Source organism: Peromyscus eremicus, chromosome 7, assembly GCF_949786415.1.
Source record: "Peromyscus eremicus chromosome 7, PerEre_H2_v1, whole genome shotgun sequence".
Lineage (NCBI taxonomy): Eukaryota > Metazoa > Chordata > Mammalia > Rodentia > Cricetidae > Peromyscus > Peromyscus eremicus.
Window position 1 is genome coordinate 56,533,143 of NC_081422.1, and position 144,179 is coordinate 56,677,321.

Consider the following 144,179-nt stretch of genomic DNA (forward strand, 5'->3'; position numbering starts at 1 on the left):
TATGGGGCTCACTCATTGGTTGGATTGGCTGGCCAGGGAAGCCTCAGGATCCTCCCATCTCTACTTCCTGGCCACCATGCCCAGCTATTTTTGTGGGTTCTGATGATCCCAAATTGGGTCTTCATGTCTATGTGGCAAACATTTTACCCCTGAGCTGTCTCTCTAGCTACTGGCCTCAAAATTCTTCATCCTCCTGCCTCAGCCTTCTGAATGTGGGATTCCAGGTTTACACCTCCATGCTTGGCTGATCTACTTTTCTTCTGGTGCTGAGTACTTCTGCTGAGTACTCCTGACCTGCTTCTGAGTACTCCTGGTCCACTTCCTACACTGGAGTTCACTGAATCAGAAGGGGCATGGAGAGCTAGTCCCTATTCTAGGAACACTAAGATCCTGCCAGAGTGAGTGACTGGTCAGAGGCCACCCCACGGATTATTACTGGCTCTGCTGGCTGCACTGGCTGCCTCCTGCCTTGCTATGTTTTCCCTCCTCAAATAATTCACAATCAGGTAGGTGGTTTACTAGGTAAAGTGCTTGCTGCACACTGATTCTGATCTCCAGAACCCAAGTAAAATGTACCTGTAACGTCAGTACTCACGCTGTGTATGTGTGTGCACGTACATATTATGTGTGTGCATGCATAAGTATGTATATATATATATATATATATATATATATATATATATATATATATGAGTGAGGCAGGGTCTTATGTAGCCTAGGCTGTCCTTGAATGAATGCCCTATGTAGCCACAGATGACCCCTGAACTTCTAATACTCCTGCTTCTATCTCCCAAATCCAGGGATTCAGGCCTGCAGCACCAGGTCCCGTTTGTGTAGTGCTGGGGATGGAACACAAGGCTTTGTGGATGCTAGACAGACATTCTGCCAACTGTGCTACATCCCCAGCCCCAGGATCTTAATTTCAGGTTGTTGGAAAAATTATATTGGATATCCAGGGTGGGGCCAATGGAATCGGAATTGACAAGGCAGGATTAGAGTCAGAGCAAGCGATGTAACAGCAGGTAGGGGTTAGATGGCTGTAGTCAGGGGCTAAGGGACCCAAACATCATCTCAGAGCTGAAAAGGCCAGCAACTGACTTCTCTCCGGGGCTTTTAGAAGGACTCAGTTCGGCAAGCATCTGGATTGAGCCCTGTGAAGCTGATTTTAGACTTCTGAGTCCCAGGACTGGAAAAGAATGAATTCATGTTGTTTTAGGTCATGATCCTTGTGGCAATTTGTGACAGTCACTGTTATCAAGATAAGCAGTCCTGGGAAGGCCCTTTGAACACCATGGCAGAATCTCCTGGTGGGTAGTGAGAACTGGATACTGGACTCCATGCGTAGAAGTTTATTCCATAGATCTGGGCTGGCAGAGAAGCTGCCCTCTAACAGGCCCCTAAGACGCTGAGCTCCTGTGGCCACCACGACAGACCCTGTGGTAGAGCATCTGCATCTAGCTGTCCCACACTCACAGCTGTTTCCGGCTCCTGTTCATACACAGACTCTGGAGTTAACTTGTTGAATTGCTGGTTCACATGTTCACTGCCCAGCTCCTCTCACAGAATAACGGGTCCCCGGAAGCAGGCCTTGGCTCTGGTTGGGTCCCTAGGCCTGAAACAGTGTCCCACTACACACACATCCAGTGAGCACCCGCAGCCACATTGACGTAGGTATCTTAGGTGCTGTTGCTGATGCTGAAGACATGAAAAGATCCCACAGGGATGGAATGGGGACGAGAAGAAAAGGGGAGTGAAAGGGGTCTCCAAGTCCTCATCACAAAGAAGGGCAGCAAAGGTGGAGAAGGGAGCTGGGAGACAGCCAGGCTAGGAGGGCCGACAGCTGCTGAAGGCACGCCCCCTGGGAGGGCTGCTGGGCGGGAATCCGAGGCAGGGAAAATCCTGGATGGGGGCTCTGGGATAGCAATTCTGTATGGCAGACGTAATGATACCAGGTTGTAGGCACCCAGAGAGCTACGCGACTTCCCCTCTCTTGAGATACTTAATTTACAAAACGAATGTGGGTATGCTTGAAAATATTTATGTCAAATCTCAAATAGTGTAAAGAAACTGAAATTCGAGCTGGGCATGGTGGCACATGCCTTTAATTCCAGCATTTGGGAGGGAGAGACAGGAGGATTGTAGTGAAGCCCGTCTCCATAGTGATTTCCAGGCCAGCCAGGGCTGTCTTTAAAAATAAAAAATCTTGGAAAAAGCCTTGGTTTGTTCTGAGTCTCCAGTGAATAAGGTGACTATAGTAAGACCCTGGAAAGAACTTCCCTCTGCCAGAGGAAGGAACAAGGAGAAGTAGCTGGTTAGTTGGTGGGGAGAGCACCCGGCCACCTCCCTTCTCCCACTGTGCTCCGCTGAGCCTCCGCTGGCCTGCAGGTGGCGCTCTCATGCCGGCTCAGACCTTCACCCTGCTCCGGAGGCTCCAGGTCTCATTCACCCTAACCCCATAGTTTCTAGCTCCAGGTTGCCAGACCCCAGGTCTCAAGGCCTGAAGGAGCCGGAAGGAGCTGTCATGGCAGACTCGGAAGACCCTGGTCTAGTTTGAAGCGGTCCACCAGCTCGGTGAGTTAGGGCCCTGCTTCGGCGCTTTTGTTAGGGTGAGACTTGGATTTGATAGAGCAAATCCAGAGCTGACCTGCAGAGTAGAGCCCCCCACCCCCTAAAAGCCTTTGGTCTTCCCCTTCCACCCTAAAATAATTCAAAATCCAGCAAGCCCTCCTCTTCGAACTGTTAGAACAAGAAGCAGAGAAATGGTAACAGTTACTGTTACCCTGAAGACACGAGTGACCAGGAATCAGGGAAAGTAGAGATGACAGGGCATCTCACTCCATGCCAACTAGACTGGCATTAAATGTTGCAACGGGAGGTATTTTACTTTTATAAAATATTTACTAGAACTTAACCACAGTTTCAAAAAGTTAAGCTGGGAATCCCAGTTTTAAATAATTTTTATTTCAAGTTTTGACATTCACTATAGGTAATTTGTATTTTTGCCATTTCCATCAAACAGATAATTTTTCTTTCCTCTGGTTTTTTGGGACAAGGTTTCTCTGTGTAGCTCTGGCTGTCTTGGAACTCACTTTGTAAACCAGGCTGGCTTCCAACTCAGAGATCCGCCTGCCTCTGCCTCTCAAATGCTGGGATTAAAGGTGTGTGCCACCGCCTGGCAAGCTACAGACTCTTAAGTCTTCCTAGAAAAGCAAATGGCTGCACCAGGTCTAGGCTACATCTACCAGAACTCATGAAAGCATCACATGTCCTCTCTACAGAATTCAGATCAAAATGGGGCCCCGAAGATGAACTTAGTGGAAATATAGGCAACAAAACAAAACAAAGAACAATAAAACCCTCCACAGCAGAAACTGTTACCAGTGAGGATTGGATATTGACAAATATTGGCCCACAAGACAAATCACAGCTATAAAATTTAAGGGGAAAAGAACTGATTCCTGGTGAAAATAGTTTCGGTCAACCGGAAAGGAAGAAAGGAAAACATTGGAAATAGTTTAAGTGAGGTTTATAGGAAATTGATTAAAGAATTAAATTGACTTAATAGAGTCCATTCCCGAAAGCGCTTTCCCAAAGAACATTCATCAACATCAGAGCACATCTAGTCCTGTGTTTGTGTTCCAAGAGGCTCCTCCATGAATTTCACAGCACAGCCAGACCCAATTTGCAGTGGAGTTGCACCCGGGACGGGAAGAGAGGGTAGGCAGGGTCTTTGTGCCCTACCCTTCACAAAACCAGTAAAAGGATTATCAGGTGATAATATGGGTGCATTGGCGGCCACCACCATCACCATCATCATAATCTTCATCATCAACATAACCTTCATCATCAACATAACCTTCATCATCAAGACAGGATCTTATGTTTCCCAGACTGGTCCCAAGCTCCTGCCTGGGCTTGGCCTCCCAAGTATCTGGGGCTCCACCATCACACTTGGGTTTCATAATTTTCTATCCATTATTATTATCATCTTCCTCCCTTCCTCCCACCCTCCCTCCCTCCTTCCCTTCCTTCCTCTCTTCCTCCCTCCCTTTTCTGTGGAAAGTGGATGAAGTCCTGCGTGAATGTGTGATGCTGACATGAACAAGGCCATGTCAAACACACTGATGCCTCAGATCCATGGGAATAGCAAGGCCTTCTTCCCCTTGTTGCGTATAGATGTTGACAGTGTGTGCAGACATATCAACCTCCTCCCAATGACTGTAGCCTAGGACTGCCCCTATAGGGACCCCCTGCTGAGATGACCCTCCCAAACGCCCCCCCCCAGCCGCCTCTTCATTCAGCTGTTTGTCAGAAAGGCCTAGGTTTTTTTTTTTTTTTTTACATTTCTTCACTCCCCATTGCCCCAGTGAGATCAATCCCAGCACCATGTAGATCATAACGCATTTCCATGACGCAGAAGGAACTCTGCAGTCTTATGAATGCTGGGTCAGTACTCTAGAACGGAACAATGCCCCTAACTCATATTATTGTATTCATTTTATTCTGATATTGAAAACATTTTTCAGGGCTCCTAAAATGTACTATGGGTTCTAGGCACTGTGGAAAAGTTGGCCTCACAGGGTTCCAGGTAAGGGGAAATGGGAATGTCTGGAGAGACCTGGGGGTTGGGGAGAGACAGGAATGCACCTGCATTGTCTTGTGGAAGGTGCTAAAGTGGTCTGAACCCAGCCCACCTCCTCACATTGACACCCTGCTCTTCCCAGAGCCTGCCTTTCCATTCCCACCTCGCTTGCTTTCTTCGAGTCTTCTAACTCAGGAAGCTCTGTTATGTTCTTGCAATCTCAAGAGCTCATCTAAAACAAACACCTAGTTCTACTGTGCCCTTGGAAGCCTTCTTAGAGCAAACCAGGGTCCTGGTAGTGAGCCATGCTGCACCATGAGCCATGAAGGAGAGTGCATGCCTCAGTCTCCTCGACTCGGCAGCAAGCGATGTGGTGCCAGGAGTGGGCCATTCACTTCAGTCCTCACCTCTGCTATGAAACCCACCTACATGCCCACGCTGAGTGCCTACTTCAGGGCAGCTCCATGTCACTGACCCTGGGAGCTCACAGCAAGAACCAAGTCATGGCCTGGCCCACAGGGGGCTCAGGCAGGGCCAGACCTGGAGAGTTTCAGCACTATCACCATCAAAGTGTGTAATCCTTCACTGTAGTGGCTGTCTAATGCTCCACGGAGTGAGAAAGGAGGCAGAGGACCAAAGGAAGGTTCAAATATCCAGAAAATTCTAAACAATTCGCAAGTTCCTCACTAGCCAAATCTACTCTTAAACTTGTATTTTGTTTGTCTATCTAGTAGTAATTTATTTATTTTAGAGTAATAACTACTATTATTATTTTGAGGCAGAGTCTCGGGTAGCCCAGGTTAGCCTCAAACTCACTATGTATCCATGGCTGAGTTTGACCTTTTGATCCTCCTGCCTCCACTTCCCAGGTACTGGGATTATAAACAGGTGCCACACTCTGCCCCAGAACTGCACCCTCAGCTTATAGTTTTGCTTTTTGAGACAGGGTCATACTCTGAGCCCAATCTGTCCTGGAACTCACAGCCTCAGCCTAGCCCTTGTTCTCACATGGACATTTATTACAGCTCCTTCAGCCTGAAGGTCTGTTGTGCCCACTGCTGCTTTCACACTTGAGGCAGTCCTTCTGTCTCAGTCTCTTCAGTGCTGGGACTACAGGCTTAAGGCACCACACTTGGCTAGAAGTAATTTAATTTCTGAAACAGTCTCTAACGAATGCTTTCTCCTGCCACAGCCCACCCCCATTCCCTGTCACTCACTGACCCCACTGTTCACGTTCACTTGTCTCCTGCATGGCTTTGAAGACTTGTGAGCGTGTGTGTGTGTGTGTGTGTGTGTGTGTGTGTGTGTGTGTGTGTGTTCCCTGTGGGTTCATGTTTATAGGGGTCAGAGGTTAACTTCAGGTATTACTCCCCAGGACACTGTCCACCTTGTATCTTGAGACAGCGTTTCACTGGTTTGGAGCTGACCCAGTTGTTTAGGCTGTCTGGCTAGTGAGCCCCGCGGCTCCTCCTGTCTCTGCCTCCCTCCCTCTGCTGTTACAAGCACGTACCACCCAGATCTTTCTTCCATGGGTGCTGGGAATAAATTCAAGAGCTCATTCTTGCAAGCCAAACACTTTACCGACTGAGCTATTTCTAGGCCCCAAGTTCATGTTTTGAAATATGAAGAGTATAGTGTCTTTTCCTTTTAGATTTATCTAATTTTATGTGTATGAGTGGTTTGCCTGTATATATGTACATGTACCATGCATGTGCCTGGTACTTGTGGAGGCCAGAAGAAGACATTGGATCCCCTGGAGCTGGAGTTACAGGAGGTTGTGAGCCAGATGTATGTGCTGGGATTCGAACCCTGGTCCTTTGCAAGAGCACGTCTCCTAATGGCTGAACCCTCTCCAGCCTTGAATACATACAACAGCCTTTTACTCAGGTTTGTGGCCCCTTCTAAACCTCTGGCTGAACGCATTGAAAGCCTCAATCACACTGGACAGGCCCAGCAAGTCCCTGAGAATTCTCTCTGGGCTTTTTTTTTTTTTCCAGCAAAGGTTCCCCAGGATCGGCAGAGTTCTCCCTGTGGCTGACCCTGCTCTCCTGCCAGAGGCTGGCTGCCTGGGGCAGAGGTCTCTGTGGAGCTCTGGAGGAATCCACACCGTCAGCAGAGGACAACCTTTTCCTCTCAGTCTATTTAAATTCAATTAGTCATTTGAAAAAAATTAATTCGCCATGAGATCTGCTTACCGCGCAGGCAGGTGGTGGCTGTCACTGGAGGGTTGGGCACATTGATTAAAGTGGCTGTGCCGACCCAGTGACTGGGACCCAGACAGAAAGCCTTCAGCAAACGATCTTTTCCATCTATTAAGATGCTCTCCAAGAGAAAGAGCCAAAGAGGGAGACCAGAACAGCAGTCTAGCACTAGGAGCCAGCCAGGGGGACCAAGGAGCCAGGCCTCACTCACCCTCATCTCTGCCTGGACCCAGGACACACAGCCTGTTCTCCTAGACACACCTCCAAGAATCCCTGTTTGCGCTGTGGGCACCCAGGCTAGACAATGAGAACTTACAAGTGACTGTAACATTTTAGGTGGCTGGTAGTTCACCCTCCAGGGCGGAGTCTGATTCAGGAGGTGGGGAAGGAGCCGGGCCGCCATCTTCACAGCTGAATCCCCTTTTCTCAGCTAACCTGCAGTTCTTCTTTGGGATCCAAGGACAAATCAGGCCTTTGGATTTGTCTTTTGGGTGGGTCCAGAGTGGGTACTGGAAAGTTCAGACTGAGTTGGGCTCAGTTGAACACGTCTGGAACTCTTGCACTTGGGAGGTAGAGGCAGGAGGATTTCAAAGGAATTCAAAGGCACTCTTAGCCAGATAGTGAGTTGGACGCTAACCTGAGCTACATGAAAAACAAAAAGGAGGAGGGAGAGGGAGCAGGAGGGACAAGGACCGAGAGAAGACCAGGTTAGACCAGACTGGTTTGTAAGTTCCCTGACAATACATCCCTTACTCTGTCTTCTGCCTGCTGGTCTGAATATTCACCAGCAAACAGTGTGGAGAACTCTGAGGAACACATTTTTGATGGGAGACGAAGAAAGGGAAAAGCAGCTTTGAGGCTGTATTAGTGTAAGGGAGGCTCAGCCCCAGCCCTGGGTGATGCCCTCGTCTGAGAGGAGAGACAGACGCCTTAAAGAGGGGGAAATGGTCCAGAGCACCCCAGGAACCAAGAGAAAGGCACACGTGTAACAAACAGGAGCAGACAGGTGCCCTACCCACTGGGCCTGAGCTCTGAGGAGATCCGGAACCGATAACCAAAGGGAAGGGAGAGTGGGTGCCTTCCCCTCTCCCTCAGAGCCACACCTAGGGCTGACACAAGCTGAGAGAGAAGAATGCACCCCAGGGGCCCCAGCCTCATTTCCAGACTGAAACAGACATGAAGGCAGTATGATAAAGAGAATTGAACTTCCAGTCCAGAGCCCCAGATTCCCACCCTTCTCTGTGACAGTGTGGATCTGTATGGCTTCTGTTCCTCTATCTAGCGTACAATATAAGGACCCTAGGAAGTATACAGCAGGAAGGTGCTGTGGAAGTGCCTTCATTCCAACTCTAACTTGGATTTGTAATTTTTTTATACTTTCCCCCCTCCTTAGGGATGGGAGCTGAATGTAAACCGGGAACACTAGGCTGAGCCACAGTCCCATGGAGATAGTGCCCCCTGCAGGAGCTGGGGAGGTAAGACGCCTCTTCAGTTTATCTTAGGCTACCCAAAAAGGATGTGTGGGAATTTGGGGTTTCCACTGTAGTCAACCGAATTCCAGAGAATTCATCTTGTCACTTTAAAAATTATATCAGGCATCAAATTCAAATCGTGCAGTTTGCTACGCACTTTTTTTTTTTTTAATAAGCAAGACTTAAATTCAGCTTCTCCTCATCCTGGGGAGTTAGTGTCCTCTCTAGGCCCCAAAGCAATGGACACCAGGTTTTCTAGACACTAGAAATAGCCATTTGTGTATGTGTATGTTTGTAGGTGTGTGTGTGTGTGTGTGTGTGTGTGTGTGTGTGTGTGTGTGTGTGTAGGTCAGAGGTTGATCTCTGGCTGGCGCTCTCTCTCTCTCTCTCTCTCTCTCTTTCTAGCTCACCAATTTGGCTAGGCTGACTGGCCAATGAGCCCCAAGGAACCACCATGTGGCATCTGTCTCCCCAGCAGGTTACAGGCACACAACAGTGCACCTAGCTCTGTCTGGGATTTGAACTCAGATATTCACGGTTTCACAGCAAGCCTTTACCAACTGAGCCATCCCTCTACCCCAGTGGTTCTCGACCTTCCTCGACCACCGAGACCCTTTAATACAGTTCCTCATGTCGTGGTGCCCCCCCCAACCGTAAAATTATCTCATTGCTACTTCATAACTGTGATTTTGCTACTGTTAAAAATCGTAATGTAAATATGTGATAGGTGACCCCCCAAAGGGGTGGAGACCTACAGCTCAAAGTTGACCTTCTTCAGTTTTATCCCAGAGCAAAATCCCAGGCAGGCACCAGCTCCCCGACTGGAAGGGCAGATGCCGTGAGCTCCGGGTTGCCTGAGGATACTCTAGCCCTTGTGCTTCGTGTGGAGGCTGCGGTTCCTCATCCCTCGCGGTCCTTTCTCTGCCCCTTTGCTGTTGTTACCCCTCCTTAATGACTTTTTGCAGTGCTATCATTCTGCAAAATCCTTCTACTCCTGGAGGAGGATTAGCAGCTTTTGGGTGGCTGCTCTTTAACATTCAGGAAGTGCGGTTTACATATGGGAGCGATCAATCACTTGCTCCAGATGGCAAATGTATTTCTTTTCACCAGAAACGGAGCAGCAAACATTCAAATTCATCACCAACACAACATTTAAATTCACATCCATTTCAACCTGACATCCTTAATGGGCTGGTAAAATGGAAACCAGCGTTTTCTCCCTAGACTGTTGACTGTTTTAAACAGTTTATAAAAATGAGGACTTGGGATTAAAAATTGTTATTAAAGCCAGGTGTGGTGGCATGCTCCTTTAATCTCAGCACTCAGCAGAGGAAGGTGGATTTCTGTGAGTTCAAGGCCAGCCTGGCCTGCATACCCAGTTCCAACCCAGCCAGGGCAATCTAGTAAGGCCCTGTCCAAAAGCTGTAAAACAAACAAACAACAACAACAAATCCACAAAACCTTGTCATTAGGGAAAACAAAAAACAAACAAACAAAACCCTGCTCTCTGCCAGATCCCTGCCATCATGGCCATGAGTCACATGCAGCCCACCATGCTGGCCAGGGTGACCAAAGTGCTAGACAGGACTGGCTCACAGGGACAGTGCACACAGGTACACGTGGAATTTATCCATGACACCAGCTGCTCCAACATCTGCAGCATGAAAGGCCCTGTTTGAGAGGGTGATATGTCCACACTACTGGGGTCAGAAAGAGGCTCCGAGGCTGTGCTGAACTTGCTGCTGGGTCCTGGATATCCACTACTTGGTCCAGGCGGTGACCTACAACTGTTAAATAAAGCGTTTGTACTGTATGTTAAAGAAAAAATAATCTCACTACTTGCAATTTTCAAGTACTTATCTATCATACTCGCAGGTTTGTGTGTGTGTGTGTGTGTGTGTGTGTGTGTGTGTGTGTGTGTATTCATGCACCCATACATGTGCCCGAAGGTGTGTGAAGGCCAGACACTGGTGTCTTCTTCAATAACTTCCAAATTTACTTTTATAAATAGGGCCTTTCACTGAACCTGGAACTGGATGACTGGCCACGCTGGCTGGCCAGGGAGCCCAGGGATCCCCACGTCTCTGCCTCCCCGGTGCTGGGAGGAGAGGTGCTGCTGTGTCCAGCTTATTACATGCATGCTAGATGAATTAGGTCCTCATACTTGTATTGCAAGCACTTTGTTGAATGAGTCATTTCTTCTGTCTCTCTACGGCTGTAGTGGTAGCTCTGAATTTTGCATTCAAAATAAAAATGTAGTTTATATTCCCATATTTTAAAAAATTCTTTTAAAAATATTTAGTTTTAATTGTGTGTTTGTGTGTGTATGGAGGCCAGAGGTGTTGGATCCTCTTGAGCTGGAGTCACAGGCAGTAGTGAGCTGCCTAACATGGTGTTGGGTTGCTGTGGATATCGCTATATGTAAATAAACTCTGATTGGCCAATAGCCAGACAGGAAGTATAGGCGGGACTAACAGAGAAGAGAATTGAGGGAACAGGAAGGGAAGAGGGAGACTGCCTGGAGCCGCCGCCAGGACAAGAAAGATGTAAGGTACCAGTAAGCCATGAGCCACGTGGCAAAGTAAAGATTAATAGAAATGGGCTAAATATAAGAGTAAGAGCTAGACAATAACAGGCCTGAGCTAATGGCCAAGCAGTTTAAATAATGTAAGAGTCTGTGTGTTTATTTTATAAGTGGGCTCTGGGACTGGCGGGACTTGGTGGCGGGAGCTGGAGAAAAATTCTCCAGCTACAAATGGTGCCCAACGTGGGAACAGGAAGGGAAGAGGGAGACTGCCTGGAGCCGCCGCCAGGACAAGAAAGATGTAAGATACCAGTAAGCCATGAGCCACGTGGCAAAGTAAAGATTAATAGAAATGGGCTAAATATAAGAGTAAGAGCTAGACAATAACAGGCCTGAGCTAATGGCCAAGCAGTTTAAATAATGTAAGAGTCTGTGTGTTTATTTTATAAGTGGGCTCTGGGACTGGCGGGACTTGGTGGCGGGAGCTGGAGAGAAATTCTCCAGCTACAAATGGCGCCCAACGTGGGGCACGAGTTTCCACCTAAAAACTTAGAAAAAAGATTCTAAAACGGAGCTAAAAACAGCTTCCTAATTGTCTCTCTCAAATGAGCAGCAGCTGCCGGTTTGAGCTACTGGCGGGTTCCTAGCGTGCACTCTCAACCTACAGTATGGTGGGAATGAGGCCTCTGCAAGTGGCACATTAAGCTGTATGGTGGATTTAGCCTTTGCTAAAACAAAACAAAAAAAGAGGTTTCTGGGCTACACGCTACTTTGGTAAAAGCGTAGACCCACTATTTCTGAGAGTTACGGCTCCCAGAGCTGGCGGAAAGCGGACCACCGCCATGTTGGGAAGCTGAAGTGGGCAGAGCCAGCAGCCACTGTGCCGTTTCAGGCTTAGAAGGCTGCAGTTTAAAAGGAATAGGCTCAAGCTAATATAAAAAAATAAGCCACGTAAAGATGGCTACCACACAAAGAATCTGGATTATGTTCTCTTTGATATTCGTAACTGCAGAAAAACATTTGATTGTAAAAGCTGTTGAGTTATGCCAAAATGTATATTTTAAAGGTACCTTGACTTCAAAATTTGGATATAAGGATATGTTGCTTTGGAAAAGAGTCTCTGCTTTTGTTTCCACAGAAAGCCAGAGACTATGGATTTGTTCCAGATTAAGATACATCAGGTTTGACCAGCCAAGACCCCCTGAAAGATCTCCAATGACACCATGGCCCAGATGACTCAACATCCAGAATGGTTTCAAGGCAACTGGCTCAGACGATACAGCCTCATGGACTACTCCATGATCCTAAAATTTTCTTTGTGTCCCCATAAGATACAGCGCCCCCCTCCAGCAGGAAGTAGTAAGAGAAGCTACGCCCAAATTCCCAAATATACCAAGCTGGCTTTAGAGATGGAATTGGCTCACTCCCCCTCTAAACCCAGACATATTGCTCAAAAAAAAAAAAAAATGGTTAAGAGATTCTTACGTCCCAAATCAGAAGAGCCCTCTGGTGTGGGACAGACAAAAACCAATATTTTTATTTAAAGCAGGTTGATTATAAATACAATCTCTTTCTAAAGAAAAAAAGGGGATAGTTTAGATATGATAGGATGAAAGGGTAGATTAATGAACCTACTTTTAAAGAGTAACAACTTGTTTAAAATGTTTTACATTGCTATAGATTTTAGTTTATTGATACAAGTTTAAACTTAATTTTGTTATACTGTATATATATTTCTATTCTTGTTTGAGGTATTATGTTTATGCAACTCATTTAAAATTATAATGGATAATTAAAAAATAGATTAATAATTAGTCATCTATGATAATCATATTTGTAGCCATGTTAGTTAAGTCTTCTAGGTATACATAGTTATATTTCAGATAGATAGGTATTCTTCAAACACTTCAAAGACCTACAGAATATGGCATTTAAAATGTTTTAAAAATTTAGACTTTCTGGACAGTGAGACATGTCTGCTCCTGACAGCACCGATTTACTTCAGAGAGGAGGATGGGCATCGAAGACACTCCATACGGAGTTTATCTTCACCTTGACAAAAATAGCCATTTGGGCAAGAAACTGTTCTTGCCTGGACTGCCTGATCAACTGGACATGCAGGACCCATACAAAGGTGACCACTGAACTTTGCTTGACAAAATGGTCCTTCAGGTTCCTGCTTTGCAGAGAAAACTGCCAGACATTCTACAGGACACAGAGAAAAGTGAATAAGAGACTCTAGGCCTGTGGGCTGAAGACAGATGCCCCAACTTTACAAGAGAACTTTGAATGACTGTCCAGGCTGCCAGCTGTCTCTGTCTACCCTACAAGACTCCTAAAAGTTGCTTACATCCTTCTCCATTTCTCAGGTAGTAGTATATCCTTCTGAGGTCTTTGATGTGGTTAAAGACTAGATACTTACAATTTTCCTTAGTTATAATAAAAGATAAGTTAGATATAAAACCTTAAACTTACAAATATAAGATAGATAGGATCTCTTCTTTAATATGGTAACTGTAATTCTTGCTTGATAATTGTTTTGTTATATGTAATTTTACTATGTTAAAGTTAAAACCTTCCTTTTAAAAAAAAAAGAAGAAAAGGGGAAGTGCTGTGGATATCACTATATGTAAATAAACTCTGATTGGCCAATAGCCAGACAGGAAGTATAGGCGGGACTAACAGAGAAGAGAATTGAGGGAACAGGAAGGGAAGAGGGAGACTGCCTGGAGCCGCCGCCAGGACAAGAAAGATGTAAGGTACCAGTAAGCCATGAGCCACGTGGCAAAGTAAAGATTAATAGAAATGGGCTAAATATAAGAGTAAGAGCTAGACAATAACAGGCCTGAGCTAATGGCCAAGCAGTTTAAATAATGTAAGAGTCTGTGTGTTTATTTTATAAGTGGGCTCTGGGACTGGCGGGACTTGGTGGCGGGAGCTGGAGAGAAATTCTCCAGCTACATTGGGTATTGTTCTAAAAAGAGTAACATTCACTCTTAACCACCATCTCTCCAGCCCTAAAATTCTTTGTAAAGAGATGTTTTATCTAAGTTGTACTGTATATGTTTTACCCACATCCATGTGAGTCCATCACTTGCATGTATCATATCCCCTAGAACTGGAGTTATGGATGGTGTTGAGCCACCATGTAGGTGCTGTGAGTTAAACTCAGGTCCTCAGCAAGATCAAGAAGTACTCGTAACGTTTCCTCTCCAGTACAAAATGTTTATTTTTATTTATGTGCACGTGTGTCTGAGCACATATAAGTATGTGCAAGTGAGTGCCTTCAGAGGTCAGAAGACATCAGATCCTCCAGAGCTAGAGTTACAGGTGGTTGTGAGCTGCCCAACTTGTGTGCTGAAATCAGGTCCTCTGCAAGAGCAGTATGTACTCTTGACTACTGAGCCATCTCTCCAGTCTATGGTGATATTTTATTTGTACTGAAATGTGATTTTATTTGTATGTTAATAAATAAAGTTGCCTGGGGGTCAGAGCTAATAGCAAGCCATACCAGCACTTGGTAGGCAGAGCTAGGTAGATCTCTGTGTGTTCAAGGATACAGCCAGCATTGGAGACACACGCCTTTAATCTCAATACCAACCATAGAAGACCTGGAGTTCTGTACAGACAGGCAGTGACAAGGCAGTCATGTGGTTGGGTTTACAACCAATGAGAGGCAGAACAGAAATTCTATATAAAGACAAACAGACAGGAAGTAGGTCTCTTTTGGAGAGGTCTCTCTGGGCTGAAGAGGCTAGCTGCAGCAGCGGATAAGGCTCTTAGCTCTGATCTCTTGGCTTTCTTCTTTGCATTGGTTCTGTGTTTCTTATTTAATAAGACGGTTGGTTACATCTACACCAGTCTCGGATGGTACATTTTTAAAAACATCAGTGTTTGCCTTGCCAACTTACAAAAAAAAAAAAAGCAAAAAAACCCAACCAAACAAACAAAAAAAAAAAACAAACAAAAAAACCCTCTTCTGGACAGTACTATGAAGGAATTAAAACTCATGGGATCAAAGACAAAGTTCCTGACACAGGTGTGAGCCAGGCAGGTTTGTTGCCTGAGCCCTAAGTAAGAATCTCTGCCCCATTCATGTTTCCTTAAGCACCTGAGTTGGGACCTTCACTGGTTATCAAATCATTGTCCCTGTGTGCTCTGTGCTCTGGCTGAATTGTGATACCTTGCCCCCAAAGTGGCATGTTGAAGTCTTAAGCCTCAATATATCAGAATATGACTGCATGTGGAGATCATGCCTTTAAAAAAGGTGATAGATAAATTGGGCAGCGGTGGCACATGCCTTTAATCCCAGGACTCGGGAGATCTCTTTGAGTTTGAGGCCAGCCTGGTCTACAGAGCGAGTTCCAGGACAGACAAGGCTACACAGAAAAACTGTCTTAAAACTAACAAACAAAAACCCCCCAAGCAATAAATAAATAAATACCTCCCCCCCAAATGACAGATATAAAAACAAGGTCATAGGAATAGTCCTTGATCCAGTGAGACGAGATTAGGACTCTGGCAACCATGTAAGGACACGGGGAGAAGATAGTGAGGAAAAGCAACCTTAAAGGAAACCAATCCCACCTACAACTTGATTTTAGACTTCCCGTTTCTGGAATTGAGACATGTGGATATCTGCTGTTTAAGCTGCCCTAGCCTATAGTATTCTGTCATCTACAAGTGTGCCATCTGCAGACCACTTTCCTCAACAGTGCGGACACTGTTATTCATCCAGGTTTGACTGTTATGAGCCACAGAAACCAAATCCAGCTAACAGTAGCACACAGGGAACGTCCTAAGGATACAGGCGTACTCTGTGGAGCCTGAGCGGAGTTCCACTGCCCTCTGAAGTGCACTGGATCTAAGTCTTGGAGTTCTGTCAAAACTCTGGTTTTTCCCTGTTGCTTTTCTCTCTCTGCTTCCACTTTAAAAATATAACTCAGGCAGGAAAGAAGAGCTCATCAGGGATTAAATCCTCTGTGGTATGGAGGACCTGCCCCATAGGGCAACGAACAAGAGTATGAGATTCATGGCCAAACCTTAATTTTGTCACAAATTGCAAAATCAAACCTGAGTAGTCCATGATCCACTCTGTCTGAGACTGCTTGTGACCACATAGCCGTTTCTCAACTGAAGGTGGAAGACAAGGAACAGCTCCAAGAGGGAGAACAGCCTTGTGCTAAGACCTGTATGGGCACTGGAATCTAACAGCTGGCTGGTGATCAACTGGAATTCCAGCACACAAAGAAGTTCAGTCAAATGAAGCTACAGGCTGGATTCGTTCGTATTTGGGAACTTTATATCAAATCTTACCGAGGAGAGAATATGAGGTGACACCGATCATTCTGAAGATAGGGGTACAGAGAGGTGACAGGCAGCCCGACTCACCCCAGCCCCTGCCCGAGCACAGTGCAGCACTTCATTTTCTGAACGTGTCCTGTGCACTCTGGTCCTGCAGGCCAAGGCTCCTGCACTGTACTCTGCTTCCCCGTCTGCAGGCTCAACAGGAAATGTCGGCCAAATGCATGCTGGGCTCACATAACCACAAACTAAGCAGAAAATAAGAGAAATATCCAAGTACATTTCTTTTCAAGATAAAAACTTTATTTTACAATTTTATAAAGCAGCTTTACATTTAAGCACAAACAACCCATTTAACTTTGTATAGAAACAAAATACCTTTCCATTTGAAAAAATCAAGTTTCGCTGTATATAAAACTAACATGTGCACATTGTGCTTGGACTGCAAAGTCTGTACAGCTTTACAGAGGACCACCCTTTAGAAGGGCATCCGGTAAACACGTTATTGCATATTTGACACATGGCATAGACCCCACATGTACACTGGAGGAGAAGCGAGGGAACAACTACAAGGACAAAAGCAGCAGCTTTTGGTGAGTCTGTACACCAAAAAGGATGAGTGCCGCCCCATCTGGAGAACGTGCTTGTGCCATTTCTGCACTTGCTCAGGGACGCTGCGTGGCTCGTGAATGAAGCCGTTATATACAGTAACTCCTAGAGGTCAAACCTGCCCTTTGTCTAGAAACATTTGGCTGGTTTTACTACTGAAACAGCAACAGATTCAACATGGGAGCTAACTCAGGTAAGTGAATCAAACCAATATTTTTAAAGAAAAATTTAAAGAAACAACAAAAACTTAAAATACCCTTCCCATTTTCTATACTCAGGATACGTAAACATTTACGTGATTTAAAAACCTAGGAAACTTGGTAGTTTTCTGGAGGCAAAAATGCATGGGTCCCAGGCAGCGCTCTACACAGGCCCAGCTCTCCTGAAGCAGTCACCCATCTGTCAGACATGCTGCGTATCCCACTGTGCAGGCAGACTTCCTGCACATCCAGAGTCTCATGCTGTAAACTCCAGGTGACAGAGGCATCCTCAATCTGAGAAGCCAACCACTGACAGTGCTGCCACAGGCTCAATGAGACCTCTCAGGGAATCCAGGATCACAAGACAAGAAGCTGTTGCAATGTGGAAGGAGGCAGTAGAAAAGCAACAGCAGCAAACTGCCATTTCTACACCATAAACAAACCAAACCAACCATCCCTCTTTGATGGAAAAGGACAACCACATTGGTAAGGCACTGGTGTTTGTCACGAAAGCAGTACCAGAATGATTTCACTGACCCTTCTCATCTGAAGACCAGTATGCAAACATAAGCAAAGTCGGGACCACTCTAGTAACCAATCCAATAGAGTGAACAGTGTTCCCAGGCAGTGAGGCTTGTTTTCAACATCAGCACTGAAAATAAAAAGGGAGTCCTCATTTTTATTGCTGAGACAAATGTGCATGTTCAGACGTTGCTAAAACACCTCGTGTGTGAGAACCACAAAGGTAAAAGCTGGGGAACCTAACGACCACACTGGTTTTGTTGTAGGCAAAATTAAGGTGTGGTCATATAAACTGGGAGTTTACACTTACTTTTCAACAGTTTAATACTGTCTTTATCTTTAGTACAGATCTTCCAGTCTCCTTTGATGCCAATATACTTTATATATGTATCATTTATGTATTGGTGTATATGCATCATATATATATTCCAGTTTCAACAGTACTTGGTAGCTGAATTCAACAGAAGTCTAATGTGGGGGCAAATCATCCACCTGGCTCTTAAAGGTGCATCTGACAGGTAGCATGGATAAGCTCCATTGTTTGTCTCTAGAAAGTATAAGATAGTGTTCCCTAACTATCTCCTTATTATCACACCATAAACAAAAACCAGAGCAAACCCTCGTTGCTTCTACCTAATGCCTGAAGCCCTACAGCAGACACTGTCCACTGCACGAGGACTCTGAAACCCTTAGAGATCTGATGCATATGGACAGCAGACACAGTAGCATCTCTTCTGTTTCAGTGCTGGAATCATTCAAATTAAGTTTCAGAGAAACAGTGAGGACAGCAGCAATGATGTAAAAGTGAGGCAGGACAAGCTTTACTGTGACTCCTGAACATACCATTTAACCCAGTAATTGTCCTTTAACGGGGGAAAGTCCTAAAGGGACCGATGGTAGGCTTCAAATCATTAGCTCTGTCCCAAATTTAGACGTATAATTAATGTTCTGGGTAATGTCCTCAAAATGGACAAAACTACCAAAGTGTAGTACGAAATGCAATGCAATGTTCTAGACAGCGACAAGACACACTGCAAGGGGGGCAGAGGTGGGAAGATGATTATCAAACTCCTACTGATTGTAGATCAAGTTTCATGAAACACAGCATGTCTGTCTTTCTTGTGCAGTCAACAAGTTTCATTTTAGTTGTGCTTATGTTATGTGACCATGAGACCTGAACACAGGCTGTTTAAATATACATAGTTCAAGAAAACCATAATTCAAAGTAGTTTCCATATATAAATGAACAAATGCAACAAATGCTCCCTCCCTCCCAAGAAATGAATCTACAGGAAAGAAATTCTGAAAATGCACACAGTCCACGACCCAGGCTATACGCACGTTTACTGCAGTACAGCACACTGTTTTCTAAAAGCCTGCATTCAGCATAAATATAAATAATCACATTTGAAAAGCACTCCATACTAAGTTTTAGGTAAGTGCTGGGCAGCAGGCTAGCAGCGGCGACTTACCGTTTTCTTTCACAGACTGAAAAGGACTCTGCACGGAGGCCTAAGTGATGAGCAGGGCAGAGATCACATCTTTGTTCAGCACACTGACTAAACATTTCTAAGCACCTGACCCATGGAATGCAATTGTTTCAGAAGACTAACTTTAAGGGTCTCTTCTCACGTTGCTGTGACCCACAAACCCTGGACACACACCATCTTAAATGTGCGGCGCGCTGCTGAGCTCTGCCACTGACCCAGAGCTCAGCCCTTGAGTTCAGAAGAGGCTGGAACGAACGCGCTTTTGGTTTCAAGCTCTAGTTGTGCTTTGCCCTGCTGCCTTTAAGGTAGCTTTTCCACCTCTTGACAAATTCTTTGAAGATTGGAGACTCATCGATGGTACTGAGCAGCTGCAGTTGGTTGATGTGGGTGGTGTGATAGTCCCAGCGGGCCAGGTTGGGAGCAATGCCCAGCATGAAGTGGCGAAGGTCATAGATGGTTCCGGAGCCAGTATCATACAAGGGCAGCATGGCTTTAAGAGATTCCATGCCACGCTCATACAAGGACCTCGCCTCTTTCCCAAGCTTCTCCCCTGCTGTTTCTTTTAGGTCATACAGTCCAATTAAAGAATACATAAAGCCATTTAAAACAAAAGAGCTAGGTGTAGTTGGATATTCTTCATACCAGTCATGTTTATTCATGAACACGGCTTTAACTCCATGCTGCTCTGACAGAAACTTGTATGGGGCTGTTGCCCTTAAAGCTGAATTGAGGAATCTATGGTCTTTTGTTAGAAGATAGGCCCTGACTAACGTAGAGATGGCCTGCCCTTGTGCCATAGCAGAGTACCACCCTGGCTCTAAAGACTTGAACCCTTCCCCTAACTTCCGAGTCACCATAATTGGCCAGCCTCCTTTCTCATCCTGGTTCCTCACTAGCCAGTCACTAGCAGCAAAGAATGCAGCCATGTGGGCTGTGGTGGAGATGGTAATGTTGTCCAGGAAGCCCTTCCCTTTTGCAATCAACCTAACCACCTTTTTGGGCATGATTTTGGTTGGCTTGACAGCTTTTGTGTTGGAAAGACCCACTCCTTTCCTGAGGTCAGTGACCAGGTCTCTGGTCACTGTACTCCACGAAGTTCTGGGCCCAATGCCGTAGTAGATGTCCCTGTCTTTAAAAGCAATTAGCTGAGTGTTTGAGACATAATGCACAGTGAAGAGCTGATTCTTTTCTGTGGTCTCCAGAACCACGGACACACTCCCATTTGTTAAGAGCTTGAGGTCAAATGAAATAATGAAGTCTTTTGTGTTTCCCAGCTGTAAAGACACACCTTCACTGGTTTCTGTGGGGAACAGACCAAGGATTGGTTAGAATAAAGCATTTTTATACTTGAAATTTAATTGCAGTTTATTCGTGATAACTACTGACCACATAAAATTAACTCCAGTTACGTTACCAGATTTCTGCTGAGTAGCAAATCTGGGGACTTCATGAAGGCTTCTCCTTACATTGACTGTCTGGTTTACAGATAGGATTCAGAGCGAATAACTAAGAATTTCTGATCATACTGTCTTTTCTAGACCTGATGTCAACTGGTCAAGAATCACGGATTATTCTAATAGATTTATTTCATAAAAGGGAGAAAAATAGCCAAAAGCTGGTTCAATGCATATTATTACAAGAAAGGTAAAGTTCTAGACAGAATGGTACGTACAAAATTTCATTTCTATGCAGCTGGTATTTCCTGCCTTATATTCTAAATGTTTTACATTCCAGACTTTACATGATACCTGCTTAGCCTTGAGTGTGCGCTGTTTCACTCCCGCTTTACAGATGTACAACTGATGAGATACACAGTCAAGGAACCTCCCAGACACAAAGGACAGAACCCACAATGCCCAGTCTGGCTCTTAATTTGATGTGGAAAACAGTGTTTATTTTTTATACTCTGGAATTATAAACAAAATTACTGGAAATTAAACAATGGGCTCGTGTATAAGATAAAAGAGGGAAGGGGGAAAGCACACTTTGGAGTTAAAAACCCTTCACAATTCCTGCTTGGTCAGCAGCTCTGAAAAAGCAAAAACAGACCTTTCCAAGTCCCAGTTTCTTCAAGTGTTGGCAGAGACAGTATCACTTCAAAGGTTGACTTTGACAATTTAAAGAAAACAGTGGCTTAGAACAGTGATAAACGCTGGTGACTACTGCCACTAATTACCACATGCTAACAAAAATGCTAAAAGCTGTTTTATTTGGCCAATTATGAAATACAGAATTTCTCTCGTATAGCCAGAGTATACTGATGGTTGGCTCTCAGCAAGATGACCCCCTGAATGACACTAATCTAACAATTACCAAAAGACACTGTGCATATTAAAACCAACTAGCAGCAAAAATAACACATATAACACAAACACACACCCCACATAAATAAACAATTCATACAGCACAACTTTAAACCATGAAAAGGAAAAGTGAACACCTTCTTCTGTGTACCCTTGGCTGTCCTGAAACTCACTCTGTAGACCAGGCCGGCCTCAAACTCAGAGATCTGCCTGCCTCTGCCTCCCTAGTGCTGGGATCAAAGGTGTACGCCACCACCGCCTGATAGAACATCTTAATCTTTACTGGGCTTAAGTTTCCCAAACACACCCACACACAGGCTGTCATTTGGTCCTCATTCTTCTGAGGCTGGTAAAACATGGATTGTTTCTGCTTTAAAGGTGAAGACCCACAGGCTTTGTAAGATTAAATGGCTACTAGTAAAGCAGGAACTACGATCTAGGTTTCAGGGTCCAAGTACAAAGACTGTGAGGAAGAGAAATGGCACTGGAAATAGATGCTCCAGAGAGTGTTCAGTGGAGGGTCCTTCCCTCAGACTTTTGCTTTCAGCAATCCTGGAGAGGAAACGCAGTGTCACAGGAGCAAGGTTCACATCAGCCTAGATATTGTTGGCTTGTAAAGTCAAGCCTCTCAACACTGGATTCCACCAGTACAGATACACATGGCCCAAGGCTCTTAATGACTTCATTTGATGGAGCAAATAGTTATGGAAACTGTATCAAGAATGAGAACACACAGCGGACTTATGAATCAAATAATGCCTGAGTGACGGTTTAAAAATTGACCACAATAGTAAAATCTTAGTTCAGCAAACTCCATTTTATCTGTCAAAATGTCAGTGTGCATTCTGTCTCTAACTACCACTTCCCTCCTTTCCAGTGAAAGGAAATCTGGAGCTGAGTTCAACTACCTGACACACTGGGGGATTCAGAACTGAAATCTGGAGCTGAGTTCAACTACCTGATACACTGGGGGATTCAGAACTGAAGTATGAATCATACAAGATTAAATTACACTCAACACAGCATACCATCCTGAGTCCTATTTTTTATCATTATTAAGTATTACATATGTTCTGGCAGACTGGTTAACAATGCCCCATCTTAGTCCAGATGAAGGCAAGCTGAAATCCATTTCCTCCCATAATTCTGTTCTAATTTTTCACTTTATTTATAAAAATTGAATTAAGTGACATGGTTTAATCAATCCTCTTATTATGTCTTAATATACCAGATGAGTTGTCCAAAGGATTAAATAATGAATGAACCCTTAAAAAAGTCCGATTATTAATTTTTCTAAACTCTTCACACTAATAAAGGAGATTCTCCTGAGACACACTGGAGTGACAAAGAAGTCAGAGCCCTCAATCAATCAACAGATGGGGTCTTCCCAACAATTATACGAAACCAGTCTTCAGTTTCCTTCTTCTGGCATATGTGGGGAGTTATATACCTGCCAGACTCCGGCAGGGTCAGAGTGGCAGCATGAGGGATGGTGTGCACACAGAAAAGACAGCAGATGAGATTCTGAGCTCCCACAGAACACTGTGCTGGCTGGAGACTCCTCCTTCCAGCCTACTAACCCAAGTTTCGACTTCCCAACCGTTTGGACTCCCACAAGCCCATGAACCATACTTTCTGAGTAGTTTATCTCCAAGAGCTACTGGAAATTTCTGTTTGATATACATGAACATGTATACATTAACAAGGGAGGACAAATATGCTGCCAGTTATTTTCTAGATCTGACACTAAAAGCACAAGTACCAAAACTATCATCACCACCACCACCTCCACCACCACCACCCCCCGACCCAGAAGAGTAAGACTACATCAAGCTATAAAGTGTAGCAATTATGAAAAGGCCAAAACAGGAGACAACATCTCAATACTATAGCTCTGAAAAGGTGTTAATATCCAACAACACAGAAGGAACTCAAGAGAAAAAAAATCAATTAATTAAAGAATATACAAAGGTCTGAACAGATATTTCCCCCAAAGTCACAAATAGCCAGCCACAGGGTGTATGCAAAGGTGTCCATCCCTTATCTCAAAGGAAGTACAAACAAAACCATAGCAAAGTATCCCCCACTATACCTTAGGGCTATCATGGAAAGCACAGGCACTGAGATATGGGGAGAAAGGATCCTTGTGCACTTCTGAGTGGTAATATAAATTGGTGCTGCCATTGCAGCAATTTGAATAAAGCTCCCCCACCCCCAAACCAAAACCAGGACTCCCAGGTGAACCAGGAATCCCATTTTGGATCCATACTTACCAAAGGAAATAAAATTAGTATCACAAAGAGATGCGTGGGTGAGAGATATCCTATGTTTATTGAAAAATTAGTGGAAATAGCCAACACATGGAAATAACCTGTGTGTGGTGATAGGTGAATGGATAATGTGGTGTGTTTGTAATTTCTAGTTGTAAAAGAGAAAGAAATCCTGCCATCTGAGAGCTAATGCTTAACAAAAGGCAGATACTGAATATGGAATTTCTACTATACTCTAATTACATTAAACATTACTAGTGATTAGTTAAGAAAGCTGAACTTACAGGAACAGACTGACGTATTTAGAAACTGGGAAATGGGGGACATGGGGAGGTGGAGGTCAAATACAAGCTTTCAGACACCTGATGCACAACATGGCAAACTAGAGATAATATTGTATCACATGCTTAAAATATGCTGACATTTCTACACTCTTACCATCATACACGCTACCTCTATGAGGTGATGGATATGTAAATTATCTTTTGCTTTCATGTTTTTAAAAGATTTTTATTACTTTTAATTATGTATTTGTGTGGGAGTGTGTATGTAAGTGCAGGTGCCATGGACACTAGAGGCATCAGATCCCCTGGAAGAGGAGGTATAGGTAGTTGTGAGCCACCTGACATGGGTGCTGGATTCCAGCCCTGTGTAAACTACCACCTATCTCGATCCTGGTAACCAATTTACAACATGTATCTGCATCAAAGCATCATACTGTACATCTAAATATATACAAATTCATTTGTCAGTTACACTCAGTAAAGCTGGGAAAACAGAACAGTCTTTAAGTCAGTATCCTCACATAAAGCATAAGCTACTACCATTTATTCATTCCTCATCAACAGATGTACTGCATCAAATGAGAAACAGCCCTATTCAAATGTGGATGAATGCTAAGAGATGAGGGTCAGGCAGGAAAAAAAAAAGGGGGGGGAAGGGGAAGCACTCAGCAGAAGCTGGGGGCAAACAGCTAAACCAGAGAGAGGAGGACGAGAGATGACGAAAGTGGAAGGAAAAGAATGCTTTGGGAAAATCAATTACAAGCATATGGTTCTACATCATTCAGTTTGAAAACTTAAAAGACAGCCAGGCATGGTGGCACATGCCTGCGATTTCAGCATTGGGAAAGAAGTAGAAAGATCAAGAGTTCAAGGTAATCCCTTCCTCAACTACATAGTGAGTCTGAGGCCAGCTAAGGCTATTATGAGACTCCATTTAAATCTACCCCCCAATTCTCTCTCTCTCTCTCTCCCCATCCATCCATCCATCCATCCATCCATCCATCCATCCATCTCTATAGATATCTCTCTGTATCTAATTAGATTTTTAAAGGAAAATATTATTTAATAAATAAGTAAAAGTATGTGGCAGACTTATAAAATGGTCCCCACCACATCTGTGTGTTGATTTTTTCCAGGCTGGGTCTCACTATGTAGTCCATGCTGCTCTGGAACTCATGTTCTTCCTGCTTCTGCTTCCTAAGTCTTGAGATCACAGGTGTTCTATTACATCTTACTCATACAATAGTTTTCTACTCAAAGCGATTTTGTTCCCTTTTGGGGAAAAAAATATCTCCTTTGGGGAAAAGACCCAGAAAGAAAAATAATCTCTGGTTCTCCATAACCCCAGCTTACTTACATCTACGCTCTTAAGAACAAGTCTCAACTTCTCAGCAATGATGCTCTGGACTGTTTCCCACAAAACTGTATTTTCTAAACATTCTTCATGCCTCACAGCCATGTGTCAATGATGCCACCTTACTTCCTTGATTCTTACTCTCACATAGTTGCAATCATTCTCCCTCACCCTTACAGTACAGCTTCCTGAACACCCAGAATAACATGTGCATGCCACTCCTAGCTAGCAGACTTACCAACAGGGATCAACTATGAGTAGGTGTATTCTCCTAACAACATGGTTTTAACAGTTCTCTGTGTGCTTGAAATCACCTGAAAAAAGTGGTTTTCTCTCCAGCAATTGGCCACTGAATGAATGACAGGCTAAGGTGAAGATCCCTCATTGCAGGATGTGTGAATCTACTTTTGCATTCCTCAAGGCATCTAAAAGCATCAAGGAAATCTGTTGCTGTCAACAGGACAGAGACCATTCTAAGAAAACCCTCCAGAGACTCTAGGAGATCAGATGGAAGATACAATTTTCTACCAACATCTAGACAACACTATCAAAGCAAAATGAAACCCCTTGGGTTCACCCAAAACCAAATGTTCTTTTGCTTCATATAATAATTTCCTGCTACAATAACTTCCTAGGTATAAAACAACTATTCTTAAGCATTTCCTTGTAACTTCTCACCTAGCCATGGAAGGTGTTTTATAATAAGCAAAGCATCTATGTACCAGAGTATCACAAACATCATGGGAGAAAAGATGTTCTAGTCTCAATAAAACTAAAGGTTGTCCCTTCTTTGCAAGGCATTAACATTCCTAAATGCATTACTCAAGGCCCTGCAGGATGAGTAGATTTGTATTTTGGCTTTCCAGGTCTGTCATCAATAAAGAACAAGGAGAAAATACAAAGGTCTTACCCTCTTTCTTCTCTTTTATTTACCTACTCCAGGTTGGAGGGAGGGGGAATGAATTCTGAACCTGACAACATTTCATTAGGCCTGAGGTGCTAAGATTATTTCATTGTCCTTTTAAGTAATGGACTCATTAATTCTCATGGATATTGATTAGTACAGGAAAATACATTACATCCTAATTAATGAAACTGTCTCAGTAAAAGGGAAATGTTGCATAAGGTTAATTTGATCTTATAAATTGTTTTATTAATGAAAATGGTTTTATATGAAGTTTCAGATAATTTAGTACATTAACAAAATTCAGTATGAGAGCAGGCCTATTTGGTAAAGCTATAATTTCTTGAAAAAAAATGCTATTGGTTAAAAAATATGCAAAGGAAAGGATGGCTCTTGCAGTTAAAACAAAATTTAACCTAGGGCAGAATCACTTAAAACTTCAACTGTGCTATGCTGACATATAAGCCAAGGAAGACTGAGGATGTACTCCATGGTAGAATGCTTGTTTAGTATATACAAAGTCCTGGGTTAGATTCCAGTACCGAAGACGAAACCAAACCAAAGAACTTTATTCCAGGGTATACAGACCCCAGGAGGCACACAACAACTCTATCTACATGTTAGCATCACTCTACAGCTTGGTTCTTCACACAGTAAATTAACTTCTTTTCATAACACTGTCTTTTTTTTTTCAGCTGTCCCCTTTTGGAGGATTTCACTTAGATGACAACATTTATGCATGTAACATAAAGAAAGAGCTTGCTATTTGCTGGGGATGTCTTTATGTATGCTGTGAATGTGTTGCTATGATTGATTGATAAATAAAATGGTGATTGGCCAGTAGCCAGGCAGGAAGTATAGTACAGGCTAGGGATAAGCAGAGAGGAGAATTCTGGGAAGTGTAAGGCTGAGTCAGGAGACTCTGCCAGCCGCTGCCCCCCGCCATGAGAAGATGTAAAGATACCAGTAAGCCACGAGCCATGTGGCAAAGTATAGATTTATAGAAATGGATTAATTTAGGATGTAAGATCTAGCTAGCAAGAAGCCTGAGCCATTAGGCCATACAGTTTTAATTAATATAAGCCTCTGTGTGTTTACTTGGGTCCAAGCGGCTGCAGGAATGGCAGGTGAGAGAGATTTGTCCTGACCATGGGCCAGGTGGGACACAGGAAAACCCCAGCTACAGCTATTACATTTTTAAAAACCATTAAAAATTTTAAAGGTGCACCAGTTTGTTATATGTCAATTTAAATGTAAGACACATATAGTCTGAAACTCACCTGGAGCAATAAACTGTTTAACATTGGTGGATCTAGACTTGTCAGCCACACTTGCCATGAAGCAGCCCTTGGGCACGGTCCATTCAGTAGGTCTGACATTTCTGTCCCTGTCTTCTGCTGTCTCGTATACCTCTATGTGAGGGGGTTTCTCGGTTAGATTTTTGCTGTAATGACTTAGCCCATACTGTGCAATCTGGATTGGGTAGAAATAGCCTTGAGGTCCCCATTGTGTAGATAATGGCACACCTATAAAAAACAAACAACGAATCACTAAACCCAGACATTGAGGAGCCATCCTGAGGACTACTCTTCACTGCTGCATGTCTGAGGAATGTTTTAGGGTTATCCACAACTTGAAGCTTTTTTTCTGCTTTCATGCTGTGTATTGTTCTATTGATCAATCTTGATTCTTACACCAATTGTACATTATTGTGCATCTTTGTAATCAATCATTTTTAAAAAAGATCATACATATACAAACATCTTTTATTAAATGATGAAATATTTAACTTTGGGGGATTATACCTTGGAAAAGGAGTATAGGTGTTAGAAAGCTTACCTGCAGCCTGGGTCTCTTGCCTGTCTAGTCCGTCTATTAGTACAATTTATATATATATGTGTGTGTGTGTGTTTCTGTGATAGCAGGGAATGAACCCTTGGCCTTGCACATGTTAGGCAAATGCTGTATCACTGAGCCACATCCCTGGTCCAGTAACTATACTGTTTTGAAGCACAATTTCTGGAGATTAGTGCCTTGACCTCATTGATGAGACTCTGAGGCAGGTTAATGGAATAATCCTATTTATTCAGTCTGGTCTTATTGCTGCCCTTAAATCACACCAACTGAAAAGCTTCAATAGGTTTACACTTCGCATGTTTCTTCTTGCCAGACAGAGCAACAATGAAAGGTCTCTTCCCATTAAGCTATGTAGTGGCTATGTAACTAACATCTTCAGATTTTTAGTCCTTAATACAATCAAGCTAGAAAAACTCAAGTATAGCGAACAGATACCAACCTTCAACTCCACTTATACACTTGACTCTGTCTCGGACTTCCACATTGTAGCCTTCAAAGGACATAAACACACCGTCAGGGTGGTAAGGGGCTCTCTGTGCATAGACTTTGGAATAGCTATGAGAGAATTCAAACCGATCATAGCCATCATACTGGACCACCTTTCCGTAAACGTCAAAGTATTTCTCTACCCAAGTGAATGGAAGAAAAACTTCATTGCCCTCTCGTCTCCCTTTGATTGTGTGTTCATCATTGATGAGGCAGTCAATCTCCTCATATTTGAGCCCCAACACCTTGCTTCCCCCATTGCTACTGAAGCCTCCGACAATAGGGGGTGCCTTCTGTTGCTCCTGAGGAAATGCCTCCTCTGGCTGATGCTTGGCTACGTGGTTGGCATAGTGGTTACTTTCGGATGCTGCTGTCCTTTTTTCTAATCCATCCACTCTGAATCCACTGCTCAAGTGCCGAGGAAACTGGATTGCTTTGTCGCTGGAACATTTATTCCACAAAAGTACTGTGACCAAGGTGAATAGCGCACAGATGATAATCAAAGTCTTATAGTTGACCCGAGCTGCCAAACAACGCATATTCAGACCATACCTATGGAGGCAAGAAGAAAAATCACACAGAGCCATTACTGGCATTTCATAGGTAAGTTTGCTTCATTTAAAATATATTTATTCAATGTGCACATCAGGACATTTTATCAAATGCATGTAATCTGGTCATATTTAAAACTATGACCCAAACTTTCCAGCATAGGCAAAGGTAAGAGGCAAACTGCTCTGTTAGCATAATCCTCTAAAGCATAGATGCCCAAATTTTCACTCTGTGTTACTTCAGGAATTTCCTTACTGTGCTCCTTATTTGTAAAGTAGTTACAGTGTTTCCATCCTAGTACTTGTAGTAGCTGTCTGAGAAAACAACAAAACATAACATCTTTGCAGCTCTTAGCTCTTTCTTGTTCCCCTCAGTCTGCTCTGAGTCTCTTGCTTCTCTGCCCAACATGCTGACAGGCCTTACAGTCTCAGTCTGCATGGTTCCTCATCTCCGTTCATTCCTGAGTAAGCTCTCCCAGGCCTCAGGCCTTAATAGGAACTTGAATGCTGATCATCCCCAAATTCTCTATCTAGGCTAGATTTTCTTTCTAACTACGTAATGTATGTATGTAGTTACAAAGAAAATGTATATAACTAAAGATGCCAGTTACTTGGGTTGGCTCTTGGAGGTGTGTGTGTGTGTGTGTGTGTGTGTGTGTGTGTGTGTGTGTGTGTATTTGGCTTTCCAAGTAACTGGCATCTTTACTTAGAAAGCCAAATAAGCACTGTAATATTCTCAATAGCTTCATTCTGATCTTCTCCCTCAATCCACTCACCCTTCTATCACTCAGAATAAAAAACTTTGATTCCTATGTTGCTCACTTGGGATCTAACTGACCAACTTCACTACTGCCACCATGGCAGAGCCATGGTCATTTTTTCAGACGTAGCACTTCAGCACTGGCCAAACTGGCCCCTACTCATACCTGGCACTCCACCCCCAAGTCTGTTCTAAACACAGAAGTCAGAATACTTTTAAATTTATGCCAGATACACTGGGCGGTGTACTGTGGGATGTCTTTCTGTATGCTGTGAATATGTGTTGCTCTGATTGGTTGATAAATAAAGCTGCATTGGCCTATGGTAGGGCAGGAGCCAGGAGAGAAAATTCAAGGGAGTGAAAGGAGAAAGAGTAAGAGGAGACACCAAACCACTGTCAAAGGAGTAACATGTAATGGGGCACAGGTAAAGCCACAGAACACGTGGCGATACACAGATTAACAGAAATGGGTTAATTTAAGATGAAAGAGCTAGTTAGCCAGAAGCATGAGCCATAGGTCATATAGTTTGTAAATAATATAAGCCTCTGTGTGTTTACTGGGGACCAAGCAGCTGCAGAAAGCAGGTGGGAGAGATTCGTCCGACCTTGGGGTGGGTAGGGCCGGAGAAACTTCCAGCTATAGCAGTGGTGGCACACACCTTTAATCCGCACTTGGGAGGCAGAGGTAGGCGGATCTCTGTCAGTTCAAGGCCAGCCTGGTCTGCAGAGTGAGTTCCAGGACAGCCAGGGATACAGAGAACTATGTCTTGAAACAGAAGAAAAAAAAAAAAAGGTAAGCCAGATAATGTCACTCCAGTACTGAAGGGAGAAGACACTGATGCTGCTGGGCCTGCTGGCCATATGGCACACCAGCCAGCTATGATGATGTGTCAGGTCATTGGGGAACATGAGAAATTATGTGTCAGTTCTATGGGTGATGTATGGAACACTTGAGATTGCTAAGAGTAAAGGTTGTAAAGCATAATTTATGTTTGCTGCAGTCACTCTGTAACTTTAATGTGCAGTGTGATTCCACAATTATTTATATTGTTTGTAATCTCTTCTCACTTTGCCCGCAATATACCTTTTTAGGAAGGATAAAAGGAGCAAATATTTTGTGAAATATTTTGTGAAAATATGAATATATTTTGTGAAAAATTAAATGATGAATTTCAGTTAAAGAAGCTAATGGTGGCCGGGCGGTGGTAGTGCACGCCTTCTATCCCAGCGCTCGGGCGACAGCAGCAGGTAGATCTCTGTGAGTTTGAGGCCAGCCTGGTCTACAGAGCTTGATCCAGGACAGGCACCAAAACTACACAGAGAAACTCTGTCTCAAAAAACCGGGAACAAAAAAAAAAAAAAAAGAAAAAAAAAAAAAGAAACCCCAAAAACCAAAAACCCAAACCAAAACAAACAAACAAACAAACAAACAAACAAACAAACAAAAAACCAAACCAAACCAAACCAAACAAAAACAAAGAGAAGCTAACGGTGAACATAATAACCCACTCACTTCTTCCAATGCTAAGAGAAGGTAAACTTTAAGCCACCGAATGCCTAAAATCAATTCATCAACTCCAATACCTTTTCTTTTCTTTTCTTTTCTTTTTTTTTGGTTTAAGGTTTATTTTTAATTATGTGTAAGTGTTTGTGTGGGTTGGGTACATGAGTGTGGGCACCCTCAGGGGCCAGATGCATCTGGTTCCCTGCAGCTGGAGCTACAGGTGGTTGTGAGCCACCCGATATGGGTGATGGGAATTGTCCTCTGGAAGAGCTCATAATGACTGAGCCATTTCTCTAGACCTTCTGCTCCCACTCTGAACAGTCTGGTAAGATGCAGATTGTGTTCAGATTAGCTTCAAAGTTTCAGGGCAGTACTGCACTGTCTCCTTCCCCTCCCCCCACCCCCAGCCCCGAGACTGGGTTTCTCTGTGTAGTTTTTGGTGCCTGTTCTGAATCTCCCTCTGTAGACCAGGCTGGCCTAGAACTCACAGACATCTGCCTGGCTCTGCCTACCCCCGAGTGCTGAGATTAAAGGCGTGTGCCACCACTGCCCTGTACTGTCTTAATATAGTTATGGGTTACTGGTAAGGTCTGAATGCAGACTGATATCTGACACTATGACTTCATTAAGGAGTTTTGTTCGTCTCATGAATTCTACAGTTTTGAAAGGACAGCATGCTGGCTAATTATTTCTGTATTAAGCCCAGTGTATCCTCCTGTGGCTTAACAGAAAAAGTACTGTCTTTGTGGCTCTCTACATGTTACAGAGTTCCTTTTTAAAAATAAAATTTCTGTGATTATTTGTTTTTTTCCATTGACATTTTTTTCCTGGATATCTTGTCTCTTATTCCTGCCATTAAGTTTTCCTCATTTGCCTGGTGACCACATATTAGATTCTCTCAATTACTGTAAAGATGGTCTGCTTTTTGGGTAGACTGAACTTCAGTCCAGAGTGGACTGAAGAGAGAGCTCTGTATGGGCCAGGCAGATGCTAACAGGAATACTCCTCTAGGTGAGAACAGGAAGGCAGCGGGCAATTTAACTATCAGAACAAAGATGGCTTTGGAAACTTAGCCATTTCCAATGTCTGTATAGAAAACCTGTCTGTTGTTTCACCTGAGATTAATGCCAGTAATTCACAGTCCAAGTGAGGTGAAGTCTGGAGGGTGAGCAGAAGGTGCAGTTGGGCCTTCTGGTACCAAACCAAGGTCTGCTCAACTGCCATCCTTTGGCAGTCCTCCTGGTCACCTAAGCCTCTTCACTTCCTGTTTCTAGGTATTGTATTTCAGTGGAACATTAAATAGAAGAAGAGGCAAAGATCTGTATGAACCCTGAAAATATACACAGAATTTAGAACCTGGGAATGTAATATAAGTTGAATATCTGAAATGCTTGAGACAAGAGGGTTTGGATCTTTTCTGGTCTTTGGATTTCTGCATGTATGTAATATCTTGGAAATAGGACTCAAATCTAATCACAAAATTCATTAGTATTTTGTATACATGCCAAGCCTGAAAATGAATTTTATATACTTTAAAAATGTATATAAATGTATTTATCTTATGTGTGTTTGTGACCACATGTGTGCTGGTACTCTTGGAAACCACAAGAGAGTGTTGGACCCCTGGAACTACAACTGGTTGGGAGCTGCTCGATGCGGTTGTTGGGAAGCCAAACCAGGTCCTTTGCAAGAGCAGTAATGCTTATAACTGCTTAGCCAGCTTTCCAGTTCCAAATTTTATACAGTATTTTTGATGATTTTGTGTAAGAGGTAGTTTCATGCTGTGGAATTTTCCACTTGTGGCATCAAATCAGTGTTCAGAAAATTTGGGTCTGGGAGATATTTAATATTCTTTTTGTATTAGAAATATTCAATCTGATAATGTTTCATCATTTATATCATTACTACGATTTAAAATAAAATAGCACGAAGTATGGTACAAGCAATCTGTCAAAGATCATATATTTATAAATCAAAGATTTCCTTAAGTTGTAATAAAGTCAAACTGAACGAAAACACCTATATGTTTTCATTTATATAATATATCAACTATGCTTGGCATTTTGACCACTAAAAGAGAAATATCGGGTGTGCAAAGCAGCTCTCTCCATGCAAGCTTGACAAACTCAGGTAATGGTGGAAAGCGAGGACTGACTCCATAGTTGTCCTCTGATCTCCAGGATTATACTCCAACCCCAACATCATAGCACACACAACAATAATAAAATTTAAACATAAAAATAGAAAGCTCTTTGTTATATCTTTGAGGAGTATCTTTCCTCTTCTACCCAAATATGAGTAACTGTTTATAGAACAACACTACCTTTATGACAAGGCACATAATGGAAAAACCAAAACACCATATTTTAACACACTTTTAATAACCTTAATATCAAGATTTATAATTGTCAACATTTCTTACTTAAAAAAAAATGGGACTTCTCAGAGAAATGAATAATTCTAAGTATGTAATCATGACAGACAACAAATAAACTTTCAAAATAAATGGAATCATAATCCATGGGTCAAAAAAGCTGTAGATGCTGGGTATAGTGGTAAGTGTCCAAAATCCCAGCACTCTGGAGGCTAAAACAAGATTTCTGAGTTTGAGGCTAGCTTGGGCTACACAGCAAGATCCAGGTTAGAAAAAAAGTTAAGAAGGCATTAGATCAACATTGGAAAAAACATTGATAACTGTTAAATCTGACAAACGGACATACTGTATACTAAGTTACATACTTACATGTTTAAACATTTCCACCATTTAAAAAATACAGTGTTGTGCAGCTAAAAGACATAGTGGTCAGCTCAAAAGTTCCTCTTTCCTATGTGCTAAAAATTGTGAAAACTGCCAGTGGTGGTGGCACACGCTTTTAATCCCAGCACTCAGGAGGCAGAGGCAGAGGCAGGAGGATCTTTTTGAGTTCAAGAGAGTTAGTTCTAGGATAGAACAGCCAAGGATACACAGAGAAACCCTATCTCAAAACAAACAAACAAATAAATAAATAACACAAAACAAATTGTGAGAATTACATCTGGTTAGTTAAAAACACCAGAGTCAATAATAACTCATAAGTATCAACACTATTCAAAAAGGAGAAAGCCAGACCCCCTCCCCCCAAAAAAACCCCCACACACAAAAAACTGGCCATCTTCTAAAATGGTGAAAACCAGTAACTTTGAGAACTATATTTCAGAATGAACCAACAGCCCCAGTCAACAAAGTTTTCTTCCTTGAAGGTCAGTTAGTATTGTAGAAGAGAAACATCAGGAAATCAGCATTATGTAATCCTTCACAAAATGATAATTGTAGGCCGTTTATGAAGGTATGACTGCTACGACCTGTTTTCTTATTAACAAAAAAAAAAGAAAGAAAGAAAAGAGAAGAAGAGGAGGAGGAGGAGGAGGAAGAGGAGGAGGAGGAGGAAAGCAGGCAGTGGTGGCTTACACCTTTAATTCCAGCACTTGGGAGGCAGAGACAGGCGGATCTCTGAGAGTGAGAGCCAGCCTGGTCTACAAAATGCATTACAGAACAGCTAGGGCTACACAGAGAAGCCCTGTCTTGAAAAACCAAAACCAAACCCAAAACAAACAAACAAAAAAAACCCTATCAAGCAATTAGATTTCTTATCATTCCTAGGTAATGAGTAGAAGAAACAGATCAATACATACTCAAATGGACTGGTTAAGCATTTAGTCTCTCTCCAGTTACTATGCAGCAGGTAAGAAAGGCACTATCCATGTACCTAGAGGACAGACCAAAGGGCATCATCAGAATAATGCTATGATAGGAGCACTAAAAGTTAGGAAGAATGTGCTCTGAACTAAGAGAAAGAAGCCCTCAGTTCCCTTTGAATTTTGCAAGGGGACCAGGAACACTTCAAGACCGGAAGTAATCAGTAGAAAGTGACTCAAGTCAGGCGTGCTTTTAATCAGATCTACACTTGCACTTGTCTTCCCCCTCCTGACACTCTTTTTCCCTAGTATCTATTGGCTCACTTCTTACCTCATTTGAGCCACTGCTCGGATGTCAATTCATGAAAGGCCTCAATGAGTACCAGCTCATGTAAAAGAGCAGTCTTTTTTTTTTTTTTTTTATTGATTTACTTATTTATACAGTGTTCTGTCTGCATGTTTGCCTGCAGGCCAGAAGAGGGCACCAGCTCTCATTACAGATGGTTGTGAACCACCATGTGGTTGCTGGGAATTGAACTTAGGTCCTCTGGAAGAGCAGTCAGTGCTCTTAACCACTGAGCCATCTCTCCAGCCTGTAAAAGAGCAATCTTACCCATCATTCTCTAGCTCCTTACTCAGTCTGACACATTACATACTCAGATTACTATCCATCTCCAATCCACTACTGCATTCCCAGTGCCTAGGACTGTATCTGATCCAAAGGAGGTCTTGATTAAAGATTTGTTAAATAAATAAGAATTGTTTAAAATGCAAATTAAAAACACAGGTGTTCAAACCAGGCAGTTATGTTTTCATTACTGTATTTGGATGTCTGAAAAATATAAACCAAATAGAAATGAATATAAGTAACATAACAGAATATACTGAGATGTATCTTGGTCAACTCTTTAAAACAGATTTACAATTTAATTACTGTTGTTTACTGCTTGATTAACTAAAGATTTAAACTATATAGTCAATTGGTTAAATATCCAATGATGGATTTTAATTTTAAAAAAGAACTAATATTTTGGGAGATTAAGATCATTCTAGAAATGTAAACAAGAAGAACACACCAGGAATGGCTCACAGTAGGACAAAAGTAAGCTATGCTAGCCCACTTAACTTTTTAGTAACCAAGTTAAATGATCTCTGATACAAGTAGCTGATAATGCTTCAAACACGATTACATTTCTAATGCAGATTGGTGGTGCAGGCTGTAATCCAGCACTTGGAAGGCTGAATATAACTGATAGTTCCAGGCCAGTCTGGACAAGGCTCACACTTGTCTGCCCCATTTTACAGATGATGAGCCTGAAGTTTGGTGATGTTAAGTAGTCACTGAAGACACGATTCTTTGATGGCTCACATAACTAGTATAAGAAAGGGATCTGGCATCAGCTGTCAAGACTATATCATGGAAACTAAACTTACAAGTTCACAGGTCTTTCTTTCTTCTTCTTCTTCTTCCTCCCCCCCACCCCCCCCCCCCACCCCTTTTGATGGCCGGGAAGTCATTATTTAGAACAGGCTGTCCTTGAACTCACAGAGACTATCTGCCTCTGCCTCCAGGAGGGCTGGGATTAAGGATTAAAGGCATGTCCCACCACTCGTAGCTCTTTTTAGACAAGGTCGAATTCTGTCCCCAAACCAACTGTTCATGTACATATAAATACAATATAACTTTACGTAAGAAAGACCTAAGGTGAGTCTCTGCTTTGGTGTTTTGCTTGTTTCTCTCCTTGCCTGGATGCATCATAAGGATTTTTAATCTTTTATGATGGTGATTTTAATATAGGAAAAACCATAATTTCACCACAATAGGCTTGTCTGTCTGATTATTAAGTGTCCCAGGTGTTTGAGAATGAGCCTGTTTGAATTATAATCAGGTAATCCTTCATCTTTTCCCCTTAGTGTCTAATAGTAAATAGATCTCTTCAACTTGCTCTGGTCTCTTCTAGAATAGAAATTCTATGTTTTAGATCTCTTTATTCTTTACTTTCTTCAAATCTTTTACATCTCTTTTCGTTTGCATTTTGGGAAAGCTTCTTAAATTTGTATTCTATATCATGCATTCAATTTTCTAATGTATTCTCTATTCTGGTGCAGTTTAATTTGGCTACTGCATAATTCAATTTCTACTCTACTGCTTATTTTAATACTTTTTTTTAGTTTCCATCCTGTCGTCCTTATTTTATCCACACCCTTTGGATTTATGACTTTCTATTAGCTAGTGCTCTTCTTTTTAGCCCAGCCTCACTGCTTTGTGAATTCATTTTCAACATCCATGATCGCCACAATTTCTCAAACCTGCAAGCACAAGAAATACTTTCCAAAATTTCTGTGAAGTAAACTCTTATACAGGGTATATATATGCTTTTGTTGGTATGGAGAAAACCAGCTGGAAATGAGCTGGAAGCGTCCTTTCTGCCAGCTAGTTTTCATAATCTCAGGCGGGGCTATGTAGGCTGCCAGGGGAGAAAAGACATCCATGAACTTACCTAGCTGTGAATCCTATGATCTACAAGACCAACCTGCCAGGCAAGATATACTGTTAGGGAAGTCATCAACTGCTATTAGATTTGAGACCTATCCCACAGGAAGGAATCCATCTCTGATATTATACACCTGGTTAAAAACACATGGTGGGGAAGATCACAGGCCCTAATGGGTAAGCTGAATGTTGCTGATGGCTAAACTGACATTGTGTCAATTCTAAATACTGATGTGTATACCCAAAGACAACTGCTACTCTCAGCCTTAATCAGAGGAGACTCTTTCCAGGGGATGTTGGTGAATGTAAACTCATGGCTATATATGATGCTGGTAAGTATAGCTGAGTATTCATTCCTTCTCGAATACCTCTAAGAATCAGGAAGCACTGTGGAAGAGAAATGTAAAGAATGTAAAAGCCAGAAGACAGGAAGAAGAGCTAGGACTGTTATCTTCTAGACAATACACAGCCATTGCAACCGAGATCTCACAGCAACAGCAGATGCCAACACTGGGTCTGCACAAGAATGGGCCTGATAGCTGGCAATAAGACGTCAGTTGTTCTCAACTCACAGGAATTGCCTATCAGATACCCTGTCCATCAGGTATTTACATTACGATTCATAACAGTAGCAAAATTACAGTTATGAAGTAGCAACAAAATAATTTTATGGTTGGGGGTCACCACAACATGAGGGACTGTATTACAGGGTCATAGCATTAGGAAGGTTGAAAACTTTGGCATAAATGAAGGAGGAACTCTGGGGTCTCTACTCTTCAACTGCTGGACTATTGCTACTGACAGATTCATGGAGAGGGATAATTCTGCCTTCAGTTATGAATGCACTGATAACTCCACCAGGCACCAATGGATAATTCCAATCTAATAATCACAGACTGCCTTGATTTAACTAAATGGGTCATAAAACAAAACATCATGAATCTGGGAAAGGGGCTGATAGGGATGGGGAGACGATAAAGCAAGGCTGGGAGAGAGTAATCAGAATGTATTATATACATGCATAAAGCTGTCAACAAAATAAATCCATTAAAAGTCTATGTTTTGCCTTGTATTGTTTTTTTTGGTTTTTGGAATGGTTGCAGAATCTCATCTCCAGTATTTCCTATAAATCAGCAGCTAGATCTAGAGGCTTGATAAAAGTAGGGTTTGCTTTGTTCAACAGGAATATTTCATGATAGAGGTGTGAAATTTATCCAGGGTGTATACAATGTGGAACTATCTCTATGATACTAAAATTAATCTGTGTGTTCAGGTGCTGCCAGCCTAACACAGTCATTAAAGAATTCTCCATTAGCAATTCACCTAACACCTCATCAGCCCTTCTGTATTAGTCAGAACACTTTAGAAAAAACCTTGCCCTTACCAACTCTTGCTTAGCCTGAAAGTATAGTTGTACAAGAAAGTAATTACTGTTTTTTTATTTAGCAATTGTCAAAATAATGAATTGATTCCTTAATAACATCTAAATATGAACCAAAAACATTTAAAAACAACACAAAAGCTCAGAGTTTTACCATATTTGATGAATTTCAATTTACTGTAGTTATTGGTGTTTAATGCTCAAGATATTCTAACTTTAGCCATTGCCAATCTCTTCAAATTGACTCCTCAGTCCTTTCTTTCATCAACCTCAATAGCTTTTGATAGCTCCTCTGTTATTTTCCATGACAAGACATCCTAGGTTCATCATGTACACTTCCTGCCTAAGACCTGAAACAGCCATTGTTTTCAAGTTCTGGTTCCTTTCAGTGTGAATATCTAGTGTTCAGTTGAAATTTCTTGACATTTCAGTATTTCAGACATATAGTACTGCTCTGGGCTTCTAGTGCTGGTTTCATGTCAAGGTTCTTAGAGGTGGAGTTAGAGGGAATCAGACACCTATGCCTGTGAGGACTGGGTTATGCTGTTAGAAATAGACACCATATGTTCCAGCCATTGTTACTTTTTACTCACATTTAAAAAAAACCCAGAAGTAGGCAGTCTGAAGCTTTGAACGCTGCTACATGCTCATCAAGGACATAGCCACTTTTAATCTTTTTCTATCAACCTATGACCCAAGAAAGCTAGGGAAGCCTCAGCTTTATGTCTGCATTACAGCCCAGGAAGCAGAAGAAAGGCCCAAGGGCAAGAGTGCATCTCTGTATGGAGTCAGTTCCCTTTAATGAACCTTCCCCCTTCAGTTTCACAGAACACTTCTGACATCTCATTAGCTAAACCTCAGGAACATGGCCATCTCAAGTTGAAAGGAAGGCTGAGAAATACCTATTGTTCCAGACAGCAATGTGCTAAGTTAAAAAAAAAAAATCAGGGTTCAATGTTTGAGAAGCAGAACACGGATATGGGGAGCAAGCCAGTGGACTACCACACCCTCTCACCAGAAAGTCTTTCCAATGCACAAATGAACCACTTTCTCCTCATATAGCTCTTTCTCCACATCTCGCAGTGAGATATGAATCAATTGATAATTTTAATTTTACATAGTATATGCTTAGATTGTCACACTGCTTAGAAGAAAGCAGATAAGTCTTATTGCTTAGGGACTGCACAATACTTCAAAGAACATTTTAGTTAGACTATAAGTGCTAAGCCTGAGATTCTTACAAATTTGTTGGCATTCTCTAGACTGAAGGTGCAGGAAAATTTTACTTGTATATTTTGCTACAATCGTCACTGTCGGTCATAAGTAGTAAGCTAAATTATATCTGATCCAGAAACCTGGAAGGCCTGTTCTAGGCACAGTGTAAGTAACTTTTAACACTTGGCTGGTGTTGCACAGCAACCTCATCTCCCATCATCCCAAGCTGGTGCAGAGTACCACCAGCATGACTCCACACACATTAGCAATTCTGTTACTCCTGTCTATCATGGAATGTTTGGGTTAAAAATCCTCAACAAATCAGAAAGGATTTTTTTCTTTTTCTTTTTAAAGAGAGGGAATGTTACTCCCTGCCTCAAATACATTCCTCATATACTATGTGCTATATATACACAGTAGAATTTAGTCTAACATTTATCTGACTTCAAAGGGTTAAGTTCTTTCCACCAGGCTGCGGTATCACATTGGTTTCCAAATCATTATATATTTCTGTCAACCAGGTAGGAGCAGAATAACTTGCTCATGGCTTGTACAGAGACAATGAGCAGCATCATGCACCAGCTTCTGAAAAGCAGATCTGTTCCTCAAGAGTCTCTTGGGTCTTCAGCTTAACATTCTCCAGTGGCAGCATAAGGAACTAGGAGTGAAGGGCTGCTCTGTATCCAGAAAAGCAGCACTGCAGTGGAGCTAAATACTTCTTGAAGTAATGTATAGCACTTAAGTAAAAGGCTCTCTGCTTGCTCTAAGCAATGTGTTAAACTAAACAGAAGCTATGGAAATAAATCAGTTCAGAGAGGAGTTGCAGGCTTTTGCAGCTGTGTAAGATTTCTCCACTCATTAGGAAAGCCAAGAAAAAGAGCCTAATGATGTGTTTTCACTGCATGTTTCCCGAACAGGGGGACTTCACAGTATGAGTGAGAGCTTTCTCAGGAAGTTCTACAAGGAACTGATGACAGGAAGTCTCAAGGAACATCTTTTCTCAAGTTTGGTGCCAGGAATGACACAAGGAAGACTCTTCAGGAAGCTGGCTTACAGCAATTTTTAAACACAACCCTCCCACCCCCAGACAGGGTTTCTTGGTGTAGTCCTCACTGTCCTGGAACTCGATTTGTATATAAAGCTGACCTCAACCATCAGAAGTCTGCCTGCCTGCACCTCCTGAGTACTGGGATCAAAGGTGTACACCACCTTGCTAGGTTAGCAATTTTTTACATTTTATTAAAGACATGGAGTCCTTAGTTATGTAGAAGAATCTGTATGTGGAAAGTAGAGCCTCAAATGATTTTTTAAAGTTAATTACTCTGAAACTTTTTGATATAGACATAATGGGAAGCATTTCTGAAGTACTTTAGAAAGCATCATACAGAAAAAGTAGACAGAATATAATGGAAATCATGTAAAAACAACCTATTGTTAGACTATTCCTATACTTACTATTTTCTACTATCTATGATAAAAAAAGACATTGAGCAACGTTGTAAGCTTTGGGTTACTACAATTAAACACCTGAGACAAGATACTTAAAGTAAAGGTTTATTCAGTTCATTTTCCTTGAGATTCTGGTCTAATAGAAGGCAGCTTCTTTTGTTAGGGACTTAGGTGAGCATGGCACATCATCACAGGACCATGTGTCTGGCAGAGTGCTCACAGTACAACATAAAGAGAGACAGAGAAGAGACTCAGGTTCCATAGGCCCTTTGCAGGGCATGCCCCAAGGATCTCAGGACCTCTTATAAAGTCTCATTTCTTAAAGGTCTCCCACATCTCCAACAATGCTACTACCCTGGGAACTGTGGTACCAGCCTTCTGACCGGCCTAATCTTTTGCAACTTAAAAAAAAAGTTTTAAATAATAAATATTGAACAGAATAGTGAGCAGGAGACAAGGGAGCTTCTTACAAAAATGAAGAGGAAGAGACCAGCAGTTTCAAGTCCTTATCAGTTATCACATTTTCTTCTCTGAACTCCAGTGGGTGGCTCCATTTTCTATATAAGAACACACATGGAGTCAAGTGTTGACTCGTCTAGGCTTTGCTACTATTGTCAATCACTTTTCTGTACTAGCTCACTGGCACCCCAAAAATGTCTAGGTTTAAATGAGATCATGTATGTACCTATGGAAATATGGAAATGTTTCTAAACAAAGGAAGATTGAATTGGATTAACTGCAGAGTTCTATTTTTCTTTCAAATAGGTTACTAATTTATTCAAAATTATAATTTGTTCCAACTTAATAAATGGTATAGACAGAAGTCTAATAAATGATATAAGTGGAGACTAAAGCCAATTATAGACCAAACTCCAACTTAAGCCTTTTTTTGTTTTTTATTTTTTGAGACACGGTTTCTCTGTGTAGCCCTGGCTGTTCTGGAACTCGATCTGTAGACCAGGCTGGCCTCAAACTCAGAGATCTGCCTCTGCTTCCTGAGTGCTAGGATTAAAGGTGTGACCCAGCCAATTTAAAATTTTAAATCAAATGTTTGCCATACTACATATCTCTGTACTGCTAGAACATGCTAAACTTTTTAAAAAATTGTGTTCCAGATGTCATTTATTTGCCCTCCAAAATTTAAAAATAGCCAGCAAAATTTTTTATCCTTAATTTACAATAGAGGGCTGAGCTTTTGATGAGGTAGCTCATATTTTAGGTGATGTAAGCTGAAGAAATCTATGAACTACTCACTAAAAAGAATGTTATTAGAAATTCTAAAACTAAACAGGTTATACATGAGCACTGGCGGCCGTTGAAGCCAGAAGTAATCCAAATGTCCATCTATTGCAGACACAATAAAATGGCTCATGTGTACGATGGAACACAACTCAGCAACACAGATTCCAATACCTGCCCCAACATGGATGAATCTCCAAGACATCCTAAGAAAACACACACCAAAGGCCACCTACTACCCATAAATTCACTTCTGCAGTGGCTAGAAGAGTTATCTATCAAGGAGGATGGCACAAAAGAACACAAAGAACTTTCTGGGGCAATAAAAATATTCTATATTTTGACTGTTGTGGTGGAAAATGACAAAACTCAAACTGTATACTTTAAAGGGAGTACATTTTATTATACACAAATTATACTTGGTTGAGAGTCAATTTAGGAAGATTTTGTCTCAAAATAATAAGTAAAAGAGGACTGAGGATATAGCTCAATGGTAGAGCACTTGCCTAGCATGCATGAGGCCCTGAGTTCAAATCCCAGTACCTCAAAAAACAAACAATCAAAAAACAAAAAACAAAACCCAACACTTTAAAAAATCTGACTTTTTAAGCAACAGATAAAATTAGTCTTGTATAAATGCACACATGCTACCTATTTGTTTTTGAGACGGGCAGGCATCACTACATCTGGTGTATACACACACTGTGTACCACCCATGTGCTTGTTGCCTGCGGAGGTCAGAGGAGTGTGGATCCTCTAGAACTGGAGTTACAGACAGCTGTGAGCCGCCACGTGAGAGTAGTGGGAAACAAACCCAGGTCCTCTGCAAGAGCAGCCAGTGCTCTTAACCACTGTGTGTTGTGGAACAATCGTTTTGTTTGTCACTCGAATTGGTTTAATAAAAGGTGACTGGCCAGTAGCCAGGCAGGAAGTATAGGTGGGACAACCAAACTAAGGATGCTGGGATGAAGAAAGGAAAAGTCAGAGGAGTCACCAGCCAAATACAGAAGAAACAGGACCTGTACGAAATGAGGTAACAAGCCATGAGCCATGTGGTAGAACTTAGATAAGAAATATGGATTAAGTTGTAACTGCTAGTTAGTAATAAGCCTGAGCTATCGACCAAGCATTTGTAATTAATATTAAGTCTTCATGTTGGTTATTTGGGAACTTGTGGGCGGAAAAGAAAAGCCCACCTACAACTGAGCCATCTTTTCAGCCCCAAGATAGATGATGTTATATAAATAAAATAACCTTTCTAAAAATTTTTCTCATCTATAAATCAGTTATAATATCTATTTCATGAAATAGTTACAATATAAAATGAACACCTCCATTTAGTGCCTACCACACAGCAGACACTCATAGTAGTCAGAAAGAGGGAAATGCTTAGCAAGTTATGCTTGTTAAGGCCAGCAAAATGAATGATCTTCACCTATCTACCAGTTCATTTAATAAAATATTTAATAAACATCTATGGACATTTTCTCAAATAAGCAACCTGAAAAGTCAGAGTACATATTCCCCTGAAAAGAGTACCTTTCTTTAAGCTTCTGTAATTTTTATTATCTCATAAAAGTTGGTAAGAACAGCAATCAAGAGAAAAAAAATACAATCTGCCTTTGCACAGAATGATATATTGGTCAGGAACATAAATTTTATCAGCCATAAATGTGAATTAAGTAAGATTTAAGCTAAGCTCTCCCACATGAACAATTTTCCAAACAAACAGGAAGGTGATTGGATTGGATTACTGCAGCACGGTAGGATTTTCTCCGCCTCCTATTTAAGGCTTCACCACACACAGAGTGAAGGATGTATTTTGTCAGCTTTAAAATTTGAAATGAAAGCAAACTACAGCACAGAAATTCTGTTTAGCTAAGTAATATAGCTGTAGTAGATGTCAAATTTTATGTAAGAATTATTTCTTAATTTACAGAACTATATTTTCTATACATAACACATAATCCAAAAGTTAAAACCATATTTCACAGATACTTATGCAAGCAGTTTACACAATAATCAGCATGATTATTTAGAGTTGAAAGCTGAACCTAAATATTAGACAAAAACAAACATGTATCTTTGTTTTCCCCCAACCACATCCTTAACCACTTCCTTGGGTTTGTATCGGCATCACAAATATCTCACATAGACTTGGATGTCTTCTCTCCCTACCATAAGTTCTATCACACAGCCTATACCCTGCTTCATATATATATATATATATATATATATATATATATATATATGAGAAAGTTCCTTCAAATATAAACTTCAAGACAGAAGTTTAATTATTACTCAGGCTTGGGATGTAGCTAAGTGGTAGAGTTCTTGCCTAGGAATGTCTTGAGGCCCTAGGTCCAATTTCCAGCATTGAAAAGTAAATTATTACTCACATTTGGTAAATTTTAGATTTCAAAGGCTAACAGATATTAAGAAATCAAAAGTTAACATGATACACAAATCTTCCCTTTTCTATTATACCAACTGCAATGCAGATAAAGCTTTCATATAGTCCAAGAGTAACATGGGTTATATGGCCTGTGATAAACATTCATAATAGAGGCTGTACTTCTTTCTTGGAGACAAAATTTTTATCTCTACAAAGAAAGTTTTAAAAGAAGTCTAACAGAGAAGAAACCCATTTTCTACCCAATTCCTTTTTTTTTTTTTTTTTTTTGTTTTTCGAGACAGGGTTTCTCTGTGTAGATTTGGCGCCTTTCCTGGAACTCAGTTTTAGCCCAGGCTGGCCTCGAACTCACAGAGATCTGCCTGGCTCTGTGTCCTGAGTGGTGGGATTAAAGGTGTGTGCCACTACCAGCTGGTGCCCAATTCCTTTTCAAAAAAATTACTTTTATGCTTATGTATGGACAACTCAAAAAGTGGTGTTATTAACTAGAAAAACTCTTCCATCAAACATGGTAATATTTGGCCATTATTTGAACTATTTTTTGTTTCCCTATCTCCATCTATAACTTGTTATACTTTCTTAATTTGTTTGACAACATCTTGTAGTTCAGTGATGTGTTCTTTTCTTTTTTTGAGTATTTCTCTTAGTGTTTCATTTAATTTTTTTTGTTTTGTTTTGTTTTTGTTTTTCGAGACAGGGTTTCTCTGTGTAGCTTTGCACCTTTCCTGGAACTCACTCTGTAGTCCAGGCTGGCCTGGACCTCACAGAGATCTGCCTGCCTGAGTGCTGGGATTAATGGCGTGCACCACCACCACCCGGCCTCATTTAAAAATTTTAAATTACATTTCAATTTATTTAGAGTGTATATGACAGCGCATATGTGCTATGACACACATGTAGAGGTCAGAAGACAATTTTGGTTTTCTCCTTCTACCATATGGATTCCAGACACTAAGCCTGGGCAGCCAATGCCCTTAGTAGTCTATCTAGATATATGCAATGCTATATCTTCAGGTTTTAACTCTTCCTTTTTTTCCTGAAATATGTAATATGCTACTGATTCCATTTCAGATATTGTTCTTCTACAGAAGTTCTATTTGGGTCTGTTTTTGTAAATAACGCCCATTTTCCTTGGCATGCTCATGTTTTCCTCTATTCTCTTGAACATAAGGAATACATTTATAATAGCTGCCTTAATGTCCATATCTGATAATTCATCACATGTTGCCTCTCTCTCTCTCTTTTTTTTTTTTTTTTGGCTTTTTGAGACAGGGTTTCTCTGTGTAGCTTTGCGCCTTTCATGGAACTGGCTTTGTAGACCAGGCTGGCCTTAAACTCACAGAGATTCGCCCGGCTCTACCTCCCGAGTGCTGGGATTAAAGGTGTGAGCCACCACCGCCTGGCTGCCCCTCTCTTTTTACTGGTTGATTTTTGTCCCAGCTAAGGATCATATTTTTCTGCCTTAGAGATGTGAAAAATAGTGTACTTTTCCAAATTAGTTATAACTATATTTATCTTGTATGCTTAACTTCAGTGAAGTATTCAATGATATACTGCATTTTTAAAAAGCAGGTACTATTCACAGTAAACATGAATGAAAATGTCCTCACTGTATTTTACCCTAAGTATACAGCATAGTATCCGTTACGTATAAGCACAATGATGCATAAAGCCTTTTATTCCTGCATAACTGAGACTTTACATCTATCCATAAGATACTCCAACTCCCTGTTTCTCTCTGCAACACAGCCCTTGGCAATGGAATCTAACCATTTTTAAATAGCCTTGGACACAATGCCTTTATGTAGTAGAAGAGCAAAGCATCTATCTAGCTTTTTTAAATAAGGTCCCAAATCCATTTCAAGAGGGTTCTGACATCGAGAATAAATGACCTCCTAAAGGCTCTCACATTGGAACTATATCCATCAATGTTGTGGACTAAATACTGTCTTAGTTAGGGTTTCTATTGCTATGAAGAGACACCATGACCACTGAAACTCTTTTTAAGTACAATTATTTATTTGTTTGTTTGTTTGTTTATTTTATATCCCAGCCAGTTTCCCCTCCTTCCTCTCCTCCCAGTCCCCCACTCTGTTACCCACCCTCTAATCCACTCCTCCACTTGTTTGGGAAAGGTCTCCCATGGATATCAACAAAACAGCATATCAAGTTGCAATAAGACTAAGCACTTCCCCATGGGCTCATAGGGGTTCACAGAGACTGAACAGATAACCAGGGAGCCTGCAGGGACTGACTGACTTAGGCCCTCTGAACATATGCGACAGTTGTGTACCGTGGTCCTCTTGTTGGACTCCTAACAGTGGGAACAGGGGCTGTCTCTGACTCTTTTACTGGTTTCTGGTACCCTACTCCTCATTCTGTGTCACCTTGACCAAGGCAACTTTTTTTTTGTTTTGTTTTGTTTTTCGAGACATGGTTTCTATGTGTAGCTTTGCGCCTTTCCTAGAACTCAATCTGTAGCCCAGGCTGGCCTCGAACTCAGAGATCCGCCTACCTCTGCCTCCCAAATGCTGAGATTAAAGGCGTGCGCCACCACTGCCAGGCTCCCCCCCATCCCCAAGGCAACTTTCCCCCCCCCCCTTGAAATATTATGCTTTACTTAATACTAAACACGTTACTAAGGGCTGGGGATAAAACCGTATGGAAAAGCACAACATACCATGTACAAAGCCTGGGGTTCAATTTCTAACACACGGAAAAATCAATAAAGAAAGACAAACATCCAAGGCAACTCTTTTTTTTTTTTTTTTTTTTTGGTTTTTCGAGACAGGGTTTCTCTGTGTAGCTTTGCGCCTTTCCTGGAACTCACTTGGTAGCCCAGGCTGGCCTCGAACTCACAGAGATCCGCCTGGCTCTGCCTCCCGAGTGCTGGGATTAAAGGCGTGCGCCACCACCGCCCGGCCAAGGCAACTCTTATAAAGGAAAACATTTCATTGAGGTGGAGTCTTACAGCTTCAGACGTTTAGTCCATTATCACCATGGTGGAGAGCATGGTGGCTGGTAGTAGGGTGGCATGCAAACAGACACGGTGCTGGAGAATTCTACATCTTGATTCAAAGGCAACAGGAAGTGAACTAGGACACTGGGCATGGCTTGAGCATATATGTGTCCTCAAAGCCTGCCTCCACAGTGACACATTTCCTCCAACAAGGCCACACCTACTCCAACAAGGCTATACTTCCTAATAGTGCCACTCCCTATGGGGGTCATTTTCTTTCAAACCACCACATTCCACTGCCTGGCCTCCAAAGGCTTATATAGCTGCTATACCACAATGCAAAAACGTATTCAGTCCAACTTCAAAAGTCCCCATAGTCTATAACAGTCTCAAACTTATTTAAAAGTCTAAAGTTCAAAGTCTCTTCTGAGATTCATAAAATCTCCAAAATAAAAAAAAAAGCAGATCACATACTTCCAATATATAATGGCATAGGATATACATTAGCATTTTAAAATGTAGAGAAGGGAGCATAGTGGGGAAATACTGGACTAAAGGAAGACCAAAAACCAGTTGGGCAAACTCCAAACTCTACATCTCCATGTCTGATGTCAAAATGCTCTTCAGGCTGGGCGGTGGTAGAGCACACCTTTAATCCCAGCACTCGGGAGGCAGAGCCAGGTGGATCTCTACGAGTTCAAGGCCAGCCTGGTCTACTGAGCGAAATCCAGGACAGACACCAAAACTACACAGAGAAACCCTGTCTCGAGGGGGAAATGAAAGAAAGAAAGAAAGGAAGGAAGGAAGGAAGGAAGGAAGGAAGGAAGGAAGGAAGGAAGGAAGGAAGGAAGGAAGAAAATGCTCTTCAGATCTCTAACTCCTTTCAGCTTTGTTGAGTGCAACACACTTCTTTCTCTTGAGCTATTTCCACTTCCTGTTAGCAGCTCTCCTCAGCAGGTATCCCACCACTCTGGCATTTCCAACATCTTGGGGTCTCCAAGTCAATCCAGGCTTCAACTTCACAGCTTCACTCAATGGTCTCTCTAGGCCTTCGTTCAGGGACACCTCTGACACATGCCTGGCCTTACCAGCTTGCATTAGTTGTGGAGGAAGGTTCCATAAGGCCTTTCTTCTCTCCTTGACCCTAAAGCCAAAACCACATGGCAGAAGCTGCCAAGTTCTGCTGCTTGCTAGGGCTGGATCATGGCCCCCTTGTTCAATTACATCTTCACCAGCTTTCTGTTTTCCATGGTTTCCTTCACTGCCTAAGCCTGGTTGTCCTGAAATTTGCCCTGTAGACCAGGCTGGTCTCAAACTCAGAGATCTGCCAGCCTCTGGCTTCCAAGTGCTGGGATTAAAGGTTTGCACCACCACATCTGGCTCTAAGCTCTTCTTGAATTCCTTTTCACAAACTGGAAATGTAACTGGGTGAGATCTTGCCCTGAATTTACCACTCCCATTTTTCTATTTCTTAATTCATTTATCTCCCTGAACACAGGACTTGGTTGCATTCCACTTCCTGGTGCTCCTCTTCTCCCCAAATTTTACATACTCTAATTTACCTGCTCAGCTTGTTCCTTTTCATTATAAATCTTCATTACAATTACCACTAATAACCACAGGACAGAGTCTGTACTAGGCTGTTTTGAGATTTCCTCTGCCAATGGAATTAATCCAAAACTCTTCACTTTAGCCTCAGGCAGACTCTTTGGGTAAGGGTAAAAGGAAGCCACATTCTTCACCAAAATATTACCAGAAGGATCTCTAGGCCACGTATTAATATTCTTTTCCTCTGAAACCTCTTGAGCCAGGCCCCACAATCATTCTCAGCACCACTGTCTTCCATGCTTCTACTGGCATGCCCTATTAAGCAGTGCTTAAAGCATTCCACTCTTTCCTAACCCAAACTAACAAAGTTCAAACTCCTCCAAACAAAAATATGGTCAGGCCTACCACAGCAATACCCCAGTCCCTGGTACCAACTTCTGTCTTTTTGGGTCATTACTGCTGTGAAGAGACACACCATGACCACAGCATGACTGAGGTGGATTCTTACAGTTTCAGAGGTTTAGTCCATTATCACCATGGTGGAGAGCATGGCGGCTGGGAGTACGGAGGCATGCAAGCAGACATGGTCCTGGTGAATTCTACATCTTGATTCAAAGGTAACAGGAAGTGAACTGGACACTGTGAGTGACTTAAGTCCTCAAAGCGCACCTCCACAGTGACACATTCCTCCACAAGTCCATACCTCCTAATAGTGCCATTCCCTTTGAAAGGGGCAGAGATTGTGTGGGGAAAAAATATAGTTCCAGATCTACCAAATTTGCTGAAAGATGAATAGGAACATCCAGGAAACACCACGAACTCCAAGTAGGATGAACTCAGAGCTCAGCCACCACTATGGAAAGCAGAGATACCCTATGACCTAACAAGTCCGTACTTCAATACACTCCCTGAACTGAGACCTGAAATGAAACTGAACCATGGTCTCAAAGTTGTATCTGTACACTCAAGTTGACAGCAGCATTGTTCATGGACACAGCCCATGTGTCCAATGATGGATGAATGGATACATGTGGCCAAATACATACAGTGGAATATCCTTTACTTTTGTTTAAAAAGAAGAAAGCTACAAAATAGATCAATTTTAAGGGCATTATACTAAATGAAATAAGTTATACACAGAAAACAAATACTGTAGGACTTATAATAATTATAATGAAGTAGCTAGAAAGTCAAAAAGAAACAAAATAGTGGTTGCCAGGGAAGGTACCGGGGACTTATTTTAACGGGTACAAAGTTTCAAAATGAAAAACTGTGGAGAAACCTGCATAACATTTGGAATATATTTAATATCCCTGGACTACATCTAAAAAGTGGCTAGGACAGCAAATTTCATGCTATACATATTTTAATACACACACAAATAGAAACAACGCAAGTACATCAAATAAAATTTAATCTTAGAAGCTAAACTCTAATGACTTAATTTACAGACAAAAAGAATAAAAGCTTAGTGGCTTGTTCAAAGTTATACAACTAGTCTGGCTATAGTAACTTCAGAATTCAAGTCTTCTAAATCCCAAGGCTGTGCTGGCCTTTGTAACTTACTACCTAAGCTGATCTACTTGCAACACAGGATGGAATAAACAAATATACTCATATCGCCCACACAGTCTATAATCTACTTCAGCTTAGAACGTTTTAAAAGAATATTAAGTCATTGGATTCTTTATTTTTTTTTTTTGATTATTTTGGGCTTTTTCTTTACCAAATGTGAATTAACATTTATCAGGTTTTTAAAAAAAAGATCTACGTAAGTTGATGGCTTTTATACCCTAAGAAAGTTTCTCATACAATTTTGCCATACTTAAAATATTTCCTGTTTATTGATTTGAGGTTAATATGCTAGAAACACTTAGCTAATTCTTGATATAGAAGAATTTATATTAAATGCACTATACATGCCATTAGTTAAAAAAAAAACATTAAGAACTAAATTGACAATTCTACATGAAGTCATTAATCTTAAAATTTAGCATTAATACGGAATAAAATATAGTTAATATAAAGATGGTTTAATCATTGTACAAATAGTTTATTGATCTACCATAAAATGAGTTTATTGACAAAACAGTTTTCTTGTAAACAAATCATCATGCATCAGAAAATACATGTCTGAATTACCACTAGCTGAAATTCAGAAGTTCAACACATGCTCAGTAACTCTGTGATAGTCCAGTGGAACTCTTATAGAAATGATACTTAGTATAATATTTACAGAACAATTCTATAACTAGAGGTGCTTTCAATTTTCAGCTTTCTTTCTTTAGAAGTTTGGAGTTTGCTTTCTAAGAACAAAGCAAACACAGCTATCACAAACAAAACCATCATAACCCAAGCACATCCTTCCCGGTGTCATAGAGAAGGCTGTTTCAAAGCGAATCAAATGGATTTTTTTTTTTTTTTTTTTTTTTTTTGGTTTTTCTGTGTAGCTTTGCGCCTTTTCCTGGAACTCACTTGGTAGCCCAGGCTGGCCTCGAACTCACAGAGATCCACCTGGCTCTGCCTCCCAAGTGCTGGGATTAAAGGCGTGCACCACCACCGCCCGGCTCAAATGGATTGTTTTACAAGCTGAAGATTTACAAAAACTTTTATTTTTAATAAATTCCCCAGAATGAGTTCCTTCCAAATCCTATTTTTCCCCTTCAGATTTTTGGTATCTAAAATAGATATTTCTTTAATAGAGGTTGGAAATTCTAATTTACATGCTAGATTTTAAAATATGTTTTTCTTTTTTTCTTTAGCCCTTTAGAGATTATTGGGAAACACAGTACACATCTTACAGACTTTCTTGACTCCAATTTTAATTTCTAATGTTTCTAAACATTCATAGGAATCACATTAAATTAGATCTAGTACTCAAAAACTGAACTCTCAATCTTTCTGCCTTAGTCTCTCAAGTAATCTACAATACACTACAAAACTCTCAATCCTTCTGCTTAGTCTCTCAAGTAACCTACCAAGGCTGGCTCACTAATGGACATTTATATTAGGATATTTTCTTCTAAAACTCCATATGCTATAAATTACTGTGGTGGTTTGAATAAAAGATGCCCATAGGGACTGGCACTATTAGGAGGTGTGGGCTTGTTGGAGTGGGTGTGGCACTGTTGAGGAAGTGTGTCACTGTTGAGGAAGTGTATCACTGGGGGTGGGCTTTGAGGCCTGATATGCTCAAGCCTGGCCAGTGTGTCTCAATTTCTCTTTCTGTTGCCTGCCTATCTGGATATAGAATTCTCAGCTACCTCTCCAGTACCATGTCTGCCTGCATGCCACCATGCTTCCCGCCATGATGATAACAGACTAAATCTCTAACTGTAAGCCAGCTCCAATTAAATGTTTTCCTTTAATAATAGTTGCCATGGCCATGGTGTCTCTTTACAGCAACAGAAACCCTAACTAAGACTTACTTTATTAGAACAGCTATTAATAACAATCATCATTCTCTCAAAGTCTTACTAGTTCTGTTTAAACTTACTAGGTAAAGCAAAATTTAATTAGTATGAATCTCTTTTTTAGAGCAGAAACGAAACCAGCATTATATAAACTTTTGGTTTTGAAAACAAAGAGCATTACTTAGAAATAAATAAGTACTTGGTATGAAACTACTCATGACATTAAGTATGGTTTTAAAAACCAATTATTTCTGAAAATTAGTATTTCTTTTTATTTTTAATTTAGTTTTTATTCATTTGTTTGGTTTTGTTGTTGTTGTTGAAACAAGAGTCTTACTGTATTGCCCTAGCTCTCCTGGATCTCAATCTGTACACCAAACTGGCCTCAAACTCAGAGATTCATACCTGCTTCTGCCTCCTGAGCACTGGGATTAAAGGTGTGCATCATCATGCCTAGCTAGAAAAGTAGTACCTCTAAGGACTTTCATTTCAAGATATTGGGCTTAGTACAGTTACTTAGACACCTACATACATATTTAAATTCAAAGTAATAAACTTGGGCACTCAAGTGCTAAGGTAGCCACAGACTATAGCTAATGAGTGGATATGGTTATGTTCCAATAAAACACTATTTACTAAAACAAGTGGCCAGCTGTGGGCCCAATTTGATGACTTCTGTCCTATGCAAACATTTTTTTTCAATATATTACACCTTCCGTGATCATACCATCATGCTTCCTTTGTATCTGATAGTTGTCACAAGAAACACTAGTCATTTAAATGGTAAAGGACCACCCTTACCCACTTTCTGTTGACAGTATCTCATGTATTCCAATGGGGCCTCAAACCTGCTAAGTAGCTGAGGATGACCTTGAATTTCTGATTTTCCTGCCTCTGTCTCCCAAGTGAGGAGATTACAGGTATCCCTCACCACAGCTGATTTAAGTGGCACAAGGGATGGAACCCAGCATTTTGTTCATGCTAAACAAGCACTCTATTAACAGCTATACCTCTAACCTTGAGAGCCATAAACTTTTTTTTTTCAGTACAAATCTCTAGTTAGACTCAGAAATAAAAATATGTTAATAAAATAAACACTAAAATATGTTTGAAAATGTATAAGGGTATAATTATATTTTATTAAATGATCTTACCTTAATCAAATGAAAGAATCAAAATTCTAATACATTTCTGGCTTCAATTCAAAAAATATCTGAATCCAAACTTTAGTTTCTTGTTTAAATTCCTAGAAGAAAAAAATGAAGAACCTTTCAGCAAGGTTTGGTCACAGATAAAATGTAGCAATTACAGCGCTCCAACTGCCCCACCAACTCAATGTAGCTCTGAGACCTGGCTAAAATGCCTAGAATAGAATACATGGGACCCTGAAGAATAAATGGCAATAGGCAGGTCCTGTGAGAGACCAGAACACAAAGCACCATTTTTGAACCGCCATCACTCTGTTTCCTTCCAGCATCATCCAGTCTGAAGTGTGTATAGCCCAAAGGAAAGTACACACACACACACACACACACACACACACACACACACACACACCCTCTCTTCTCCATTCTCGGCCCAGCCATCTATAGGTGCAACGGCAATGAGGATCACAAGCCTGTAACTCAGAGGCAAGGGAACCTTGCCCTCTGGTCAGAGACGCCGCTGCAGTTCCAAGAGGATAGAGAGATTCCCTGGTGTATGTGAGATTCCGCCCCTTCTCCACTCCTATATCCTCCTACTGCTTAGTCCTCCAGATGAGCGCAGCTTCCAGGGGTGCACTTAACAAATAAAGCTTCACGGTTCTGTCAGAGCCTGGAAAGGGGTAGTCCAGAGACCACTGGAGAACATAAACAAGGAGATCAACACTGCAGCAGAACACAATAGTGTAGGTGCACCATGACATCCACATGATGGGATTACAGACTGACAACCTCCACATGTTGAAAATACTCTAAAAGATGCATTTAGCATACCTAACCTACTAAATATCACAGCCTCATCTATATGCACCCAGGACACTCAGGCCACAACTAGGTAAAACCTTTTAATTCAAAGCCTGTTTCAAAATAAAGTGTTGAGTATCTTGTGTAATCTACTGAACATTATACAGAAGTGAAAACCCAGAAAATGTGGATGGTTTGATTTATACTGTGACAAGAAGATCCTAGGTCTAACCATCATAAACTAAGGACTGTTTGGATTGGACAGTAAGTCAACATATTAACTATATATACTGACATAAATGACAGTAAAAAACAATGACATCATGAGATTTGCAGGCAAATGGATAGAACTAGAAAATAACATCCTGAGTGAGGTAACCCAGACTCAGAAAGACAAATATGGTATGTACTCACTCATAAGTGGATACTAGATGTAAAGCAAAGGATAACCAGACTACAACTCACAGCTCCAGAGAGGCTAGCTAACAAGAAGGACCCCAAGAGGGACTCACGGATCACCCTGGGAAGGGGAAATAGATGAGATATCCTTGAGTAAACTGGGAATGAGACGGGGACAATAGAGGGAACAGGATGGTTGAGCTGGAACAGGGATGGAGTGGAAGAACAATGAAAGAGGTATCTTGATAGAAGGAAACATCATGGGGATAGGGAGAAACCTGGTGCTATGGAACTTCCCAGGAATCTATAAGGATGACCCCAGCTTAGACTACTAGCAATAGTGGAGAGGGTGCCCGAGCTGGCTTACCCCAGTAATCAGATTGGTGACTACCCTAACTGTCATCATAGAGCCCTCATCTAGTAACTGATAGAAGCAGATGCAGAGATCGACAGCCAAGCACCCGGCCAAGCTCAAAGAGAGGGAAGGGTTCTATGAGCAAGGGTCATCAAGATCATGATGGGGAGAACTACAGAGACAACCAAACCAAGCTAGTGGGAACTCATGAACTTTAGACCAACAGCTGTGGAGCCTGCATAGGACTATCGGATTAGGCCCTCTGCATAAGTGAGACAGTTGTGCAGCTTGGTCTGTTTAATGGGCCCCTGGCAGTGGGATCAAGATCTATCCCTGGTGCATGAGCTAGCTTTTTGGAACCCATTACCTATGTTGGAACACCTTGCTCAGCCTTGATGCAGCGGGAGGGGCTTAGACCTGCCTTAACTGAATGTATCAGGCTTTGCTGACTCCCCATGGGGAGGAGAGGATGGGGGATGGATTGAGGGGGGAAGGCTGAGAGGGAGAGGGAGGAGGGATGAAAGGGAGATCTGTGGTTGATATGTAAAATGAATAAAAAATTTCTTAATAAAGAAAAAAAATCTTCCTTAGAGAATTCCTAATAATAATCATGAATTTGCTCTGCCCATAACATGAAACTTCACTGCCCCAGCCAGAGTATGGGCTGAATTCAGCAACTTATTTTCAAAGGTTAGAATACAGAAAGACAAAAATACTTTGTTGTAGAGATACTAAGCAAACACTACCTTCTGTAAAGTAGTACTGTCTCCATGTACTCCCTGAAAAAGGGTTGAAAGGACACCGCTTCTGTGTTGCTATTTTCTAAAACCCACAGTTTACTCATGAGGAAAGTACCAAGGTACATGAGATGCAGTCTACAGAACACCTGGCTAGTACTCAGAACAATCAAGGTCATGAAAAGCAGAGACAGACGGGAAACTGTCACAGACTATAGGAGACATTCCACAAAAGTCATGTGGAATCCTGGACTACGAAGAAACTAGTAAGGAATGAATTTGAAATCCAAAGTTGTCAACTTGACTACATCTGGAATTAACTAAAGGCCAATCAGCTGGACACACCTGTGAGGGATTTATCTTGATTGGATCATTTGAGGTTCAGAAGACCCACCCTACATCTGGACCACATTTTCTGGTGGCAACTAAAAGGCATGAAAGAAGGAAGCTTTTGCTTTTTGCCTGTTTGCTCTCACTCTCGCTGGCAAATTCATTCCTTAACTGATATTATAGTCTACTTCTTCAGGATTCCAGTGTATACTGAAGACCAGCTGAGACATTCAACCTCCTAGGCCAAACTCCTATTGGATTCTTGGACTTTCCACCAGTAGTCCAACCATTCATTGTTGGACTAGCAGGATCACAACCTGCAAGCCACTCTAATAAATCCTGTGTGTTTGTGTGTGCGTGTTCATTCTACCAGTTTTGCTTCTCTAGGGAACCCTGACTAATTTAGTGAATATTATGGCAAGAAAGTTAGTTTTATGCTGCTAATAAAACTTAGCTGGCACAGCAGTACATACCTGTAATTCCAGTTACATGTGAGGCCGAGGCAGGAAGATCACAACTTTCAAGCCAGACAAGACTATATAGTGAAATCCCATCTCAAAGACAAAACAACCCCCCATCGACTAAGCTCAAAAAGCTCTTTTTAAACAATACTGACTTACTGGTCAGGGGTATGACTCAATGTATAAAGTACTTCTATGTAGGCATAAGGATCCCTAGCATCCATGAAAAAAGCTGGTGTGATCACAGTGCTGGTTGAAGGGCAGAGATAGGAGGACCCTGGAGGCTTACTAGTCAGCCAGTCTACCCAAACTGATGAGCTTTGGGGGCAGTGAGCAATTTGTTTCAAAAAAGAAGGGAGAGAGCAATAGAGAAAGACGGCCCATACAGACCCCTGGCTTCCATATGCAGGTGCTCTGGCAAATGTACATGCACCCCCATCCTCCACTCCCCATACACTCCTAACTTACAGTCAGTAGAAAATGTGGGTGTGTGGGTGTGATTTATTACAGAGAGTATTCTGAAAATGAAAAACAATACTTTGTTTCCCTTTTTATTATCAGGGAAAAATAAGAGTTTATTATCAAGGAAAGTAAGATATTTGAGTAAGTAGGGTTAAGTAGGAAAGGGATTTTACAAGTAATTCCACTCTTACCTTACCTCCACTAAGGAAGCAGTACTATAAGCTAATAATAATGATTATTACATTACTCACATGTGGTCATAAAACCAAGTCTATGTATTTTAATAACAAAATAAAATTAAATACAAAGGCCTATGACTCAAAAACTTTCATCATATCATTTAATCTTTTGATTACTGTTAGTGCTACTTATTTTGAAAAATAATATTCAGCCAACTACTTCTATTTAAGGCAAACTCAGTTCTCTAGTATCCTACTAACATCAGCAACAATTTCACATAGCCACCCTTCACTCATCTACACTTGCACTAATTTCAAATGGACAGCAAGAGTCTGTAATGAACAGCTTTCACCCCAAGGCCTTCTGTTCTAATCTGACATTCAATTAGAAATGAATGGTATGCTTCAAGAATTTAGGTTTACTCCAGAAACACATTGTGGGGGAAATAATTTACATTGGTTACTGAATCCTTTTTAACAACAGCTATCTGTATGTGGTACCTGTAAAAATTCAACAAGGTCAGTTTAGCTTCACCATCCATTTGAACAGTTCTTACTATAAAGCCATGCGTTTATTGTTTCACATAATCTATTAGATGTTCCATTTACTTTTTAAAAGGCAGATTTATAACCAAATCAGACTTCCCAAAATGCAAGACACCTGCCAACAGCTTCTGCCAGGTGGGTACATCTTGGCTGTCTCTCTGTGGCACTGGATGTGTTTATGCAACTCCTATATTTTAATGTTCAGAACCACAGGGATCTCTCTCCCTTCTCAAAAGAATCAAGAAAACCTCAATCATTTCTTCTTTTTTTTCTTTTTTTCTTTTTTGTTGTTGTGTAGGACCCATGACACCAAACTCTTTGTCTTTAGTGCTTACATGTAACAGCCATTTGAATACTTGTTTTATTTAGTCAACTAACAAACATTTAACAAGATAAATAAAACAAGACAAAGTCCTGTGATCATGGAAATTACTGTGAGTAAACACAGTTGGCCTTTAGAAGATGTAAGAGGCAATGGGAAAGAAGGTCAACACACAGCTGCTCAGTGTGGGCTTCGACCTCATCTGAGGTTGCATAACTCAAATGGAGGTCACGAAAATCTGGCAACACTAAAAGATTCCTGCATGTGCAATAACCAAAGCTTGATTCAAAAACCAAGAAGCAATAAGCCCAGGGTGTTTCTGGCAGTATTCTCCTGGGATGCATCACAGACTTCACTGCAGCCACGGTTCTGAAAACATAACTCACACTGTGCATATGCCTTCATGTTATGCAATGCCAATACACACTGCCTCAAACACCTAACCTCAGATTCTAACCCATTACACTATGAATTGCAATGTTTTAAATGTACATAAAAACCTTTCTGCTCTTATAGAAACATAATGGTTTAATTATGGAAATCAATGAATTTTAAATATTTTCCTATCATTTCTTAGCATGTAAACATCAAATTAGTTTATCATGTTGCATTAGGCTCAAATATTTTATTTAAAAAATTGTTGTTTAGCTGGGCAGTGGTGGTGCTTGCCTTTAATCCCAGCACTTGGGAAGCAGAGACAGGTGGACCTCTGAGTTCGAGGCCAGCCTGGTCTACAGAGTTGAGTTCCAGGAAAGCCAGGGATACACAGAGAAACCATGTCTGGGTGTGTGGGGGAGGGGGGAGGAGTGAAGATGCTCTATGCCCTGCAGTGTCAAATATTTAGACAAGATTTAATTCTTATAGAAAAAATGTATAACCATCTCATTAGTATGCAAATTTACTTTAATCTTTAACGAATGGCAAAATTATATGTAAACCAAAGAAGTTTTTAAAATAAATATATGATTATCATTAATGTTTGATTTGTACACATTTAAAATACCTATATCCCAGGGGGTCACATGAAATTTTTTGGCAAGAAGAGGTCACAAGTGGAAAAAAATCTAAGCAGCTTTGATAGACAATAAGCTGAGGTTAGCAGCTAATTGCTTTTTGCTGTAAGACTTTGTAAATAATCTAAACTGAGGAGACTAAATGGTAGTATTCAAAACGATAGACCTCAGTCATCATCATTGTTACTTACCACAGTATACTACTTTTCTTCAAGTTCTATTTAATAAGAATTTTTAAACATGAATTAATGTAGATGTAACCAACCATCTTATTAAATAAGAAACACAGAGCCAATACAGAGATGAAAGCCAAGAGGTCAGAGCAATAGCTAAGAGCTAAAAACCTTACCCTTCACTGTCGATGTACCTCTCAGAAAGAGACCTACTTCCTGTCTCTGTCTTTTTTTATAGAGTTTCTGTTCTGCCTTCTCATTGGTTGTAAACCCAACCACATGACCTCCTAGTCACTGCCTGTCTGTACAGACCTCCAGGTCTTCTATGGTTGGTATTGAGATTAAAGGCGTATGTCTCCAATGCTGGCTGTATCCTTGAACACACAGAGATCTACCTAGCTCTGCCTACCAAGTGCTGGGATTAAAGGCGTGCACCACCACCACCCAGCTTTCGATATGGCTTGCTAATAGCTCTGACCCCCGGGCAACTTTATTTATTAACATACAAATAAAATCACATTTCAGTACAAATAAAATATCACCATATTTCCCCTTTTCTATTTTAATAAAAAGAAAAAAGGAAAAAGGTTATAATTAACATAAGAAAAACTATATACAAAAGTACAATAACTATACACAATATATACAAGTAATAAATACCTAAACAATGTCTAGTCCATTTGTATTTGACAAATTCAGAGAAAAAACTCCATTAATATATAACAATGTCCAGTCCAGTAACATTTGATAAACTCAGATAAAAAATTTTCATTACTTATCTTATTTAAAACAAGTAGTTCCTTTTTAAAAGTAGATTCAAAAATTGACCTTTTTATCTTATCCAACAAGATATTATAGTTTCTTAGCTACTACGGTGCTAAAAATGAGGTTCCTAGAAAACCATATTTCATAAGCACTTTTAAAAGATTATAGCACATTAAACCACCTGCCTCTATCAAAATGAAAGCAGCTTCACCCAGTATTAACCCTAACAGTAACACAACAAAGGCCAACCTCCATGAAAGTAACTCCAGTGAGTTTTCCACACACTATTCTTTCAGAAATGAAGCTCTGTTTCTGCTTTAGCTACTCACAGTCAGTCTGTTAAGAATTTATCACAGGGCTGGAGAGACATCTCAGGTTGTAAAGCACTTGCTTTAACCTGAATTCAGTCACTAGAACCCATGTAAAAGAAAATGGGGCCTGCTGACATATGCTAGTAATAGCTGCACTTGGGAAACAGACAGGTGGATCTCTAAGGCTCACTGGCCAGCCAGCCTCATCTTCTTGGTGAGCTCCAGGCCAGTGAGAAACTGTCTCAAAAAACAAAGTGGATGGATCCTTGATAATGACACAAGAGGCTGACCTCGGCTACACACACACACACACACACACACACACACACACACACACACACACGCGTACATGTAACTATGTGTGTGTGTGTACCCCAAATTATATCCATTAATAATGTTAAATCGCAAAAGAATCAAGAAAAGGTTTAAGATAAAGAGCTTAATATGTACCAAAATTAAGAAGGAACCTTAAAGGCTCTATGTGACATTTATACATTTATGTATTGTAGAGCAAACCTGTTTAGCCATTTGCTAACTGCTCTGATAAAAAAATTCTGTGATGGCTACATTTGAAACTAATGCCTGGGTAGACCATCTATAAATAAATCTCATATATCTATACTCACTCTAATCCATTACTAAAGTTCCCCACTACTGCTTTAGGACCACTGAGAAAACTCAGAGTAACTGCCCTTAGAAGTCTTGGAACAACTAATGAGGATCCTGTAATTTCCTCCTAAGAGGTAAATGTTGGCTCCCTGAGAGCACAGTGGGGAACTAACATGTGATGAAGACACATGCTTTAAGAGCAGCAAAGAGATAGTAAATCTCTCCCATTATTTTAAAAGCTGGGCTATCTACAGAAAAGCCACACTGAGAAGCTTCTTCTATTATTATTATTATTTTTTTTATTTTGCAATACAATTCAGTTCTACATATCAGCCACAGATTCCCTTGTTCTCCCCCCTCCCGCCACCCTCACCTTCCCCCCAGCCCGCCCCATTCCCATCTCCTCCAGGGCAAAGCGTTCCCCGCAGACTGAGATCAACCTGGTAGACTCAGTCCAGGTAGGTCCAGTCCCCTCCTCCCAGGCCGAGCCAAGCGACCCTGCATCGGCCCCAGGTTTCAAACAGCCGACTCATGCAATGAGCATAGGACCCGGTCCCACTGCCTGGATGCCTCCCAAACAGATCAGGCCAATCAACTGTCTCACCCACTCAGAGGGCCTGATCCAGTTGGTGACCCCTTAGCCATTGGTTCATATTTCATGTGTTCCGTTCGTTTGGCTATTTGTCTCTGTGCTTTATCCAACCTTGGTCTCAACAATTCTCGCTCATATAAACCCTCCTCACTCTCGCTAATTGGACTCCCAGAGATCCACCCGGGGCCTAGTCATGGATCTCTGCATCCAGATCCCTCAGTAGTTGGATGAGGTTTCTAGCACAACATTTAGGGTGTTTGGCCATCCCATCACCAGAGTAGGTCAGTTCGGGCTGTCTCTCGACCATTGCCAGCAGTCTGTTGTGGGGGTATCTTTGTGGATTTCTGTGGGCCTCTCTAGCACTTTGCTTCTTCCTATTCTCATGTGGTCTTCATTTACCATGGTCTCCTATTCCTTGTTCTCCCTCTCTGTTGTTGATCCAGCTGGGATCTCCCGCTCCCCCAAGCTCTCTTTCCCTCGACCCTCGCCCTTCACTACCCCCACTCATGTCCAGGCTGTTCATGTAGATCTCATTCCATTTCTCTGTCATTGGGCGATCCCTGTGTCTTTCTTGGGGTCCTGTTTTCCAGGTAGCCTCCCTGGTGATGTGAGTAGCAGTCCAGTCATCCTTGTTCCACATCTAGTATCCTGCTATGAGTGAGTACATACCATGTTTGTCTTTCTGAGTCTGGGTTACCTCACTCAGGATGATTTTTTCTAGATCCATCCATTTGTCTGCAAACCTCATGATGTCACTGTTTTTCTCTGCTGAGTAGTCCGACATGTGGACCAATGGAATCGAATTGAAGACCCTGACATTAATCCGCACACCTATGAACAAATAATTTTTGACAAAAAAGCCAAAAGTGCACAATGGAAAAAAGAAAGCATCTTCAACAAATGGTGCTGGCAAAACTGGATATCAACATGTAGAAGGCTGCAAATAGATCCATATCTATCACCGTGCACAAAACTTAAGTCCAAGTGGATCAAGGACCTCAACATAAATCCAGCTACTCTGAACCTGCTAGAAGAGAAAGTAGGAAGTAGTCTTGAACGCATTGGCATAGGAGACCACTTCCTAAATAGAACACCAGTAGCACAGACACTGAGAGAAACAATCAATCAATGGGACCTCTTGAAACTGAGAAGCTTTTGTAGAGCAAAGGATACGGTCAACAAGGCGAAGCGACAGCCTACAGAATGGGAAAAGATCTTCACCAACCCCACATCTGACAGAGGACTGATATCCAGAATATATAAGGAACTCAAGAAATTAGACATCAAAATGCCCAACAGTCCAATTAAGAAATGGGCTATAGAACTAAACAGAGAATTCTCAACAGAGGAAACTCAAATGGCTGAAAGACATTTAAGGAATTGCTCAACATCCCTAATCATCAGGGAAATGCAAATCAAAACAACTCTGAGATACCACCTTATGCCTGTCAGAATGGCTAAGATCAAAAACTCTGAAGATACCTTATGCTGGAGAGGATGTGGAGCTAGGGGAACTCTCCTCCACTGCTGGTGGGAATGCAAGCTTGTACAACCACTTTGGAAATCAATATGGCGCCTTCTTAGAAAATTGGGAATCCATCTCCCCCAAGATCCAGCTATACCACTCTTGGGCATATACCCAAGGAATGCTCAACCACACCACAAGAGCACTTGTTCAGCTATGTTTGTAATAGCCAGAACATGGAAACAACCTAGATGCCCTTCAACTGAAGAATGGATAAACAAAATGTGGTACATATACACAATGGAATTCTTTTATTTTTTTAAGACTGGATCTCATTGTGTAACCCTGGCTGGCCTGGAATTTGCTTTGTGGACCAAGTTGGCCAGAAACTCAGAGATCCCCTGTTCAGTGCTGGGATTAAAAGCATACACCATCACACCCATTCTGAGAAGATTTTAATCTGCTTCTGAGTTGGCATTTCTTCACTGTTGAATACTACTTCAAAGTCACTGCTGACTTTTTTTTTAAACTGAGTAACTGCTTGCTAGCTGTTGAATGGGAGAGGGAAATCTGCTAATAATAATATTTGTAGAGGTGTGTGTGTGTGTGTGTGTGTGTGTGCGCATGAATTCTATGTAGATCAGTCTAACCTTGAACTCAGATGTCTGCCTACGTCTACCCACCAAGCTCTGCTATCAAAGGTGTGCCAGCCACCACATAGGCCAATCTGCTACTCTTACTCTTCCTTCACATCCCCACATCTATCCTCTAGTAAGGAAAAAAAAATCCAAACCAAACCAAAACCAACCTTATATTTAAAAGAACAAAATGGCAGGGCAAACTGGAATACCAGTACTCTGGAGACTGGGGCAAGCTAGGCCATGGTGAGATCCGGTCTGAAGGGGAGAAAGGAAGGGAAGAAAGGAGTGGGAAGAGATGTGGTGAGAGGTGAGAAGGGAAGGCATACCACAAACCAAACTTAAGTTAGCGTTTCAGTCACAACGTCTTGCCTACACCATGCAAAGAACAGAAGATTGAATCGATTTACGTTCAAAGTTAAAGCTTTTGTTTCCACATCTTGGAACCACCTCTTTGCCACTTTGTGTTTACACACTTGCTCTAAAATATTAACAACAACCTCACAAACAGTCTGTTTAACAGTAATTAGAATTTTATCTAGTTAACACAACAGCAAAGCCTGCCACAACACAGATGGCAGAAGACTTTCTCCTTTCCTCGTCAGTGTCAAAGAACTATTTCATGATTATGAAATCTGCACAGGAAAAAAAAAAAAAGAAATCTGACAGGGTATTTACAAAATACAAACTACAAACTAGTGACAGAATCACTTTATTAGAAAATTCTGTACAGAACAATCCTCGGGTATTTCTTAACCTAAAGATTTTTCTTACGATACTGGCCAAACCCAGCCAAATATAAGATTAAAGAACCAGAATGGACAAAGTCTGCTGTTGGTTTGACTTGGGTCTTTAACGCACACCAATTCCCTGAAAAGCACAAGTTCCCAAACTCTGTGCAAACTAGAACCATCTCAGCAGCATTTAAAAATCTCAAAGTGCAAATCACAACCCAAACTCAGGTCTGAATATGAGACAGGGATGAGTATCCTTCAAATTCCTAAGCAGTTACATATGGCTCATTACTAGCAATTTATAGTATCAGGAGGCTTGGCATCTGGCACTGGCTCTGCCACCAGCAAGCTTGGGTACATCTCTGTGTGGCTATTTCCTCATCTGGAAAGCTATTCCTAATATCTAACATGCTGTGAGTCTAGGATGATGTTCTCCTACAAAGACTGAACTGGCTTCAACATAAACTATGCCAAGGGGGTGGGCAACAATAACAAGAAACACTTGGAATCCATGGTCTGTTAAGAGTTTAGTTTTATAAGGAAAGATTATTTTATAGTATATATCAAGTTCAACTATACTTCAACTGCAGAGATTTTTATATATCCACCTCCTTCAAAGTCATAAAATAGTATCTATGTTGGAAATGTATGAAAACTTGAATTATCTTAAAATATAACAATCTTTCGAATTTCTATAAAACAGCTACATGTTTTCTGATTTTTAACAGCTTTCCTACTTTTGTTGAGCTCTTACAGATATAATTTTAACTTTTTTCTTGGTAGTAGTGGTCTGATTGCTTTCACACAGGATCTTGCTATGTATCCCAGGCTAGCCTCCAATTTGGCACGCTCCTGACTCAGCCTCCATAATATTCGAATTACAGGCACGTGTCACTGGACATAGCAGGATTTTTAACTCTCTTTTAATATTCACCCATTTCATAAAGGGAAATCACTAGAAAAAACTAGAAACATGGGTACAAAGTATGTTGTTTAATAGTCCTAAGCCAAATTTTTACCCTCACCTAGTTCTCTTACAAATGAATGCTACCAGTTATGAAGATGCTTGAAAAAAAAGGGGAATTCGGGCAACCAGATGAGCATCTTCCAGTCCCAGTACCTGAGGACTGGGTGGCCAACTTCAAAGATGTCCCCCATGATCCTGGCTCCCCAGTATTCACACGTTTATGTAATCTCTTCTTTCTCTAAGAGTAGGATGGACCTAGTAACCTGCTGACAAAAAATAAATAATGACAGAAATGACATGATGCCACTTCTGTGACAAGGTTATTCAAGACTGATGTTCCTACTACCATGCTCTATGCTGGGACTCTTTCTTGCCTTCTTTCTTGCTCTGACAAAGTCAGCTCCCATGCTGTGAGATGCTTTACAGGTACATACGGCAAAGAACAGAGAAGGCCTCTGGTGCAGGCAGTCTGAGAAGAAATGAATCCTGTCAACCACTGTATGATTAAGCTAGGAAGTGGATCCTTCTGCAGCAAAACTGCCCATTCCCCTTAATTTTCTGACATTGCTAGAAATCAATCCTGGGCCATGTCCATGCTAGCTAAGTGTTCTACCACCTAGCTACATCCTCAGCCTTTCCCACTCTTGAAACCACACCAATCAGGCTCTTTTCCCAAACTTTGCCTAATGTTTTCCACATTACTAATTAAAATGACCAATTCCCAGTTTATTCTTATATTCTTACTTTACCCATGAGCAGCATCCTGGAAACAGAATATCAGCTCTACTGGCTTTATTTTCATTCTCCTTTGCTGGTTCCCCATTTCTCCACCTGAGCCCCGGAGTTCAGTTCTTGGACTTCTCTTGCATCTATACTTACTTACTCCCCAGGTGGTCACCTCCAGACTTTAGATATCCACCAGCTTATCTCAAATTATTTATAGTCTGGTTTTCTCTCCACAACTGTTCTCTAATATACATGACTACCTACTGAGCACATTTTACTTGCATATTTAATATGCACTGAAGTTCAAAATTAAAGCCCTGATTAGCTTTAGCACAACCCCACCATACACAGCCTCCTCCACTGCCCGTCTTCCCCGTTTCAGTAAATGGCAACACCAAGTGTCCAGTTGCATACACCTTAGTTAGTTCTATTTCTTGCCTTTTCTCTCTAGCCCACCTCTTATCCTTTAGTTGATGGTTTTACTTAAAAATAAAAATCTAACCTCTTGGCCAGGCAGTGGTGGCACACACCTTTAATCCCAGTACTCAGGAGGCAGAGCCAGGTGGATCTCTGTGAGTTCAAGGCCAGCCTGGTCTACAGAGCGAGTTCCAGGACAGGCACCAAAACTACACAGAGAAACCCTGTCTCAGGGAAAAAAAAAAAAAAAATCTAACCTCTTAAAAAAATGCCCACTGCTATGATGCTCACATGGATTAGTGCAATATTCTCCTAAACTGTCTTTCTGCCTTGAACCCTCAAATCTTTGTCACCATAAAGAATAATAAGATCATGTAGTCACTCTGTTCAAAACTCCCCAGTGGCATCATTCTCAGTCACAAGGCAAAGTCCTAACAAAGTTCCCTCACTTCTCCGATCTCTACCACTCTCCCCTGGGCTATTCTAATTCAGTAAAGTGGCTTTCTTCTTCCTTGGGAACTCCAGGCACACTTTCCACAGACATTACACTTACTATACCTGGTAATTGCAATGTTCTTCCCTGAGATACCCATATAGATTATTCCTTTGAGTCTTCACTCGATAGCCACTTCCTCAAGCCTGCCCACCTCTAATCCCCATGTCTCTCAACCCTCTCCACATTTCCTTTCTCTCCTTTTTCTCTGTAGTATTTACTGCTGATACACTGTTTTTTCTTTTATTTTCTAACTCCATCCATTAGCATATAAGCACCATAAAAGTCATGTACTTAAGAATAACTATAGCAACCAACAGGATACCCTCATTGATCTATGCCATTATGGCAGAATAATTTCAAAGGTACCAAAATATTACATTCATATTTCAATCATTTATTTACATTCTGACAAGTTTAACTCCCTAATTATCATTCTAGCATTATATTAAGTTAGTGTGCAGTCTCCTGAATACATACATACTAATTAGAAGAGGAATCAGTTCAGAATCAAACAATAAGCAATCAGATTGTTAAAAAAATAATTTTCCAGGGCCAGGGAGATACAAAATGTCACGGAATTCAACAATTTAAAGATATTAAAGACTAGGAATAAAAAAAGATACACATTTTCAAATAATTAAAAAAAAAGAATCTTTAAAGATATTTAATTTCTCTCACACTGAGTTACATCTTCTGCCAGATATCAATGTATTTATATCCATTTTTGAATCTAGACATTATTTTCACTTTTCTAAACTATTAGCAATAAAAGGAATACAATATTTAGATGAGAAACTAAGTCCACAGTTAAAAGCAAGACTTGACTAAGCTGGGCTAATTTTATAAACGGTTTTTACACTTGCGTTGTGTAGTGTTACACACTTCTCAAAGCACTTTCACTTTGACTTCATTTTGACTGTTATACTGACATGTAGGGCAGACAGTATCACATCTCCCCATACCTCCCAAATACACATGATATTTTACAGATGAAAAATAAGTCTTAAGTTTAACTAGTTTGTTCGAGGTTACAAAGTTATAAACAGTCAAGTTGAACTATAACTGACTGGGTTTGCTGCTGTTGTTATTTAATTTAAGCCCATTGTTTTCTACCCCAACACATTCCATTACTCAGTGACTAAGGGCACCAGCGCACAGATCCACAAAGACTTGATCATCTCAGCTTTCTTGAGGAGTGGAGATTTTCATATTCCTATTCATTATAAAAATACTTTTAGATGGTACAATGTGTTAACATCCTTATTTTAAAAAGATTAAAAGCCCAGGAAGTCAGTAAAGTATTGAAAGCTGAGTATCCAAAGCAGTATAAACACAGGACTACTTTCACACAGAGGATCAATGTTTAATGGTTCCTTTCCCACACAGGACCAGCATTTTAGAACCTTTGGACTATCAAATAGAGACAAAATACCACAGCAAGTGCTCCAGGAAGGTATTTAACAGAAGTCATTCCAACTAAAATCATTTTATCACTCTTAAAGCTCCTATCTCATCTGAATATATCAGCAATCCTGACGGAAATAAGAATAAAAAATTATTTTTGCCCTTCTCCCCAAAGACTTTAGCTCAGATAAACAAATAGCTCCAGGATACATTTCATCTGGACCTCTTCCTGTTCCCTTTACTATTCTAAGGGGGGCTTTCCTTGACCACTCCAAGTTCATGAACACTCCCCCACCACAGCAAACCAAAAGGAGTTCAAGAGACAACCCCAAAAAGCACACATCACATAAGACTGAAAGCTCTACTCTTCCCATCACTAGAGCCTGGTGCACCTTAGCCCTTCCTAAAGCTCCTCTTAGTAGAATCTGAGTCTTTGAGTCTTCATTACCATGCTCACTGACTAACCTAGAAGCCTACCTTTCCTCTACTTCCAGCTGTGTTAAACTGACTGATTTCCTATTATGTAAAACTACCTGAATTGGGCTTTTTTATATTTAATGTTCAAACAGTCATAACTAGAACAGATATTAGCTGACATATATGAAAGGCGTTCTGTGACGCAAAACAGTCTCAAATGTAAAAAAAAATTAAAGATACTGTTATTCATTTAGTCAATGATTTAAAGTGCAGTAATAAAAATAGGGATTGAGTTATAGAATGAAATTTGGAAAAGAAATGGAACTCTCTGCTTACTTTTTATAGTTATTTTTCTCTGATTTAGATATTCCTGAAAGATTTGGAAGGAGGCAAGCTCATGAGGGAGATCTGTCATTCTATGCTAAACATCCAGAGACACAACTGAATGGAGGAAATAACTGGGCAATCAGTCCTGGGAAAATTAAACTATGCTCTGCTAACCTTGGTCTTGGGATTGGCATTTTTCCCCCAGAGAGGGGTCTTACTATGTAGTCTTGGCTGTACTGGAACTCACTCTGTAGACCAGGGGGGTCTCAAATTCACAGAGATGTGCTTGCCTCTGCCTCCCAAGAGCCAGAACTAAAGGCATGTGCCACTACACACAGCTGGCATTTGTATTTTAGGATAAAATTCTGGATGGAGAATGCTTCTAAGCTGAAAATGATTCTAAAAGAGGTAAGGCTAAAAAGGCATCAAACAGGAAGGGAAAAGCCTTCAATTCCAAATTGCAGTAGCTTTTACTACCCTACAACATCCACTCTTCCTACTGTCTATGCCTCCATATATATTTGTTACTTGGTTCATCTTTATTATGGTTTCCTTGTGTGCTGTGTTCACTCTCCCAGTTCCTCTTCCTACAGAGCTTGGAGGCAGAGCAAGTATCCTGTGTCCATTCCACACATTTCTGCCCCCTCCTCTCTAAAATCATCCAACTTAGATTCTACTGTCAGCAGACTATAACCACCCACTGCCCCTACTATTGCAATTGCCTATCAAATGTTCCACTTACTTCGTCAAGACTGTAGCTGCTTACTCATTCCATCATTATCACTGTCTCTTCCCCAAATCCTTGCTTAGGTCTTCCCATGATCCTATTCCAATCTTATTTTAGCCACTCATAGCCAGGATCAAAGCTTAAACTGTGTTAACTTTAATAATGCAATTGTATAACACCATATTCAAGTACCATGCTTTATCAGTTCACTCTCTTTATTTTGTATCCTCCCCGCCTGCCGTGGAGCTGAGGACTGAACCCAGGGCCTTACACTTGCTAGGCAACCATTCTACCACTGAGCTAAAGTTCCAACCCCAGTTCACTCACTTGAACATCCTGGCCCTACCAAGCTTTCAACCCAACAAATCTACACTCCACTTTTAAATTAATATTTATTTACTAGTTTACTGAGACAGTCTAACTATGTAGTCCAGAATGGACTCAAATTTGCAGTTCTCCTGCCTCATCCTCCTGCATGCTAAAATTAGAGGTGTGTGCCATCACACCTTAGTCTACTGCCATCACTTTTCTCCTTCCCACTCTTTTGTTGTCTTCCTCAATCCCCTCTTACCTGAGGTTAAACCCCTATTCAACCATTTATTACTTCTCTGTCTTGCATAAAATCTCAACAAGTTTTCCTCCTTTATACTTTGTCAATCTTGGCTAAAATTGGTACCAAGTCAATTCTCTGCTTATTCTTTGTTGGTACTTATCCAGCTCAATGTGGCTAGAGAGAGTCTTTGCTGGGTAACTACTTTATCTTCAAATCCAAGACCAGAACTCTCAAGTGACTCCTTAATGATGCCTAACAAGTATACCTTATTTTATTTACTGTCCCTCTCCTACATGACTACTTTGTTCTTCAAGAATCTCCCATTCCTCCCTCTTATTCTCATTTTCATGTGCTGAGCCTATTTCCTGTTTTACTGAGACACATAGAACAATACAAACTTCCACAAGCTCACAAACACACCTAACTACAGCTGTGCCCAAATATTCTCCTGTCTTTCATTACTGGCATCAGCTGTTTATGGTCAGATATGGCCCAGTCTTCTATTCATGCATTCCACCTCCATTCATCACCCACTCGCACTCCCTAACAAATTTCTCCTTACTCGGCTCCTACAAACATGTCAATTTTTCATCTAAAAACAAATCTTTTCTCAACCTCTCAACCTCTCATTCTCTCTACTATGGCATTTCTTCAACAAAATTTCTCAAGGTGCTTTCTGCTATTTCTTACTTCTTCCCCTTCTCTCAAATCTATTCCAATCAATTTCCCACTCACTTCATCCAACTTGGTCTTATTAGAACACTAACTCCAGGTTGCCAAAGTGACAATCAATTACCAGTCCTCTTTAACTGTTAACAGCATTAGACAGCGATTTCATCCTCCTTTTGAAATACTTTCTTCTCTATCTGGCTTCCAGGACACTGTCTCACCAGCTTTTCCTCTTCAATCAGGTCTTCCTAGGTTTTCTTTTGTGGCTCTTTACTAACTTTTAAACACTATAGTGCCTCAAATCACAGTCTTGGGACCTCACTTCTCTACCTTTCCCTCCATGAAGCCATCTGGTCTAATCTCTTTCAATTCCCAAACTTAAATCTCTAGTCCATTCCTTTTGTTTCAAGATTCAGGGATCTGCAGTTTTGTTTTGTTTTTTTTTAATTAGATGCCTAATATGTATCCCAAAATTACTATATTCAAAACTTTTTCCTCCAAAAGGTTTTCTTTCAGTTTTAGCCATCACAGCAAACTATCCTTCTGGTACTCATGCTTAATCTCCCACTTTTCCTCATTCTCTGCACTCTGCTCTCTCACCCTGTCAACAAATACTGTTGACCTTATGCAGTTACTTATTACCTCTACTACCTGATCTGAGAGCCTCTCACCTAGATGGATACAGCAGTCTCCTAATGGTTGGCTGCTTCTGCTCTTGTTTACCTTTGGTCATTCCCCCAAAGTGGAAAGATTTTTAAAAGTTCAATCAAATCACTACTCTATTCAAAGCCATCCTTCCCTATTCCTTAGACTAAAAGCTAATATCCACACAAGTTACTGTGGTAGTTTGAACGTAATTGCGCCCTGCCCCCAATCTCACAGGGAGTAGCACTCTTTGGAGGTGTAGACTTGTTGGAGTAGGTGTGGCCTTGTTGGAGGAAGTGTCACTGTGGGGGTGAGCTTTGAGGTCTCCTTTGTTCAAGCTACTCCTAGTGTCACAGTTGATTTCCTGTTGCCTGCAAGATGTAGGACTCTCAGCTTCTCTAGCACGTCTGCCTGCATGTCACCATGCTCCTCATCATGATAATGCACTGAACCTCTGAACTGTAAGCGAGAAACCCCAATTAAATGTTTTCCTTATGAGTTGCCATGGTCATGGTGTCTCTTCACAGCAATAAAAACCCTAAGACAGTCACCTTCTAAGATCTTGCTTGACCTATCGTCCACTGCCACCATCTTTCTGAGCTCATCTTCTAATACTATCACTCCATTTCAATGACAGGTTTCGTTCAACTACCTCCAGCATGCTCCACCCAGCACTGGGCCTACAATATCCTGTACTGTCTGCACACATCATTCCCTGACTCCCTTTCTGCTGTTTAAAAGTCACCTTGTCAGTGACTTTTCCTACATAACCTCTGAAGAAGTACAACTCTTCCCTCACTCTCCTTCCCTTCCTATTTTTTCTTCTTCATCACTTACCATCAAACATGTGTTATGTCTTTTTACCCTTATGGCTGCACCTAAAAAGTAAGTTTTATGAAGATAGAAATTTTTGCCTATTTTGTTCACTGGTGAATTTCTACAACCTACAGTAGTGACTGACATTATATAGTCATACACAAATTTGGCAAATGAGTAAAACCATAGCCCTCTTTTAGATGAAATTATCCACAAAACAAATGTTATATTGAAAGGGGCCATGGAAAGCTCTCAGTTTCCTTATTTTATAAACCTAGTCAATTAACTGCATTAATTAACTGCCATTAATTAATGCAGTTAATGCAAAATCTGAACTACTGACCAGTATTTTCGAATCTTTAGCCCCCTGGAACTCTTAAATATGAATTAGCCAACCACAGACACTGTTACAGCAATGTGAAATGGACTAAGAAACCATCTTTTGTTCTTTGTACAGGCTTGTTTATATATTTCCATTATATTTTCTGTAAGACGATATGCTTTTAGGGGACTGGAGAGACGATTCAGAGTTAAGAATACTTACTGTTTTTCCAGAGGACCTGGTTTTGATTGCCAACACCGACAAGGCAGCTCACAACCATCTACAACTCCAGTTTCATGGTATTCAATGCCCTCACACTTTCAGGCAATACACCTATACACTTAATAATAATACATTTTTTTTTTAAAAAAAGTATATGCCTTTTAAAGCCTGAGGTTAGGATGATGGATATGACAGATTGACCCAGAGATTTTTTTTGTGGTGAGGGAACAGTTGTGTATGTTGACTACGGTAATGATTACAAAACTGACTGTGATAAAATTTGGTCTTGGGGTGTATAATACATAAACACACAATGAATATATGTGAACAATGATGTAATCAGGGGAAAGTATGCAGACTGCATCATGTCGGTGTCATGGTTTTCATACTGTACTAGAATGATATAAAATGTTACCACCAGGAGTAATCGTAAGAGGGACTTCTCTGATCAAGGCTGAGACTTCCTGAGGACCTATAAATGCTTCCAGATTTAAACACAAACATAGAGCCACTGAAGCAGTATGAGTGTAGCATCTCAGACTTTCAATCTTCCAGTCCTTTTTCTTCAGTTCCTCTAGAAGCAATTACTCCTTTTTTTTAACTCATATTCAAGAAGTCGATGCATATTGAATAATAAATGTTTTACTGTGTGCATGTAGATGTACACCCACAAATGTACAATTACTTTTCTTATAATAATACTGGCATGCTGTAAACATTTCTGCAGCTTCCTTGGCCCCACAGTGAGATGTCTGAAGAGTGGAGCCAGGCATGATGGTACATCAGGAGGCCAAGGCAGTCATAGCTCTTTGAGTTCAAGATCAGCCTGGTCTACAAAATGAGTTCCATACCAGTCAGGGATGCATAGGGAGATACTGTCTCAAGAAAAAAAAAAAAAAAGTAGTATGTCTGAAGATGAACCCAGGCATAATGCTCCTTTTCTTGGCTAAATGACACCTCATTGTGTAGCTGTGTCATTATTTTTTAACCAGATCATATTAAGAGTCATTTATACCTTTTGATAATATAATTAATACTATAATGAACAAAGGAGAATCCTTTAAAATTACTGAATTAAAAAGCATGAACATTTATCATTTTAGTAAGTCTGCTCACCTTCCAGAGAAATTGCACATGCTTCCATTCCTGCCCATGATACAGAAGAGGAATTCTACACATCCTTGCCATTATTGCTTAATCTTTGTAACTCTGGTAAGTGAAAACTGCCCTTGTTTAAATCTGTACTTTGATAATAGTAATTAGCTATTTTGTTTTCTTGGTTTGTGCCCTTTGCAACTAGGTCTCACTCTGTAGTGAAAACTAGCCTCCAACTCACAATCCTGTCTCAGCCACCCAAGAGCTGGGATTATAGATATATGCCACCATGCCTGCCTCAGAATAATTGCTTTTGAAGAACACTTATGTGTGTTAAGGATTTCTGTGAGAGCTTCATGTCTAACTCATCTAATTCTCATAATTAATATGTTTTAATTGTATTAGTGAGGAAACTAAACCACAGAGTAGTTTTTAAAAACTGATATTTAAGATTACACTTCAGGTAAGAAAATGTATAAACCCAAGCATTCTTATCTTGACATCTAAACATGAAACAGTATCTTAAAGCTTTTTAGCTTTCAGCTGGTGAGATGACTTAATGGGTAAATGTGTTTGCCACCAAGTCTAATGACCTGATTGCAATCCCTGGAATCCATAAAGAAGAGGTAGCCAATGTCTACCAGCTGTTACACAGACACACAAATACGACACACACACACACACACACACACACACACACACACACACACACACGAGACAGAGACAGAATAAATGCTTTCCTAAAAAGTTTTAGCTTTCTAGGAAACTTTTCCTATATTTAAAATCATTTGTATTACTTTTAAGATGACGTGTACATTTATAGTTTCTGCCATTTTTCTGTTGGTTCTTTTTGTTTACTCTTATTAATTATAAGCTATCTCTACAGTAGCAGGAGAACTGGCCTTTTATAATAATGCTACTCCACAAAGTTAAAACACGTACCATGGACTCTAGCCATTTGTACTCCTAATATTTATCTAAGAAAAATGGAAACTTTATCCATATTAGATTGATATACTACTGTTTACAGTAGTAGCTATATTTGTAAGTAAAATTTTAAAGAACTCCCAAGTCAACAAATAAATGATAAACAAATTCTGGTATATATGTACCATGAAAATTTACCATTCAATAATTTAAAAATAATAAATTGGCCGGCATGATGATGCACCCTGTGCTGGCTAGTTTTATGTCAATTTGACAAAAGACAGAATAATTTTAGAAGCGGAAACCTCAATTGGGAAAATGTCTCTACAAGACTAGCCTCTGGACAAACCTATGGTTCATGTTCTGGATTGATGATTGGTATGGGAAGGCCCAGCTGACTGTAGGCAATGCCACTCCTGGGCTGATAGTCCTGGTGCTATAAAAAGCAGGCTGAGCAAGCCAGTAATCAGCATCCCTCCGTAGTCTCTGCATCAGTTCCTACCCTGCCTGAGTTCATAATGGCTTACAAGCTGTAGGATGAAAAAAAAAAAACCATTTCCTCCCCAAGGTGCTTTGGTGTTTCGTCACAGCGAAAGAAACCCTAAGACACACCCCTATAATCCTAGCTTGGGCTGCTGTAAGGAGACTGTGAGCCCAGCCTGGGCTACAGAGTGCCAGGCCAAGCAACATAGTGAGACAAACATCAATACCAGAAGAAATTAATGAGACAGAAGAACTTAAAAGTGATTATGTCAAGTGAAATAAGAGACGGACCGCTGCTCCCCAAATTACATGGTATCTGAGTGATTATATTCATATAAAACTGCAGAAAATGCAAAACCACCTAGTGACAAAAGGCAAGTCAGTGGTCTGAAGTGGTGGGATATGAGGTGCATGACAAAGATTACATTTAGACATTTCTGGAGATGGTAGGTTTATTTACAACCCTGAATACAAAGGGTTCCAAGTACTCAGAGCACCTCTGCAAAAATTTAAGTGTATGCTTTAAATACATGCAGTTTATTATGTCAACTATACCTCAGTGAAGCTATTAAAAAAGCAGGTGGACTCCTGGTATAGTCTCTTGTTGTAGTAAATAAATAGTGGTACTTGATTTCATTGACCTCATTTATATTCACCATATGCAACACAAGCAAATGTAAAATATTGCTTCTAATTCTGCTTTGAACCATCTCCCACTTCTCTCATTGTCATAGTTCAAAATGACAAGGAGTAGCCTGACTCTCAGAAACTAGTACTCTTGTTTATGTATTTTATGTATATGGGTGTTCTGTCTGCACACCAGAAAAAGGGCACTGGAGTCCATGAGAATCACATGAAATTACAGTTATAGATGGTTGTAAGCCACCGTGTGGGTGCTGGAAATTGAACTCAGAACCTCAGGAAAAAGAGCCAATTCTCTTAACTACTGAGCCATCTCCCAGGCCCAAAAACTAACTTTTTAAATTTTTATTATTATTTTTGTTGTTGTTTTTCGACACAGGGTTTCTCTGTGTAGTCCTGGCCATCCTGGAATTTACTCTGTAGACCAGCCTGGACTCGAACTTAAAGAGATTCGCCTGCCTCTGCCTCGTAAGTGCTAGGATTCAAGGCATGTGCTGACACCACCACTGGGTGAAACTAACATTCTTACCAATCATTTTCAGCTTCATCTTAGAAACCAACCAAAACAATTTTCTAGTTTGGGCAAACACTGTATGACTGAGACAAAACAGAGAAATAAACTTACTGCAGAGACAGAAAAACTACAATCACCCAATTCTTCAGTCACTGATATACTCACTCACTAATACAACATGTGGCATCTGCTATGTACTAGACACTGTTAAAGTGTTGGGAATAAACTAAAAAGCAACAGCATTCTATGATAATAAAAACAACTTAAGGGTGTACCCTCAAAATCACTGGCTGACGTTAGAAGTTAAAATTATGTGTACTTAACAAAAAAAGTAAGAGAAAATAGCTGGTTTTTTAATACTTAATTAACTTTATTTTTCTCATATAAAAACCCTTATGTGGTGGCCACAGCTAGAGCCTCAGTCCTCTGACAGACACTATGGTGTGGGTTTTCACAAGATGGTCAGTGAATTCCTGATAAGGGGACTTGACAAACACAGTCTCTTTCCAGAGGTTGGGGGTCAGGCAGCTGTAGGTCTTAAGAGATGGCATCAAAGGTGGCCTTAGCAAAATTGCCCAGGGTGGCAGTGCAGCCCCTGGCTGATATGTAGCAGTCATCAATACTGACTCATCACCAGTATCTTCTTGGGCATAGGAGAGAGACGATGCCAGTGCCTCTGGGGGCAGGGATGAGATACATCAACACAGAGCCACAGTGGCCTGTCACTTTGTCCAGAACAGCGTGGGGCTTGCCAATCTTGTTCCCTCAGTTCCCACATGGATGATAGAAAGCTTGGCCAAAGTCATGGCCCCTGGGATGGCAGTGGCTACTTCCTAGCGCACTTAAACACCAAGACCAACATGACCATTGTAGTCCCCAATAGCAGCAAAAGCCTTGAACCTGGTCTGATGGCCAGCCCGAGTCTGCTTCTGCACTGGCATGATCTTTAGAACCTCATCCTTTAGGGATGCATCCAGGGGGGAAAAATATCCAATAATCTCAGATTCCTTAATGGGCAGGGAGAACGGGCCGAGCTCCTCCAGGGACTTGATCTTCATGTCCTTGACCAGGTAGCCCAGCTTGGTGACCAGGATCTATCTACTTTTTGTCTTCGGCTTTACCTCCATGAGCCCCATGGCCCATGGCCACAGCCCCTAAGACCACTGCCGAATTCTCCATGGAAGACAGGAAGATATTGTGGCTGCCTAAGCCTTAGCCCCGGGTTCTCTAGGCCCTCCTGCTGCACTGGTGTCTGCCATTTGGTGAAGAGGAGGAGAAAAAGAAGAAGGAAGAGGAGGAGGAAGAGAAGAAGCAGTCCTATTTGTAGTCTATACTGCAGTGCAAAAAAGGACTTTAAAAGAAGTTTCCTAGAAGACTACCCTATCACACTAGTATTTAACTCCTGTTAAGATATAATAATGTATGTGTGATGAAATATAACCTTGTGCCCCATTTTGCTTATCCAGTGACTGAATTACCCAGTTGTCATTAGTACAATTACATTAATATATGCTGGACATTTGGCTTCTGAATATGAACAAATGAATATAGTGCTAAATGATAGTATGACACAAAATTACACACCTAGTCCTCATGATATTTTTCTAGTAGAGGTATGCTCAACACATTCATACAAGATATTTTATTTTTTAAGTTTTAAGTAAAATAGTAACTGGAGAATAACAATTTGCATTGCAGAGAGAGATACCCCCCCAACCCTCACCCCACCCTGCTTCCATCCCAGAGGAAGCAGCAACAAAATCTTTTCATAATGGAAGTCATTAGCCTTACTGAAGGCAAAGCGATCTCTGATACTGGTCCCATGCCTTCCCTGAAAAAAGTCAATCAAAATAGATGATGATAGTGGCTTGATTTTAAGGCATGCTAAGTGGTGACTCCCCATTAAGCATGACATAGACTTTATAGGGAGTAGAGGATGAGCTGATGACTGAAGTAACTCCCGATATGGCTCAATTATAGACATACTTCTCAAACACACTAAAATTCATTCATTCTGTTTTTTTTTTTCACTAAATTATTTGTGTTTATACTGGTATGACAAAGTTTTTAAAAAAGACAAAGAAATGGGCATGTACATCGAAACAATCAAAGGAAAGGTGGCGGCCAACAGGGAAAGTGCTTACAACGAAGGCCCTGACAACACACAAGGTGGAGTGAGAGAACCAACTCCTCCTATACACTGTCTTCTGACCACCATATATGGGCACCACCCCCAACCCACACACACCTACACAATAAGTAAATGTAATAAAAAAGTTTAATTGAAGGAGGATAATATTAAGAATATAGAGATGAACTAGGCATGGTAGCACAGACCTTAATCACAGCTATTCAAGAGGCTGAAGCAGGAGGATCACAATTCCTTTTTTAATATAATAGCTAATAAACAATAAGGACTAATTTCAGAGATGGTCAAGAAAGTATAGATTTCCCTATTAATATGTGATATTAGCTAAATTCATAAATGTTATGAGTAAATGAAAGTAAGTGCCTAAAACAATGTTTTGGCAACTGGAATCATAGTTGATGAAGAAATCTTTAAAATAACACTAATTATAAAAGCAGGTTGGAACTGGAAAGCTCCTTAAAGGAGTAAGCACTACACAGCAGGTGCTTTAACACACATGAAGAAACTAGTTCTCCACGTTCATTTCAACTGCTGAGGAGGTCTTCTTATGAAGCAATACCCCATGCTACCCACTTCTAACTTTCATTCCTGTATGTTTAATCCTCTGTGTACCATTCAAGTTTGTATGTTTCACAAATTAAAGATCTGAGTCAGGACGCACATTAGACATCATCCAAGTACCCAAATTAAAAAGCATTACCACTATCCTACTGAAGTCTTTCTTCCTGGATGAACAGCATGAAACATTTTGATTACTTTCCAAGTATCTGTTTCACGACATCATTTCTTTATAGTTATTGTCCAAATAAATTACCAATGTCCTCTTTAAAACGTGACAAAGAGAATTAAAAACCTAAGCTATGCAAAAAACAAAAATGATAATAAATGTGTTCTAGACAACAGATTTCAAATCAATGGAGCTTAAGTAGATGCTAACTTTGGAGACAGTGAAACCACACACACACTAACCTCAGACAAATAAGGAGCCATACTCAAGTAGAAACACTTTTTTGCTTACAAATAAAGAGATAAATAGATAGTAGGTAGGTAGGCAGGTGAATGAATGAATGAATGCAAGCAAGAACAGTGGTGTTTGCCCTCTAAATCTCCTACTCTGTATCTGTGAGGGCTTTAAAATCCTTAATTGTAGAGCACAGTCTTGTAAAAAACCTATGTACCAAATTCAAACATTTCAAATATTTTCTTAAATACAGGCTGTTGTTCAAATTATTAAAAATACATGATGAGGATCCTGATTCTGTCTATGAACTAGTACTCTAATTCTAAGAGACAGACATTGTTAACAAAAACTTACTGTATGGGTGAGGAGGGCATCTTGAGGCATGACACTAAGAATGTGCTGTTTCATTTGTGTGTGTGCATACGTTTGAGTGTGGCCTATGCACAGTGGTGTACATACCTGAGTGTGAATATAGAGGTCAGAGAAGGGCTCCTGGTGTTGTCTTCTAACACTTTCTGCCTTCTTCCTTTGAAACAGTGTCTCCCACTGAACCTGACACTTATGTCTCCCTCTGGCTAGCCTGGCAGCCATAGAGCCCCAGAGATCTTCATGCCTCCACTCCCTTCAATGTTGGGGTTACAACTGTGAGCAAGATTCATGAGCTTGTTATGTGGATGGTGAGAGCTGAACTCTGATTCTCATGCTTCACAGCAAGTACTTTTCAACCACTGAGTCATCTCTTTAGACCTTGCTGCTTCATTTTAACTAAGTCTATTAATAATCAAACTTTGGATAGTCTTTTAATCAATTACAAGTACCTACCTGTGTCCACCTGTGTTATTATTCAAGACATAACTTTTTAATTTGTTTACAAAAATAACAGAAGAACTGTCAAATGATATGTCTATCCTTAGGGGTCCCTTTCTTTGGCTATAAAAATAAATAAAATAAATAAATAAAACAACATATATAAAACATTTAAGCCAGTGTCTAGTACACATTAGAACTCCAATTCTGAATATATACTGTCACAGTAGTTCTGCTGTCCCTACCTGTCCTATAAGGAAAAAAGTAAAGCCATCAGAACCTGTTTATTCTTTGCAAGCTCAAGCTGATTCCTAATCATCAGAACCTTCTTTTGTAAATACAAACAACACATGTTCAATAATATAATAATCTGTTCAAGAAGGACACCAAACTTATCAGTTTGTTAATATTACATTCAAAGACCTTTGCTTGTTTTCCAACACTGTACGCACTTCAGCAGCTAACATACTTTATATGTAGCAGGTATTCCCACCAAAAGTTGGTGAATTTCTTTTTCAAAATCAGTCTGCATTTCTTGGTTTTGATAAATGTACAATTATATAAGGTGCTAGCATTAAGGGATGCCAAGTAATGGGTATATAGTAAAAGGAATTCTTTATACTATTCAATTTTACAAAAACATAAAATTTTAAAATAGAACACTAATGCTGGGTGGTGGTGGCTCACATCTTTAATCCCAACACTCAGGAGGCAGAGGCAAGTGGAACTCTGAGTTCAAAGCCAGCCTGGTTTAAACAGCCAGTTCCAGGACAGTCAGGGCTACACAGAGAAACCCTGTCTTGAAAAACAAAAAACAAAACAAAACAACAAATTTGAACTTTTAAAAAAATGAGTATTTTCTACCTCTAAAAAATCTTTTTGTAAAACTCCCCAAATATTACAAATTTTTATTAGGTATAAATTCTTTCAGGGGCCCTATCACTTAATAATATATTTTGAACAGGACATGAATTCCAGTAAACAGGACATGTGATATTATCCCTACTGATCTCTGCCAGTGAGCCACTCAAGAAGCAACAATAATGGGGTGCAGGTAAAGCCATGGAACATGTGGCGATACATAAATAGTTATGGGCTAATTTAAGATATACAAACTAGCTAGCAAAAGACTTGAGCCATGGCCATGCAGTTATAATTAATATAAGCCTTTGTGTGTTTACCTGGGTCTGAGCGGCTGCGAGACTGGTGGATGAGAGAGATTTGTCCCAATTGCTGGCTGGCCGGGACACAGGAAAACTTCAGCTACACAACAAGATAGTTTTCAATAAATAACAATCATCCCCAAATTTTATTTTTAGAAATAGAAGACTTAAAAAAAAATTTACTGACAAAGCAAATATCTTCTCCCTGAACTATTAAAACACTCAAGAATCCAATTAAAACCAACAACTCTTTTTTAAAGGTATATTTTATTATTTATTTATGTGTCTGTGTGAGGATATATGCATGTGTGTCTAAGTGTCCATAAAAGGCCATAAAAGGGTATCAGATTTTCTGGAGCCGGAGTGCTCCATGAAGGACATGGAGGACATGGGTGCTGGGAACTGAACTCAGGTCCTCTGCAAGCACTCTTAATTGCTAAGCCATCTCTCCATTCCTCATCTGACTCTTTCTGCTCAGACCACTTACTTAGCAATCACATTTAAGTCAAGCTTAAAAAGATCTTTGATGTATGATACAAATTACTACTATATTACTAGCATAAAAATCTTATAAAAATACATACTTTAAAATGTTTATACCAAGGCTGATTAGCTTTTTAATTAGGCAAATAAGAGTTTAGGAAAATGATGGCTTTTATTCACAATTTGTCTACCTCAAATTCTCACTATTAACCAAGAATGTCATGAAACTTCTGCTAAAATTCTTAACTACAAGCAAATAAATACTAAAATGCCTAATATAGAGGTTTTCCCCCAAATGTTCTTCTGAATACCTTTTATACTTTAAATAATTTCCTTTAGGTATGAACTGTCCAAGTTTTTTAAAAATTGGCTTTCTTTCTAAGAAAAGTACTAGAGAATCGGTACTATAAACAGAAGTGCTATTGTCAAAGAATTGATCTAATAATAAAAAGAGCTAAGGCCACTTGTCTTATAGAAAATTACTGCCAAATGCTGCCAGACCCTGCTTTTCTTTCTTCTGGGCCACTAGCCAGATACTAATCATTTTTAGACCCTTTCTAATTTTTAGTACACAATATGATATACTATACCACATCTAAACCAGACAGTATTTTAAATAAATGTTCTCTAAAATCCATCTCCTGTTCTGGCATATATACTCACATTCAATCTATACACATATGATGGACACACACATTATATGCAAACACACTTATACGCACACACTCACACATGTACACACATACATTACATAGTTAGTGTTCCTTATCTACTGGTTTCACATTGGAGATTTAGCCAACCCAGGGCTGAAATATTAAGGGGGAAAATGCTGCACTGAATGAACATGTATGGACTTTTTTCTAATCATTATTCCCTAAACAGTAGAATCTGACACCTATTTTATAGCTTTTACATTGTATCAAGTGTTAACAAGTAACCTAGAGAAGACAAAGTGGGCACTATAAAACTCTGTATACAAGACTTTATTCACAGACAGTGGTATCTGTGGGGTATCCATAACTAATCCTTGAGCAAACGGGGGATGGATGTATACACATGGACATCTACTATCTGTAGAAGTACACACAAAAATGAGGTAACAGTGACTACATCTGAGACTTCGGCCTTTGGAATTTTATGATTTTGTGATAACCATTCAATAATTTTCTCTGTTTATTGGGGAAAATGGGCCAGGAGTGGTGGTACACACTCTAATCTGGGCAGGATCAAACAGATCTATGAGTTGGAGGCTAGCCTGGTTCACACAATGAGCCTCCTACTTTAAAATATTCCCTAAGACAATGCTTGAGGAATTCTTTTTAAAATCTTTCTTATAACTATTTTAAGATTCAATTATTCTTTTAAAAATCAATTTATGATGTTCAATATCATTATAATCAAAGAAATACAAAGTAAAATCTTTTGTTTATCAAATTAAAAGTTTTTTAAAAACTAATACTCAATTCTGGCAGCATAGAAATTGGCATCTTTCCAGATCACTCCAATAGGAATATGAGCCTCTTTTCCCTACCCTATAAATCAGGGAGAAGGGGTTGGGATGGAAGCAAAAGACGCAGGCCTGAACAGACATGCCGCCTTCTAGGTAGATCACCATCTGGACTCTGGAGGAGATCATGCAGAGAAGCCACCTATACAAATACCTTATTGTCAACCTGGAGACCTATATAAAGCTTTTGCAGCTCAGAACCTTGTATGTATACTTCATGTGTGCTTGTGTGTCAAATATTTTGAAAGTAACTCCTGGTTATAGCCAAGGAACGAATCTATACGCCCACTAAAACACATGTACAAAACTGTTATTAGTAGTTGTTTTTCTAAAAGCTAAGAACTGCCCAAATATCTAACAACAGAATAGGTACATATGTACACATATGGAACAATATACAGCAATGAACAAAAATAAACTATTGATAATTTTAAAAAAATTATGAATGAAGCCAGGCAGTGGTGGCACACACCTTTATTCTGAGCACTTGGTAGGTAGAGGCAGACAGATCTCTGTAAGTTTGAGGTCAGCCTGGTCTACAGGAGGGAGTTCTAGGACAGCCAGGGTTAAATAGAGAAACCCTGTCTTTAAAAAAAAAAAAGAATCTTACAGACACTAGGTTGAATAAAGAAAACCATTTAAAAAAAACTTGCTTCCACTTTTTTTAAAATAAAGTTCAAGAGCAAATACAATCTAGATTGAGGGTGATGAGAAAGGTAAAGTGCCTTTGGAAAGTACTAACTAGGAAAGAGAATGACAAAGTTTTATGATGTCATATAAATGTTCAGTATCTTTACCTGATTGGTAGTTACATGTATAAAAATTCATTAGCCCGGCGGTGGTGGCACACCCAGCACTCGGGAGGCAGAGCCAGGTGGATCTCTGAGTTCGAGGCCAGCCTGGTCTACAGAGCGAGATCCAGGACAGGCACCAAAACTACACAGAGAAACCCTGTCTTGAAAAACAAAAAAAGAGAAAAAAAAAATTCATTAAGTTAGCCATTAGAAATCATTCCTGGGCTAAGAGCTAGAGCAGCAGTTCTCAACCTATGGTTGAGGTCGCATATCAGATATTTACATGACCTATCCTGCATATCAAATATTTACATGATGATTCATAACAGTAGCAAAATTACAGTTATGAAGTAGCAATAAAATAATTTTATGGTTGGGGTCACCACAACATGAGGAACTGTACTAAAGGGTCGCAGCATAGGAAGGTTGAGAACCACTGACCTAGAAGATGACTTCATTCAAATACACACCTACGTCCCTTCAGGGAAGTGATTGAGTTTTATGCCTTTTTTATAACCCTCTTAGTTGCATACAGTTGGCACATAAGAGATTAGTAGTAAGCCCGATACTAATAACTCAATAATCTGTGGAGACTTTTCTTAAAAAGGAAAAAAAAGGGAAAAACAACAAGATTAGGAGGTAGATGAGTAAAGATACTGAGGTGTGCCCACATGACATGATCCAAGTTCAGGATTTTCTCTGAGCCATGTCCTTAAGACTCTAAGATCCCCAGCATCACTTTTCTTGGAGGGAAAAATCAGGCATCTACTATTCCTTTAAAATACCAGGGTTTTTGTTTTTTGAGACCAAGTTTCATCCACTATTTAGCCCAGGATGATTTTCAAACTCAAAATCCTGCCTCAGCCTCAGTGCTGGGCTTATAGGTGTGCACTATCATGCCTTGTTCAAATAATAGTTTCACACCAGTATTCACAACTAGCTTAGTAGAAAATATCTTACAGATAGGCTGGTAATGTGATTCTGAGGAAATTATCCAACCACTATTGCATATATAATGTCCTCATATGCTATAGCTTTACAGATAAATAGTTCTATTAAACAGATCCACATTATGTTGAAAGCAGTATAAGGATGGAACATAGGGGTCAAGCCTAGGGCCAATGACTAGAGAGCTGTCATTCTACCCCAGAATTAAATAAGAACATTATTGCACAGGTATTCTGCCACGGAGTAAGGGATTCGATACAAAAGACAAAAATGCTAAAAACAATAAAACTGCTGTAATATGCAAAGCTAAATAATTCCTAAGATGAGGCTAAAAACTACAGTCCTAATATTAGTTTGTGGGTAAGAGAAGAGAAGATAACCTAGAGGAAGAGGAGTTTAGGAAAGCAGGACAAGCTTGACATATGAGGTTAATTAATCTTGCATAGTATAAAGACACTGAGTTTGGTTTCTAGATTTCAAACATATAAGGAAAGATCCAAGTATGTGTAAACAAGCAAGAGGGATTCAAAAATGAACAGCAAATATGAGCCTGTCTTTGAATCCAGAAAGACACAATTAGAGCAAACTAATAAACTTAAGAGACTGAATTAACAAGATGACCTGAGTGAATAACCCAGGGAGGCAGGGAGAGGAAGGGCCAGAGAGGATAAAAGGATCTAAAATGCGTAGTGTGGAGTTGAAGAATAAAAAAATCATTGGTTTTTACAGCAATACGAGAAAGCATGCTAAGCGAGAAAGCATGTTAAGCAGTGGAAAGAATCTAACTGAAGGCTCGGAGTCAAGGAAACAGGGTGGTTCAACCAGTAAACAGCTCTCATTAGTACAACTGGAGCTTGAGGTTTATGGTGGAGAAAATGCAGATGAGCCGAAGGGATGATGAAAGGCCTTGTAATGACAGAAGGAAATCCTGGAGCTAAAGAACAATGGGTGTTAAGTAAGGAGCAATGAGATCTGCATTATGCTGAGAGCAGTAGAAGGATGGAACACAGGGGTCAAGCCTAGGGCCAATGACTAGAGAGCTGCTCATTCTACCCAGAATTAAATAAGAACATAACATTATTGTACAGGTATTCTGCCACAGAGTAAGGGATCAGACACAAAAAAACAAAAATGCTAAAAACAGTAAGATCGCTGTAATATGCAAAGCTAAACGATCAAAAGAAAAGCATTTACCCTCATGAATGTATATTCTAGAATTAAATACTTGCTATCTCTATAAAGAAGCTTCTGAAATCAGATATAGATGTAAATTATAAAGAACTAGTTATATTCTGAGAATGAGCTGCTCATGCTTTCTCTGCTTTCTGTACATGTAACATTGCAGGCTCTGTAACACAAAAACTGATGCAGTACAAACTGTGGAACTGAGGTTTGTACGGATTATCGACAGGGCTTCTCTTGCATCCATTATTTACATATATGCTTACACACAGAAACCGAGACCCGGAGACACTAAGAATTATCAAAGGTCACACTATTAGCAGTGCAGTGAAGATAATGCATTCCTTACAATTTCCTTTCTAGAAACTGCTTTAGTATATAATATTATGACTCTAGATTTTGAATGATAATTCAAAACCCACTTTGGTACTCTCATTTTCAGTACTGTGATAATGAAACTATAAAACTATTTTTATGGTTCATATGTCTCACAAGAAAAACATATATATTAAATATGCCTATATTTGACCAAAGAATAAAAAAGTCTTTCTGAAGTCAACACAAGAGCGCTCTCTCTCTCTCTCTCTCTCTCTCACACACACACACACACACACACACATACATACACACACACACACACACACACACCCTTATATATAATCAAATACCCAGTATCATGAAATGTTTTTAACATTTAGCTATACACTTTTCATTTTGCTGTGTTCCCCATCTCACTTGTCCACACTTCCCCCCATAACTTTTAGGTAACTGAAATATCTCTTTTTCATTAGTACAAACAGGAAGACGTGGCAACATTGACAAAAGTCTGCAAACACCGTATAATTCACAAACTTGCAGTGTTCAAAATGTTTTCATTTTTGGACTTACCTAATTTTCATGTAAGCTGCTCACTGAAATAGATTCAAGGAATATTAAAGTATGAAATCAGACAGCTCTCTACCATGCATCCACCTCCTAAAGACAGCTCCAAACATAATAAGTTCCATTTGTGTTGCTACAGATTTTCTTCATGCTTACGTCACAAAAGCATTTTCAAAGAGACATTTACTTAACGCCCAAACTCTACTGATCATAATTTAATTTTTGAAAAAAAAAAAAGTAATTCTGAAGGTAGAGAGCTGAGTTGGTTATCACAACAAATGTCAACTATTACTTGGGGATTATTTAAGGAAAAAAAAGCTGATTCCCAAGAACAATGATTTTTCCTCTGCAACATCACAATTTAATGGTTTTATTTATTTGTTGCTTCCTTCTCCATGTAGGATGCATTTCTGCAATCACTGCACCTCCGATCAGCATCATGGCACCTAACAGATGATCAGTCTTTGCAGATGAGTCAATCTATGCTTCTTTAGAAGTCTGAAAGCTTTTCAAAAAAGAATGTGAAGCTTCAGGCTTTTGCCTACTTTGTCATTTTGTCTTTCTCCCAAAAAAGAGTTTGAAGATGTTGATCTACTTGGATTTTTGGGGCTTTGGTTTCAAACAAATACTTGCTCAACTGATCAGTTTTAATGGGCATAAAAATGGCCAATCGGGTACTTGGTGTGAGAAAATGATAACCAACCTATCCCACCCCCAAGCCCTACTAGCACTACAATACATTCCCATGGTTTCGTTTATTTTATGATTGCAAAATGCAAACCTTCAATACTTTGTTCCTAACCTTTCTGATTTAAAAAGCAAAAGAAATTACCTTTTTAAAAAACTGACAGGAAGACTGGCAAGGCAAACTTCTTTGCTTTGCCATATTTCATTTTGTCTGCTTACATCTTGTTTCCTGCTTACAGGAATTTTCCTGAAACTAAGGTAACATTAGACTGCCTAACCAGGAGAATTGTCAGGCAAATTGCAGACATTCTGACACAAACTTTTAAACCACTCATGGGCAGATAAATAGAAGTCATTTAAGTTCCACCTAAGTCTGGTAGAGTCATCAAGAACTCTGTAAGATCTAAACCACAGTAAAACTGATGCACCAGGATTCTCTAAAAAGACTCTATAGGCCATCCTTAACAGGTTGCCAATACTGCTTTTGCAGAAATCTGGCTTTGAGACTATATATATATTGAAGTTACCCCTCTTCCACAAATGCTTTAAAAAGGACACTCCCTGGCACTATCTGACTGCCTAAGACGCAGGCAAATTCAGGACAGATTTAACCATGCAGGATCATCAAAGACTAGAACAGAAAGCCCAAAGCGCACAGCCGCCCCTACCCCAGGAGCTAAATCCTCTCTCAACCTTCCGATACTCGCCTACAAACAAACAAACAAACAAACCACCATCTAGACAGCATGCCCAAGTCGAGTATCGCTCCTCCGGAGCTCAGAGCTCAGGCGACAACAGTGCGTCCCCAAAGGGATCCCGGGGCAAAGAAAAGAAACAGAACAAGCCTACTGTGTCTCCAACTAGGCAACTGCCCCGATCAATCTTCCAACTAAGCACTGAGTCAAATCTCATCTAAAGGAAAGGGACCGGATCGAAACCGTTAGATACCGAAAACCACAAGCAGAGCCGTGGAGGCTCCTGAACCCAGGTCCGGCACCCCTGGAGACTCAGAGCCTGCTGAGCCGCGCCCACACGGCGAGATCCGTCCCCCTATCGCCCCGAAAAAAGACTGGGGACCATGGCGCACAGTTACCGCCCCCCTCTGGGCGAAGCAGAAACCCCAATACAGACGCTGGTCTCCCCTGGCACGCTCCCGCCCCCACCCACACCCACCCAGTCGGTTCCTGCCCGAGAGGGACAGAGGCATCGCCCTATCACCCCAAGGCGATCTTAAACAAACACTGGACTCTGGAACCCTGACACCCTCCTGCTTGACTTCAGGAATGCCAAGCAGACCCCTCCCCGCTCCTAGGGCTTCCCGTGCCCTCGGGACCTGGCTAAACTGTATACTGCGTCCCCCAAGTGCCCAGGATCGCCAGAAATGGTCCCCTCGTCCCGGAACCGCGCGATGCCAGCACACGGGCTCTCAGGACACGGGAAGCGCTCCCTCCCGCGACCCTAGAGACCCCGGACCGTCTGAGCGGCCACCCACCCCCACCCCAAAAGCCGAAGGGGCTCCGGAACTCCCAGTCCCCGCCGCGTCGCCGAGATCCCCGCACTCGGAGCGCCGCTCATCCCCGGGAGCCGCCCCCGTCGCGAGCCCGCCTGCCACGGCCGCCCCGGGTCGCCTCCCCAGCCGCGGACCTGCCGAGCACCCTCACCTGAGGCGCGTCGGCGGACGAGCGGCCCCCGGAGCCCTGAGGATAACTGAAGCGGGCGGCGGAGACGCGGCGGCCCAGGCCTGCGCTGCCGCAGCTCCAGCCTCTTCGGCGAGGAAGCGCTCGTGTGAGAGAGCCCGCCCGCTCCGCGCGCTGCCGGGGAGCCCAGCCGCCGCCGTGCCCGCGGTTCTTCACGCGAGATCCCAGCCACGGTGAGGGGCGAGGCCATGGAGGAGGGAGGCGGAGGCTCCCCGAGTGACAGCGCCGGAAGCCTGTGAGCGGCGGCACTGGAGGCGGGGCCATGACGGGGCGGGGCCATCATGAAGGGCGGTCCCATGGTGGGAGGTGGAGACTCTTTGAGTGACAGGCCCAGGAGCCTGTCAGCGATGGCAGCGCGGGAGGCGTGGCTCGCAGCTTACTGTGACCAATTGCAAAAGAGAAAAGGTGATTCTCCCCGCCTCTCATCAATAACAAGCGGGCAAAGGTGTTGCGGACCTGAAGAAGTCTGGAGACCTGGGCGTTCGCAAGGTAGTTTAGATGACGCGGTTTGGGCAAAGTTTGGTCCTACTCGGCAGCCGTAGAGACTCCTGGTTTAGCTGAAAAGCTGAACTTAATACTGGTAAACTGAGGCGCTGTTACCCTTGTTTACACAGCTGTCTGAAGTAAACAAGGAAGTCCCATCTCCCACCCTGAAGACTTACAGCCTCAGTTTACCCACGTCTGTCTCCCCCTTTAATGTAGATTTCCCACATTTCGGCCTCTCCTTTTTTACCTCAAATAGTGCGACATTGTCACGGATGCTTCAAGCTCCAACCCAGTACATCTCGCTTAACAAAGGAATCTTCCAATTCATTTGTGCGTTATACTTAAAAGTCTTCCACAGGGTAGAAACGAAATCTCCCTGGAGTGCTAACCTAACAAATCCCCAAACCACACGGAAGCGTGTATCTTTGCGGACCCTAGGGCCCAGTAGTGTTTGGCACAGGCGGGGCATTGAATTAATGTGAAAGGAATGAATGGAAACGGTGATCCTTATCTGGACTGGCCTCAGAAATTGGGCTTTCCTAGCCTTTCCTTTATAGTGGCAGCCATTCCCCTCACACGTAAGTCCTTCTCTCGTTATTATGCCTACCCTGTAGCCGTCATCTTCCCCTAGCATCCCTTACCCACAATAAAAAGTACCCTAACTCTTTCTCAAGGTTAATCCTGCCATTGTACACTGGATCTCAGCCAGGCCCAGAATGTTCAATCAGCTTTTCCCATTATCAGGGTCTAACTGCGTTCTTCCCCAAACACACTCAGCATCACCATTCTTTAACAGAACAAAACTGCCCCACCTGGTCCACCCACTCAAGCTGCCCTGTCCTTCCGAGAACTCCTCTTCTTGAGGACATTAAAGTGCATTTGTGGTCTCCACTTTCTCCTTGCTTATTTTCCCCACTACAATGCTGCTTTTGCCCGCACAATCTGCTGCTCTCTCAGTTTCAAAAGACCTCTTCCCTAATAGACAATGGTCGATTTGGTGGGACCTTTTCCCCAATGGCCTCTCTGAAGCCCACTGACAATGCTAAGGGTGTCTTCTTTTAGCACCTGCCTGTGTTCTTTTAATTTTCTAGCTACCTTTTTTTTTAAGTCCTCTCTCCTAGTTTGAAATAGTTGAATATTGATGGCCCCCTTATCTTATCCCACACCTTGTGCAGAATAAGAAAAATGTCCACACACCACTGCACACTCTGAGCACCACAAATTGGTTCAGACAAAAGCTGTTAGAAAAATCCAGAGGGAAGGGAGGTGGTTGTGAAGCTTGAGCTGGGTGGTGAAATCGCATGTTGGCCCATATAAATGAAAGACCGAAATGGAAGCCTTTCCAAGAAAATAGTAATAGCCAGAGCAAAGATAGAAGCATATGAGCTGAGCCTGGTTGCAATTGGACAGTTCGGTGTACAGATTCCTGAAGAAGTAAAGGGGGGAGGGGAGAGGCAAGATCAGAAAGGACCCAGATAGTGAAATAAATGGCTTTAAATACCAAGCCATGGTAATTGGAGTTGATCTGGTGTTAAATGGAAAACCGGAACCAATCCAAATATTTGTAGGGGCTGTGAGGAAGCTAGGCATGGAAGTACTCCTACCAAATGTCTACATATATAAAAAACAAAACAAGTAACATACTGTGAAACTTTAAAACAGCATACCCTTTTTCCTTGACAAATGTACTCGGTAAATAACTTAGATGGCCAGGTTGGGATTTAAAATTCTGTTAAAAGGGTGAGAGTGTCAGAGCTCCCTGCAGGAACTAGGCAGGCTAAAGAGAGAGAACATAGAGAAGCCTTCCTCACAATGTATCCTATAGCCCATTGTGATCATTTACATTGTCAACTTAATGGGCTCCAGAAGCAAGTCTCTGCCCATGTCTGTGAGGGTTGATTGACATTGGGCTAACTGAGATGGGAGGACCCAACCAAAATGTAGGTGACACCACTTCATGGGGGCGGGGGTCCTAGTCTACATACAGGAAGAAAGGCAGCTGAGTGCAAGCATTCATCTCTCTTTGCTTCCAAGCTGAGTGTCATGTGATCAGTAAACTTCGGTTAACTCCATCGCTTCCCAGCCATACTGGATTGGACCCTCTGTGAGTCAGGATAAACCCTTCCTTTGTCAGGGATTTTGCTTCAACAATATGTAAAGTAACTAGTACACTAGTTAAGGTCCACACTACAAAGTAACTGCCACTCTATGGACACTCGGGCTCACACATCCAAGCTTCGTTCCCACTTTCCCAGCTCTGAAATAGTTATCTGACAAGGACTTCGAAAGTCCAGGGATGGAGCCAGCAAGACGGCTTAGCATATAAAAAGCACCTGCCAGAACCCAGGACAGAAGGAAAGACTGACTCCTGAAAGCTGTCTGTCCTCTGACTTCCACACATGTGCTCGTAGTACGTGTGTGGATGTGTGTGAACACACTCACAAGTCATACACACTAATAAATTTTTTATCTAACTTTATTTTATGTGCATTGGTGTTTTGCCATGGGTTTTGGGTCCCCTGGAACTGCAGTTACAGTTGTGAGCTGCCATGTGGATGCTGGGAATTGAACCCAGGTCCTCTGGAAGAGCAGCCAGCGCTCTTAACCACTGAGCCATCTCTCCAGCTGCTAATAAATACATTTTTAAAGCTGAGAAAGGAGTCTAAGAATGCATACCTCAGGATCTAGGGGAAAGCCCACATGGACCTGAGAAGTGGGCTCAGAGCCATCTGGGTGGGGAATTCTGCCTTCTGGGTACCTGAAGGAAGTCTGCCACAGTGCAGTGAACTAAATAACTCTATGAGCACACAGCTCTCAGCTTAATGGATCCCTGTTCTTTGTGTAGAAGGACCAGTGCACAATCGTTTAAAGAGAGGATTTGCAGAGCCAATGAGTCTCTTAGGAGTGACGAGTCCTGCCAATTTAGATCTTGGAGAATAAATCCGTATTTTCTCTGCTCCTACGAACTTGGCCCTTGCTCTGTTGTCTTAGAGGCAGGAGTGTGCTAAAAGGAAGAGTGTACTCTTGACTTCACATCCATCTGGGCCCTCTTCTCTCCAGTGCTCAGTTTCATGGATTGTATCACTCCAATGCTTCTCTTAATCATTAGTGTATCAGAAAGCTGGGGAGAAAAATTGAACAGAGATGAAGTGCTCTCAGCCAGAAGGGCATCCAACCTCAGAGTACTTAGTGTTTGACTTCTCATTAAAGATGCTTTGGAAGTCAGAAGCCCCTGAAGAGGCTGTGTGCAAAGGGCACACACCAGGGTGTGTGCTGAAAAGGCAGTAAGCCATCATAGAGTGGGCACCTCTCTCACCATCTGTCTTTATTGCATGGTGCCTCAGTCTGTGGCCTGACAGCCATCTCTATTCCCACAACCTCTCCATCTGGTACCAAGAGCTTCCTTCCTCGTGTTTTGCTTTTAGAGCCACAGAGGGGCCGGAGCCACCTTGGTCTCTGTTTCAGGCATCAAAGCAGAGAATGCCACTCAAGGGTTCTGCCACTTGGCAGTGGTGCTGAGGTGATTTTTAGCAGGTGGCACTGGCACTCACTTCATCCCCGCACTGAGGTCTGCTCCTTATCATCACCATCTGTGACTGGTTTTTGCCAGCTAGCAGAAGAGAACCAGCCTGTTTCTTCCTGAGTTCTTACCATCTGCAGCCTGCATTCTGACCTATTAGTCTCAGTGACTGCAACTGAACAGTTCTATCCCTGTTGACAAGGATGCTTTACTGGTCTCCTACCCTGAGCAAACACTGGCAATAGCTACCTCCTGGCCAACTTCATCTTCACAAGGACTACACGAGACAGTGTTCCTCAAAGCTGGAAGAAGAGATGACTCATCTGTAAAGAGCACTTGCTATTCTTGCAGAAGACCTGGGTTCAGTTCCCAGCACCCACATGGAGGCTTGCAACCTCCTGCAACTCCAGTTCCATGAGATCCAATGCCATTTTCTGGCTTCCATGGACACTGTAGGCATGTGGTGAACACTCATGAACATAAAAATAAAATCAAGCAAATTTCTTTTAAGTTGGAAAAAGAAATCCAGCTAAATCCAACTTCTGCTCTTTTAGAGTTTTAGAGAATAGCTATTTGGTTAGGATGGAAGACTGAAATCCTGTGTGAATTGTCCCGATATTCACCTGTCCATTTACTGACCCCTGACTACATCTTTGACGTTGTTTTGTTGCTGTTTGTGTGATTATTTGTTGAAGATAAGGCACAAAGGGGGAAATACCAACAGCCTTGTGATGAGTTTTAAAGGTCCACACTGACTTGATGCAGCTCCTCCCAAGAAAGGGAGCTCACCACCCTTCCCCTCTGCAAGAGTGACATTTACTGACTCACTGTAGCAAACAGTATGTCAGAAATGAGAGCCTGTTGTGGTGATATGTTCTTTGTGCACCCCAATAAAGCTTATCTGAGGATCCGAGGAAAAATCCAGTCACTATACTAAACATAGAAGTCAAGCAATGGTAGCACACGCCTTTAATCCTAGCATTTGGAAGGCAGAGATCCATCCAGATCTCTGTGAGTTCAAGGCCACACTGGGAACAGAGCCAGGCATGGTGGCACATGCCTTAAATTCCAACACTAGTTAACCGTAAAGGTCTGGAGGTCTGTACAGACAGACAGGAAGTGACAGAGCTGGGCAGAAAGAGGAAGTGATGTAGCTGGGTGGAGAGAGGAAATGAGATGGTGGAACAGAAAGGCATATAGGTGTGGGTATACAGGAAGTAGGTCTCTTTGGAAACAGAGCTGGTAAAGTGAGGTTGGCATGGCTTCTCCTATTCCTCTGATCTCTCAGGTTTTAACCCCAATATCTAGCTCCAGGTTCTTTTTTTTTTTTTATTAATAAGACCATTTAGCAATTCGGTTACAGCCTATGACTTCTGGGACTGGATTCTAAGAATCACTGAAGCGTCTCCCTTGATCCTTCTTTTATCACACACCCTGAGGAACAAATTGCATAAGGACCTTCAAGCAGGGGTGTACATGGCAACTGACCTGGCCTCCAGGTAACACCTGTGTGAGTAAGCCATCTTTGTGATCCCAGCCCAGTCCCACAAAAGGAATCCTTAAGATGCTGTATTAACCAGCCTTTCTAGAGGAAGAAAACCAATAATATATATATATATGGGGGGGGGGGTCTGGTTCGTCCAACATTGGACTGTCCTGATGAAAAGTCCAAAAATCCAATAGCTGTTCAGACTATGAGGCTGGATATTTCAGCTGATCTACACTGGAATCCCTAAGAAACGGGTTCTAGTGATACCAGAAAAGGAATGCCTCAGCCGCAGGATAGATGAACTTGCCATCAAGAGTGAGAGCAAACAGGCACAAAGCAAAAGCTCCCTTCTTCCATGCCCTTTCATATGGGCCTCCACCAGAGAATGCGACCCAGATTTAGGGTGGGTCTTCCCAACTCAAATGACCCAATAAAAAGCCAGGTATGGTGGTACACACCTTTAATCTCAGCATTTAGGAGGCAGAGGCAGGCAGATCTCTGTGACTTACAGACCAGCCTAGACTAAAGAGCAAGTTCCAGGATAGCCAGACTGTTATATAGACAAACCTTGTCTTGGAAACCAGAAAAAAAAAAAACTCCAGTCAAGAAAATCCTTTACGTGTGTCTTCATCTGTGTGGGCTTCAGTTTTTTCCAAACATAGACAACTTCATGAGAGATGCTCTCCTGGTTCCCACATAGACTATGTGAGAGAACTCATGTCTGTGGTTTGAAAATTCTTTATTCGGGATCATTTAATATGCAGCAAATCTGTAGCTACTGCAATTGTTATGAGTAGTTCAATCTGTTCCTCCCCTGCACAGAAATCTCCCTCCCCACAGCATCAGACACCTGAGGAGCAAGGACAGTGGGGCCGCAGACACGACTCACTGCATGTAAAATGCAAGGGTCTCTACACCCACCGAAAGTAGAAAAAACCTTTCTTGATGGAAACAAAGATCTGGTGCCTTAAAGTCCCGGCCCCTAAGAGCATTACCGCAATTGGAGAGAGCAGCAAGCGCGGAACCGTTTGGAGCAGTTAATGGTAGGTCTTGAGCAGTAGGGGAACCTTTTCCTCCCAAACACTTAGGTCATTTCACAAACGCACCACTTTTGGCCAATCTTGTGGAAAGTATATGTTTCCATGAATACAGAGGGGGGAAAGCATCCTCTTACCCTCTAGATTAGCTCAGAATAAAAAGTTGAGAGCTCTATCTATAGGGACCCTATCAAAAGAGAAGTGACATTTTGAGGACATGAAGTGTTCACAAAGAATGGGCCTTGTTTGATAGCAAGAAGATTGAGATTATTTCTGAATGGGATAGTATGTCTCTGAAGTCTTAATATGATGGCTCAGCATATGATGCTACCAAGCCTGATGATCCATGTTCAATCCGCAGGACCTGCATGGTGGAAGGAGAGAGCTGAGTCCACAAAGTTGTCCTCTGACCCCCAAACATGTTCCTCAACATGAATTACCCCCACACGCACACACAATAATTAAATATATCTAATTTTAAAGAGAAGAACCATTTATAAAAAGAAATCTATTTAGCCAAATTATATACTTGCACAATACACTGCATTTTACACATATAAGAGACATCTAGATAGCTCATACATACAGATCATTTACAAACTGACCAACAGTTAACTTATGGCTGAGAAAGTGCATTTGAATACATTCACATCTCCATGGTGCAAATGTGTGGTAGACATCCTATTGCTTTTAGCAATGAGAACAAAAGTTAATTATTTGAACCACAAGATCCTATAAAAAAACAAAACAACCAACTTTGTTCCCCACCCTGCCTTCAGCCTGCCACTGTCAAATAGAAACAATGAATACCGAAGGGTAGGGCATCATGAAGAATGGGGGTGGGGGAGAAAAACAGACAAAACCACCACAAATTCAACACAGTTTCTACAGAAGCAGAAGAAAGAAAAGAACAGATGGAGGACTTTCCCATAGGAGGCAAAAACTTCCACTCCTGAAGGCCATGGTGGGCCAGTCCTACAGACTACAAGAAAGAGTGATTTCCCAACTGATGATTAGGACACTGTTACTGGAAAAAACAGAAAGGCCATTTCAATCTTCTTTGTCAGGGGGAGCCACACGGCTAAGATGAGAATCACACAAATAGTACCTCCCATATAGTAAGTAAGGTTGACCTTGAACTCTTGACCTTCCTACCTTCACCTCTGGAGTGCTGGGATTACAGGTTTGCATCCCCACATCTGCTGTATGGGTGCTGGGGTTCAGACCCAGGCTTTGTGGATGTTAGGCAGTACTCTATGGCTGAGCTACATCCCGGACTTTTGTTTTTATCTTAAGCCAGCTGGAGATCAGTGCCTGAAAGAGTCCTAACATGGGTGGCCAAGGACTACTGTACAGAGAAAATGGATAGCTGTGGGGGTGGGTTGAAACTTGGTATGCAGAAAGGTGTGGGTGTGGGTGCTTCTTGGTGGGATAAATAATACAGACAAAAGCTTCAAGACCACAAAAAAAAATATGGAGAATAATAAAACATGGAGAATAAATAAATAATAAACACAGGTCGGGATTAGATTGCAGACAGATGTGAAGGCCAGTCATAGTCTAAGCTTGATTCAAAGCCAAGTCCAATCCACCTTAAAGCCTAGGAGTGACTGGGCCAACCCAGTGTGAGAGAAGAATAACCAGTGTGATCTCACAAGTTGTGTGAAGTGACAACACCCCAGGAAAGAGATAAGGAGGGAAGAATCTAAGAACAGATTCCACCCAAAATATGTGACCTCATCAGGAAGGGACTCCTCAGCAAGGCAGAGCAATCAGCATTTCAGTAGGTGATATAAGGGAACTCTTGATGTTCTGACTTGTGATTGAGTGTCTTAGAAGCACAATCCTTAAGACTGGCCATGAACACTTTCCAGAGATGTTTACTATGAGCCCAACACTCAGAGAGGAGTTTGATACATCATAATAAATGAAGACTGACATCATTGGGGCATACATCCACAAAACATATAGGGAAACTCAACCATGATACATGCTATGAGAATTACTGGGCACTATGAGATCACATGCCAGGGTGTCTATCCAATCCCATGAGTCTTTGAGGATCAGAGAGAGCATCCCCACAGAAATGACAACTAGGGTAAGTCTGAGGCAAGAATAGGAGTTAAGTATAGTGGAGGGGCGTTGATGGGTATTTCACTCCAGGAGAAGCATGTGCTAAGATTAGATGATGCTTCGTAGAGATGTGAAAAATTCCTTCATGACTTCTCTCTGGTGATGTAAAAGGTGTCGGAAGATTTAGGTAGGAGGCAGTAGGATATGGTGATATTTTATTTGTACTGAAATGTGATTTTATTTGTATGTTAATAAATAAAGTTGCCTGGGGGTCAGAGTTAATAGCAAGCCATAGCAGAGCTGAGCGTTCGTGGCGCATGCCTTTAATCCCAGCACTTGGTAGACAAAACTAGGTAGATCTCTGTGTGTTCAAGGTTACAGCCAGCATTGGAGACACACGCCTTTAATCTCAATACCAACCATAGAAGACCTGGAGGTCTGTACAGACAGGCAGTGACGAGGCAGTCATGTGGTTGGGTTTACAACCAATGAGAAGGCAGAACAGGAAGTCTATATAAAGACAAACAGGAAGTAGCTCTTTTTTTTTGGAGAGGTCTCTTGGCTGAAGAGGATAGCTGCAGCAGGTGGATAAGGCTCTTAGCTCTGATCTCTTGGCTTTCTTCTTTGCATTGGTTCTGTGTTTCTTATTTAATAAGACGGTTGGTTACATCTACAGTAGGATGTCAGTTTCTATGTGTTGTCAATCTAAGAGCAAAACCAACATGCTTTTCTGAGGTCCATCGATTCCATTTGCTGTTTTGATCACACACAAAAAGAAGCCAATGAAAGACCAACCTCGTTTCTAGTCTAAGTGGGTGGTCAGCAGATGCTGGAGGTGAAGCTTCTGGAGACAGTCTTCTGCCTGGAAACTGTTTCCCCTGCAATAGATGACTGCGGTCATTGGACACAATGAACACAAGATGTTCTAAGAAGAGGAGCATGACAACTCCCATTTGTACCAAGGTACAAACAACTCAGATGAACTTTCTTGAGACCAGGTTGTTGTGTAACACACACTTTTCCTCAGGAGACACAACACACACACACACACACACACACACACACACACACACACACACACAGAGTGTGGGCACTCCAGATAGAGAACACATTACAGACCAAAGTTAATGACTGCACTGAAGTCAAGCTTGGAAAACCAATGAGTTTTTATTGAGGTTACTACTAGGGGTATGAGTGAGCAGAGAGCATTCAAAGCAGCTGCATCATGGGAAAGCCCACCCCAACATGAGTGAGGGCTCACTGAAGTTCCAACCCTGGAGTTCTCTGTGCCGCTGGCAGGCTAAGCCTCTCTGCAGCCCTGTTGGCCACAGTATCCTCTACAGCTGCTTTTACGCCTTACTCCTTTTGTAAAGCTGGGGAGGGGCCTTTGAGAAGCTTCCAAGTTTTCACTTTCCCAGACTTGTGACCTTGTGTCTACCTCCGGAGTCTCCAGAGCCTCTCCCTCACTCCTAGAGGGAAAGGTTCAATTCCCAGCAAACAGCCATCTAACCTAGGTGTGCCGATCACAGACCAACGGATAAGGAGAAATCTGGTACCTAATGTAGGAAGAATGGGAAGTCCTAGAGATGGGTAGGAGGCATTCAGTGGAAACACTCCTGGCACCAGAGAGGAGGCCTAGTGCCTACCACACACTTGGCAGCGATTTGCACGAAGAAATGAAATCAAGAAAGAAAGAAGGCTTGGCTTGTGTTTCAGGTTTTTAAAAACTTGGCTTCCTTCTCCCTGAACCCATATACATCATCATGTATAATCGTCCCTCTGTATCCTGAGTCTACATCCATGGACACAACCGTTCTTGGATCAAAAACATATGGAAAAATTTTGGGTTCATACGGAACATGAATAGACTCTTTTCTCTTGCCCTCACTCCCTGTATGGCACCTACTCACATGGCATGGATATATTATTACCCATTACATGTCATCTAGAGATGAAGTGCTTGGGAGGATGCTCACATTTGTCTGTACTATTCTGTTTTATATGAGGAACCTGAGCATCTGTGGGTTTGGTATCCTGGAAACAATCCTTCAAGGACACTGAGGGACCCAGTTTGTAAGACTAGGACCAAGTAATGCAGGGAAAGGGGGACAGACTTTCTGGAAGTCTTCAGAGGCACATATCTTATAGCTCCTGATTCCCCAGCTACAGGACAGAATGGCTCTGCCTTCCAATGAGGAAAGTACACAGCTTTTCTCCAAGAAGGCTGGAACCTAAGAATAGACAGTTGTTGTGAGAATCCTGGAAGGCTAGTAAGCAGGGAATTATGGGTAGGTAGACACTACAAGGTTCAAGTCCAGCATCAGACTGTGGTGAGTCTCTTTCACCGAGGACTCACTTGAAATAATCATTGCCCTTTTTCTAACATATATTTAGAAGCCTTTGGGACAAACTGTTCATTAGCAACTGTGGTGGTCTGAAAATGTCCCCTATAAGTTTATGTATTTGAACTCTTTCCCTAGTTCCTGGTGGAATTTGGGGAGGTTATATAACCTTCTGGAGGTGAAGCTTTGCTGAAAAGAAGTAAGCCCCGGGAAATGGCTTTAGCCTTGCCTCCTCCTCTCTCCCCTTCCTGTGTGTAAAGGAAGAGAATGTGATCAGCAAGTTTCCGCTCCTGCCACTGTGCCATGCCCTCCTTAGCATGATGGAACTTATCCCTCTGGAACCATAAGCTAAAATAAACCCTGTCTTCCTTCAGTTGCTTTGGGTCATGGTGTTTTATTACAGTCACAGAAAAGTAACTAATACAGCGCCCCCTGAAGATTTGGTTTAAACAGCCACCATGAGTCACTGCCATTGACTGTGTCCACACCTGTGGAATCTTTTCACATGGACTAGGACAGAAAAGTAAGGAGACTCCTTTTGTATAATAAAGAACAAGTTCTCCTTTTCTTTCCACTCCATATAGAATACAGACCTCTTATTTTTTCAGGTGCACATTTTTACTGTAATGTGCAGTAAAATGTCCATACTCTGTATTCTTCCAACTCTCTGTCAAAATGAAAAACACTTGTGGAATAATTTGGTAAAGTTGTGGTGTTAATATGTTAACGTTAACCTGACCACTCATTAAGTTCAAATTAACTGATGGAGGAGGCAGTTAAGCTGCTCAATGAAATTGTTATCCTCTTTAATGAGTACTAGATGGGCCCAAGGAAACCTCCCTGAAACCAGCATGGATGATGCGTTCATAACAACCCCAGCGTTTTGAAGGCTGCATGATTGAAGGGTCTGAAATTGAATTTGGTGATTGGATATCTGCAAAGTATGAGCTGTGTTAGCAGTGATTCCTTCCCTCTAGCGTGTTCTAAAGATTGTTTCCATGGTGATCTACATTGTTCGGTCTAAAGTTTTCCTCATATCATTTTTTTCCCCTCTGGCATCTAGATATTTGCAGAGCATCTATCATTTGGGTATCTCCTCTCTGAACAAGTCCCCAGGAGAGAGAAAAGAATATTTCTTGGAAGACATGAAAGGCTGTCACTTGTCAGAAAGAGCTGGATTTGTAAAATTTTATAGGACTTGATGGACTCCTTAGGAAACTTCTTTATAGGACCCACCTCGTGCTCAGGCTCCTATCAAAGAGATAAAAGCCCAGGCCCATATCCCTTGCCACATTGTCTAAAGCAGTGGTTCTCAACCTTCCTTTAACACAGTTCCCCATGCTGTGGTGATCCCAACCATAAAATTATTTTGTTGCTACTTCATAACTGTAACTCTGCTACTGTTATTAGTCGTAATATAAATATCTGAGATGCAAGATCTCTGATATTTGACCACTATGAAAGGGTTGTTCAACCCCCTAGGAGGCCGTGACCCACAGGTGGAGAACCACTGTTCTAAGGCGTCTTCTCAGGTGTTTAGACCTTTCTGGCCTAGACAGACTGAACCCAGGGTGGCAGGCATGCTGGACTGGGAGGAGAGGGTCCTTAGACAACAGGTGCCTCCACTGTGTGTCAGAGGCCAAGCTGTGGGCACCTCTGATCATCTTGTTCCCTGTGGAATTCAGAAGTCTGCATCGTCTGGGGAGGGCAGGTGGAACGGGGGACCTTGGTACTAGTTCAAGCCAGTGATGAGAACAGAGGCAATAAATGCTATTTCTTGGCCAACCCCTAGGGTCTCTTGAGGTGTCCTCTGCTGTCTCAGCCACTCATTGCCTACTGACCCTACTGACCATCTGGATGTAAAGAAACAGTTAAGGATTCCAAGGTCCTGGAAGAGGAGGGGGTTGCTAGCTAGGAGTGGGTCCTCCTGTCGCTATGCGGTAGACTGTTGAACTGCTGTAAATGATAAAGAAACTCAATATTATGTTGAGCTGCCAGCCTGGCTATAAGATTGTCCTGGTATCCATCAGTGAGATGTGGCAGGTTACTAGGCAAACCCAGAAACAAATGGCAACAGAAAGTCTATGCACGAAACAAAATACTATGACCAGAGATGGACAGATCAAGAAGCTGGACCCCAGATTAGAAATTAAGGCTATGAGGGTGATATTGGCAGCCAAGGACATGATATAATGTAGGTGGTGACTTGGACTGCAGTACAGGCTTGGTGGCAGGGAAATGAGACAAGAACTTCCCCACCCAGGGACTAATGTCAGGGGAACAGAGAACGAAGGTCACGGAATAGGTCAGTCCTGTGGGCCAGTCATACTCAAGGAAGGGCTGGATAGCTACACGCATCGAAGAGGACTTGATGAGCACAGGCAGAGGAGAGTGAGGCCTGGAGCTAATCGAAGCAGCACAGTGGAGACCAGGAAGCCAGACTCAAGATATGAGATGGGAATCAAGAGGTCTTGGACAAGATAGGGAGGGAGAGGCTGCAGGAAGAAGAGAGGAGTTGCTAAGTTTAATGAGCAGCCAGCTGCCGCTTAGTGCCAGGCTTCAAGGATGGCAATGAGGGGGAGACAGGACCCAGCACCGAAGAGTTCGGAGATCGGGCAGTACCTGATGCCAACCAACAAGGACAGGACATCGACACCTGGAGGAAAGGGCCTCCTCCCTTCCTTGTAGCATTGTGACCCATAGTGGGCACAGGTCAGTAAGGTTCTCCGGCTCTCCCTGAACATCAGTGGGCCTTGTATGTTCTCGTATTCCCAGTGAGTGGGAGCTGGGATATTGCTCAGGCTACAGGCTCTGAGAAATCACTGGTTATTTAGGTACTCATAAAAGAGTTTTTACACCAATGAGCTACGAGGCTGTTAACATTTACATTCTGCCCTGTGCCTAGGAGTTTGGCTTGCTGCATGCTGTGGATAAGAGTTCTGTGGGCTGATCATTATGGGATCTACCACGTTTTACTAGGAAAAGTAGTTAGCAGCTCTGGGGGCAATTAAACTCTCTCATCCAGAGACCAGAAGGACCTGCAGTGGCCAGGGACGGTAGAAGCATATGGAGCTGGGCAATGGCTAGTTAAGCTCGAGCTCTGTCTCTTGTGCAGAGTGGGGATGTTTCCACACAGGACTCTCACTCTCTCGCCTGGGATTTCACCAGCTGTGAAGAGTCTGCACAAGTAATTGTTAGACTCTAAAAGTTATTATTCTAAAATTCAGAATACTGGAGACACAGGAGGGTGGGGAGATGACTCAGCAGTTAGGGTGTTTACTGTTCTTGCCGAGGACAGGTTTGGTGTCCAGCACCCATGTCAGGCCTCTCACACTAACGGCCTGTGACTCCAGTTCCATAGGATCTGACTCTCTCTAGGACTCCAGTTCCATAGGATCTGACTCTCTCTAGGACTCCAGTTCCATAGGATCTGACTCTCTCTAGGACTCCAGTTCCATAGGATCTGACTCTCTCTAGGACTCCAGTTCCATAGGATCTGACTCTCTCTAGGACTCCAGTTCCATAGGATCTGATTCTCTCTAGGACTCCAGTTCCATAGGATCTGACTCTCTCTAGGACTCCAGTTCCATAGGATCTGATTCTCTCTAGGACTCCAGTTCCACAGGATCTGATTCTCTCTAGGACTCCAGTTCCATAGGATCTGATTCTCTCTAGGACTCCAGTTCCATAGGATCTGACTCTCTCTAGGACTCCAGTTCCATAGGATCTGACTCTCTCTAGGACTCCAGTTCCATAGGATCTGATTCTCTCTAGGACTCCAGTTCCATAGGATCTGATTCTCTCTAGGACTCCAGTTCCATAGGATCTGATTCTCTCTAGGACTCCAGTTCCATAGGATCTGATTCTCTCTAGGACTCCAGTTCCATAGGATCTGATTCTCTCTAGGACTCCAGTTCCATAGGATCTGATTCTCTCTAGGACTCCAGTTCCATAGGATCTGACTTTCTCTTCTGACCTCCTTTAGCACCTGTGCACATGTTGGGGGGGGGGCAAAACAGCTTGCCCACACAGCTGCCATGACAGGCTTAGAGGCCCAGACACAGCCTCTGGCAGGCAACACCTGGACCCAGGAAAAGCCATGAGCTGACCGCACCCAGATGGGCCTGCATCTAAGAGAAAATACTTGACAAATGTGAGCCAATCAGGGTCCTGAACCTGGAAATCCCTTCACCCCAACCTCTGCTATGATTAAAAATAAAACCCCACCCTGCCTGGGTTCTGGGCTCTCTGTTCTCACTGCTGCATCTAACAGAGAGCCCAAGCTATCAGCTTGAAAAAGACAGGCTCTTTGCTTTTACATCCGGGATTCAGTCTCTGTGGTGGTCTTTTGGGGGTTCCCGAGATCTGGGCATAACAATGTGCACATACACAAAGAGACACACACACAAAGCATACACATAAATTCAAATAATAAAATAAATCTTTTAAAAAAGAGAGAGATGGGCATTTGTTTTATAAACTGAAATACAATTTCTGATTTAAAAAAAAAAATCCTTTCTAAGCAGGGCCATTCTATGGATGGGAAAACACAATCCAGAGAAACTTGTACAAAAATCTTACAGCTATGTGCTTGTTCCAATTCGTCACGCTGTCTCACCTCCACAAAGAGAACTGTTGAAGGTAGAGCCCTGTTTGCCCGAGAGCCAGGAGGCTGCGAGCAGGAACAAGCAAAATCATTGTGCAATATTTCTCTGGGAGTCTCGGACAGACACTTTGAGCTGTTGCCCAAGCTCAGCGGAGACAAGCCCATTTCATTTCCCTGCTTCTCTCCCACTCAGTCCTGGCGGCATCGATCATTCTACTGGGTGAAACAGAAAGGCTGAGCCTGGTGCTCATCCCCTGGCTCTGGGTGTTGTCAGCCGGCTGATGAATGGAGATTGGAGCTCTACAGAGGCCTGGGCAAAGCTCTGCCTGATCACTGATCATCGGTATTCACGGAGGGCTCCTAACTGTTCCCTGGTGATGGGGTGCTGCCCTGGAGTTAAAAGAGGGGGGCTCTCTCAGGTGTTAACCTTTATGTTGCCCCTCTAGCTGTGAAGATGCAGGTGGAGATCATCAAGTTACACTTGAAACACTGTCCTTCTGCTAATATCCCAACAATCTCAGTGGAAGGCAGAAAAACACACCCCCGCCTCAACCAAACACTACAGAAGGATAAGGGTGAAAGCTGTTGACCCTAATACAGTAATGTCTTCTCACTAGCTGTGGTATGTTCCAGTACCTGGGAAAGTCCTGTGGATATTGATGAAGGACCCTTGACATTCTGAAAGCTACAGATCTATACATCACTGAGTTTGAAAGAGGCTTTGGTGCCTGTCCCCTGGAATAAGAGTGTCATTCATTTAGGATTTATGTCTCTGTGGAAGACAATTTATCTAAATGGCTACAGAGACCATTAATGGGAGACTTTAGTGCTTCCGATCCAGTGTGGGGAGGGTGGGGAGGAGCAGGCATCTGAGAGCTTTACATAAGAGCCCAGAAAATCAGGTTTAAATGAACTCCCCAAAGCCCTATGGCTGCAGCAACCACTAAACTGCCTTTAAAGACAAAGCATGGGATGGGTGCTAGGAAGTAGCTCAGTTGGTAGAGTGCTTGCCTAGCATACATGAAGTCCTGGGTTCGATCCTCAGTGTTGCATAAGCTGGGCACTATGGAGCACATCTGTGATCCCAGCATCTGGGAGATGCCAGGAGGAGGTCTGAAGTTCCTGGTCATTCTCAGCCATAGAGAGAGTTCAAGCCCAACCTGGGCTACATGAGACCCTGTCTTTAAAAGAAAAAAAAAGTGTATCATGGTACAATATCTTCCCTTTCTGTACATGTGTACATATTCAGGCACACACATGACTTTACAAAATCTGTACAGTTTTAAGCCAAGAACTCCTGTACTTTGCATTATGCACTCTGGTTACTCGGTCCCCAGGAGTATGTTCTGTACAAGCTAGCTAACGTTTAATGGTAGACATGCACTAAGTGTGGGTATCATGCACATACCACTTTCCTACTTTCAGATATTTCATTGTTTCTATTTTCACCCTGTGTCTCTGACGTTTTCTTTGGGTTAAACCCTAGAAGTGAGTTTCTTAGATGGAAGGGCACTTGACACAGATTGCTTTCTGAGTTTTCTAGGCATTTTCTTTTCACTTTCCTTTGGCAGTAGGCCATGGTGGAGCAAGGGACAGTCTATTGACTTTTTAATCATTTCTGGGAGAATGATTATCAGGTGTGTCTCATTCCTTCTCCACTCCCTAGCCCTACCATCCTCGAACTGGGACATTTGTCCTTGGCTTTAGCCACTCCTCTACCTTATCTAGGAACACATTCACCCAGAACCCCTAAATCTGGGCTGACTTTGCCCTCTGAACTTCTTCCCTGATCCCACCAACCTCACCTGCCCTCAGAAATCCAGCCGGTCTCTCCTCCCCCATCCCAGATCCTTCCCTAGACTGTCCCCACTCAGCTCTCCTCCTGAACTGCTCCATAATTTATGTTCTTCACACCACTCCTCCGACAATTAATCACCACTTACCAGCTCTATGACCTTCAGTAATCCCAGAAGCTTGTCGTGAGAATTTAATGAGATCAAGCCTATAAAATAAATACCTCTCGCAGTGCGGGGGACACATCGCAGTTGAGCAATAAGTGGAAGCTGTTATTATTAAGATGGCCAGTTTACCTTACGACATTTCCTCTGTTTAATGTTACAGACACCCTCCACCGCTGCCACCATGTATCTGTGTGTGGCCTGGGTTCTAAGGCCCTGAGGGAAGAGGCTCCGTGACACCTAAACCAGTGTCCTAGAGAGGCTCTCAGAACATGGCTGCCTCTGGTCCAGTACTGGAATCACCTGGGACTCCCTCCTCTGCTTCTCCACCTGCTTCTGCTTCTTAGCTGACTCTAGAACCCAAGCCGTCACCCATCCTACCTCTGGCTCACCATTCAAAGCTGCTAAAGTATGTGTCAAGACCCAGAGGGTGCAGCCATCCCATTTTTGGGAATGATCCCAGCTGTGTGTCATTTAATTGAGTGATAGGAATACTGAGTCTGTGCACCAGGGTTTCTGAGTTGGGAGGAAGCTTGAAGATCACCCTGTCCCTGGAACCCCATTTTGCAGGTGTAGCAGCATATCTTCGTGCTATCCCTGAACTGGTTGCTGGGAGGCCCGGCCTCTGGCTCTCCTACTTATAGAACTTTAAATTTTTTAATGAATTAATTAATTTGGTGTGTGTGTGTGTGTGTGCGCGCGCGCGCGCTAGCGTGTGGAGATTGGAGGACAATTTGTAGAAGTCTGTTCCCTCCTTCTACAATGTGGGTCCCAGGGATCAAACTCAGGGCATAAGCCTCAGCAGCAAGTACCTTTCCCCACTGTACTATCTCACTAGCCCACATTTACAAAGTGTTTATCCTGGACAAGTCGCTATCCTTTCTCAATTTCAGCTTCCTTCTCTGCCAAGCCACAGGGTTGGAGTAGACACCTGAGGCATCCTTTACTTAAACTTTACGGGTCAGGGAAAGCGAAGCTCAGAGAGGTTAAGAACCACTCCCTCGACTGCGAACTACACAAACTAAAATAAAATCCTGCCTTACATCCCAGCGCCTTGCCTATCACTCTAGACTCACGCCAAGCAGTGGTTCTCATCTCGTGCTTCCTATATTAGACGTCTGGATCACTAAGAGGTGCTCAGGGCCCAGTTCTCACAGAGCTTCCACAGCAAAGCTGGGAACACAGGTGTGAATGGAAAACTATAAACTCAAGTTGAAGCTGAAGCTGCTAGACTGTTACCCATTGTCCGTCCTCCACTTCTGCGAGCACAATCAGCTGATTTGATCTGGGCAAAATAAAACCCAATCTTTTGAGCTTGAGCGTAGCTATGTGTGGCCACACAATCGAGCTTCAGACAGTGGGATGTGCTCATAATTCTGTGGTGAATTCCTCCTCACTCTGCCTCCCCTTCCTCACTGGCTGAAATGTTTAAATGGGACCTTGCTGGCTTGAGTCACAGGAACAAAGGGACTGTGGGACGGATGAGCAACAAGATAGTGGAGCCTGGGTCTCTGATGCCTGGAGATCCTACTGGGCTCATTCTTCTCTCAGAGACAGAAATATATTTCTAGGTGCTAAATGAGGCACCATTCCTGTCTGGGTCTTTCTCGTACCTTCTAAGTTCATGTTCTAACTAATAGAGAGGCCGGACAAAAACCAACAGTGCTGAAGAATACAACTGACAAGGTAATCCTGTAAGCTGTGGTACCCAGTGTCCCCGCAGAGATGACAGAGCATGAGCTGGGTTAAAAGACTGATGAGGGGCTGGAAAGACGGCTTTGCAGTTAGGAGCACATATTGCTGTTGCAGAGGCCCCAGGTCTTGTTCCCAGCACTGATATTCCAGTTCATAATGACCTGTAACTCCAGCTCCAAGGGATCTGAGGCCCTTTTCTGGCTTTTCCAGGCAACTACATTCACATGAACAGACATACAGAAATACACATAATTAAAAAGCGATCGTTAAAGCTAGGCATGGTGGTGCATGCCTTTAATCTCAACACTCAGGAGGCAGAATAAGAGGGTTCTCTGTGAGCTCAAGGCCAGCCTTGTTTATATATCGAGTTCTAGGCTATTGAGAGCTACACAGTGAGACCTTGACTCAAAAAATAAAAATAAAAAATACTACTGAGTAAGATGAGCTTGGCAGTACATACCTGTAAGTAATCCCAACACTTGGGAGGTTCAGGCCAGCCTGGGCTACATAATGAGAATGCCTTGAAAACAATGATGGGTGGAAGAAAAAAAAGAGCAACCTCAGTGAAACCAGATTATAGACAGCAATTTGGAAAGAGACTAAAGAAAAGCCTTGCCTAAGATCATGGCTTTTGGCCCAAGAGATTATTAAAATCACTGGGGAAGCTGAAAAATGTCAATGCCTATATTCCAGTACCAAGGTTAGGATTATGGTCAACTGTCAAGGATGAATTCCAAGAAATCTGTATTTTAAACCTTCTAGATGGTTCTAATGATGGGCTGTATCATATCTGATAAGAAGCTAGGAGCGAACCCAGGAAGACCATAAACAGATTCCATTCCTTCTAAGGCTGTGTTTGACATTATCTAAGTTTTCTGGATTGTGTTATTAAAAATAATTATCAAAGAAGAAGCTCTCTGAGGGAAAGCTCACACGGTGTCTTAGTGACCTTTCTGTTGCCGTGATAAGACACCACGACTAAGGCAACATATAGAAGAAAGGGTTTTTTTGGCTTATGGGTCTAGAGGGGTGAGAGTCCATCATAGCAGGCAAGCATGGCCACAAGCAGCAGACACAGCAGTGGAGCAGAAGCTGAGCGCTCATGAAGCAGAGAGAGGGACCTGGGAGTGGGGTGAGGTCTTAAGCTCACCAGTGACATACTTCTTCCAACAAGGCCACATCTCCTAAGGCCTCCCCAGACAGCACTACCAACAGAGGTCCAAGTATTCAAATGCCCAAGACTGTGGAGGGACATTTCATTCTAACCACTACACAGTGTCCTAGAGATACCTGGGCTTGGGGGTGAGGAGGGGGGCAAGATGACTTAATGGGTCAGGGTGCTTGCTATCAAGCCCGACAACCTGAGTTTGATCTCTTAAATGAACTTATGCAGTGCAAGAACTGACTTCCATCTGTTGTCCTCTGACCCTCCAATACGCATGGGGGCACCAATCCTTGCACATGGTCCTGTCAATAAATAAATACCAAAACAAATTTTTAAAGAAATGCTTGGGCTCTCAGTCCAGCCCTGCCCTTTGCCAACTGTGTTATAAGCCTCAGTTCTTTTGTCAAGGACAATGGGGAAAGTAAAGGTTGCCATGGAGATGAAATAGGAAAATGTATGTACAAATATCTAGCTCAATATCAACACCCTATAATGCCACTGAAATGTCAGCTGCCCTCTGGGCATGGTGTTCTTGCAGTGGTGGTGTGTACAAAGGCAGGGATGACATCAGTGGCCCAGGGGAGATGACAGAATGAGTTGGCCAGCTGGCGGGACTGCGGTCCACCCTGAGGCACCCACTCACCTTGGATGAAGGGACCCTGGCATCTGCTAGAACTGGCCCATGACACCCTGCATCTCTGGCCCCTGGATAAATAATTGACCCCAGTTATTACTGAGTGCTCTGTGGTCAACCCTGGAGGCCTGCCAAAGCCAGGCCAGACCTTTGTGGCCCTGACGGGATCTTCTGGAGTTCCAGGCAAGCTCACCCTTCAGCCTTGATTTCCATTAGTTCAGGATGAAGGAGAGAGGGCATGCTCTGGAAGCTCCCCGGGTTCTGCATCATGACTTGGAGAAAATAAAAGAGCTTAATTACTTTGGGGGAAAGTACGCAGGCATGTGACATTTTGAAAAATGGTTTTATGACACTTCTTTGATGGGTCTGGACCAAAGGCAGCTCCTTATACGTTAGGGAGGTGACAGAAAAGGAGAAAGAAAGGGAGTGGATAAGGAGCCTGGGCCTTTTAATAACACTCCCTATATTTACAGAGTGCTTGCCACCGTTCATGGCAGCCTCATACTCATTACTGAATTATTTGATTTTTGTGATTACTCAACAAGGAAGGCCGGGAGATAAAAGACACTCTGTCACTCGCCAGCTGGGTAATCCTTGGCAAATTAACTTTGCCCACATCAGTTTTCTCTTCTTTCAAAAAGGGATGCTGTCTGCTCCATGGGCTTGTGGCGATAATTCAATGAAAGACTGTAAAGGAGGCCCAGAGGTTGGCTGCTAACATGGAACGCATACCATGCCGTGGAGTTCCATTTCCTATTATACAGATGAGAAAACTGAGGACAGAGAAATACTTCGAGTCCAGAGAGTGGCAGGACCCAGCGCCCAGACACACCTGGGTCAGAGTTTTCTCACGACAACATGCAGATTCTTGGAAAGACTGTTATACAGAAGAAAGTCCTGTTTGTGCTATTTCCCACCAAGTCCCATTCTGGTGATGAGTCTTTGCGGCTTCTAATACGCAGAAGAGGCTGGTGGGAAGAGAGAGCTCATGAGAAAGGCACCAGGAGGAGTGAGAGGGGGAGGGGCTGAGGTTAGTTTGGCTTCAGGAGTGACTGTAGCTTGCCAGGCTTACAGTGGGATGGACTAGCACAGGCCACAGAGCACAGAGCCTCCGAGATAAGAAAGGGTCATGTGTGAGCCTGACATGCATGGACAAGGAGTATCTGCCATAGCAATGCCTGCAAAATCAAGGCTGGGCATGGTCTCCTTAGACTGACGGAGTTAGGGAAAATGCCAAGAGGCTAAACTCAGAGTTGTGCATTGTGATGGTTTTCAATTGGACAGGGTCTAGAACCACCTAGGAGACATACCTCTGGGCATGTCTGTAAGGATGTTTCTAGCTTGGGTTGATGGAGCTGGAAAGACCCACCCTAACTGTGCATGGCACCATCTCATGGGATGTACTCCTGGACTAAAGAAAAAGGAGACAGTAAGCTGAGCACCACATTCATCTGTCTGCTTCCTAAGTGTAGATGCCACGTGACCCGCTGCCTCCGGCTCCTGCCACTCATCTCCCTTGCCATAATGTGCTGTACCCTTAAACTGTGAACCAAAATAAATTCTTCCTTCCTTCAGTTGCTTTTGTTGGGTATTTTGTTCATAACAAGGAGAAAAGCAGCCAGTATATGCATTGAGTTTCAAAAGCAAAAGCATGGAGTAGTACAGAATGCTGAACTAGAGAGAAACTGGAAAGGAAAAGATCGGTTCTGCTTTCTCAGAGGTGGCTGCCAATCAGGAGGCTGCCTGATGTAGCAGAAAGGACATCTGATCAGGACTCAGGAGCCCCATCCCATCCCGTACTCACATAAGCTGTCAACTTGAGCTCCCTGGACCTCAGCTTCCTCTCCTGTAAAGTGGACCATCTGGTCTGGAGATGTGGCTCAGTGGTTAAGAGTACTGCCTGCTCTTCCAGAGGACTCAGGTTCAATTCCCAGCACCCACATGGCAGCTCACAACTGTAACTCCAGTCCAGGAGGTTCAATGTTCTCTCCTGTCCTCCTTGAGTACCAGACATGCACAGACACACATGTGGGCAAAATACCCATCCACACAAAAATAAATGAACAAATAAATGAATGCATGTAGTAAACTGGACTATGAGATAATTCTCATGGTTTATCTCAACCTTAGTGTACACGTTCACATTTTATCCGTGTAATAAAGATTTGGCTTTTTTTTCAATTTGAAAATTTTATTGAGTCACAGAAAGGTAAATTAAAATAAGAAAATAATGAGCAATGAAAGTATTCTAAATGGAAATTCAAATATTCACTCAATGAATGTAATACACATACTTTAAGAATCCTAAGTGAGCAATAAAGTCTTAGAACTAATATATGAATTAAGTAGCTGGGTGATAGTGGTGCACACCTTTAATCTCAGCACTCAGGAGGCAGAAGCAGGTGGATCTCTGTGAGTTCGAGGCCAGCCTGGCTACAGAGTGAGATCCAGGACAATCAGGGCTACACAGAGAAACTCTGTCTTGAAAAAGTAAAAGAAAAAAAAATGGAATTGAGTCGAGTATTTGAACATAAGACAAAAGCAGAACATTGAGCAATTAAACTGCTAACAATTTCAAGAATGTAATAAAAAATTAATAGGTTCTCAAATTGTAAAAAAGCTGTTCTGTGTGTTTGTTTGTCAGAGTTTTGCTGCCCTGGGGACAGAATCCAGAACTTCATGTATACTAGGCAAGTGTTCAACCTCTGAGTTAAACAGGCTGGACTGGGTAGTTTCAGTATCAGTTCAATGAGATCCGAGAGTGTGTCAGAAGTGGTTAATGTGAACCAAGTGTGCACAAGTAGAAACATAATGGTCACTTTAAACCAGACAGCAGCTTGGCTGGCCTTAGTTCCTGGGAAGCCTTTTTTTGTAATGGTTCATTATGGGGACAGCACACATCATGAAGGAAGTATGTTCAGAGAGAGGCAGGAAAAGGGAGGGGGAAGGAGCGCTTCAGAGCTGAGAGGTCACGTCTGAATTTGGAAAAGTTAAAAACTTAGAAGTGTGTGTGTATATGTGTGTGTGTGTGTGTGTGTGTGTGTGTGTGTGTGTGTGTCACACACATGCTCACATGATGTATTCCTCTGCTTGTTGAGGCCAGAAGACAACCTTGGCTATCATTCCTCCAGTGCTATCCACCCTGTGTTTGGGGACAAGGTCTCTCATTGGTCTGGAGCTTGCCAAGTAGGCTAGGCTGGATAGCTAGGGAGCCCCAGGGATCTGCCTGGCTCCTCCTCTCCAGTGCTGGAATTGTAAACACACATTGCTGTTGCTATGCCTGGCTGCTGCTGCTGCTGCTGCTGCTGCTTCTTCTTCTTCTTCTTCTTCTTCTTCTTCTTCTTCTTCTTCTTCTTCTTCTTCTTCTTCCTCCTCCTCCTCTTCGTCCTCCTCTTCGTCCTCCTCCTCCTCCTCCTCCTCCTCCTCCTCCTCCTCCTCTTCTTCTTCTTCTTCTTTTTAAGTGAATACTGGGGGATTGAACCCAGGTCCTCATGCTTGAAAGCAAACATTTTACCAACTGAGCTGTCTCCCCAGCCCAGACTTGGAAATATTTACTATAAAGAAGAAAATCCAGGAGAGGAACTAATATCACTGATTCTAATATCCAGAAAGCAACAGCTGGGACACTGGGTCAGGATGATCTTGAGCTCTGACCTCTACATCTGGATGACCTGGCTCCACTTGAGCTTGGCACGTGGTAGGAGGGTCTGAACAGAGGAAGCAGATTGTCGATGGAGGTGCTGACCGTAGCCAAGAGATCAGCCAAGGCTGTAGATGGGGGCTCCATGTGGGGTGCTGGAGTTCCAGAGCACGCTGATATTTCTTCCAGTTCGGAGAGCCGAGGCTGGGAAGGAACAGAAGCCGTTGGACACATGGGAGGAGTAGGGTTCAGAGAGCCAGTGGGGTAGGGTAGACTGGTTGTCTCTGTTAATGCCACACTAATCATGTGGCCACTGCTGCAGTGTGCTTGACCAGTTATTAAAGGACAAGAGGCAAGACAATGCAGAGGCTGGGGGTGGGTTGGCCTCGACAATCTGAGTACGGGACAACTGATCAGGGTGGGAGCCACAGGTCAGCAGAGCCCAGTGGTAACAGCTTCTGTCCACTGTGTGTGTGTTAGATCGTTGGGCCCCATAGAACAGAGGTTTTGCTGAGATCTTCTTCCCCCATAAGTCAGCTCCGGCACCACATAAGACATACCAGCAGTGCTCAGTAAACATCATGTCAAGAGACTATGTGAATGGGCAAAGGAACAGCTGGAGCTCAATAAACAGTTACTGACTCAATTAATGAATGATGAATTAATGGGAAATTGACCTCGCCTTTCATTCTGATCTCACACAGTTGATACTATGAGAAAGGAAACTCGCAATAGAGAAAGGATGGAGGTGATGTAAACAAAGGTAACAAGCACTGTATTGAAGGGAAAAAAGTGGAAAAGCAACAGGGAGAAAAACAAAATGGAAATGCTGAGCAGTAGAAGACAGACCATCAGGACTGTCCTCTCGGAATAGCACTTTATTCACCCATCCAACCAAGCATCCTTCTGCCTGCCCATCCATCAGTTCACCCATCCACCCACCAATCCATCCATCCACCCATGCATTCATGCATTATTCATCCATCATCTACCCACCCATCCATCCACCCATCCATCCACCCATCCATCCATCCATCTATTCATCTACCCACGCACCCACCAATCCATCCGTCCATCTACCCATCCATTCAACCATGCATCCATATATACTTATGTACATAAACACACACACACACACACACACACACACACACACACACACTAGATTTTTAGGTTGTTTTTTGTTTGTTTGAGAGTTTACACTATATCAACTTGTACTGGAAAGTATGAGAAACATACAAGGCATGAAACCCAACTATTGCATCTGGGATCTGTATTTTTTAAGTACAGAGGTTACACTATAGAGAATACTTCTGTGACTCCAAGCATACAGAGAGCTCCCCTCTCACTGACCTGTCAATTCTGCATACACCAGCTGGGTATCTTCTAAGATAATTCAATTCTGTCACTGTAAAATATACAGTTGGTAGAGCATGAGACTCTTAATCTCAGGGTCGTGGGTTCGAGCCCCACGTTGGGCGCCAAATGTAGATGTAACCAACCGTCTTATTAAATAAGAAACACAGAGCCGATTCAGAGAAGAAAGCCAAGAGGTCAGAACTAAGAGCCTTACCCTTCCTGCTTCAGCTATCCTGCTTCAGCCAAGAGAGCTCTCCGAAAAAGAGGCCTACTTCCTGTGTGTATGTCTTTAAATAGTCTAGCTGTTCTGCCTTCTCATTGGTTGTAAACTAAACACGTGACTGCCTTGTCATTGCCTGTATGTACCGCCCTCCAGGTCCTTAAAGGCGTGCGCCACCACCGCCATGCACTTGCTATGGCTCTATAACTCTGACCCCCAGGCAACTTTATTTATTAACATACAATTAAAATCACATTTCAGTACAAGTAAAATACCACCACATTCTGATAGCATCAGGTCTCACAGGTTAGAGCACAGTCCTAGAGGCACTCCCTACTTTGGATGACAGTTGTAAGCACAGGGTTTGTGGCCTGAGCTTCTGATCAAAGAGTTATCCATCAGGGTTCACTGTCTTCCTTGGGTTTGGGTTGATTTTCTAGAATGACTCATGCAACTCAGGAAGACAGTTTACTTACATTTAGCTGTCTATTATAAATGATGTTATGAAAGAAATAGATGAATAGCCAGATAGAAGAGACTACAGAGGAAGCCATGTGGGTAGTGACTCAGAGAAATTCCAGACCCTCTTTGAGCATGGCACCTTCCAGGAACCTCTGCCTGTTCAGCTACCAGAAAGCTCCCAGAACCTGGGAAGGTTTGTGTGAGTGTAGGGGAGAAGCAGAGGCTTTTTTTTTTATGTAGGTATGATTGATTAAGCCTCTGATCATTGGTGATCAACTCAACTTGCAGTTTTCTCTACTCCCAAACGTTAAGGACTAGGGCCGAAAATTCCACCCCTCTGACCATGCCTTACTCTTTCTTGTGACTTCCCACCCCCCCCACCTTAACAGGAAGTTCCTAGGGACTGTCAGTTCCAGTCATCTCATTACCATACCAAAATATGCATCCTTCCAAGGCTTTAGAAGTAGTATGTCAGGACACAGGGAGACAGACCAAATACATAGTTTATAATATCATAATACCAAAGACAGCTGATAAAAAGAACACTTCTCAAAAAATGGCACTATAAGGGGCTGGAAAGATGGCTTAGCAGTTAAGAGCACTGGCTATTCTTCCAGAGGATCTGGGTTCTATTCCCAGTACTCACATGGCAGTTCACAACTGTCCCTAATTTCAGTTCCAGGGGATCCGATGCCCTCTCCTGTTCTTTGTGATACATCAACATACATAGACAAAACACTCAGACTTTTTTTTAAATGTTTTAAAAAAGTAGCAAGATGCATGGTGATTTAAGATTACACAAACTGTACTTTCTGAGGCTACTGGACCTGAATTGTGGGGGAGCTCAGAGGAGTATCAGAAACATTCTCTTGTCTGGGGGTGCACCGTGGGTGGCTCACTGTTTGTAGGGATCTGAGGGCACTAGACACGAGCTTGATCACCTGCTCTGTTTCACTGTGCTGGTCCTTACACATGGCACAGCAGCCACCACACAGAGTGGCCAAGGCCAGGCACACTAGGGCTGCCACCAAAGGCCTTTCAGTAGGTGCTTGCGCAGAAGCAACCCATACCCCTCCCCGCCCATGCCCCTCCCTGCTCATGCCCCTCCCCACCCATGCCCCTCCCCCCATACCTGTCCCCACCCATGCCCCTCCCTGCCCATGCTCCTCTCCACCAATAGTTCCTGTTTTCTAAAGCAACAGCTGTATTACCCCCCATTATCTCTGACCACCACTGGGAAACTGCTCTTTCACAAATTTTTTTTGGTAGCCTTTGCCACCAAAAGGGCTCAGGCATTGGCCCAGTGGGCTAGGCATTCCCATGGTAGAATCTACTTCTGTGTTCCTTCCCACTGTGAGCCTGTGACCTTCAGTTTAACTTATATGACATATTTTCTCTTCCTTTAGGGTAATTCTCTTCCAGGAGGCTCCTTGGTTCTTCATGTAAAGAAATTCCTGCTGGGCCTGTCCTGATATTTCATCAACCATTTTTGACCCAACCATGATCATCAGAACTTGGACTCAAAGCAAACATCCTGCACCATCTGAGGATGAGAGGATTTAATTCTGTGGATGCTGATCCAACTCCTCATCGGAAGGAGCCTGGAACCCTTCGTTGAAGGTTCTGGAGCTTCATTTAAGCCTAGCAAGACAGAGTGTGGTACAATGATCAATCTGATGCCTGCTGTATGTGTTGCACGTGGCACACATGCTATCCCTCTCCTCTCCAGGGCATGTGGCAGGCATCAATAATCATCACTGTACCATCTAGGATATTGCCTTTGGAGATGAGCAAGAGGGCAGAAAGGAAGAGATTCAAGATTTACTTATGGTGCTAAGGAGGTGACACAGGGGGTAAAATGATTGCCAGATATGCATCCAGACTTGAGTTTGAACCTCCAGCACCCATGCTAAAAGCTGGGTATGGTAGCACTTGCCTATAATCCTAGGATTTGGGTGTGGAGACAGGTGAACCCCAAGGACTAGGCAGTGTGGCTGAAAACTGCAAGCTCCGGATTCAAGGAGAAGTCTTTTCTTAAAACAAAAACAAAAACAAAAAAACAAAAAACAAACAAACAAACAAAAAAAACCAATTCCAACCTTAACCTCTGGCTTCCTTTTGCAGTTGCATGGGTGAGCGCGCGCACGCACACACACACACACACACACACACACACACACACACACACAGATAATCTAGCAGAGTTAACCTGGTCCCCTAGCTCACCAGTCTAGCTGTCCACCCTTCCTCCACTGCCCCACATAGTGTTTTCTAGAAAAGGTTGGGCCAGAGATGAGACCTACCGTGGGCAGAACTTTACCCAAGCACCACACACAAGCAGTCTTTTCAGCTTCTCCCCACGGCTGGCAATGATGAGTGCTGATAATGATGATAAATCCTGTGGTGGTGCTGCCCGGGCGCCCGTCAGTGTGAGGGGTTACACTTCACAGCAGCAGAGAAAGGGTTAGTGGCTCCCCAAGGCATCTTCAGATGTGATGGATTATTAGACGACTCCTGACCGTTTCAAAACGCACATATTCATCAGTATTACCCAAGCCCCACGAGAGCCCTCAGCCACAAGATTCTCCTAAATGCTTTTCCTAAATGCAGACTCTGTCTTTGGCTTTCCTGCTGACATCAACCACAGAGGGATGGCTGTCTTGGACTGCTTGTTGCCCTTGACGATTGAGGTACCTGTTTGCAGATCTACTGATTTCTTAGGTGTGTATTTGCCAGTCCAACAAAGTATGGCACACACATGGTTCAGTCCCACAGGGACATATTTTCAAATCTGGCCCTTCAGGTTTAGGAGTGTTGAGGCTTATAGTGGAGGCAATGGGGTGTGTTCTATATCTTCCCTCTTCCATGAGCACACACACCTGCAACCGCCTGTATTCCATCCCATGCCAAGCAGAAAACATGAATCTACTGCCCAGATTAATTGTGCACTTGTGTGTGTCTGTGTACGTGTATCTCTCTGTGTGTGTCGTGTGTGTATGTCTGTGTCTCTGGTGTGTGTACACACACACACACACACACACACACACACACACACACACAGGCTAACATCAGGCGACCTCCTAATTTGTTCTCCACCTTCTATTTTTGAGACAGAGCCTCTCACTCAACCTAGAACTCAACAATTCAGCTAGACCCACTGTCCAGCGAGCCAGGGGATCATCCCGTCTGTCCCCCGAGGACAGGGATCAAGGGTTCATGCTGCTGCAGCTGCTCTTGTCACAAGTGCTGGGATAATGTTCAGGTCTCCCTGCCTGCACTCAGAGACTGAGCCCCCTCCCAAGTCCTTAGCTGTGTGCTTTCTGTTGTTAGTAATGGATCATCACCACAGACTAAGCACTCAGTCCTAGGGGAAGGCCAGAGAAGATGAGTCTCCTGACTCCATCCTCCAATAGAGATCACTGAGATATGATGTCACCAGGTAGCAAGTAATGAAGTGCTGAATTTTGAGGCAAAGAACAGTAAAAAAAAAAAAAAAAAAAAACACCTGGAAATGTTAGAGGTAAATATAGATTTTCCTTCTCAGGAAAGCTTCATGCAGGTGACATGGGGGCCAATGGGATGGAACTTGGACCTTCTAGGGGACTGGAAAATTAATTCAGAGACAAACCAGGTCTTAGGTCTCGGGCCCTTCTTTACTAGCTAGAGAACATCAGTCTGAATCTTCTCATTCCCTGCTTCCTCATCTACTACATAGGACCAACCCATATCACCTTCTAGTCTAAAGTCCTTATGGTCTCCAAAAATAGCTGTGTACTGATAAAGTTTTATTTAAGGCTGGGGAGATAACTTAGTTGGTAAATGGCTTGCACATAAACATGAGGACTTGAGTTCAATCCCCAGAACATACATATATATATATATATATATATATATATATATATATATATATATATATCTCAGGCATAGTGGTGTGTGCCTGTAAGCCCAGTGTCAGGGCAATGAAGAGAGGTGGCCCCCTGGGGCTTGGTAGCCAACCAGCCTAGCTCTGGGCCAATAAGAGATCCTGACTCAAAAGACAAGGTGGATGGCACCTGAGGAATGAATGACACCTGAGGTTGGCCTCTGACCTACACACACACACACACACACACACACACACACACACACAGAGAGAGAGAGAGAGAGAGAGAGAGAGAGAGAGAGAGAGAGAGAGAGAGAGAGAGAGAGAAACAGACAGACAGACTGACTGACTTATAAAAGGAGGCTGCTGAGCCAGGCAGTGGTGGTGGTGCACGCCTTTAATCCTAGCACTCGGGAGGCAGAAGCAGGCGGATCTCTGTGAGTTCAAGGCCAGCCTCATCTACAGAGCGAGCTCCAGGATAGGCTCCAAAGCTGCATAGAGAAACCCTGTCTCGAAAACATAAAAAAAAAAAAAAAAAAAAAAAAAAAAAAGGCAGCTGGTGGGATTTCCCCCAGAGGTCATTTATTCCCATCTTTATTGTACAATGATCTCTGGGATGGATGAGCAGGAAAAGATAGAGGCCCAGACTCTAGCCTGCAGCTCCCTCAATACCTGCCACATGCTACACATGCTAAGTCTCTCCTGGCCCTGGACTCAGACTCACCCATGGCGCCCTGCCCTTCTGAGCAGTGGGAGCAGGACAGAAGACTGGCAAGCCTCTTGTGTGTCTGATGCAATATCCAAGAACGTTAGAAGCAGAGAAGGAGCAGAGAGTCCTCATCCAGCTGGAAGATCAAGGGCCACAAGAAACAGAAAGTGTATTCTTTTGTCAGTTGTTGTTTGCAAAGGCCATTTGGCAGAACTGACTGAGTGGCAGGGGTTGATGCCAACCGAGCAAGACTTCAGCCAACATGAGGGTGGCAGGTGACAGCCACCCAAGGCCCAGGGCAGAGGCAGCTCTGTTTGCCATCTGCCATGCTCTGGCCTTTTGGCCAGGCACCACGGGGTGCCGCCCCTTGTGCCTAGCCCATGCCAAGAAGCAGGAAGTGAGGGCAGATGCTCAAGATGGCCTTGGGCAGGGTGAGGGGGCACAGCTGAGTTTCGATCTGGTGCCTGCTAAGATGGGGACAGCTGGGAGAGCAGGATCTGAGAAGCCAGCTTGGGCCCTAGAAGCCAAGGACAAAGCCCTGGGGGCAATCACCAAATTCAAGAGTCTGAGCAGAAAAGAGCCTTGTCCATTCCTCAATCCCGCTCCCGTTTTATAGATGAGGAATCTGAGTCTCATCCAGTGCCCTTAAGCAGCAAAACAGAAGCTACAATTGTGTGTCCTGCTTTTCAGCCCAGGCCTCCATCAAATACCTTTGTGCGTGTGGGGGTGGTGCACAAGTGTGTATATATATATATATATATATATATATATATATATATATATATATATGTGTGTGTGTGTGTGTGTGTGTGTGTGTGTGTGTGTGTGTGTGTGTGTGTATGTGTATGTGGGGGTCAGAGGTCAAGGGCAGGTGTCTCCTTCAATCACTTTCCATCTTATTTTTTGAGACAAGATCTCTCAGTGAATCTGGGGCTTTCTGAGCTGGCCAGCAAGTCCAGGGGTCCTGCCTCCCCAACACTGGGATTGCAAGTATTTGCTGCTGTGTCTGGCTTTTTTCATAGGTTATGGGGATCAAAATCAGGTCCTCATGCTGACACAGCAAACACTTTACCAACTGTGCCATCTCCCCAGCCCCAGAAAATATCTATCATCCCTAAAAGGCACAGGGAACATATCATAATGCAGAATGTAGTGGTAAGGACAGCACCTGGCACAAGGGTTGTTTTGCAGGTTAAGTGAGTGTCTACACTACATAAGCCTTCCTTCCCCAGAAGTGGGATCCATCACTCCAACTTGCCTGCTGCTCCTCTTTGTTGGTGCAGCCTGATTTCTCGTGTGTGGATGAAAAGCAGGCTTAGACTGGTCATTGCTCAGCTTACCATAAAAACGTCTGCCTTTGTATTAGCCAAGAGAGAAGAGATGCAATGTGGCTAAATATATATGTGTATGTATATGTATGTGTGTATGTGTGTATATGCATATATGTGTGTATATATGTATATATGTGTATGTATTATGTATGTATGTATATTGGTGTTTTGAGACAGGGTTTCTCTGTGTAGTCCTGGCTGTCCTGGAACTCACTCCGTAGACCAGGCTGGCCTTGAACTCAGAGAGATCCACCTACCTCTGCCTCCCAAGTGCTGGGATTAAAGGTGTGCGCCACCACTGCCTGGCAGTAATTTTTTTTAATGTGACCAGCTATATACACATATCAAACATCCTGGAGACTACCAACTCAGTAAGAAAACCACCCATTTCCTGTGCCTTATCTGCCCCACAGGGATGGAGTAAGCAGGCAGCTGGGAAGACCTCCAAAGCATACCAACCTTCCAAGTGCTCCGGAACATTGTCAACTCACAATGGACGCTTCTAACCCAAAGCAACAAGTCACAACTCCAAGTGTGTCTTTGTGTGCTGGCTGCCTGTCCTAGTGGCAGATGTGGCTCAGGGCCCTGGGACCAGGCTGCTGCCTTTCATAGTCCAGGTCTATCGTTTTCCTGCTAGGTGACCTTGCTCTGGCTAAATTGAATTTAGAGTCCTAGCACTGGGCTGGCTTTCCTAATAAGGGCAGTCACTAGGAACACCAACACTCCGCTCCAGTTTCCTTTACGTTAAAGGCCGCTGATCGACTGTCAAGAGTAGCTCTTTTTAAATGCCACAATGGCATTTTCTCCCTCGAAACAACCTGGAGGGCAATGTTCAAGTACTTCCTCAGTATACCTAAAGTGCTCAATACAGACCCATTAGTCAGTTGACTGCCTGGCTGGTTGATCAACAGTCCACCCCGTGAGCTTAGGATAGAACTCCAGGGCAGTCCCTAGAGCAGGGGACCTGGTCCTAGGGCTGTAGCACCTAGGGGGGAGAAAATCCTAAATTCCAAAGCTCCCATCCCAGTTACTTTTTATTTTCGTGTGTGTGTGTGTGTGTGTGTGTGTGTGTGTGTGTGTGTGCGCGCGCCAAGTTGTTGAGAGGCCCTGCTGGTCGGAAGTTGCAATCTACCATGGCCTGGCAGCCTTCTCCAAGCTCGGCAACATGAAGGACCCCCTCCCCGGCGAGGCTTCCTGCTCTCTACCTGCTCTTATTTGGAGGATGTCTCTAGGCCCCAGTGTCTGATTTATCTCAAGGATGACCCTTGACACAGTTCCCTGCAAACGCTCTTCCCTTGCTGGTGATTAAGTAACATGCTCTAGCTATTTTCATAGGGCCATGCTGCCACTAACCCAGCTTTAGGATAGGAGCGTGCTGTTTAATGCAAATTAGGAGATTCCCCAGCTACCATCCCCAATCCTATATATTCCGTACACTCTGTAATAAAGTTGAGTTGTCTCACTGAAGTCACCTCCCGGAGGGCTATCTCCATCGTATCCCCAGCCGTTCTCGGCTTCTGCTCCCTCCACCCTTGTGGACTAGTGGCCAACAATCCTGAAGAAAAAGACCCACACCAAGTCACACACGAGGAGCCTTGTCCCTTGTTTGAGACTGGGCCCCTTCTGTGTTTGTCAGTGAGTACACAGTACACCAGGCTAGCTGGCTGAGAGTTTCTGGGAAATACCCAGTTTCGGCTTCCTGACTTGGCTACCCTTCTTGCCATAGGAGCTCTGGGATTACAGATGCAGGCTAGCATGCTCAGCTTTGTGTGAGTTCTGGGAATTCAAACTCAGGCCCTCATGCTTCACAGCAAATGTTTTTCCCACTGAACCACCTCTCTTTCTCATTTTTTTTTTTTTTTGAGATGGGGGGGGGTGTCTTGCTTTGTAGACCAGGCTAGCCTGAAATTTACTATGTAGCTCAGGTGACCTTGAACTCACCATCTTTCCGACCCAGCCTCCCTAACAGGATAAAAGTAACGGCAGCATTCAGATCCCTTTCTCGGGGGCACGTTTGGATCCAAACTGTGTCTGGCAAGGAACCGGCTGGATCCTGATGAAAGCCATCTCCTGTGAAAGCAGGTATTGCCTTGATGGATTCTGCTAGGCAGGGACTGTGGCCAGCTCTCCAATCGATACTGCTCAGCAGAGGCCTTTGGAGAGTACAGCAGAGGAAGAGAGGAAGGTCGTTTGCTTAATAAATGGACTTTGGCTGCAGAGGGTCTGTCCTTTCAAATCCCGCCTCCTCTCACCCCTGGTGCGTGCTCTCTCCCCCCTCCCCCTCCTCTCTCTCTCTCTCTCTCTCTCTCTCTCTCTCTCTCTCTCTCTCTCCTGTGTCTTTCTAGCTATTCTTTCCTTCCTCCTCTTTCTCCGCCCTCGCTCCTTCCCCTGCTCAACATACTAAGATATCGCATGTTTTTAACTCAGTTTTTTATTGCTGAAAACAATAGCATTTGCCCAGTTATACCTGCCATAAACCCTTTGGGGAAGAAGACGGGGTGGACAATGGTGGGTAGGTGTGGGTGGGTCCATGGCAACGGACTAAGTACATGGCACTTGAGCTTGCCTGCCTGTTCCTGTAAGGGACCTTTCTCTTCATCTGGTTTTCCTGAAGTCAAATGAAATGCCAACCAAAGCTTCCTAATAATGCTGTTTTCTTTAAATTCTAGCTTTCCCCTCTGCTCATGGATTGGGATATTAGGCTATTGCATCCTGCTTGTTGAGCATCTCTGTCATTTAGCAACACTGTCACAGGGATAGCAGATCGGGGTGTCTTCTGTGACCTGCTCTATTTGGGGTTTCCATAGTCAGTGCTGAGACCCTGTCCTCTTACTCTGTTGTCCCCTCGGATGGATCAACTGGCCCAAGGTGACAGGATGGATTAGTGACGAGTCAGGGTGAAGGGGGGCAAAGGGCACAGGTTTAACTGGGTCCAGGGAAGCGATATTTGAACTAGAGTGTCCTGGGAGCTGTCTTTGGCTGCAGGGCAGAGGTGTGCAGGACATCCCCAAGGTCAGAGTCTCCAAGCCCACCCCACCACCACCAAATATAACCCCCTTTGCCACCCTAACCTGTAATTTCTAGTTTTGTTTTATCTATAGAAAAAGAGAGTAGAGATGTCTCCTTCTTTGTAGGTAAATTAATTTTCTCTTATGGTACATGAGCATGTGGAGGGCATTTTATACTACAAACGTAACCACCTTTATAATAAATCAATTCATATTCATAGACTTTGAGGGTCAGGATGTGGGCATCTCCTCTGGGAGGGGCACCATTGAGCCAGCGATGGGCACCAAGTAGCCTAAAGTAGCCTGCTTCAAAGTATGTATTCGGCTGCCATGCTCAGCAAGTCCACTGGAGAACGTTACGAGTTAATAAAGGAAGCAGGTGCAGAGGGAGGGGCTGACATGAAGCCACCCTTCAGGAAAACGTTACCAGGGTTGTTGCAGGTTCATGAGCACAGCTGTACGTCATGAGGCCTGAAGTAGGAAGGCAACTACCATAGAAAGTATCATGGCCGTAAGCAGACATAATGACCTGGAAGGGAGAAAGAGCCTTCCTTTCTAGTCAGACTGTTAGAGGAGAAACGGCATCATGGCCATAAGCAGCTGTGAAGGGCCTCAAAGGGGTGATATGGGAGCCTCTGGGCCCTCAGTTCCCTCAGAACCTCTGGAACAAAGGGAGTTGCTGTCTTATAAGTTTTCAGGGGTGTTGGGTTGGGATAAGTTTTGTACCATATGACCTAGCCTGGCCTGGCCTATGTGCCAAGCAGTCACAGAGGCAGGCACTAGGCTAGACCATAAACTTATCCCAAGGCTGTAAGGGGACACAGGAGGAGCTTCAAGTCTACAGTACTACTTCTTATCAACTCTGTCTCAGAGAAGGGGTACTGCAGGGGGTGTGGCTTGATTTTGGGAGGAGGGAGATGAACTAGAGTGTCTGTGTTCTAACAGAGGTCTCCCACCCCAGTCCCGGGGTAGGTCTTTATGGTGTGCCCGGCAGCTTTGGCTGCTAAATACAGAATCACTTCTCTGTACCACTACCAAATGGCTTCATCCCTTTTCATCTCCTATCTGGAGCCAACCCACACAGGAAACAAGCAGAAAACCAGCAGGGAGACCCAAGAGCATTTAAAGAATGATACATGAAACCGAATAGCAACCTGTTTACCTCAGCCTGGGAGAGAGGAATCCAGCGCTGTGAAGAAGGGCAGAGAGGAAGGCATGTTATCTGGACCCTGACAGGGAAATGCTCAGGAAATCCCGTGCTGACTACTATAAACATTGTCAATTCTCTGGCTTCCCGGAGCTAGTGTGCCAAGTGCCTCATGCACATGGCCTTGCATCCAGGTAGCTAAGGGTGTGACTATCATATTAATAATCAGCAGGGCCTGGTCACCAGTTGTCAGAGTCCACTCTGAGCACAGCATTGTGCCAGGTCTCCAGCTCCTTCTAGGTCTAGATATGGGCTGGTGACACAGTGGACCTCTGGATCTCCAGAAGGGGTGGCTGGAGTGCTGGGGTGTGAGGGAGCTCCAGGGCATTGGCTTTACCACAGGGACTGTTTGACAATGAAGGTACCCGCTCTGATGCACACCAGCTGATCAGCAGGTATGACAACATCATCTTACAGATGAGGTGCAAAGGTCAGAGGGCTGAAGAGAGCTCCCTGAAGCCCGTGGCTAGGCAGTGAGACACCTGCTTAGGAAGCAAAGGATGCTGGGACCTCAGATTTGATTTCAGTCAGGAAACCTCCTGGTGGGTTTTATCCAGCAGAAGCTTAAAGCAAAGCAGGGATTCTCTGGCTAGCTTAGCAGGGGATCTCAGAGCTGCTTCCTCTCCCTGGGGAGCCCTGGGTCTGACTGGGAACACCAGTGAGGTTTCATCAGCAGTGCCCAGCCCTGAGGCCTCTTCTGCAGCACACACAGGGTAGCATTTGAAGCAGGGCATCCTTGCCCAACAGAGGATGGAATGTCCAGATTATGCCAAGTGGAGTAGAGCATTTCAACGTGGCGGCAGGAAAGGCCTGAAAGGAATCAGACACGTTAGCTACTGGAGGGTATTTGTGGAACATTTGGCATGTGACATGTAGTGAGTATGAGGTCAGCTGAGGTCTAGTGGGGAGACTCTCTAATAGCCTGTTTCCTGTGCTGTCACTGTGCTCCTGCAGGCCTCACTGCTCTGTTGTTTTTTGGGGGAACTTCTTTCTTTTTTCTTGCTTTCATTTAATTTTATTTTTTGTGTGCATGTGTACATGTCCATGTGGATGCACAAATGCGTGTGCAGAGAGCGTCTTTCTCACATGCACTCCACTATATGTTTTTGAGACAGGGTCTCTCACTGAACCTGGAGTTCACTGATTTGGCCCCACTGGCTGGCCAGCAAGCCCCCAGGGAGACTCCTATCTCTGCCACCATGGCTGTTTTTATTTACTTTTTTATGTAGGTTCTGGGAGTTGAGCTCTGAGCCCTCTCCCCAGCCCCCACTGTACTAGTTGTGATTAGGGGGTGGGGGGAGCTCCATCGATAAGAAAAACAAGGGGAGAAAACCACTGACTCATCATATGTCACAAGAAAAAAAACTGAGGTAGGAAGAGCAATGACTGGATGTCACCTAGTGGGTGTGGCTTCTTGATGGTCATCCCAACACACTTAGGCCCTCTCATTTCCTTATTTTACCAAGCGTGGAGAACTCTGCTAGGCTGAGGGGCATGAGGAAAAATAAAATCATTGCACACACACACACACGCACGCACGCACGCACGCACGCACGCACTGGTGTGCCATCCTCCAAGTCATTGCCACCAGATTATTCTTCCTGTCTACCATGAGGCTCTTTGGCTGCATGCCCCTGCTGCCATGACATTCTAATGGAGCTGCCATGAGCTGAGCCCTCAATGCCCTGAGCCAGAATGGATTCTTCCTCCTTTAGCTGTGTGTATCAGGCATTTGGGTGACAGCAATGAGAGCTGACTAATCTAAGGACTTTGTGGATATTATTAAGTTTAGGGTCTCAAGACAAGGCCATTCTGGCTTATCAGATAAATCCGGGACTTGATGTCCTTATAAGAGACACACAGAGGAGAGACACCAGAGAAAAGGACATGTGACAATGGCGGCAGAGACTAGAGTGATGCAGCCACCATAGAATGCCAGCAGCCAGGAGAGACACCACCCTACAGCCTGCTGCGGGCACTCCACTCTGACAACACTGGAATAGCAGACTTCTGGCTACCAGAACCTGGAGAGAACCGATCTCTGGCCCACCATCTTCCACAGATTCTCTTGTCTTCCTCTCCATATCACCATCAGCCCACGGGGACTACAGGCATCCCATGCTACCATGATGTCCAGCTTTGTGTAATGGCTGGGTATTCAGACTCAGCTCCTCACTCTTGCATGGCATGATTTTCTTAGAATAGATACATTCTTAGAAATGAATCAATCGCTGGGTCAATATTGGGGCTTGCATAATTTCCAACCCATGTCTTCAGAAAGCTTGTAGGACTCTTCCCTGTAGGCTTTGAGAGCACCTGCTTAGAAGGGAAACGACGAAAACATTTATTATCTGCCCATCTGATAAGTTTTAAGATGGTTTTTGATGTCTTGAATGCACATTTCTTTGATTGTTAATTATAGTAGCTCAGAGCCCTGGTGCACAGAGTTCCACAGATGTAGAGAGAACTCTGTCTGCCTTTCTGTCAGCTCCACATCCCACTCCAGTTATGGAGATACCTGTACCTTCTAGCTGACCCCTGCTTTTCCTTGTCCCCGGGATAGGTGAAGTGTGACCTTCTCTAGTCCAGGTTACCTTTGGTTTACACCTGTGGATGAAGGCACTTGTATCCCTCGGCCCCAAACCTGCCAGCCCTGTAGGCTAGCAGAGTGAGGGCCAGCTGTCTAATCTCTCCACAGCTGGATGGGCATGGCTCCCTGGACCCTGTTCTCACAGATCAAATGGAAAAGATCACCTCCGTCTCCTACCAAGGCACAGAAGAAAAGAAATGAAAGGGTGTGGAAATGATGTAAATGACAAATGATGCTGAGGAGACTTGGGTGAACTTCAGAGTCAGAACAAGGCTTCCAAGCTATTCATCACACGACCAGAAGACTAAGCATCCGTTCCCAGGAGCCTTCCTGGTAAGCCAACCCGGGGTCCTCATGGCTGGGAGGCCTCAGGTAGACATGTTCCCTGCACCTTGGGGAGGAGGAAGAATTTTCTAGAAAGAGGGAGGGTAAGAGACAAATGGAGAATGGGTGGAAGAAGGGAGGTGGGAAGTGGGAAAAGGGGAGGGGGAAGAGGAAAGAGAGGAAGAGCAAGGAGGCGGGTTGGAACACACACTGGGCATGTTCACCAGTGAGCCACAGCTCCGAACACACAGCCCAGTTCTGCTGCTGCCTCGTTTCCCATGAGTCCTCAGGGAAGAGGGAGGAGGCTGTGTCACACCAAGAACAGCAGATCCTAATTAAAAGGTTACCATGTTCCCTCTTTCCCACGGTCTTGTTCTTCCTTCCTTCCTTCCTTTCTCCCTCCCCATTGGACTGGGTGCCCTGACCTTGAACTCATTATGTAGCTGAAGATGACTTTAAACTGACCGTCCCACCTCCACCTTCAGAGTGAGAAACACCATCCTTAGCCAGCCTGCCTGCCTTTCTTTTCTTTTCTTTTTTCTTTCTTTCCTTCCTTCCTTCCTTCCCTTCCTTTTCCTTCCTTCCTTCCTTCCTTTTCCTTCCTTCCTTCCTTCCTTTTCCTTCCTTCCTTCCTTTTCCTTCCTTCCTTTTCCTTTCCTTCATTCCCTTTCCTTCCTTCTCTTTCTTTTCTTTCCTTTTCTTCATTTCCTTCCTTTCCTTCTTTTTCTTTCTCACTTTATCTCTCCCTCCCTCCCTCCATCCCTTTTTGTTTTAAAAAGTTTGTTTTTAGTTGTGTGTAGGAGGCATGTGCTTGGAGACACAAGTGTAGACAGAGGACAACTTTGTGCACTCCGTTCTCACCTTCTGCCTGTATGCAGGTCCCAGGATTGGACTTGGGTTGTTAGCACCTTTACCTGCTCAGCCATCTTGAGGCTCTCAATAGTGTATTAATGAAAAGATCTCTCAGTTCCCTGATCTCTTTAATTCTTCCTATCAGCTGAGGGTCCACTGAGCAGGCCAGCCACCTGGTCTGCAGGTGGGCCACACCTCCCACATCTGGAACTTCCTTTCCCTTCCAGCTGCTGTACCTCAGTCAGCCTGCCCCCCAGCTTGATGGCTTCTGGTGAGTTTGTGCGGTTCTCTGAGCCCATTTCCTAGAATCCGCAAACCTTCAACAGCCCAGCTTTTTTATTGACTTTTCCTAGGAACTGAACAGGTAATGGCTGCCTGGTGGGGTTCTTCAATACTCCTGTGGAGCCCTAAACTCTCAGAGTACGGGCCCCATTGTCCCCATAGGCACACAGCTACTGAATGCTTGTGCACTTCCAGTTTATAATGATGGTGTCCTTAAACCATAGGCAGAGAGGAAGAGATGGGGGGGGGCACTCAGTCCTCTTCTGTGGTTGCAGAACCCTGGATCACAGAGAAAACTGCAACCTGGATGAATGATTTACTTGAGGTCACGAGGTTACTAGGGCCCAAGAAAGGATCATACCTTTGTCTTCAGAAACCATTCAAATATCTTCTAACCCCATGTCTATAATATAAATTCCCGGGGCCCTATGCACTTTTGCCTTTGTGGACCCTTCCAGCAAAACAAAGAGTGTGTGTGTGTGTGTGTGTGTATAGTGTTTTTTTTGGGACAGAGTTTCTCCATATAGCCCTGGCTATCCTAGAACTTGCTCTGTAGACCAGACTGGCCTTGAACTCACAGAGATCCACCTGCCTCTGCCTTCTGAGTACTGAGATTAAAGGTGGGCACCACAACTACCCAGCCAAATAGTATAGTTTATAACTGCACTGGTATAGACAAATAATCAATTCATTAGTCTATATTCATTATTGTTTCTTTCGTTACTATTCTTTGTTTTCATTCTCATTTTCATTAAGAAACCCAAATTAAAACATCTTCCTGGCCCTTTGAAGTCCAGAGGGCGGCAGGCATAAGGCCGGCCATTGCTTGATGGAAAGGGGCCCTGCCTTGCTACCTTTTTAACACTCACATGGACATGGCTGGTTTTCTAAGTGGTTCCACACATGTGGAAGGGGCTAGATTATTAGGAAGGAAAGGAGCTCGCTATTAATAATGTAAAACACCTGCCAGCCCCGGGCCCCTCCAGCTGGGAAGCACACACAAAGGCTACCATTGATCTCCAAACAGCCAGGAAGTTAGAATTCAGGTTCCCATGGGAGCCTGATTCCTCCAAGTCTCTCTCCCTCCTCAGTCCCCGGCTCTCATTCAATGCTGATGAGACAGGCATCGTGATCTTTCTGGCTCACACACATGTGTCTGATGCTGCTGCAGTGAAGCGCTTTTCTCTTTCCTCATGAGAACACATAAAAGAGTTTTCTCATGAAGATCAAGAGGACAGGCGCTGTGGCTGGGGACGGCTCCAAGGGTTGGACGATGCTGGGAGGCTGCATTCAATTAAGAGGCTAAGTAGCTCTTTCTATGCTCGCCTTTGAAGAGTCCAGGTAATGGCTCCTTCAGTTCTACTGTGAGTAATTGCAAGTCACAGTCTGCCTTCAGGGAGGGAGGAGCAAGTAGAGCAGGGAAAGGAATGTGGGTTGCAAATGCTACCAGCCCCCACCCTGACACCCTCACACACACACACACACACACACACACACACACACACACGAGACATTTCCATACTGTCACACTCAGTCATCCTAGGAATCCTTTGCCTTCATAGGTCCTGTCTGCCATAACTCAAATACATATATATATAATTTAAAGTGTATTATAGATTATCATGGGGGAGGTTAATATGCAGCCCTGACTGGCCTGAAACCTGCTATGTGGTCCGGGCTATCTTTGAACTCACAGAGATCTGCCTGCCTCTGTCTTCCAATCTCAGGCATCAAAGGCATGTGGCCGCTATGCCCAGCACATGTTCTATTTACATTTTATGATTGCATTTGTAGAAACACCAACAATCCAAGTTGATGTCAGAATCTTCAACCACTCACTTCTTTATCTATTCACTTTTCTTTATGCAACTTTAAAGACACGTGCTCGTGGGAAATCCAACTAGCAGTGCATAGTTTTAACCCTTGAAATAATAATGAGTATCTATAGATATGTGTCTGGAGGCATAAAACGTGGATTCCATTTTACAATGGCAAACTTCAGTGCTTGAGGAGTTTAAATATTTAACCCAGAACATAACGACTAACAAATAGTAGAACTAAAACTTGAAGCCCAAGGGACCGAAGCCCAGAACGAAGCTCAATGGAGATGGAATTCTAGGAGGGACCACACCCTTAAATTAATGATGAAACATTGACTCTGAAATGGCGGGCAGTCGGGAGTGGGGAAACTCCTGCATGTGAGCCTGCTTAGAGAGACTAAGATCTTAACTCATTCTCCTCCATCAAGGGCTCAAGTCACTTACATAAAGGCTTGAAAAGCAAGGGGAGCATATTAATTCTCTTTCTATGGCTGTGATAAAACATCGTGACCACAGAAATTTATAGTAGGAAAGGTTTATTTGACTTTCACTTCCAAAGGGATAAGAGTCCATCATGGGGGTGGGGCATGGCGGCAGGTCTGGCACAGAACAGAGAAAGCACTGGGAATGGTGGGAGGTTTTTTTTTTTTTGAACTTCAAAGTCTGTTCCCAGCAAGGCCATGCCTCCTAAGCCTACCCAAACAGCACCACCAACTGGGGACCAAGTATTCAAACATCTGAGCCCTGGGTGGGGGGCGGGGTGGGAATATTCTCATTCAAACTACCACTGATGTGCTGCTATGGACTGCACACCTCTGTTTCTCCAAGGGCTTGTCCTCCTTTCTGGGGATGCTTTCTGCTGCCTGTCTGTGGACTAACCAGGTGGACCTTCCAGGTATCTGGGCAAAAGTCAGTCTCTCCAAGGTGACTTCAGCATGAATTGCAAAAGCTTTCCTTAACTTCAAGGGTCCCGAAGGGCAGAAGAGCTCACCCCTCCCATGGTTCCATCAGTCACCTCTCTGAAGATGCCTTACAATCTGCAAGACATGTAGGAGATTGGAGAGGAGACTGGAGACTGGAAAACGCCATCCGAAGTGAGCAAGGCATCTTGGGAAGGGTGGTGGTGAGACTGCATGGGGGGGGGGGGGGGGACTAGTCCCTGCAAAACAGCAAGTGGGGGTGGGGAGACTTTGAGAGGAGCACATCACTCATGCTCGCTTCTGCTGACCCTTTATTACCTCGTGCTGGTCTATACTTCTAGGATTCTCAGATCCCCATCACTGACACCATCCTTCCATGCAATCAACCCAGACCTCTTCTGTGTGAGTTATTTTTCTCACCGTGGTGATGAAACACCTGACGAAAGCCACTTAAGGAGGGATTCCTGTTGGCTCACAATTTGAGGATGACCTAGAATCTCTGATCCTCCCATCCCCCTCCACCTTTCAGTGCTGGGACTGCATCACCATATCTGGTTTATGTGCTGCTGGGGAGGGAACTCAGGGCTTCCTGCATGCTAAGCATGCGCCCTACAAACTGAGCTACAGCCCCAGTTCCAGGAATCTGTGTTTCTGACATGCCAGATGACACCGAGCGGGAGATGCACCTGGCCTCTGAGAGCTGCTGCTCCTAATCACTGGCCCTTTAGTAGAACTTCAGGTTTGTTGCAGGGAAATATTTCAGGCTTGTAGACCCCCACCCCTCAGAGTTCCCAAAGTTATGACAAAAAGCTGTTTCTTCGAGATGAGCCAGAGAATGCATTCTGTAACCAGATCACTGGAGAAGGGAACTTCGGTGCCAAGGCTCTGGCCCTGGTTCTGGGTGCTGAGGGCCAGCTCACCAAGCAAACAGCGGAGAAACACAAAGCCAGCAGCTGCACAGCTCCAGGGCCAAGGCTGAGCTTTTCATTAGCTGGCCTGCCGTTTGCCCTGGGGTTGGATCTGACACGGAGCTGACAGGCCATAGCAGGTGTGGCCCAATCATGGCAGCTGCCTCCACCTGCCCACTAATTAACACACAACAGTCCGGGGGTAAAAGGCAGAGCAACTATTCTTCTGAGGGCACTGGGGTGCAGGGAGCACACACCCAGGCAGTCTCAGTGATACACTCATAAAGATGGTGGGAAACCCGGGCCCAAAGCCTGTAACAGAGGCAGCATCTGAAAGACCGTAGGGACCAAGATACCACCAGCCCTGCCATGCTAATAAGAGCACATGTCTATTAGTGTTCTCAGCTGTGGCCTGCGCTTGGCTCCTAAGCAAGGACTCCGCCCTCAGACTCAAAGAACCTTTCTGGTAACAATGTTAACTTGGAGGCTTTACTAAGTGCTACACCAGGCCAAACAACATTCCTTTGGTCCTCACACAAATTCAACAGATATCATGACATCCCTATTTTCAAGAGAAGGAAATAAAGGATGAGGACGGGTTACCTAGCCTGTAATGAGCAGAACTGGAATTTGAACCCAGCCAGGTGAATTCAATAAGATCTAAGCCAGGTGAGCTCGTATCTCACCCTGGGACAGAGAGGTCGGGTATTCCCTAGGTCAGGACTCTAAGGTCTTCAGGGAAAAGGGTTGGAGACTCTGCCCCCTGTCTCAGTTCTCCCTTGACCTCCCTTAGAAGGGCTGAGTCTATACTGAGCACAGCAGGGGCTCAGGATGGCCAGGCAAGAGTGGGGCACTCGGGAAAGGAGGGAGAGCTGAGGCAGGAGCCTGGTCCCGCTCACTGCAGGTCACGTGGCACTGTCCAGGGTGCGGTGCCTCGCTCAGTCTGCTTTCTTCCCAGCAGTTATGCTCAGGGAAGTCTCGTGGGAAGTGAGAAATCAGACCCTGGCGTTTATGGAGAACACAACAGCAGGCATTGTGCTGGCTCCTCTTCTGTATCTCAGTCAGTCTTTGAGTAATGTGAGAAGAAACAATGAAGAGGTCGTCACTTTACACTGGAGGAAACTGAGGCAGAGAGGTAAAGTCCTTCACCAAGTCACCCAGAACTTAAATCCAAGAAGGAGACTGGGGCAGGGGACTTGCCTTGCCAACTTAGCCAAGTTTCCTAAAGAGCACGGGAGGGGGCAACCAAGGGGCCACAGTGGTCTAGAACTCACATAGACACGCATTTTGTGCCTTGATGTCCCAAAGACACACTGACCAGCCAGCTTTAGAGATGGACAGTTTGGCTGTGGACCAACTGCTGGGTCATCGGATGTGGCCTGAGGGATAGTGAACCCCAAATCCTCACATCTCAGCCTCACAAATGTCAAGAAGAGTGCCTGATGCCACCAGTTCATTATGGTGGAGAGAACCAGAGGACAGCAAGAGTAACCCATGATCCAGGCCGGGGGGGGGGGGGGGGGGGCTTCCCAGCCACGGGCCTTTAGAGCTACGAGACTAGTAGCAGAGCCAGTATGGCTGTGGAAAGAGGAAATCTGGACTCAGCTGGGCTTGTAACCTTGTTCTGTTTCCCAGCTGGGCCCAGAACTTCCTCCAGCCCGGGTCTTCTTATCTCTAACCTTTTCTAGCAGGGTTCTACAAAGACTGGAAAAAGATAACATGTGTGAAGCCCTTGGCATATCTCCTGGCACACCTAAGGTGACCTTTCTTAAATGTAAGTTTGTGATGGGTATTCTGTCTGTTTTTCAAGACAAAGTTTCTCTGTGTAACAGCACCGGATGTCATGGATCTTGCTCTGTAGACCAGGCTGGCCTCAGACTCAGAGATCCACCTGCTTCTGCCTCCCAAGTGCTGGGATTAAAGGCGTGCACCACCACTGCCCGGCTAGTGATGAGTATTCTTGAACTAACCTGTAACCCAGCTCCCAGTAGGCAGAGGCAGGAGGTGGTAGAGTGAGACTATACCTCAGCAGCACGCCAGTGATAGTAGTAATAACAATAATTAATAAAGACCCAAGGCAATGGCTCTTTCAGTAAAGTGTCTGCCATGGAAACATGAAGACCTGAGTTCAGATCCCAGCACTCAAGTTTAAAAGAAGAAAAAAAGAGGGTGTGATGGCACATGTCTACAAGCCCAGCACTCCTGTGGCAGGGGAGAGGCAAAGACAGAAGGATCCTGGAAGCTCACAGGTTGGCTAGCTGCACATACACAACAGCAAACATCAAGGAACCCTGTCTTAAACAAGGTGGAAGGTGAGGACCAACACCGAAGCTGTCTTCCAACCTGCACACCCAAGCCAAGGCACATGTGTGCCCACACTCATACACACATAAAGATGGAAAAAATAAAGTGAGAACAACAGAGGAAGACTTCCTATGTTGACCTCTGGCCTACATGCACACATGTGTGCTCACACACACACCACACACACACACTCGAGTGTGCACACACACATGCATGTATACATTTACATATATAACACACACACACACACGTTGTTGTTTTCTTACTCTTTGTCTCTTTAGGGGCCCTCCACCCAGTTCACAAATAAATCACACATGGAGGCTTATTCTTAATTATAAATGCTCGGCCCTTAGCTTGGCTTTTTGCTAGCCAGCTTTACTTAACTTAAAATATCCCATCTAGCTTTTGCCTCTGGGCTTTTCTATTCTATTCCTGTATACCTTTCATTATTTCTTTTTTTTTTCCACTTTGTAATCAGTATATTAGGAGACAGTCATACATTTCAGTTAATTGCTTAAATCCTGATATCCAGATTTAAGCATGTGAACATGTGACTTTAAAACGTACAACAAAGCTATTCATAATTTGCTATATACTACCAACATTAAATTGCAGTTATGTAGAAGCCTAAGTCAAATAGCAAGCCTATAACAAACCTAAGGAACGCCTTTCCTGGATTATACATGCAAATCACTTCTTCACATACAAGGTCTCTTCACTTCAATTTGTAAATTACTTGGGCTTTGGAAGTTTTCTTACTCCGTGGCTTGCTGTGTAGCTGGGTGGCTGGCCCCTGAAGTCCTCCTTCCTCTCTCATTCCTTCTTTTCTCTTCCCAGATTTCTCCTTCTCTTAATTCTCTCTGCCTGCCAGCCCCGCCTAACCTTTCTCCTGCCTTGCTATTGGCCGTTTGGCTCTTTATTAGCCCATCAGGTGTTTTACACAGGCACAGTAACACAGCTTCACAGAGTTAAACAAATGCAATGTAAACAAAAACAACACACCTTAAAATAATATTCCCCAACACATACACACACAAAACAAAAAAATAAAATAAACATTAGCTTACCAATGAGTGCACTGGGGACACAGGCTGGCTTTGGGGAACTGGGGAGAGGAACCACAGCTGGGAGATACTGACCACTATTTCTTGTTATTCTTGGTTCTGAGAAATGAGAGGCCTCACTTCCTGGGCCATTCTCTGGGATCTTTAAGAGGAGAATCCTGGGAATACACAGAGATTCTCTGCCATGCATGGAGAATTCTGCTGCCAGGCTGCTGGAGGAGCCAGGCTTCCTAATGTTGCCATGCCACGGACTCCTGTGCAGCCCTGTACAGAGAAAGGAGGCAGAAGTGCATGCATCTTAGACCTTTGGTGTTGTGCCCACTCCCTGAGTCTCTTGGGAGGCAAATGGGTGATGAGAGCTAGTGGGGGGTATGGTTAATGACCACAGGCAAAAAGAGACTGCTACAGTGCAAACATTATGTTCATACGTGATGGGGGCTCTTCCAAGCTGCCTGCCTCATGGAATCCCCAGCAGGTGCCTGCTACAGCCACTCTCAGGCGTAACCTGCTGACTAACCCATTCGAGCCACCTGGCTCGAGTCCTCCCTAAAAGCAGGAGATGAGAGAAATGGACATCACCTCTGTCTTAGGGTTAGGGTTTCTGCCGCTGTTTCAAAAACACCGTAACTAAAAAGCAAGTTGGGGAGGAACAGGTTTACCTGGCTCACACTTCCATATCACTGTTCGTCGTCGTCGAAAGAAATCAGGCTAGGAGCTCCAACAGAGCAGGAACCTGGAGGCAGGAGCTGATGCAGAAGCCATGGAGGGGTCCTGCTTACCGGCTTGTTCTCATGGCTTGTTCAGCCTGCTTTTTTATAGAACCCAGGACCACCAGCCCAGGGATGGCACCACCCACTATGGGCTGGGCCCTCCCCCATCAATCACTAATTAGGAAAATGCCTTACAGCCAAATCTTATGAAAGCATTTTCTCAGTTAAGGTTCTGTCCACTCAGGTAACTCTAATTTGTGTGTCAAGTTGATATAAAATTAGCCAGCACAACCTCTTCTTGAAGAAGGCTTAGAAATGGCTTTACCCAATGGGTGGTGGTGGCATACACCTTTAATCCCAGGAGGCAGAGAGAGGCAGGTGGAGCTCCGTGAGTTCAAGACCAGCCTGATCTACAGAGTGAGTTCCAGGAAAGGCTCCAAAGCTACACAGAGAAACCCTGTCAAAAAGAAAGAAAGAAAGAAAGAAAGAAAGAAAGAAAGAAAGAAAGAAAGAAAGAAAGAAAGAAAGAAAGAAAGAAAGAAAGAGAAAAGGAGAGAGAGAGAGAGAAAGGGCTTCACCCATTAAGCAAGACCATCCACGGGGTCCACAAGGCATGTCCCTACTTTCAAAAAATGTGCTAGTCAGCTGAGTGAGTGGAGAGGGAAATTGCAAAGGTTCTTGTTAAGGATCAAAAAGAATGTTCCAGACAATAAGCTCCTGAGCCCATTGAAGTTGACAGATCTCTGGAGCCTAGGGTGAGGCAAGGAAGCTTCAGGGCAGATATTAGCACTGAGCAGGCTTGGGAAAGAATGATTTTCCTGAGAGACAGAAATGGAAAAGGCTTGCTTGCCCAGCATGAGGCTGCTGTGACCAAAAGTGTGAGGGCAGGAGAGTACAGGACATATTGGGAAGCAGAGAAGGGACCGACAGTTTGAAATGGGCAGGGATCAAAGGTGGGGGAGTCGGGAGGCTCCGTCCAGCGGGTGGTGGCTGTTGGTAATGCTCACCCTTGATGTGAGGCTTTGGGTTGGCTGGCCCGGGCAATGGGGCGCCGTGGCAGGATGCCCGGGCAGGATCTTGAATGTGAAGAGGCTAGTTAAAGGTCAGCAGAAGTGTCTGTTGTGGGTTACAGAGGGAAGCCTGGAGCAACAGATAAAGAGCAGAACGAGGACCTGGAGAGACCCCTGTGCAGCCCCTGGAACAGACAGGAGAGAATTATAGCATTCTCTGGAAGATCTGAAGTGTGACTAGGCCCAACGAACAGAGGTGGAGGGCGAAGTCTGAGGGGACTCAGTACGTCAGCTAAAACCACTGAACAAAAGGTGTCAGAGAACCAAGAGCGTGCATTAGGTCCTAGGAGAAGGGGCCGAGTTTGGGGGCGATGTATAGGATCTGCAGGATGCAAACCTAGGTTTGTAGAACAGGGAGAATGGACCCCAGAACATGGGGGTCATAAGGCTTCTCCAAGAGTGGAGACAGTGAGAACCCTCATCTCAAGTATTGCTCAAACTTGTGGACCCCTGTTGTTCCCCCTTTAATCACGGACCCAGGGTGGGGACCCCAGACAAGCTACATGGCCACTCTGCTGCCTTCATGTCAAGTCACTATTTAATTATCCCACTCCAAGACAAGAGCAGTGTGTCACACTGATACGACTGAACAGAAAGGTCAATCGCAGTTATTTGTTTAAAAAAAAAAAAAAAAGATCAGTACAAGAGGGAAGATGTTCAAAGTGTTGGGCAAACTAATTGAAAGCAAATGCTGTCAATAAATTGAATTTTGAATGAATTTTTTTTTTTGCTAATTTCACTCAGCATTCTGAAATTTGTTGACAGTGACTGATTATTTAAGTAAATAATATCTGTGTACCAGGATCATCTGGTGATTAAAAACGTCAGACTTGGTCATAACATTTACCAATACCATTTGCTTGTACTTTACTTACGTTTTAGAAAGTATTGGGTCAATAAAGATAGCTCTAATAAGCAGAATGATGAGCGTGGGTGTGGGGATCCACGGCCAGTGGGGTCCTTCACAACAGGGGGTTGGATGTGTCCTTGTACCTTTAAAACACCAGCCCACAAATACATTTGTGGGTCATCTGCCACTGTATGGTTTTTTTTTTTTCCAAACACAAAATACAAATCCAGCATTCCTCTCCCTTTCCCAAGTATCTGGAGCTTGGGCTCTAGGACTCCTTTGAGGTAGAATAGTAGTTAGGTGAGTGTCCTGCTTTCAGACCCGGTGCTAGGAGAAAACACCCAACAGGCAACTTAAGAAAGAACGAGTTCAGCTAGCTTATAATTCCAGGTCACTGTAGTCGGACTTTCCTGTCGGACTTTCTTTGGATCACCAGCCCCCTAATAATGACATGGAGATTTATTATTGATTATGAAAGCTTGGCCTTGGCTTAGGCTTGTTCCCACTAGCTCTTATAACTTGAATTAACCCATTTCTATTCATCTACGCTCTGCCATGTGGCTCTTTACCTCTCCTCCATTCTGTATGTACAACGCGCTCCACGTCCTGGAGAAATCTTTGTGCCTAGATTCATCCCAAGTCCCTCTCTCTGCCCTGAAATCCCACCTAACCTCTTCTGCCTAGCTATTGGCCGCTCAGCTTTTTATTAAGCCAATCACAGCCTCACTTCTTTACACAGTGTACAAATATCCAGCGCCAGGTCACAGTCCCTCCCTTCAGGAAATTACAGTGGCAGGAGCTGGTCACACCACATCCACAGTGAAGAGAAGACAGAAACAAATGCATGCTTACTTGCTTGCTTGTGCTCAGATCAATTTTTCCACTCTCACACAGTTCAGGAGCCATGATTAAGAACTCTTTCTTCCCTGCCTCTTCCCCACTGTTAGTCTTCTTTGACTAAGGGGATATTGCATCAGAAGATTATCATGGTAAGTGATGCAAGGTGCCCAATAGCTAGATGCCTTGCTCATGGTTATAATAGTGGGGAGGTAGGAAGAACTCAAATGACACAAACGCTTTGGTCATCCAGAAGGCTCAGTTAGAAAGTATGGGTTGGGTGGCAGCAGAAGCAGATTCACTGTCAAGTGAGATCATGGAAGTGGCAGCATCAGAAATGGTGCCCAGCACTGTGTGTGTCCACAGGCCACAGTCCACAGGCCACAGGCCACAGTTCACAGGCCACAGTCCATAGGCCATAAGCCAAGGCCAGGCTGACCTGAGGGGTGTGGCACATGCATCTCCCATTCAGAGAGAACCTGAGATTCACAACAATAGTTTCACCAGACACTGAGGTGAGGGTTCAGATGTCACTAGCATGAAGCCTGAATGTTTAGCCATCAGAGCAGAGCTAGCTGCAAGATGGGTTCCTAAAGACAGCAGGAAGAGAAAGTGGAGGAGCTGGACAGGTGCAGAGCATAGGCTGGTCCTCTGAAGTGCAAGACCTGTGAGTGTTCATTATTTGGGGGGGGGGGTGTGGGGAGGGGGCACATGCCCAGACACACACAGCAGGAATGTGAAGGTCAGAGGACAACTTTTGGGAGTTGGCCTTTAACCTACCATGTTGAAACCTCTTGTTTGTGCTGTGCTGAACACTCCTGACTAGCTGGTTCACACGCTTCTGGGTGAATCTTCTATTCCACCTCTGATCTCACTGTAGAAAGGCTGGAATTACAGCTCTATGCCAATACATCCAGCTTTTTTATGGTTCTGAGGATTGAACTTACTCGAGTTATTAGACTTTCATGGCAAGGGCTTTTTACCTACCAAGCCACCTCTATGGCTCTTGGGGACAAAGACTCATGAAGCCCAGGCTGGCCTTGAGCTCCCTTTTTAACAAAATTGGCTTTGAATTTATGATCTTCCTGCCTCCACCTCTCAAGTGCCAAGATTATAGGCATGTGCCACCACATCCAGTTTATGAGGTGCTGAGGATCAAACCCAGGGCCTCACTCATGCTAGGCCAACACCCTCCCACCTGGGCTACATTCCCAGCCCATGAGTCCATGTTTCTACGGATGCTGGTAGGACTGTCAGACTTCGTTGGGGTTTTGAATCCAGCTGTTGGTTCCACAGAAGAGGTGCTGCTCCCAGATGCACACAAAAGCAGCTTGCAGGAAAACAGTCAAAACCTCTCCAAGAGAGAATGGGGCTGACATGAATGGATGCAGAATTAGGCTGTTAGTTTCCAGATACCACTAACAAAACGACTTGAGAGGTCAGGCTAGGCCACATGTGAAGACTTGCAGTTTGTCACTTGGCCACAAGCATCATGTCAACTTCAAGCATAACATGGCACAGATGCAGGAGAAGCTCTGGCAGATAAGTCTGCCTTCCTAGAAGTGGGATGCACAGGTCAAGTGGGGTGAGCTTCCCTCACCCTTGGCCTTCGTCAGGGTGTTGGGTCCACCTGGTGACAAAGAACAGTGACACCCATAGATGTCTGCAGACCCACTTTGTTTGGCTCATAGAATCCATTTTAACTGCTCTTAAAGTCTAGAAATTGGCAGGGAGAAAAAAGAAAGAAAGAAAAGAAAAGAAAAAAGTTGGATAAATCAAATAAAACCTCAAATTCCAGCTGGTTTGAGAAAGTTCAGACGATTCAGCACAGCCCTTTTGTAGCAATACCTGGAGGGATCTGAGGAATGTCTGCTTCCCACAGATCAAGCATTTCCTTGCCAATTTGCCTCAGCATTCACCACTCCTTGCTGTCCCCATGACAAGGCTGAGTGCTAGCTGTCTTTTATCATTGACTTTACAGAGAAAGAGAGGGAAAAAAACCCTCCCTGTCCATGTCTCTATGGAAAGTGGGAAGATAAAGGCTTGAGAAGTCCACATGATCTCACTGTTGCAGGCCCGCTTTTTATTTGTTTGCCTAGCCAGGGTCTGCAGAAGTTTGAGTTTGGGGTTCACACAGAGAAGCAGCATGGTCCATACAAATACCTGTTGTAGAGATTGGGAGGATAGCTCAGCAGGCAAAGGGCTTGCCATGTAGG

The 144,179-nt window shown here is 43.1% G+C and overlaps 1 protein-coding gene, 1 non-coding gene and 1 pseudogene across 3 annotated transcripts; 1 reads left to right on the plus strand and 2 right to left on the minus strand.

Moving 5' to 3' along the window:
* Positions 1-17,876: 17,876 nt before the first annotated feature.
* On the minus strand, positions 17,877-54,205 carry Glce (glucuronic acid epimerase). 2 transcript variants are annotated; one of them, XM_059268050.1, is made up of 4 exons: positions 54,118-54,205; positions 28,316-28,914; positions 27,300-27,545; positions 17,877-20,204 (listed from the first exon to the last, which is right to left on the minus strand). In XM_059268050.1, the coding sequence occupies exons 2-4, from the start codon at positions 28,899-28,901 to the stop codon at positions 19,180-19,182; spliced, it is 1,857 nt and encodes a 618-aa protein (XP_059124033.1). In that variant the 5' UTR covers positions 28,902-28,914; positions 54,118-54,205; the 3' UTR covers positions 17,877-19,179. The 2 variants fall into 2 exon arrangements, with proteins under 2 accessions (XP_059124033.1, XP_059124034.1); XM_059268051.1 differs by lacking the exon at positions 54,118-54,205 and adding an exon at positions 34,850-34,942.
* On the plus strand, positions 43,106-43,178 carry Trnaa-agc (transfer RNA alanine (anticodon AGC)). The gene has a single exon. It is a non-coding gene; the product is annotated as a tRNA-Ala (tRNA).
* Positions 54,206-77,779: 23,574 nt separating the features above from the next.
* LOC131915630 (small ribosomal subunit protein uS5-like) lies at positions 77,780-78,512 on the minus strand (annotated as a pseudogene).
* Between the last annotated feature and the right edge of the window lie 65,667 nt (positions 78,513-144,179).

Coding starts and splice junctions, on each gene's coding strand:
- Glce (XM_059268050.1), bottom strand. CDS start 28,901: ATGCGTTGTTTGGCAGCTCGGGTCAACTATAAGACTTTGATTATCATC. Junction 27,546..28,315: donor GTGTATAAGTGGAGTTGAAG/GTTGGTATCTGT, acceptor TGTTTTTTATAG/GTGTGCCATTATCTACACAA. Junction 20,205..27,299: donor TAAACAGTTTATTGCTCCAG/GTGAGTTTCAGA, acceptor TGTTCCCCACAG/AAACCAGTGAAGGTGTGTCT.